This window comes from Notothenia rossii, assembly GCF_949606895.1.
Source record: "Notothenia rossii genome assembly, chromosome: 10".
Lineage (NCBI taxonomy): Eukaryota > Metazoa > Chordata > Actinopteri > Perciformes > Nototheniidae > Notothenia > Notothenia rossii.
Genome location: NC_136908.1, coordinates 44,930,625 through 45,063,149, shown reverse-complemented (window position 1 = coordinate 45,063,149; position 132,525 = coordinate 44,930,625). Strand labels below are relative to the sequence as shown.

The 132,525-nt window shown below is 41.7% G+C and overlaps 4 protein-coding genes across 9 annotated transcripts in view; 1 reads left to right on the top strand and 3 right to left on the bottom strand.

Moving 5' to 3' along the window:
• Positions 1-25,388: 25,388 nt before the first annotated feature.
• LOC307021078 (transmembrane protein 60-like) lies at positions 25,389-27,640 on the top strand. The gene is made up of 3 exons (XM_079652851.1): positions 25,389-25,561; positions 25,868-25,959; positions 26,170-27,640. The coding sequence occupies exons 2-3, from the start codon at positions 25,876-25,878 to the stop codon at positions 26,485-26,487; spliced, it is 402 nt and encodes a 133-aa protein (XP_079508977.1). The 5' UTR covers positions 25,389-25,561; positions 25,868-25,875; the 3' UTR covers positions 26,488-27,640.
• Positions 27,641-29,195: 1,555 nt separating this feature from the next.
• On the bottom strand, positions 29,196-64,822 carry LOC307021077 (uncharacterized protein). Its single transcript, XM_079652850.1, has 9 exons — positions 64,129-64,822; positions 56,253-56,402; positions 50,547-51,112; positions 49,840-49,998; positions 39,423-39,560; positions 38,673-38,815; positions 34,240-34,410; positions 34,012-34,120; positions 29,196-33,344 (listed from the first exon to the last, which is right to left on the bottom strand). The coding sequence occupies exons 1-9, from the start codon at positions 64,754-64,756 to the stop codon at positions 31,665-31,667; spliced, it is 3,744 nt and encodes a 1,247-aa protein (XP_079508976.1). The 5' UTR covers positions 64,757-64,822; the 3' UTR covers positions 29,196-31,664.
• Positions 64,823-67,778: 2,956 nt separating this feature from the next.
• ptpn12 (protein tyrosine phosphatase non-receptor type 12) lies at positions 67,779-120,475 on the bottom strand. 3 transcript variants are annotated; one of them, XM_079656349.1, is made up of 18 exons: positions 119,901-120,475; positions 99,512-99,620; positions 97,966-98,042; positions 97,714-97,809; positions 96,583-96,621; positions 96,009-96,080; positions 95,762-95,821; positions 95,335-95,477; positions 94,085-94,151; positions 93,631-93,708; positions 92,276-92,374; positions 87,025-87,110; positions 79,861-80,032; positions 78,738-79,662; positions 73,085-73,156; positions 72,045-72,098; positions 70,790-70,877; positions 67,779-70,573 (listed from the first exon to the last, which is right to left on the bottom strand). In XM_079656349.1, exons 1-18 carry the CDS (start codon positions 120,000-120,002, stop codon positions 70,564-70,566), a joined length of 2,349 nt encoding a protein of 782 aa, XP_079512475.1. In that variant the 5' UTR covers positions 120,003-120,475; the 3' UTR covers positions 67,779-70,563. The 3 variants fall into 3 exon arrangements, with proteins under 3 accessions (XP_079512475.1, XP_079512474.1, XP_079512476.1); XM_079656348.1 differs by having other exon boundaries at positions 70,794-70,877; XM_079656350.1 differs by lacking the exon at positions 73,085-73,156 and having other exon boundaries at positions 70,794-70,877.
• A 7,036-nt stretch (positions 120,476-127,511) lies between these two features.
• LOC307022377 (uncharacterized protein) overlaps positions 127,512-132,525 on the bottom strand; it is a 20,982-nt gene continuing 15,968 nt past the window's right edge. For all 4 annotated transcript variants that reach the window (XM_079655170.1, XM_079655171.1, XM_079655172.1 and 1 more), the window contains 7 exons: positions 132,158-132,505; positions 131,527-131,666; positions 131,186-131,432; positions 130,736-130,854; positions 129,818-130,070; positions 129,594-129,700; positions 127,512-128,434 (listed from right to left, as the gene is read on the bottom strand). In XM_079655170.1, the coding sequence (XP_079511296.1) occupies positions 128,427-128,434; positions 129,594-129,700; positions 129,818-130,070; positions 130,736-130,854; positions 131,186-131,432; positions 131,527-131,666; positions 132,158-132,505 (1,222 nt within the window). In that variant the 3' untranslated portion in view covers positions 127,512-128,426. The remainder of the gene's footprint in view (positions 128,435-129,593; positions 129,701-129,817; positions 130,071-130,735; positions 130,855-131,185; positions 131,433-131,526; positions 131,667-132,157; positions 132,506-132,525) is intronic.

Here is a 132,525-nt window from a genome sequence, read left to right as displayed (position 1 = left end):
AATCTGGAAACAAGAGAAGGGATTAACGATGAATTATAGAGAGTAACAGTTTGTTTCGTACTGGAGTTAACAAGAAGAGGAATTAAGATGTGAAGGATTTCTTAGACGCACTAATGGCACATTTCCACTGCAGCGGGGTAGCCCCGTTTAAGCGTCCCTAAGCGTCCTCGCTCAGGCCTCGGGCTGCCTCGCTGGCCGTGGCACATTTCCATTACAGTTTAGGACCTGTGGGAGCAACGCAGTGTAGGCGGGGACATCTGTGCAGAGACATCCTGGAACACTTTCACATTTCGAGTTGTTCCTTCGAGCTCCCGCTGGATTTTATCATCCCCAATGAGATGTAGGAACGTGGTCACCTCCTCGGTCGACCACGGTGTGCTTTTCTTTGACGTTGCCATTTTTGTAGCTCCTCCGTTTACAAAAATGCCGTTTATAAAAATGCTGCAAGCTTGCTTCTGGATATATATGCGACGCTAGGGATGATCTTGCGCGCGATCTTGTGACGATTATCTCTGACCAATCAGCAGTTGAGACCTGGCCTGATAGAACCACGATTTTATGGGGCCGGAAAAAGTACCCGCTAACCGGTGCTACGCTATATGGAAAGGCCACCAAAAACTGGCCTGGCTGCTTGAGGACGATTAAGGACGCTTAAACGGGGCTACCCGCTGCAGTGGAAATGCGCCATAAGAAGCTTCACTTCCCCTCACCGAAGGATCAACATATACTAAATAAAAACAACAATTATCTCATGAAGTCAAAGGGAACTGAAGAAACTTTCAGCTGCATCATTATCGTGACTAAAAGCCAGATTATATCTCCACAACAAAGGATTTTCAAGATAGTGATGAGTCTGCAAACACATTTCATTATGGTGTGGCGTTTTGTGTGGGATTCAGGATTGAAAAGCTCTTGCTTCACAACTGGAGCCGTCATGATCTCATTAAACAATGATTACAGGCGTGTCGGGCATGATGATATACGCTGATCAATCTTTGCGTCTGTGTTTAATTCTTACCAAAAAACTGTAATCAACACACCTCTTTGCACTTTAATACAATCCTAAGTAGCTTTAAAAAAAGATCCTCTTGTGCCACACCTTATGACAAATAACATATGCTGTACCAACTTGTTTTACATTTCATTGAAGCTTCATTAACGAACATTCAACATTTAATCAATATTTCTGTGAATGTGGAGATATTCAAGACATCTTGTAGGCTTTCACATTGTATTCTCATTTCCCCTGGAAACTGTCCAATATTTTTGCTAGCTTTTAAAAAAGGGAAAAACGACAGAGGAACAGGAGGGCTACGTCACCAGGGACAACATTTCACCGGCAGTGTGAGTTGACTTTGTGTTAATCATTCAACTTTTATGCTCCAGATATGTGGAACCAACTCTTAGAAAACTGCAGCTCCGCCGCCACCCTTTTTTTAAAACCAAGCTGAAAACGTTCAATTTTTCCGCTGCTTTCGATTAAATCAACTAACTTAAATGTAATTTTATTAATGTGTTTCTGTTGCATTATATCTTAATGCCTTACCTCCCTATATGCATGGTATCTTTAAAAAGCATCTTGCAGGTTTTTTTTATTTCTAGATTTATGCTTAAACTTGCTTGAAAATTACAATTATGAATGTAGGATTTGATATGTTTTACGAGAAATAAGAGCAGGAATTCAGAGGGAAAGGAGCAATTTTGAGCTCTGCTCTTAAAAACGGCTTTTTTTTTAAAGGTCATACGTCAAACGCGTCATATTACATAACAAAGGGGAAACATCTCCGCTCTCTGACCGCGGGTATAGTTAGTAGTTGCGTTGGGTTGAGCGGTTGTGTTTTAGTGAGCTGGTATTTTTCGGTAGTTTTACATTGTATTTCACCATTTGTAATCATGGTGCAGTATTGTGTTTGTGCAGGTTGCACAAATACCAGCCTGTCAGGACATCGAGCCCACAGTTTCCCTCACGGGAAAAGGACCGGAGCTAGCGTTCGTTCCTGGGTGCGTTGTGCATCCAACTCCCTGCAGCACATACTCTCCACAGGTTTATCAGGAAACCGTATTACATCTCTCTCCTCCTCCTCCCCCTCCCCCCTCCGCTGCTCTCTCTCCGTCTCCCCTCCGGTACACGGCAACGTAAGAGGTAGTGTGGAGTTGCATTAGGTAATGCTGTGGTGGCTGTACTGCTCCAGCCGTCTCCTTTGTGTTTGTTTGTGCGTGGTGGCTGTCACTCCTGGCTCCCGGCTCAACCTCCACTCACCTGCTGCAATCAGCTGTGCACCCTCCCCGACTACACACCTGCTTTCCATCAAGCCATTTACAACGGCATATCAACGGAGGCTCCACAACCTTTCTCCGCCAGATCGACAAGTATCAGCCGTATCTCGCGTCTCCCCTCCGGTCAGCACCGTAGTGTGGAGTTGCATTAGGTAACGCGAGATACGGCTGATACTTGCTCATTAGTTTCTGTTATGGATCAGTATCAACAGTCCTGCCAGTAACGTTACTATATTATCAATTCTACTTTAGTTATAGCCTGATATATGATTACTAACTTTACAATGTTGTGATGTGACATTAGCTAACATTCTGTAGCTAACGCCGGTCACTCACCAAGATAGCTGCCCAGTTCTCCACTGGTTCTCCTCACACCACAGCTCAATTTCTGTCCGATGGCCGATATTTCTTCTAATCCTTGGCTGCTCCTGGTCTCTTGGACGCCTAGCAGGCTCATAATTATAAGGTTGTGGTCCGTCATATGCATTCGAATATTCATGTTCAACTTCTTCTGTGTCGAAATTAGCATTGGGATCCATGTTTATTAATACGTTACATCGGCCGCTCTCCCCCTTGTTTCCCCCATGTTACGTCACACGCGGGAGGTCACGTGCCGAGGCTTTTTTATGCAGCAGTGAACATTTCTTACAAAAACGACGCCAGATGTCACTGTAGTGTATATTTCTGTATATTTTTTAGAAAATCTAGAGTATTCATCATTTTCCTACACATTTATTCACAGGTGCCTTTAACCTGGAAGTTGCTCTTTAAGGCCATAAGTGACACACACACACACACACACACACACACACACACACACACACACACACACACACACACACACACACACACACACACACACACACACACACACACACACACACACACACACACACACACACACACACACACAGTAGAGAGGGGAGGGTAATACACACTTAAGATATATGAGTGATACTCGAAAATTCAGTGTGTGTGAGATCAACTCACTGAAAGCACTGCCTGCTGACCAATCAGAGCTCAGTGTGCGGAGTTTAAAGCGATCCAAGTAATATCACAGGATAGAGGAAATACAGTTTAAACTGCAGTTGCAGGAAAGACGGCCGGCAAAAATCACCGACTGTGAGCGTGAAAATGAATAGAATATCACCTCCTATCTTCAGAGCAATCTGACTATTATAACATTAGTGTAAGAAAGCTTACTTAAATATCTGCCGCAAGTTAACATAAGTAACCGGATCATAGTAATATTACGTACAGTCCGCGGCACTGAGTGCAGACTTCGATGTGTCCCATTATCATTCATATCACATCATAATGTATCATATATTTCCTTATCTGAGTCAGCTTCTTGAGCCTTATCTGGCCTCACTGTCACAATTAGCAGATAATCCTCTGCTTCCATTGATGAAATTGAAAGAGAGAACAAGGTCGCTGGGAGTCACATCATTTAGTTTCTTTTCTCATAGTGTGAGTGTTTTCAGAGACTTAACAGGATCAGCTGATGATCTGACTTCAGAAGATCAGTGTATTCATGCAATTGTGTGTGTGTGAGTGTCTGCAAGGCTTTGAGTCTGGGTCACCCTGCGTTCCTGCCAGTGGAAAGTGTGCATCTTCATCAACGATGCATAGAAAGAGAGGAAGGGGGGTCATTGATGAGGAAAGGAGAACCCGGAGAGACACGATTATTTATTTTTCTCTTTCATAGATACTTAAAAACTAATAGTGGACCATGTCAGTGTTTGTGCTTTTACTTTAATAGCCCTGTTGACTGGTATCTTGTGGTTAACAGGGGATATCACCCGTGTGAGATGTGGGTCAGGCAGTGCGTCACATTGAGCCGTGCTGCGTCTTAAGCACAACTTTTATTTTTAAAGTGTTTTACCATTTAGAGCAGGGATGGGCAAATGACGGCCCGGGGAAACTCAAAAGAAACACCGGCTGTTGTTATGCCAGATGTGACGTGAAGTTACCGCTTGTAATTATGCCTTTACAAGCTTAAAAGTTGTATTTATCATCTGAATTTGGCGAAACAAGTTTAATATTCTAAAAAAGGAAATAAAATACAAATATTTGTAGGACTATTTATATTGTGTTGCATGGTTGAAAATGTTTCATATCTTGTATTTTGAGGTGATACTGTGACACATAAAAACAAAAAATGGTTTTAATTAGGTCAACTAAAATATGCGTCACATCCTGCTGCGGTCCCGCACCAGCACCTTTTCTTGCAGGCGAATAACCTGACCCCCGGCTCGATGAGCAAACTATGGATAAATCAAAGAAAATAAAAGTATGGGAGGAACACAGAGGGTTTGATTCTGCGTGGTTAGAGTTATATGCTTTCACAGCAAACGATGCTGGCTTACCGGTATGTTTGATATGTGGAGAGGAGTTGTCAAAGGTGCTGCAGCCTTTACGTATTGGAGGGAAAACACGGAAGAGGAAGACAGCTGACGATCTTCAGTCATAATTCAATCAGTTAACTCTTTTTAGGGTGCAGCTATATGTTTGATTTATTTGAAAGTGGGCCCATTTTTATTATATTAATTTCCTTCAAATGTGCAGAGGACTACCCAAGTGCTGTGTTGATTTATTTTAAAGAAGGCCTGTGTCTTTTTAAAAAAAAATGATTCTCCTTATAAGAGTTCTTTGTTTATTATTAGAGGTAAACAGTTTTCTATAATGTAATAAATAATAAATTCAAAAAAGTTGTGGTCTTTGATGTAACAATATTTACAACTTTATAAGCTATCAAGCTATCAAATATGTTTTGCGGCTCCAGCCAAAAACATTTTGTGGAAAAGGGGGGAAAATGGCTCTTTTGGTCAAAAAGGTTGCAGACCCCTGGGTTAGGACAAATGGTCTATTCTGAGCATCTGTTAGCATGAAATCTGACGTCTGAGTGACTGATTGCTTCCGTGACATTTGGGCTGACAGCACATTTTACACATCACTCAGCCTATTAAGAAATACGCACGCAAAGATTGGAGAGGATTGTTGAGTGTGTGTGGAGGACAGCCAGAGGGCAAACATGACCAGACTACACAGCAGTAGGGCTGAACGATTAATCGATTTGAAATAGCAATTTTTTTTTACATTTCTTTTTTTACATTTTTTGTTTCTTCTTGTGTGTCAGTCATCCACACCAATTAGAAGTGCTGTGCTCCACATGTACCAGCCATTGTTAACCAATCAGAAGTGGCCCATGATAAAAGGTGATAGACAGATTGATCCAATCACTCGCCAAGTATTTTTGAAATACTTTTCCAAATGGCTTCCAATGGAGCTTTCCTAGATGGTTTGGTGAAACAAACCATCCGAGTCAGGTTAGTGATGCTCCATCACATGTTTCTATTACAGGGTGAATCTTAAACTGAAGCTTGACTTTAAAGCAACCCAACGGAAGTTTCATGTAAGTTTAGTTATTTCACTCGTAGCTCTGACTGCGGGGGTGCTAGAGACGGGAGCACGTTGATACGACTTTCCTAGCCAGAGATATGGCCGCATTTTACAATAAATTAAAAACAAATATCACAAATCGAATCGCAATATCTGTAAGAAAAACGCAATTAGATTATTTCCCCAAATCGTGCAGCCCTACACAGCAGTAAGATTAAGAAGGAAAGAGGGTGGAGATAAGGAGGAGAGCAGGTATGCAAAGAGGAGTACGTTTCAGACACACACACGCCTCATTACATCATGGAGTGATTCCGTAACTGAGATCTGACCGAGTGGATTTACAGTGCTAGAAATTCATTCAATTCAATCACTATCTGCATGATCACCCCTACTCAAAATAAATGAGTTCTTAGGCAACAAAACAGTTCCTCTGTCCATTTCTTTTGGCATTTAGATTCCCTGTAAGATAACTTTAGGGACTGCCAGGGATACAAATACCCTCACTTTTTTGGGAATTGGCTCACACTTTTCCCTAAAAAAAATCTCAAACTTTGCAGATTTTTACAACCAAATCAAGCTCGAGGGTGCACCAGAAGGGAAGATGATGAGGCCAAATGTGCCGCTGCGGCAGTGCTCGGGTCACCATGGCGACCGATGGAGGGATGATCCATGGACGGAAAGAGAGGGGGATTATGTTGGCGAAGCAACAAAATTATATAACAACTGCCTCTGCACTGTAGGGGATGTTGCTGCTAGGAGGAGGTGTGTGTGTGTCTGCAGTAGACAATCATACACTTTCACACATTAACACACGAGCTGTCAATAATTAGTCAGTTTTAATCAGTTAGTCCTAGTGTCTAACTGTTTTTACAGACTAGCTGAGATTGTAGTTTCAAGTTTCCACAAAACAAATGATCAGATAGTCGAGGAGTATGCTCAGCCTTGATTGTTGATTTAAAAGCTGCTCTAATCAATATTTTATAATGACATTGTGATGAGGAAGGTGTAGGGACAGAGCCACAGACAATTATCGACTAGCTCTGCAGTTCCCTTCAGCTCTACACAGCTCATTGTTTCTGTTTCACAGCTGCATTGTGTGGTTCTGTCTCTCAGTCTGGTTTCCAGATGCAGCAGGTGCATTTTTGGGGGAAAAGTTGTAAAAAAAAGAAAGAAAGAACACTGTCCTGCTCAGAATTGGCTGACTGAGGGTACATATGTTGTGACAATGTAGGTGCTATCAGCAAAGGGTCCAGATGGTTCCCTCTGGATTTTGTGGTGACAGAGACTGATAAAAGTACGGAAAATATTAGACTTGCTTTTATCCGGTGGATAGAAACGGGACTCGAGAATTGCTTCAAAAAGGTTCTAATGACAGTACTGCTTGTTTCCGAGTATTTTTGCATTGCACACAATAGCTTAATTTAGCTGGTAGGAGTTTCACTTAATGAGGATTAGCTTTTTTTGTTATGTTGGATTTGGAAGTGTTGGCTTTTTTTGTAAATGTTCCAGCTTCGTTTAGACCTCACAATCCAGCTGAGAGAAATTATAAAAACTTCTGCGACCCCAAATGGGTTTTTAAATCTTTTTTAAATGGACATTACATTTGTATTAGGATCGTAAAACAATATGAATGGATAAATAACACTGTCAAACCCCCTTCCTTTTTGTACTTAAGGTTGTGGCAACGTTAAACTAATCAACTAAATCTATTTTATGTTCCAATAAACTATACGTCTTACTTCTCACTACTTCCTTCAGATTGTAAACATGGTATTCTCTGCTGTTGATCAGGTTGTGATGGGAAAGGCCTCGCCTGGTTGTGGGAATCACCTGTGTACATGACGAGGTATGGTGGCTGCTGGTGTGTGTACAAGGACACTTTCACTTTAGACTGGTGTGTGCAATAAATGGGACATTTTCAAGGATTTAATGAATGATACAAAATATAATGCTAGACAAAAAATCCTGAAACTGTTTAAAATTAATTGCATAGTTTACTTTAAAGTAAGGGTTCAACTACCGGATTATTTTTATTTTCCTTCAATAAATGATGAACTATAACTCATAAATAGATAGCCAAAAAATCCCCAGAATGTAATACATAGACGAGGCCATAAAGCAAACTGACCTACTTACTCACATTGAGAATTTCAATCAAAAATGTAGTCGTAAAAAAGTGATTTCTTCACAGAATAAAAAGAGAAAGTAATATTTGAGTAAACACAAAACCCCAAATAAGATTCAACAACTGAAAAAGATGAAGGGGAAAGAACAATTAAAAAGGACTTGGGGTCAGACAGCTGCTTGTGGCGTGCAGATTAACCTTCTGCTGTGTTTTCATGTGTGTCCATGGCAACGCACAGAGTAGCTGGAGTGTGTGTACGGTCTATTTTTAGCTCAGCAAGTATGTGTGTGTTGACAGATTGAAAAATCTCTCCACTCACTCTGTAGATGTCCTGTATGTGTTGATGAGGAGGGCAGGGCTGCACCTAATGACTATTTATTTGACTATCAATTCATCTGCCAAGAACCACACATTTCCACCATCCTTTTCTCACATTTTAGAAAAGGTTTTAAGGTTTGATCCACAGCCCAAAATATAATAAGATAAGATATTTTGTTTACCATCACATAGGACAAAGCAATGCACCAAGCCCTCATATCATAAAGGCTTGAAACAATGAAAACGTGGCCTAAAAAACAACTTAAACAATAAAATGATTATCTGTCTGATTTATCAATTATTAACTCATCTTTCAGCTATAAATCAGACTGACAATTTTTCATGTGATGTCTCCTCTTCTCTAGTCATGTGACATGTCCTCCATAAATAAACTCTTCACACTGAGACTTACTCTGTGTGAGACTGTAAGGTCCTTAACCTCGACAGATCTCGCCCACATACCAAGGATATAAATGTCTTTAAAAAAGCCTTAGAGCCACCACACAAATACGCTATAAGCTGATTTATGACTGTGCAATTTCTTAAGCTCAACTGTATCCTTGACAAGCCCCCGACTGGAGTGTAGTCAGCACTATGTGTCAAACAGTTATAAAAAACAAAGTGTGTGTGTGTGGTGCTGTCAAATTGAGTTCTGACAGTGAGAACAACACATGACTGAGTCTATATGCAGCCTGTCTGCAGACATGACGCAGGAATACACCGAGCCATCCTAGAGTCTGAAGGGGTGAGGGTCCTTTACCTTTCTGATTGACAATGCAAATAAAACTCCTTCAAACTCATGAATGTTATGCTTTTTCTTGTAGTAAGAAATAACTTTTTTTTTTAACCCAAATATCTAGCCTCTTGGCCCACTCTGGTGCATTTACAGAAATGTTTATTGATGTTAATGTACACTGTCTCAGTTGTTGTTAAGTTTTCTACATGTCATATACTGCATTAACACGACAAAAGAAATGACATTTCCCTCCATATTTGCGGTGTCACCTGAGGGATCCCCTGATCAGATTTTCACCACAACACAGACAAGGCTCTAGCATGTGAGCTTGTGGGGAGCCACAGTCTTATTTAACAATTTACACATCTCAATCCTCTTCTGAGGGCAGAGTTTGTTCATTTGGCTCGATTTCAGGTGTTTGGCTACAGAACTCTAGCTGTGTTTTTTACATTTGAGCACATTTTTTTATTTTTTAAATCATCCTGTCCTGGGAATCCAAACAGCAAATAAAATAAAAATTCAGTTTATGATGCCCAACAGAAACAAGTTAATTTGTTTTATTTCCTTTACATTATGGTAGCTAAGGGGAACAGAAAGACAGACAGGTGTGATCTGCGACTTAAGAAGGCTTTCTTTCTTTCATGACTCAGCGCTTTTCGTCACTGGTGCTTCTCTGCCCAGACAAGCTCAGCTAAAAAAGGCACTCGTGTTTTACCCGTTTGTAATCCAGAACCTTAGTAAAGTCTAATAGTTCTGTAGATTTCAAAAAATGGTTTCCGCCTTTACCGTTACCTGCAATTAATTTAAGATCCAAAATAATGAAGCAAAGCGGAAACACACTTTTTTCAAAAGACAATAGTAATTTAAATTGTGCAGAAAGCAGTGTTTAAGAGTTTCCACCTTTAATTAAAGTCTCATGTGAGTCATTTTTCAGTGTGATCTGATTCCAGTGAAGCTCATGTTGACGTCAGCTAGGTGCTAGCAGGAGATCAAAGACAGACAGACAGACAGACAGACAGGCAGGCAGGCAGACAGGCAGGCAGGCAGGCAGACAGCCAGAAAGACAGACAGACAGACAGACAGGCAGGCAGGCAGGCAGGCAGGCAGACAGACAGCCAGAGAGACAGACAGACAGACAGGCAGGCAGGCAGGCAGACAGACAGACAGGCATAGAGACAGACAGACAGACAGACAGACAGACAGACGGACAGGTTACAGATGACAGACAGACAGACAGACAGCAGAGAGACAGACAGACAGACAGGCAGAGAGACAGACAGACAGACAGGTTACAGATGACAGACAGACAGACAGGCAGAGAGACAGACAGACAGACAGACAGGTTACAGATGACAGACAGACGGACAGCAGAGACAGACAGACAGACAGACAGACAGACAGGTTACAGATGACAGACAGACAGACAGACAGACCGGTCAGTGAGGACAGACAGATGGGGGGTGTAAGCTGAGAGCTGCAGGGGGAGCAGTGCTGGAGTCCAGCAGAGGATCTGATATCTGAGACCATGGAACAAGAAGACACACTAAACCGGGCTGATTCTCACTGTGCCACCGAGGAGGCCGTCGCCAAACACTGTGCATCAGAGAGAGTCGGCACACCTAATTATAATCACTTTTACGTGTTAAGGGAGAAATATTAACAACGTTTTAGCTCTGCTTCTTTAATGTGCCACAGAGGGATAACTTGATATTAGGGTGGTGCATATACATCCATATGTTTGAGGTAATTTAGTATTTTTGATAATAGTTTATCTACCCGAGAATACTTAACTTTTTAACTGTAAAATGTCCCGTTCAGTATAACTTGTTTGGAATCATCTTTGTCATGTTATGGAGTTATCATACATTTGCCTCCAGGTTCTAATGTGCAATACAGTTGTTAACATTAGTTAGATGAAGCAAACTCCTTTTCTTCTTGTTTCAGAGCAAGGTTTATGTCTGGTGCTTCTAAATATCATTTAGTTAATCACTCAGCACTTCTTAAATAGTGAGGAGACACTCTGAGAGCATCACATTGTCCATTCATGGATTTAGAAACTTAAAATGTAGTCATATCTGATCCATTTTGCACTATACAATTATTTTTAACAGATCTGGGGGCAGGTTCAGATTTGGTGTCACTTTCTTTTTAAATTCTAAAGATGACTTGAGATAAAAGATATTACCATTTACAACTCGATACTACAAGAGTCTAAAACATTTCATTTATTTGCATACTTCTGTTTTGCCATTGCAACTCTCTAAACAAGCTTTGTTTACTACATTGAAATGCTTTAAAAAAAAAAAAGAGGATGTTTTGTTGTTTAACGTGGAGACAGAAAGAGCAGCCTCTCCTCTAGGTTTTGCTTATCAACGCACATCCGTAAGCAAACACGAGGTTTATGAATGATTTTTTCCTCGCAAAAAGTGCCTTTTCAGAATAAACAAAGTGGACCATCCAACATGAAGCAAGGCTCTCTATAGTGACATTTCCTGAAGCCTAGATGAAATCAGTTACAATATTTAAAAGAACATTTTCTGCAAAAGTGTAAGAATTCAAACTTTAAAAACTAGCATTAACATTAGTATAGCCTTTACTTTCTTTTATGACATGCATGCCAGAGTGCAAATGGAAGAAATGTGCAGCCTCTTACCTTTTTCTGGTACCACACCACGGCATCTTTTACTTTGGAAGCCATTTACATTTCCCTTCTCCCGGCCTAGGGCATCTTAGACTGAAACACACACACACACACACACACACAGCAAGAGAGAGAGAGCAGTGTGAGTAATGAGGAGAAAGAGAGCACTGAGCCTATATACATGGCAGGAAGGTGTGTCCTAACACTGACGAAGGAGAGAGCGGGGGGGAAGAACACACACTTTGATTTTCTTCCTACGTAAAACACATTTAGCGCCTGAATCATACACACATAATAAGTCATTATTTAATAAGCCCCCTTGTCTCTGTTTACACCCATCTTACAAACAAATAGTCTACCTAGTGGTTGACCTCAGTGTTGGTGGTGGTGAGACCTGGTTGCTGCCACTGAATCACGATCTTCTCACAAACAAGCACACACCCCCATGAATTCTGGGAAATGTTGGTAATGTCTGTTCATTCCTTGGCAGCAGTTTGGGTGTGTGAGTGACTGGTTGGAAAGAGAGGCTCAAACACACACTGTTCAAATGAAGAGCTGGCGTTGCATTGAAGCATGAACCATAGAAACACAATAGTATTACTGCAAGTTTATGTTAAGGTAAGTATGTTAGCTTTCCCTGCTCCCTCATTGGTAACACAACCCACCAACCAGCGACTCGAAAGCTCATAAAGTAACATGTATATTCTTGTTTTGTCTTTACAAAAAGAAGACCAATAGGATGCGACTCCTGGAGGATAAACAAAGTTCTCACGAAATTACACATTTGTATGGGAGCAATTATAATATTATACAGTGGGGTAAAAAAAGTATTTAGTCAGCCACCAATTGTGCAAGTTGTCCCACTTAAAAAGATGAGAGGCCTGTCATTTTCATCCTAGGTATACCTCAACTATGAGAGACAAAATGAGAAAATCCAGACAATAACATGTCTGATTTTTAAAGAATTTATTTGCAAATTATGGTGGAAAATAAGTATTTGGTCACCTACAAACAAACAAGATTTCTGGCTCCCACAGATCTGTAACTTCTTCTTTAAGAGCCTCCTCTGTCCTCCACTTGTTAACTGTATTAATGGCACCTGTTTGAACTCGTTACCAGTATAAAAGACACCTGTCCACAACCTCAAACAGTCACACTCCAAACTCCACTATGGCCAAGACCAAAGAGCTGTCAAAGGACACCAGAAACAAAATTGTAGACCTGCACCAGGCTGGGAAGACTGAATCTGCAACAGGTAAGCAGCTTGGTGTGAAGAAATCAACTGTGGGAGCAATTATTAGAAAATGGAAAACATACAAGACCACTGATAATCTCCCTCGATCTGGGGCTCCACGCAAGATCTCACCCCGTGGGGTCAAAAATGATCACAAGAACGGTGAGCAAAAATCCCAGAACCACACGGGGGGACCTAGTCAATGACCTGCAGAGAGCTGGGACCAAAGTAACAAAGGCCACCATCAGTAACACACTACGCCGCCAGGGACTCAAATCCTGCAGTGCCAGACGTGTCCCCCTGCTTAAGCCAGTATATGTCCAGGCCCGTCTGAAGGTTGCTAGAGAGCATTTAGATGATCCAGAAGAGGATTGGGAGAATGTCATATGGTCAGATGAAACCAAAATATAACTTTTTGGTAAAAACTCAACTAGACGTGTTTGGAGGAAAAAGAATGCTGAGTTGCATCCAAAGAACACCATACCTACTGTGAAACATGGGGGTGGAAACATCATGCTTTGGGGCTGTTTTTCTGCAAAGGGACCAGGACGACTGATCCGTGTAAAGGAAAGAATGAATGGGGCCATGTATCGTGAGATTTTGAGTGACAACCTCCTTCTACCAGCAAGGGCATTGAAGATGAAACGTGGCTGGGTCTTTCAGCATGACAATGATCCCAAACACACCGCCCGGGCAATGAAGGAGTGGCTTCGTAAGAAGCATTTCAAGGTCCTGGAGTGGCCTAGCCAGTCTCCAGATCTCAACCCCATAGAAAATCTTTGGAGGGAGTTGAAAGTCTGTGTTGCCCAGCGACAGCCCCAAAACATCACTGCTCTAGAGGAGATCTGCATGGAGGAATGGGCCAAAATACCAGCAACAGTGTGTGAAAACCTTGTGAAGACTTACAGAAAACGTTTGACCTCTGTTATTGCCAACAAAGGGTATATAACAAAGTATTCAGATTAACTTTTGTTATTGACCAAATACTTATTTTCCACCATAATTTGCAAATAAATTCTTTAAAAATCCGGCAATGTGATTTTCTGGATTTCTTTTTCTCATTTTGTCTCTCATAGTTGAGGTATACCTAGGATGAAAATTACAGGCCTCTCATCTTTTTAAGTGGGAGAACTTGCACAATTGGTGGCTGACTACATTTTTTTTTTCCCCCACTGTATGTACCAAACTAACATTTAAATTGTAATCTTATACTACCAGACAAAAATATCTTTATATCTTTTGACAGAACGTACAACCAAAGCCTGCCAGCATGTTGTTACAGCACAGGACTGTTGCATTGAGCTGGCGTCACTAAACATCTGTACAGTACCAGTGTTTCCCCTATATGTTTTCAGCAGCGGCGCTGCGCCGCTGCTGAAATATGCGCGCCGCTGCTAGGGGGCGCAAGCCCCCAAGCAGATAAAAAAAAAAAAAAAAAATTTTTTTTTTTTAATTAAAATAATTATAAGTGCTGCCCCCTAGCGCTCGCGGCAACTTCGAGCCACCGATACGCGGGAAAGCTGTCATTTTCAGAGCTGAAGGAAAACTGCCTGACAAGACAGACAACAGCAAGTTGAAGCAGACATAACTTTATTTGGACACAATCACCTCAAGAAGAAGGTCATAACGCCATAAATGTAAGTTATTATAATTTAAAATGTTGTTACATTTAGATTAAGTAAATTAATACTTTGATAAAAGCCTACAGTTAAGAATGAATTACATCTAGCTAACTTAGTTAGTTTGTAAGGGATAACGTGCAGCGACGCGGTCATTATGGGGAAAAGAACACCCGACAGGCTGATCAGGATCCCGACGCGAAGCGGAGGGATCTAGATCTGCATGAAGGGTGGCAGAACCCAAGATATTCAAGTCACTGGGGCAGTGGAACGAAGTGGAGACATTTGGCACATTCATTACTAGGTGCCATGCTCTTTTGACACCTGATATTAAACTAAAAAATTGCCTGATGAAAGTGATGTAAATGAACAACAAAAATAAAATAAGTTACATATGTGTTATTGGCTATGGTAGTTTATTGGTATGTTCAATTATTTGATTATTAAAATGTAAAACGATCTTTTTCATATGGGTGTTTAGAGTTAGATCTAGTCTCTAGTCATTGTGTGCTCAAAGTGCACCAGATTGAAGCATTTTATATTAAAATGTAAAAACAAATCTTCCCGGGGGGGCATACCCCCGGACCCCCCTAGAGGATGTGATGTCCAACCACCAATTATGTTCATACAATACTGAATACATTTGAAGCCTTTAATGATGTATGTGTCTTTCTTGTGCTGGCAGACAAATAGAAACATAATGGCGGGAAGCACTTCGCACGCGCACACACTTAAAATGTCCACGCGCGCCGCGCTCACATTTTGCTGGGCCCGCGTGCCTTAGCACCGCTGCTATGACTCCATCCTAGGGGAAACACTGAGTACTCTCGCTGAAAGTAGATCATATTGCGGGTACTCACAATGTCTTATCTTATGTCATGAGTGCATTATGGGGGGGGGGGGGGGGGGTTTGTGTTGGGATCAGGGGGTCCAGGTACAGGTTCAAACCCCACTGCAGCATGTCGTTGTGTCCTTGGACAAGTCACTTCACCTCAAATTGCTCCTGTGGGGATTGCCCACAGTATTGAGTATGCAAGTCGCTTTGGATAAAGGCGTCTAACGAGTAACATGTAATGCATTAGCCTATTAGGGTTTCATTACAATCAATCATGTGTGGCTACTGCAACTTCAATTTGTTTGTGCTTTATTGATTTTTATTTATTTTTTATCAAATGTAGATATGTCAGTGTTACAGTCGGTGAAAAGTCCTCTCTGAGACAGGGTCATCTGGTGATCTGAGCGGTTATGGTTTTTGGGTACCAGGAGATACTTCAACGGGATGCTTCACATGGGATTTGACACTCAAAAAGAAAAAAGGGACTAACGTAGCTTATTTGATCTCAAACTAAATGTAGGTTCAAACACCAAAACTAAAATGGTCTCTCTGTAGGGGGGGGGGGGGGGGGTGGAAGGAGATGTGATGCGTATAGAAATGAACGGTTAAGTGAAGAAAACACTTTTCAGTTATTTCCCCCTCCTCTTTCTCTGCCTCACTCCTATGGTTTTCTATCCATTTGTATCCCTTTTCTATGTCTCTGTTACATAAGTGCAAAGTGCTGCTTTGTGAGTGGGGGTGCTGGAGGTCAGAGACTGCAGCTTTCAACAAATATTATTAAATCATATAAAATATTGCAAAAATAACTGTTTCCTTCCTTTTTTAAGGGGTAAAATTGATGAAGGCTTTTATAACTTGACTCTTTTTACTCACAAGTTTTCCACTCAGAGATCCAACCTTAAAGAAGTGAAGCATCCTGCTTTGCATGTGAAGGCTTGTTTGTGCAGCCAGTCTCAGTCAGTTCCTCCACTGAGATCTGTGTCACCCTCTCCACCCAAATATTGCTTGTCCTAGAAGTGCTGCTATTTTCTTTTTAAAGCAATTACTGAGTTCATTTTGTTGTCATCCACAGTCTGTGACGCAGTTTACCGTGAAAGAAAAGTGAGAGAAGTCATACTCCAGGACCGTTTATTGGCTCCACGGCTTATCTGTTGAAACACTTCAAAACAAACTGGGAAGTATTAGTGCCAGTGTGTCAAAGACCTTGTGTGCCGCAAGGAGAGAGAGCGGGCTCAGTGTGTCAAGAATGTGAGAGTGTGAAGCAGGAAACGTTCTGCTCAGAGCCGAGTGTGTTTGTACGCTAAGCACAGAAGTCTGTTAGTATTAGCTACCACACACGAAACTACCAGCTGACTAATGCACAACACTCCAAAAAACCCTGTTCTTGCATGCATGCTGCAGAGATGCGTGCGTGTGCATTTCTGCCCCAGCAGACATTTTTAGCAACAGGAAGAAAGACTCTTGCTTGCTGTTGTCAATAACGATCATCACTCCTCCCTCCATCTTACACTGCTGAGCCACACTATTCCCGACATATCGTACACTTGCTTTTTGCTATTACACCATACAGACAATTTAAGATTGGCTATAAAGAAGAAGCATGTCGGTTTGTGCTTTTTTATGTGCAGTAGCTACATGAGCTAATGAGTTTACAGTGTCAATAATGGCCTTCATATTCAAACTTAAGTGGACAGTCTGGGGTCGAGAGGTAATAGAGGCAGTGGTAGAAAAAGGAAATTGGACAAAGGAAGGTAAATAGACATGTTGGCTGCTCTAACAGAGACACAAACTATTCTGCTCTTTGATCAAATAAATTCAAATAAACAGAATTGATCACTTGTGTTGTCTTGCTAACATACCAGAGGAGGTACATTCTGCATAAAACTCAATCCAAGAAGTTGAAAGCACTTCCTGGAAGAAACATGTGCACTTATTTTAGACAGTACTGTGCATGTCCCCACAAAACCTTGGTGTCCAATTACTGTGGAGCTACAATTCGTAACAACTCCTGCTTTGATGACGTATCAGAGTGCGCAGCACAACAATCAGAAGCATGACCAGAGAGAGAAAACAAGACGTTTATCCTGGCAGACAAACAACCCATCATTAGAGCATTTCCACAAACAGCCATGGTTACTGTTTTTAACTCTCAAAGACAATCCCCATGCAGAGGCAGCGATAAGAAAACACAGACGGAGCCTCCCTGTTTAAAGCCTCCAAATCCCCTCAGTGGGAAACCACTGGTTCACACTCAGAGAAACACACAGACTCATAACATTGCCCGATTTCACACAGGATTAGCTGTAAACTGTGTTAGTATTTATCCTGGAGAAAACAACAAGAAGCAATAGGCAGGGTGAGTTATTTCCCAACACACTTTTCTTTCTCCAAAACCACACCCTCCCAGTGTTCCCAAAATACACTGAGGTTTGCTTAAGGGTATTTAGGGAACAGGGTTTAGACAACAGATGCACACACAGCTGGTTTTCTTTCCAAGGTCCTTGACTCCCGTGACCAGAATATATATAGAATGTCTAGGTGTTTTCCTGTGAACCTCCTAGATTAGAGGCCACATTTCCTTACGGAAAAAAATACTTTTAGTTTTAATGTGCTTGAACACACACACACACACACACACACACACACACACACACACACACACACACACACACACACACACACACACACACACACACACACACACACACACACACACACACACACACACACACACACACACACACACACACACACACACACACACACACACACACACACACACACACACACACACACACACACACACACACACACACACACACACACACACACACACACACACCTGACTGAACTGACCCATTCATAGAAAGACAGAGAGTAGACAGTGTGTACTATGTAGTCCAGTGTTTATGAGGACTCCTTTTGCACCACTGACAGTGTGTGTTTGTGTGTGTCACAAGTTTAGATGCATGTGTGTTTTTGTGTGTGAGCAGGAAATGGTTGAGTGTAAGAAGCCACATGTCTTTTATAGCCACTGTTTGAATGTGAGTGGGGTGAATGCTGTGTGGCTTTGTGCTAACTTTGAGGGCCGATAAGAGGAAAGAAAAGAGAGTAATACTTATATGGCAGTGTATAAGTGTTTAAGATTTTTGGTAAAAAGTGATCTTGACTATTTATGGAACAAGAATTAAATGAACGTTTTGGCTAATTTGGAAAATTAATTACAAGGTGTTTTTTTTTACAAATAAATATCCATGTTAAACTGTGTCCATTGGCTTTTCCCAGCAACTACACAGAAACAATCGCTACAGCTTAGAAAGAGTAGTGTGTTTTAGGTGTAAATAAAAAGTGGCTGTGTATGTGTGAGTGATGTGTGTGATTTATAATGGTTGTCATTACATGTAATGTTATTAGTTATGCAACCTCCAACCCTCTCTTTGATTCTTACACACACACACTTGTTTTTTCTCTTAGCTCTTAAGGTCAGAGCCTCCACAAATGTCAGAAGAAATTACTTTTTCTTTTAAAACAAATATGATATTATGCTCGTGAGGAAAACAAGTTGTATTGTTCCAGCAAAAAGCCACATCATTAAGTGTCAAGATCTCTCAGGTGACTGATCACATCATGCATTCACTTCACAATTATTCCTCAGTGCAAGAGGTGGACAGGTAGAGAAAAAGGTAAAGACACAGAAACGGACTAGACAGAGATTCCCTTTTTCCCCAAATGTCAGATAAAGAGAAGAGAATTATAGAGGATTTGCTACTAGATTTCTTATTTGATTAACAAAAAGGGAATACAAAAAGCTTTCAAGCCACCTCTTAATCAAGCATAGACTTTTATGACCTTTTAAGGCACCATGGTCCGAATGATACCATAAAAGTATGATATGTTTTCTGTGGATGTAAGATTAGCAGAGCAGTGGAGTGTGTGTTTCCTAAACCTTGTGATGTGCAGCTGAATACACTCCTTAATCCCTCCATCTGCAGCAGCCGCATCAGAGCAACTGGATGAACTTTGATGTTAGGTTTAGGGCGAGGGTTCACGTAACAGGCTTTATTTGCTCTCTATATGGAGACTGGGGAAGGCTCACATAGCTGTGATTATGTGTTGGTGGCACTTGGCTTTTGACTTCCAACCAAATCCTTTTTTTAAATATACGTCACATTATTGATTGTCTATGTTGTAAATGTACACAACATCTTTTGCATGTCTCTCCGTCCTAGGAGAGGGATCCCTCCTCTGTTGCTCACTCAAAGGTTTCTTAAATTTTTTCCCGTTAATGGGGGTATCTTTAAGAGTTTTACCTTGTACGCTGCAAGGGTGACAAGTGTGTAATTATGATATTGGGCTTTATAAATACACATTTATAATTTATTGACTGTGAAAATGTGTCACAATCTGCTTAAAAACATCGCTGTCAAGGCAACAAGTCAGCCACAGCTAAATACATTAAATTGTGAAGAAAACAAATGACTTTTGCTTGTTGACTGAGTAAGCAGAACATGGCAGTCAGACAGTCCAACTCCACTGAACATCAGAGAATAGGAAGATGTCAGAAAAGGGCAGATTACTTACTTGTGTCTGTTGCTCTTCTATTAGAGTAATGTTTCCTCCGGGGACGTTTAATGAAAGCCTGAGCACAAGAGTAGACCTCCTTCATGAGTTTGGTAACTCGTGATGTGTAACACGAGCTGCTCCCTCTCTCTCGGGCTGCTCAATATTTCATGACGGGTGCAGGTTACATCTCTGAGCCGGGCCGGGGGGGCACGAGTGTGTGTTTAAGTAAGTATGTGTTTGTTTGCATGCCTACAGGAAATTTGACGCTGTTCAATCGGCGATGAAAGGTCAAGGCTGTCAGGGGATTCTGAGAGTGTTTGTGAAATGGTCGCAGATGGGGATCATGTTTTCCATAATTTAGGGAGAATCCCTGACAGCTCAAGTAACACAAAATGACACTACGCTTGAAATATACCTTGGCTTTATCATATGGCGATCATATAGCCACAACATCCAACTCCAATTATATTAAATCAAGCTCACTACAGTTTACAACCAAGGTTTTCACAGCAGAAATTATGAATTGGACCTTGACTCTCCACAAGACAGCCGACCGACATTTCTGACCTGCCACAAATCCATCTGATCAGCTAGATCATTGATTGTTTGTAGCCTTTATTTAACTAGGTGAAAGACCTTGAGATCAAAAGATCTATTTTTCAAGGGTGACCTGAACACTTGATCGTTTTATTAATAAGGCATCTTGTAATACCGTCTACATAAGGCCTTATTTCTAACAGCCAGTGTTTCCGCCAGACCAGGGCTGAGAGGGCGTGGGGGTGACTTGAATTTTTAATTGAGCCGTCCCTTATAGATAATATCTCTTTACGTTAGTGATGGGAATTACAGCTCTGGAGCGTTTGGCTTGGTTCACTAAGAAAAAGGGCCAGCTCTTTTTACCACAGTTTACCACGGAGCCTCAGTTTCGCCGCTGCGGGGCTCCGGCGCTCGCAGTTCGCGCGTGTGCTCCAGTGCTCATCGTGTCCAAATCGTGCGTGTTCCGCGTTGTCCTGTGGCAGGCACCGTGGATCCAAGATAAGAAAAGCTGAAAAGAGGCCGATCTCTGGGAAACGCTCTTCAATACTCCGAAAATAATCCCACCAGGCTCCTTTGCCCCTCCAACAGAGGGATGTCCTTGTACTTTTTTCCAGCGATAAAAACTCTTTGTTTTGGACGCACTCGGCTCGAGTTCAGAGCGTTCCGAGTTTAATAAGGCCGTCAAATGACGGCAAGACGCCTCCCTGGCGGAAACACTGGTGACAGCCTATTTAAGATAAAAATTAAGCTAAATGTGTCAAAAGATCATAGATCTTCTACAAATAAAGTTTCTGTCTGACAACTCCACAAATATTCCAGATATACATTTTGTATTTATTTGTTCCTTTAGTCTCATTTTGTCAGACATAAGGAGCACTTTGCGCTTAGAATTATAAATATTACACTTTAATTTGTTTTGAAAACTTCCACTCCAGGGAAGAACATGCAACATTTCTCAGTTAAAGATTCTTTCAGCTGAAAGTATTCCTCAGCATGACCCTACAGTAATATCAAGTTGTTAAACTCACATTTCATAAGAGACAACAACATTTCAATATAAATGCAGGCAGTCAAATGACCCTTTAGTAACACATGCAGGAGTAGGTTACCCTTCTGAATGATTAGCTTTTTCAGTATGCAAATCCCAATACACACATGCTGTCCTTTTCTTTGCAATCATATCAAATAAATAAAAATGTACTGCCAGTACACAAACTAAATGATGATTAGTAAAATAACCACAATCATTTCTGCATTGACCTTCATTAGTATTGTGAAAGGAAGACAGATGAATGGTACTCATCAAAACAGAACTGCAACAAGGCAGAGGGGTTTAAATTCAGATCGCTTTGTGGTTTCACTGCATACTAGGGGTGTAACGGTTCACAAACATTTCGGTTCGGTACGTACCTCGGTTTTTAGGTCACAGTTCGGTACAGCAATTTTTTTTATCACAAAACATAAAATGTTTTTAAGGGTTTTTAAATTATTATTAAAGTGTGAATAATGTATTCACTCAAATAAATACAAAATATTATAAAATGAACATTAAGGTGCAGCATTTCAATGAACTGAAATAATCTGTACTTGTACTGTACTAGTAGTCACCTAAGCAGCCAGTTTGACATTAGGCTTGTCATTGTATTTTCATGTTTTTTTAAAGAAAGATGAACTTGCTTGCCGAAAGGGCAGATCTGCTGGCACTAACAATGTCTCCTGCTGTGGAGAACACCTTCTCGCTAGGGACAGAGGTAGCAGATAAAGCCAGGTAGCGCTTTGCTAACATGGCAACATAAGGATATTTGGCGTTTGTAATAGCTTTGGCTCGGTCTGAACTTTTTGCGATTGGTGGAGGCTTAAATGCTAGTGGGAGTTGGGTTTGCATTTCAGTCTTTTTTCTTTTGGTACCGGTGATATTCACGTTCGGGTGATGCCTTTTCAAATGAGTGTGCAAGTTTGATGTATTGCCAGCCGCGTAACCAATTTTAGTTGAACAATGCCGACAGACAGCTTTGGTTCGGTGCACCTGTCTTTGTCCGTCATCCTTGTACGTAACTGCGAAGCCAAAATGTTCCCAAACTGGAGACTTCAATGATGCTGGAGTATTTTCGAGCTCAACTTTATCTGCGTTGGCCATTTCCTGAAATTACTGACTACATTTGAACGCATCGCTGTGACCGGCTCTCATAGCATGCCTCTCGTCCAATTAAATGACTTGGTTGCTCTATGACGCGTTGAACCCAATGTGAGCAAATTACTCTGAACGCTCCGACGCAGCACCTGAGATTACTTCCAAAAAGTTGTTCGCGTTCTCAATTGTTTACGTTTAACGTTATATTCGTTCTGTACACTTCGGTACACACGTTAGTGTTGAAGAAAGTTTGAGGGAAATCCCGATGGCTGATTTGGAATGTTTTACTCTCATCAATGCCCCTTTAGTTCAAAGACTTAAAGGCCTGCACAGGTGATTGGAATTATTCTGCTGATTAGATCAGGCTGTGGGTTGGCGTGGACAGACTGCGTTTGATTGACATATTGGTCACGTTCCTGTGAGCTTCATTACACTTGATAGGGCGGGACAAATTACACCATTATTATTCACACAGGTGTGACTAATACCATTGACCATGCTCGGTTCTATTCAAGGGTGCAGGAGAGCAAAGCTACATCACTGAGCCAGCATGAACACTAATCAGAAGCAATTCCCTCATTATTAATGGTATGATTCACACCGGTCCCATTCCCTCTTTCCTGGCTAAATGTGTTCTGTAAAAAAGGCCTATTTCCATAAAATAATACAAACTATTGGCTTCATCAAAACACATTGCAGCATTTAACAGAAGCCTGATAGGGTCCATAGTCAACATGCACCTGCTGTAGAATCCCCATCCTGAGCAGCAATAGCTCTGGCCTTGCTGCCCACGCTCTTTACTGCAATGGCTGTATGTCTGTGAGGTGTATCCCTGCGCTGCAGGCAGTTCTGCAGTTGATGAAACATAAAGATGATATGGCAGTCTAGAGTTGTGATGTAACTACATTCCAGCTAATGATGTAACCAGCCCTGCAGGCAGATTGAAGCGGCACAATACACAGCATCATCGTCACAGATACAGACTGAAGAGTGTGTGAGAGACAATAACAAGTGTAAAACAGAGAGGCAGACAAAGAGAACACGCTGGTCAGACAATAGACAGCAGTCTGGGTGTATAGATGCTAGAGTTAAACAAACACACACACGCTGACTGACAAGTACTACTGGCCTAACTGTCAACCCTTCAATCAATGCCTCAAAGACTGTGTAGTCTTTAAGTGTGTGTTCATGCAGGTGCATGTCAGGAGTGTTCCAGGAATCCTGTAAGACGTCCTCTGGGTTAACACACTGCCGCTCTTCTAAACACGCATTATGGACCAACAATGATTTTAGAGCTCATCTCCCATGTTTCAACCAGTAACAAACACAGCTTCCTGCTGTTTGCTACTGAACTATACTGAAGATCTTTGCTCAAGGAATATGACACCTGAATGATCTGACATTATAAACGTGTCCTGGAATAAAGTTGAGTAAAATACATGTGGTTCTCAAAGGATTCAGCATAAATAAAATAAGGGTTGTCTCATTGTTACAAAGCAACAAACATCAATGTTTGCGTACAGGACTCTGCCGGAATAATGAGGAAGGTTATGTTAGGGGTCAAATTAGGACTGCGGTGGAAAATCTGGGTGAGTGATGACAGCGTTAGGCGGAGACTGCATCAGACAGGCTGGCTGCATGGCAAATCATGTTGGATAATCAGATGACCTGCCAAACTGAGAAACTTTCACTGATCCCCCAGGGACACAGGAGAGGCGGAGAAAACCAACACAGGCTATACAATAGAATACAAGAGTAGAGAAGAGCAGATGTGGAGGCACAGGGGTGGGAAAACATCTAATGAAATAGAGTATAAAATAGGACTTTTAACATCCAATGGGCAATGAAAAAAAAATACCCAAACACTTAAAAGATTGAGGATTTTTGCAAAATGCCAGAATGTAAGTTCTTATGGTGGTTGATTCGTTGTAAGGCATATTCCTACCACTCAATGTTTGGAATAGTTTTAACAGTGACCTCAGAGGATTACCTTGAAGGAACCCAATACAGTGTTTAACAGAGGCAGTACATATCCTCATTCATGTTGTTTTATGAACACATACGTTGCAGCTTTAGTAGAATTTAAGTGGAGATTAGGTGAGGCTAAATATAATGGTTTTAAGTACATGAGTGTCAATTAAGGTTATAGTCAGTGACGTTACAGTCTTTAAGTAACGTAACACCAAAGCAACGTTACACTGTGTATTCACTCCTAAAAAGGACATGTTTCTGCATCGCCATGAATTATTCTAAAGGCAGCTAATGTTGTAGCTAGCTCTGTGTAGATGCAGACACGGTGTTTTCAGACAGACAGTCTTATGTCTTCTCCAGCTGCTAGCTTCAGTCTGGCTAACGTTTACTAAGCTAGCGTTATGCTACCGGCGGCACAAAGAGCTCACACAGCTGGACAATATATTGAGAAGCCTGATTAATGGTTTCCTAACACAACATGCAGCCGCTCAGTCTTACCTTTCAGACAGCTCCGAGTCCCCGCAAAGACACGAACTATAATTGAATACTACACTTTGCTATCCAGCCTGGTCCACTTGTCTGGAAGAGATGCTCAGACTCTGCTCCGCGATGTTTGGAGCATTAGCTTTTTCCTTTCAGCCTCTCACTGTAAAAATACAACTTCAGCTCCTGCCCGTAAACCACTGTGTACAGGCGCCATTACATTTTAAACCGAAGACAAGAATGTAGAGAAACGGGCTAATATGGCACTGCAACGAGCAAATTAACCACAAAGCAACCAAATACCTCAGCAAAATATCGCTTTTTTATGTAGTGGTACTGAAACCCGCATATATACACAAACTCAGAATTAAATAGAAAGAACTCTACCAGCCTCTAGTGGCCGTTAAACTCACTAAAGGAAATAATAACAAATGTGCGCCTTTTCAAAAATAATTACGGTTGGACTTCAGAATAATGGACGTGAAACAAACGTGACGTAACGAAACCAGGGCCAATTGGCTTCCAGGATGGGCGGGACAAACACAGATAACGGACCCAAAAATCCCTCCGTCTGCTGCAGTTAACGTCTGTTGATAAATATGTGAATTATTATCAGAAACGTTATGAGTTTTTGTGTCTGCCCTACAGGAAGACGACAATCCCGGCTACCGATGTAGATACACGCTGAAGTAAGTCAGACGTTGTCTTAAATAAAACAACAAACGGTTAGCTTAATGCTATTGAGCTATAAAAGCTAGCTGTCATTTGTAAGCTAACTAAGGATCAATGAAAATCATTATTGTATAATTCGATATAGCTATTATTAGGTACATGTTGTTTGATGTGGTTGACAATAGTACATTTGAAATAGCCATGAATAGCAAGTCCAACATGGCTGTCTATTCTTATACGTTGTTATTGTTGCAAAAATACTGCATGTATAGAGCAAACGTTGATCATTATTTTTCTCTGTCTGTTTCCTCCTCGGTGTCCAGGCAGTGAGATGTCTCTGGCTCAGAGGGTTCTATTGACCTGGGTCTTTACCCTGGTCTTCCTCATCATGCTGGTACTAAAACTGGACGGGAAGGTAAGGTTATTATTCTATTAATAAAAAGTCTCCTCTTTTTGCAGTTTCAATTAGAGTGTTTACCTACTGGTTTTTGTTGTTCTATCTCATATCACCGTCAGTATTCATATCTTTCCACTTCAGCTATAATGTGACCTGGCACACTGACATAGATAAGGAATGAACCTTGATGATGTCACTGACTTGATCTTTTCCCTCTCTTCCCTCCAGGTGCAGTGGAACTGGTTCCTCATCTTCCTCCCGGTCTGGGTATTTGATGGCATCCTCATCCTCATGCTTGCCATAAAGATGGCGGGCCGCTGCAAGCCCGGGTACGACCCCCGCAACGGCTCCCCCGACCTGCGCCTGCGGGCCTGGTACCTGACGGCCATGCTGCTGAAGCTGGGCTTCTGCCTGACGCTGTGCGCCAAGCTGGAGAAGCTGGCCGACGTGAAGCTGACGTTTGTGTGCATCCCGCTGTGGACCATGTTACTGGGGGCGCTGGTGGAGCTGGGGCTGAACATCTTCCCTGAGAGGAGAGAGGCCTAGAAGGAACTTAATAAAAACACATTGAGAATAGATTTGTGTTTGTAAGACCAAGATAATGTGGAATATGAGCTTTTGTTTTGTCCTGATTATGTTTCCAGAGAGGACTAAGACTCAAGAAGGAATTAAATCATTATTTCAGATATCAGTATTCATCCAAACAAAACAGACACTGTGTCAAACATTTAAATTATGGGGTGTTCAGACCTCAGTGGAGTAGCCTGTGGTGGCTTCAGCATGGAACCTTAACATCTAAAATGTTAAAAAATAACTTCAAATGAATGAAAGGAAAAAGAAATGCCACAATGGGATGAACTGTACATGTGTTATAAGACTACTGTGAAATCTACACTGGAAGAAACGTAAACATGTCGTTTTTGTTTATAATTCAACCTTTTCAGTTAGTTTTTCTGAATAATTTTCAATGTAGATAAGCTTGCACATCTGGAGGAAGCAAACTGTTTTTCGCTTTGTCTTCCCCTTCTTCAGCTGCATGCTGATCAGTTTTGTTACCAATCATTGGATGTACATTTAGCTATGTATGCTTTACATACTGACTATACTCACACACACCCTTTCCTTTCATCTCTGGGCTATGCAGAGTACTAGTCAGCCATATTTTATTTGATAAATGTACTTTATAAGTGATCCTGACAGCAGCCTGCTTTGGCTGCAATCACATAAGGAAATTGCAGGATATAAAACTATCTTTGAACAACTCGTGATTTTTCCACAGGCTGCCCTCTGCTCTGTTCAATGTCTCTTTTGTACCATGTAAATCATCATAAGCCCCATTGGAAATCAGTAAGCTGTTATTACTTTAGGTACAAGGTCCAAAGTCGCTGGGAAAAACTCCATGACATGTATAATGATAAATATCATGTTCCCACTGTATATTAAGTTGTATTATTAGGGTTTGAACCTGCGTCAGAATGCTTTCTTCCAGCTCTGTTCAGTGTTTCAAATGTCAGTAATTCTTGTACAGCTATGAGTGACATTTGTATTGTGCCATATTGTTTTCTATGAATATTTCAAATACATTCTTTGCGTTATTTTGCACTTTGTTAACATTAAGGGGACGAGTTGTCGTACGAGCAAAAGTATTTCACGATTGTTGCATGTCTTGTAAAAAAATAAACCAATCCTGAATATTAAATTGTGGATATTCTCCTCAGATTGTCATACAAATACAACATTGTGTACACATACATACACACTCAGAAGCATCAAGTAAGTTACAACAAATTAAAACAAAGTATTGTGGTTAGGAATGTTAATCAATACGTTCTGGGATTTCTATTATGGCATAAACTATAACAATTCAAAAAGAATGAATGGTCCAATCTTTCCCCCTTCAAATTCACATATTTTCAGGACCTGTGGGACAGAGTGTGATGATGTTCCTGTTGGCTGTAGCTGTCCCCACATGACCAGCAGAAAGCACTGAGGCGTAACCATAGATAGACTGTAACACAGCGTAATGTGGCGGAGCTAGCTGAGCCTCACATCCTTACAGGTAGCTGCTAAATATACACCAGTCTGCACCACAACATCTAATATATGCAGTGGTGAAGTCAAATAAGTACATTTACTCTGTTCCTTTTTTTGTTTTGGTATTTGTGCTTTAGTTGAGTGTTTACTCCACCAATCAAAGTAAAATATTGTTTACAATATGTCACAGGTACAATTACTACTGGCAACTGTCTAAATATTTATAAAGGAATGAAAACTGTTACAAAAACTATTAAAACAATCATAGTAGTATTATTACATCAGAACTTCTGTTACTTTTGGTACAGATACACTGAAGTAGGGATTTCAGCTTTTTTACATTGTTGTGCTATCTCCTTATGGAAGGACTTTGATACTTCCAGTATTGAGTGTTTTAGGGCTAGGAAACTAAGTTTACCCCCATTTATTTTCAACTCAACTATGAAAAGTACTGTTTCTAGATAATTAGCACCATGAGAGGCAGCAGTGTGCTCAGTCTGTGTTTCATTGAGCTTTTCCGAGAATTCCCTCCAAAAGTCTTTTGTCTCTTTGCTCCAACTTCCTGTCTCACTCCAACTCTGTAAAGGTCAGCTGAGCTCCTCTGGCATTCCTGGTGTGTGTGTGAGTGCATGGAAGGATGAAAAGGGGGGGGAAAGGCAGTTTTGAGTCACATGTGACTTGACATACACCAGTCCCGAATTACAGGGCTTCTGCATTGTGCTGTGTACAAAATGTCTGCTCAAATCTGGACCTGTGAAGCTGCTGTGGATATTTCTGCAGACCGCAGAGTGGGAGGCAACAACAACACAAGAGAAACCACAGCTGGGTGAACATTAGACAAAGGCGGAGCCGGTATTACTTTTTAACAATTATAAATAACCTTAAGGCTTCCTTTAAAATGTCAAACAGGTGTCTCTCACCCCCAAATCATTTTTTCCCTATCTATTAATCTTGTGTTGAGGTGTGAGATGCTGAGTGTTGGTGATATTTGGATAGTTCTGTATTCAAATTTAATATAATGCAACTAGAAATCCCTCATTGTGGTGTACAAAGCACCAAAAAAAACATTTAAAAAAAGTAAACCGCAATGTCTTTTTTAGAGAAATCAGGGGAGAAACTCCCTCTGGAGGGAACACAGGGATTTGAGCCTTTGCAGACCATTAACATGCACTAAAACATATAGAACACACTACAGGAGACATAAACTCAACACCCCAACATTGTCCATACATTGAACCTTTTATTAGCTAGGCTCATATTTAAAGTAGAAACCACACTACAAGTTTTTCTTCCTTACAAAACGTCTTATGTACACTACAGTGCTGACAGTTGAAAATCACGTAAACAAAATAGAAAAAAAACCTTGAGATAAAGAAATGATCTGGAAACAACTCCATCCCTTGAAGACTTGTGTTGTTTTCAACCATCATTTTGTGACATTTGTACAAAAAATATAATAATTTCTGTCAGTTATTTTTTGAAATATAAGAAAGCATAAAAAGAGCTGCAGAGTCTTTGAACTGGCATCAAGGTCTTCTATCACCTCGCTCAGAGCCACAGAGTGGAGGGTTCTGCCTCTGAAGGCAAACTGACCAGAGAGCTGGAGGCTTACGCTTCATTTTCAGACATTTTCCAGACTGGCGGTGACACTAATCCTGAAAACACAACCCTGCTTTCCGGAGTTGGTCCCACCGAGCCACACATTTCCACTCATCCCAAAGTACACCACAGATATTTGGAGAGTTTTTAGCTTAGAGAGCAATTGAAGGCTTTGCTCTCATTTTACAGGGAAAACACCCCAAAATTAAGTCTCATGAAAGGACAGAACTCCTTCTCTGTGTGGCTCTGGGCCATAAATAGTTCACAGTTCAGGACAGGCACTGGGGAAATGTTGCGGGCTACATTAGCATGTGGGCTGAACTCCAATATCCTCACTAAAATCAAGACATCAATGACATAAACAAGTTTTTGACAATGAAATGATACAGAAGAGATCCTCACCACTTGGAGACACATATTCATAGTTGCTGCTTTAACATAATTTTAATAATTTATTGTACTTTGAACAGTTCCTGGTTGATAAATAAAACATTTGAACTTCATTTAAATAGATAAATAGTGCTTTGGGAATGACCTCTCAACAGTGTACCTTCATATGTCCATCAATAATAAAACAATTGTCTGATAAAAGGCCTGAATGAGTTACATAATAATCCAGGAAGAACCTGAAATGGCCCTGTTGATCATCTGATATAATTAGAAGCTCCAATCATCTCTACAGTGGATGTATCCATGATACAAAGTGCTGTACATTAGGAATCTGATGCTGCTCTGCTCCTTCTGTTATCCAGGTGCTGTGTGCTTTAACTCATGGCAAGCTGCATAGGTCATGATTTCATATGTTAATAACCGTCAAATGTAGCTAGGGTTGTTTTTGGGAGTCCAATATATTTATGCATGTGTCCTGGATGGCTTTCCTGAGACTCTGGGGGCAGGGTCTAATTCATCCTTGGCTGAACACAGTAAGTGTTCTTTTACCAGAACTAATAAACAACCGCAGTTAGAGCTCTGCCACAGCTGCTGAGGGCTACAGGTACAACATAATACTTCACTTTGATGTTTCATCATATTCCCTCGACCAATTTGATCACCTGTTGATTGTTTAACAATACAACACTGGATCTCATTAAAATAATCCCAACAGGATTCAATAGGAAATGACTTTAAAGTCAGAATAGAAAATACTGATATGTACTGTCACCATATCAATAATGGGGAAGTGCATTTATATTAGAGCTGCTCAATTAATCGTATTTTAATCGCAATTACGATTTTGGCTTGCAACAATTTTTTATTATTATTTATCTAAAAGAAATATATTATTTTTGTATTGGTTTTTCAATTGAATTATACTTAAAGTTCAGGGTAATCAACTGTTAAAAACATACTACACCTTTTTCTTTCAATAAATGGATGTTTTCAAAATTAAATGGATAATCGTTTTTAATAATCGTGATATCAATTATTGACCCAAATAATCGAGATTATGAGTTTTGCCATAATCGAGCAGCCCTAATTTATATTTATTATTAGAAGATTATTGCAGAGCTTTAAAGCTCAAAATACAATATCTGAGAAATGTATTCTGATCAACTGTTTTCATTATGATGTATGGATTCAGAATGTTAGAGCAAATGTAGCAATATTATATCAATACAATAGTGTATTGTATAATATCATGGTTTGACCCATCATATTGCAGAAACAGTCTTGGGCAAAAAGAATACACGAAAAAAAAGCCACAAAATTGGAAGCATTAGCTGCAAGATTCACAAAAAGGTCATCATCGTGACCTTGTTCATATAAATATGTAAAATCTGTCAGAGCAGACATTCACCTTTTCCTTCCTACCTCTGGTGGCTCACCTCAAAAAACGGAACCAGGAAGCAGTTTGGCAGACACTGAGAACTTCTTCCTGAATCAAATCTTCTTCAAAGTCAAATCTGGAGCGTGACTGAAGGCCAAAACTGCTGATGAATGCAACAACGAGACCCAATCGGGGCGGTACAATCTGAAGCAGTCCAGAACCAGGTCCGACTCCGTGTTCTGAACCACTTTTCCTTTTTACATTGTTCATCAACATCACACCCAACACAAATACAAAACAGCACCCTTATGTACACTAACTATTACACCTGTTTCTGCTGCTCTCCATGCTGTGAGGGGAGGAGGAGGAGAGCCGGGGAAGGCTGAGGGGGAGGGGGTGGCGGATGAGAAGGGGGAGGGGGAGGCGGATGAGAAGGAGGAGGGGGAGGCGGCGAGGACGTAGGAGGAGGAGGCGGGTGAGGATAAGACTGTGGCTGGTATTGTGGCGGGTAAGAGTGGTAAGACTGAGGGGGGGGGAAGGGGTGAGGGGAGAAGTGGGGATGCTGCGGGGGGAAGAAGGTGTTGGCATACTGGTGGTGGTGAGGAAGGTGAGGGGGGAGAGACTGGGAGCTGGGGAGGGGAGGTCCACACGGGGCGGAGAGCAGAGGAGGCTGGTAGTATGTCTGAGACTGCATGCTGATGTTGGGGGGGAGTGGGGGGTGAGGGGGGGGCAGGTGGAGCCGGCTCATGTGAGGCGGAGCTTTCTGATACGAGTTCAGCGGCTGTGAGAGCGGATTCGGGGGGAGGCGGACTCCTCTGTGAGGGAGATGTGAGGGTGGGAGGAGAGGGGAGAAAGACGGGGGGAGCATGTGGGAGAGGGGAGGAGGGTGGAGGTGCTGGTGGGTGTACTGCTGCGGGTGCATGTGAGGATCAGAAGACAGTCTAGAGTCCGCACTGTGAGGCCATCTCTCCTGCAGGGGGTGTGTGCGGGAGTCTTGAGGGGCTGGGTGTGTGTCCCCTCTGGAGGAGTGTGAGTGGACAGCGGGGGGGCCGTGCGAGGCTTGGACCCCCGGCTGCACCCGCCTCCCGGGCTCTGACGCCACATCAGTCTTTGTCCTGTCCGACTGAGAGGACAGTCGGGGGGTGGAGGAGACGCCGGGGGGAGGACGTTTGGAGAAGACAGCTGAAGGTCTGGGAGTCAGGGGTGAGGAAGAGGAGGAGAGAGCAGGAGAGGGAGAGGAGGAGTGTGAAGGAGTAACAGCTGATGAACAGGAGGAAGACTTGGAGATGGGGGATTGAGGAGCTGAAGGCTTTGAAGTGGAAGACGTGCCTCTGCTGTCTGAGGGATGATGGTGAGGGTGGTGATGAAGGTGCTTCGATGATGCTGCGTTGGGTTTGGTGTCCTGATGAGGAGGGTGAGATGAAGGTGAGTTGTTCTTGCAGAGAGGAGGCACTGGAAGGTCTGCTCTCACCCTTCCAGGAGGTGAGTCCTGCCGTTTGAGTTTCCCTCCTTCTTTCCCCCTCTCCTTCTCCAGCCCTTTGTTCATGTTGGAGTCCAGCAGGGGGGCGGGGTGATGAGCCACTTCCTGTTTTCTCACAGCTGGCAGCGCTCTGTTTTCCAACCCATCAGCCGCCTCTTCCTCCTTCTTTATCTTCACCTTCACTCCTTTCTCACTCTTTTTTTTCCTCCTCTCCTCTTTTTCCTCCACTTTTTTCCTCTCTTTCTCCCTCGGCTCAACCTGCTCCTCCTCTACTTTCACTATCACCTCCTCCTCCTCTTCTTCCTCCTCCTCTTCCTCCTCCTCTTCCTCTCCTGCTCCCTGGTGGTATTTCCTTAAGCGTACGTGCCATGCCAGGCTGCAGACGGACGACACGGTCTTGAACTGATGCACCACGTTGCGGGGGATGAAGTAGATGTCGTTGTGGCTCAGGTGGATGCGGGCGTAGTGGATACCCTCTCTGCGCAGCTGGTTCAGTTTGGCATCATCCACCCACTGCACACACTGTGAGAAGAGAGGGCTTTGAGTCAGAGTCAGATGTATTGTTTGTATACACACACACACACACACACACACACACACACACACACACACACACACACACACACACACACACACACACACACACACACACACACACACACACACACACACACACACACACACACACACACACACACACACACACACACACACACACACACACACACACACACACACACACACACACACACACACACTCTTTCTTGACAGCAGTCCTCTTCAAACACTGTGCACCAAACCATGCATAACATGTATGCAACAACTTGTTTGTAAACACTAATGATTTTTTAGTCCAGTAAACACAATTTATGGGAACAATTTAAAGTCTTTTATTGCAAAATAAATCTTACTGCAGTTCAGTTTTTCACCACAGTGTGGCAGCATACAACAGATTAAGTAACAATACACCCAACCAAGTATTAGTGACTAAGTGCTTTTGTATGGAAAAACTCACACATATTTGAAGTTACTCTATTGGGGGGGGGATTGGGGGGGGGGTCTGATGGATGAGCAGTGCTTATTACTCTGCTTTTTGGTGTGTGTGTGTGTGTGTGTGTGTGTGTGTGTGTGTGTGTGTGTGTGTGTGTGTGTGTGTGTGTGTGTGTGTGTGTGTGTGTGACATTCTAACCTGAGACAGCGGAGGCTCGTAGAGGTCCAGCTGCAGCCTCTGAACTACTTGAGGGAAATCTCCAGCGTGGAAACACACGACGTCTTTGGTTACACGAGGAGGCTCCGAGCTGAGGGAGGGAGGGAGGGAGGGAGGGAGGGAGGGAGGGATTACAGGACAGTTGTTTGAGAGGAAGCCGACTGAGCATCTGCCCCCAGCAGTGTGATCACATGTTGCTCCACTTCCTACCTTCCTCCTGCCCGCACGGCCTTCAGCACCCCCACTGCTGCCGTGGTCTGTCGCTCGAAGCCCTGCCCGATGTGATCAGCGTGGGCCCGGGTCCGGTCCTCGAACAGCAACTCTCTGGGCTCGCTGGTCCTCGGCAGAGACTGCAGCAGGTTCTTCACCTCGTTGGTGGAGCTACCAAATGACAGAAAGAAACAGTGGAGTACAAAGTATTAAAAGGATTTTCACTCAGTCCAACTAAGATGTCTCGCTCTTGTCTCTGACGTGTAAAAAAAAAAGGAAACACTGACTAAAAGTGAACGGGCAGCTGTCTCGACTCATTGATGTAAACCAGCCGCGAGAGTCTGACACAGGGAGCAGATAGGATGTTACACAGGAGGAAAGCCTGCATTCATGTGAAGTTAATTAGGCAAACTGGTTGGGGGCATTTTCGGCAGAACATTACCAACCAAAAACAACACTCATAATTTCAACTTGAAAAAAAAGCATAAAAAAGAATAATCCAGTAAAGAAATCTTAGACAAAAAAAACAACGTATTAGTGTCGGCAGCCCAACAGAAAATATACCACACATATTTCATAATCTGTCTATAAAGAAATACATTTGGTTCGGTAAATAAAAACGTAGTGTTTAAGCACAAATTAAGTACATTTACGTAATGCAAAAAAAATAATGTATCCACACTTTTCGTCATGCAGACGGGCTGAGAAGCTGAGGAGTTAAAACGCTCAAAAATGAGAAGTGATGCCAAACAATAGAAGCACTGCAGTCAGCTCGCTGCTGGATCAGTGACTCACACTGAAGCTGCAGTCACATTCAAACAAGAAACACTGACACAGAGCGTGTGAGAGATTCCTTCGAGAGTGTAACACAGGCAGAACCACGGAGAGACTACCTCTGCTCAACACTTCATTGTGCATTCATTCAGAGACAAGAGAGGAGAGTTGGTGAAAGGGGAAGAAGAAAAGGTGAAAACACACACACCAACCCACACACAGCTCCGTGTGTGTGACGGCCCGTCCACACAGCGGCGTGCGTTGACGCTTCACCATTCACTTTGAATGGGGTGGCGTCACTTTTCGCCGAACTGCATCGTGGGAAGCAACGCGGAGCGTGTGTTCAACTTTTGACGCCTCGGCTGAAGCGTCAGCCAATCGAATCATATGCCAGTACAAGCTCTAGCCAATCAAACCGCTGCTTGTGTGTCAGGGGCGGGAGATTCATGTGATTGGTTGTTGGTCGAGCGACCGCCAGCAGGCGTCAACGCACGCCGCTGTGTGGACGGGCCGTGAGCCGGCTGCAGGCTGACAGTAATGAATGTAAAAGCAGGAAAGCTGGTAAGAGAAACACTCAAAATGAGACTGCTGAACGTGCACATCTACAGTGATATTAGAAGTCTACCATCTCCTGCTCTTCCTGTTGTCCTGGCACAATGAGGCCATAAAGCTATGTGTGTCTGCACCAAGTCATCAGGACACATCCCTATGTTAGTGGGCAAATAAAGAGGGAGGTAAACGAAAAGACAGGAGAGGAGAGAGAGAGGAGATGATGGAGGGGAACAGGGGATAGAGAAGGAGAGAGCAGAGGATTAGGCAGTTCAAAAAGTGTAGGAGGGGGGAACCACGCTGTGACGATAGACACTGAGAGAACCTCTTAAAGCTGCAGCACGTCACCTTTACACTGAGCTGAAGCTACTAATGAGTATTTGCATCATTGATTTATCTGCCAAGTGCTTTCTCTGTTAATCAATATGTGTTTAGTCAGAAACAATCAATTCACAATGATGTAAAAAAGGTCTCATGGAGCAGCTGTAGCCAGAACATGTTTAGAGCGTTTGCTTATAAAAACAAAAAAGATTATTAATGGATTTCTTAAAAAATAATAGATGCTCTGATACTTGGCTAACAGATTCATAAACTAATCATATGCTTGAAACTGAGCATTGGGTGTTTAACATGCAGCTAACATGCACCGGCCCCCCATGGACCCCCATGGCTGTCTGTCATAGGTCATGCTGCGTGTTTCTGAGCGGGAACAGCATGCTCTGCTTCCTGTCTGCAACTGGGGCCTGCCGAGTGGCTGCTGCTGTTGCTATGCAATTATTAGAAATCTAGGGGAAGCAAGGCGCTCATCACTAAATGCTGAAATATTTGGGTTTATTTTAGTCATCGGACCGCTGAGATGTAGAAGAAGACTCAGTGCTGTCAGAAAAGCACAGCGCCTGGACCTTTTCACTAAACAGGAAATGCTGAGATAGGATGTTCCTCTTACACAAGTAGCCTTCTTTCAACACAAATACAGTCAAGCTGCAGATAAACCCTTCTCTTCATTTGCACTTGTCTTTATACTCTGACATATTGGATACACATACATAAGCAACACACTGTTAGAGTGCCTGGAAATAACAGCTTCACAATAAATTAACTGAAAGCCTAGGAAGAGGTCAGGAGGAGGAAATAGATTGCAGAGAAATGGAGAAAGAAGACTGATATAAACAGACACGTGGAAGGAAGGAAAGGAGAGGAGGCTTCGGATGAGGATGAGAGATCCAGGAGCTAACATGGGAACAATATCAGGAGTGCACCGCTTGGTTTGTATCCTCATGGTGATTTATGAATGAGTAATATGATGAGACACGATATCAAAGAGAAACAAACAGTTTAACCAGCTCTCTCTCTCTCTCTCTCTCTCTCTCTCTATAAAAACAGATTCCTTCAACCCCAGCTATAACACAAGTGTTTCTGACAACACACACACACACACACACACACACACACACACACACACACACACACACACACACACACACACACACACACACACACACACACACACACACACACACACACACACACACACACACACACACACACACACACACACACACACACACACACACACACACACACACACACACACACACACACACACACACACACACACACACACACACACACACACACACACACACTCTTTCTTGACAGCAGTCCTCTTCAAACACTGTGCACCAAACCATGCATAACATGTATGCAACAACTTGTTTGTAAACACTAATGATTAACTGACAATACTTTCTTTATGATAATCTATTTTAGTCTCCCAGGAACTTTGGGCTGAATTCTCCTTTTTTTTTATGCTTTTGTGGATGCTTCAACTACTTTCCAATATCAATTTGCTAAACCCCAAGACAACGGCTTTTTTAGTCAAAAGATATTTAGCTATTCATATGAAACATACAATAGCAGAACAGTTTCCTACAAGCTGGAATCAGAAAATGGTGAATTTTGTGCATGTAAATGTTCTGCAAGGGCTCAAATCTCTGTGATCCTTCCAGAGGGAGTCTCTTGCCCCCCTTTCTGAAATGCCTCCATTGGATTCATTTTTTCACTTCTGTAACACAGTGACATCACTATGTAACACTGCCGCTTCTATTGGCTAGCGCTCTTACACATTGCACAGGATAAGGGGCCGGATATCCCTGAGTGGTTGACCAATCACAACATAGCCCAGCTAACCAATCAGAGCAGACTGGGCTCTGGTTTCAGACAGAGGGTGAAAAGAGGTGCTGCAGCCCAGGCAGTATGAGAAAAATAAAGAACTTTTTGAACATTAAAGCATGGAGACACGTCCCAGTAGAGAGACTACATACTGATATACACCTGATAATGAACATAATATGTCCTCATTAACAAAAATATGAATCCTGTGTAAACTGACTTATAGTTTTCGCCCTGAAATCATACATTAAAAAAACCCTCTAAATATTACTATTGATGTTCAGTATGATGAATACAAATCAGCAGGGTAAGGACAGATATAGCTGCTGCCCGTGAGGAATGTGTTGTCCTGCCCTTGGCTGGCTTCCATGTGAAGCAGCGTCTGATGTGTCCACTCTATTAACAACACAATGATCTCATGTGAGTGGTGAGACACATCCCGCTCACATCACACACACATAGACACATTCTCTAATGGTCTCGCTCACAGAACTCCTGTGTTTATGAGTGTGTGAGACGGAGCTTATGTGTGAGCAACAATGACACACACAAACAGAGAGGGTGTAATTGTCTCATTGGATGCTGCTCGGCTGCAACAAAGCTTCATGCTGCTGCTTTAAATGTGTGAGTGAGTTTTGCTACCGTTTTTCATAATCTGTCCTTGTGGGATGTGCAACACACACACACACACACACACACACACACACACACACACACACACACACACACACACACACACACACACACACACACACACACACACACACACACACACACACACACACACACACACACACACACACACACACACACACACACACACACACACACACACACACACACACACACACACACACACACACACACACACACACACACACACACACAGGAAATTGTCTGGCTTTATTTGCTGTGTGTAAACTGCAGTGTGTGCTCACCGTTTTCTTTTAAAAGGAGACTTTGGTATGTCAGCTACAGGTATCATCTGTTCCCCAGGTCTGACCCACATGATGGGCCCGTCGTCACTCTCGGTGGGATCCATGGTCCTCAGGCTGGAGAGCGTTCCCCACGGAAGAGTCCTCTGCAGACACACACATGAAGAGGAAAAGTAAGTACCTCCCACACTTTTTCACTAAAGCCATTCAAGCTTTTGATTTATTCCAGAGAAAAAGCAGTCTCGTGCAGAACTTGCTCCCTCTGGCTAAACTTGTCACAGCAGCGAGACGCTTCCCAGGGAGCTGAATCAGAGCCAAAGCCCTCGACACAGTGAGAGCCAGAGGATGTGTGTCTTTTTATATTCCACGCCACTCCTCCACACTGTACGCAGGATATTTCAAGTGTCAACACAGAATGGCAAACAAAAAGGAAAAGCTTGTCCCGCCTGCATTTCAGGGACAGCTCGGTAAACACCCTGTTTTTGGTCTGTTTCCACACAACCGTTTTAAAAGAAAACCTGATTCAAATAAGTCAGACACATGGGGTTAACTCCTGACAGTGTTAGGTGTGTTGTTGATGCTTGTGGCGAGCAGTGTTTCTCCCTATGTACATTTCCAAACAGTCAGTGGAGTAAATGCAATAAAGTATTTAGGCAGATCTGCTTTATAGCTCTGACACTTTCTTATTCCCGTTCTTTCCATCCGTTCTGCCGCTGTGTAAGCACTGCTGCCATTCATCCTGTCCGAACTCACCTTCAGGAAGGGCGACTCCTCTAGCATGCCGAGGAATTCTGGGAAATAATTCCCGACCTCCTCGTCCACGGCTCCCACCAGGCTGATCTGTCTCATTGCTCCGGCTCGGTATGTGCCATTACTGTACGTTTTCTTCACCTGCAGCAACAACAACAAAGGCAATTTTAGACAATATTGTAATGCTAATTTATCTTGCATTGTAAATAACAATAATACAGAACAGACATATTATCTAAATCCAGATGATAGACATAATGGTTTATGTTCTTTATAAAGCATTTCATATTTTGCTTTCAGTTAAAAGAAGGTAAATTACATTTGAATCAGTAAGGATGAGCTGCAAAATAATTGGATTCTCTCCAGTGATTTGAAGGTTTTAAGATTGTCTTGAATCTACTGCAGGTGGATGGGCAGTAGATAGTGCTTCCTTTTGGTTCTGATACTATATGTATTTTCCACTACCTATCATTTCCTGTTAGTCCCTCTGGCAGGTCACCCACATGAGACACGCATGTATGTCAGGGATCTGCAAATTGTGTAGGGAAAAGGGTAAGGTATGTATGTTTACAAAATACACATGTGTATTACGTATTGTTGGCTGCTGTGTAATCCAAAATTCGCTCTTAATCACTTTAGGGTGTCAAAACAGAGACTGTGTGTGTGTGTGTGTGTGTGTGTGTGTGTGTGTGTGTGTGTGTGTGTGTGTGTGTGTGTGTGTGTGTGTGTGTGTATGGTTTCACTTGTTTTTTTCTGCTCCAATGGTGTGACAGTTTGTTGCTCTTCACTTGGATGAGAGAGCTTAGTGTGAGAGCTTAGTGTGTATTAAGTGTGTGTTTGTGTGTGTCACGTCTCTCAAGCCCCTTGGCTCTAAACAGGGTTTCCGTGTGTGTGTCTGAGTGTGCAGTGTGTGCAGCATGTGGTCTGCATGCTGTACTCTTGGCTGATCTTGGTGTGTGTGTGTGTGTGTGTGTGTGTGTGTGTGTGTGTGTGTGTGTGTGTGTGTGTGTGTGTGTGTGTGTGTGTGTGTGTGTGTGTGTGTGTGTGTGTGTGTGTGTGTGTGTGTGTGTGTGTGTGTGTGTGTGTGTGTGTATGTGTGTTGGCCAGATCCTTGGCTGCATGCCTCCAATGAGTCACCACTTGACGACGAGGCAGAGATACAGAGAGAGAGTCCAGAGGGAGGAGAGGGGGTGAGGGACAGATGGACAGAAGTGGTTTAGGAAGACAAGCTGTCAAAGAGACACAGAAGACAGGAAGAGGAAACATGGAAGGGAGTATGGAGAGAGAAAGTAGGTAGGGACGTAAAGACTACATTTTGATTTTGATGTGAAGAAGAGAAGCGGACAGAAGAGTAGGAGACAGCGGATAAGAGAAGGGGAACAGGAAGGAGGCAGTGTGACAAGAAGGGAAGAAGTGATGAAGCTAGGTTAGAGAGGGTGGGGGGCAGAGGTCATGAAGATGGAGATGATGAATCGAGAAAAGCCTGAAGAGGCTCAGCAGGTCCGTGGTGCGCCCCTGAGCAAGGCACTGAATCCCTAACCAGCTGACAAGGCCTTAAATACAGCGGCTCATGTGTGTGTGTGTGTGTGTGTGTGTGTGTGTGTGTGTGTGTGTGTGTGTGTGTGTGTGTGTGTGTGTGTGTGTGTGTGGTTATTTTCACAGACTGGATAATAAGTACAATATGTCTGTAATAGGGCTGCAACAAACGACTAATTTGATAATCGATTAATGACACGATTAATCGATTATTCGGATCGTTAAGGTTTTAACTGTACTACTACTTACAGGACTGTCTCAGAAAATTAGAATATTGTGATAAAGTTCTTTATTTTCTGTAATGCAATTAAAAAAACAAAAATGTCATACATTCTGGATTCATTACAAATCAACTGAAATATTGCAAGCCTTTTATTATTTTAATATTGCTGATTATGGCATACAGCTTAAGAAAACTCAAATATCCTATCTCTAAATATTAGAATATCATGAAAAAGTATACTAGTAGGGTGTTCAATGAATCACTTGAATCGTCTAATTAACTCGAAACACCTGCAAGGGTTTCCTGAGCCTTGAAAAACACTCAGCTTGGTTCAGTAAACTAAATCACAAGTATGGGGAAGACTGCTGATCTGACTGCTGTCCAGAGGACCGTCATTGACACCCTCCATCAGGAGGGTAAGACACAAAAAGAAATTTCTCAAAGAGCAAGCTGTTCACAGAGTGCAGTTTCAAAGCACATCCACAAAAAGTCTGTTGGAAGGGGGAAATGTGGCAGGAAACGCTGCACAACCAAGAGAGATGACCGCAGCCTTAACAGCATTGTGAAGAAGAGTCGCTTCCAGAATTTGGGGGAGCTTCAAAGACAGTGGACTGAAGCTGGAGTCCAGGTATCAAAAGTCACTGTTCACAGACGTGTCCGGGAAATGGGCTACAATAGCCGTATTCCCATGGTCAAGCCACTTCTGAACTCAAGACAACGGAAGAGGCGTCTGACTTGGGCTAAGGAAAAGAAGCACTGGACAGTTGCACAGTGGTCCAAAGTCCTCTTTTCAGACGAAAGCAAGTTTTGTATTTCATTTGGAAGTCAAGGCGCCAGAGTCTGGAGAAAGGCTGGAGAGGAGCAAAATCCAAGTTGCTTGAAATCCAGTGTGAAGTTCCCACAGTCAGCGATGGTTTGGGGAGCCATGTCAGCTGCTGGTGTTGGTCCACTGTGTTTCATCAAGCCCAGAGTAAATGCAGCTGTGTACCAAGAGATTTTAGAGCACTACATGCTTCCGTCTGCTGAAAAGCTCTATGGAGATGAGGAATTCATTTTCCAGCATGATCTGGCACCTGCCCACAGTGCCAAAACCACCAGTAACTGGTGTACTGACCATGGCATTACTGTCCTCGATTGGCCTGCAAATTCCCCTGACCTGAACCCCATAGAGAATATGTGGGGTATTGTGAAGAAGAAGCTGAAAGACACCAGACCCAACAATGCTAATGAGCTAAAGGCCGCTATTGAAGCATCCTGGGCATCCATAACACCTCAGCAATGCCACAGGCTGATTGCCTCCATGCCACGCCGCATTGATGCAGTAATCCGTGCAAAAGGATTCCCAACCAAGTACTGAGTGCATTAATGGACATTTTCAAATGTTTGATTGTGTTTTGCTGTTATAAATCTTTTTTTTTTACTTGGTCTGAGGAACTATTCTAATTTTTTGAGATAGGATTTTTGAGTTTTCTTAAGCTGTATGCCATAATCAGCAATATTAAAATAATAAAAGGCTTGCAATATTTCAGTTGATTTGTAATGAATCCAGAATGTATGACATTTTTGTTTTTTTAATTGCATTACAGAAAATAAAGAACTTTATCACAATATTCTAATTTTCTGAGACAGTCCTGTATATCGATACTGCTTATCGATCCGGTCCTTTTAACGATAGTATTAACGGTTCTTTTGACAAGAAATAAGGTAAACTAACTAAACAAATTGTGAACAAAACTAACATTGCTTTTTATTTTAATTACCGGTAAATGCATAAAATGTCACATCAAAAGAAACAACAATGTTTTAACAAATCATATTAAATAATGTGATGACAGAACTGTAAACAGAATAGCTGAAACGTTAACAACATAAATAACTCAGTTACCTCTAATCATTAACCTAACATACCTATGTTTTTATAACTGAGTTAACTCAGTGTGTTACTGCTAGCATACATAACACCTGACGTGGAAACGTTACTCGTGGACGGGGGGGCTACAGAGCTGCTGGAAAGACAGTGGAACCCGGTGCATTTCTCCGTCTGGATGTGGAGCACTTTTGCTAAATGTTTAGACAAATTGCTCGTGTTACCGCCCTTACATGATAAACTGTTATTGCACTTTTGGTAACGAGCTTTGTCCACATCGAGAAGGGTAAAGTTGAACCACACCTCGGAGCGCGTTCTCTCCACCATCTCCTCCATGTGTGTGTGTGTGTGTGTTGCATGCATGTAGCAGCGGCATGTGTGTGTAAACTGCCCCGCCCCCTCGCAAGCAGGCGGGGGAGAGAGATCTCTCGTCTGAATTGAGAAGATCGAAAATACATTATAGACGCATTTTGTAGTCATATTGCATATTAGAAATGGAGTTGGCAACACTAAGACTGCGATATAATGTTTATGTAGCAATAATACATATGACATATGTTTTAAATGTCTCCTCTACCGATAAAAAAAAAGCGATAACGTTGGAGCACACACACACCTTTTTGTTTCAAAACAAGAGAAGTCTCCTGAAGGTTTCCTTCCAAAACAAGTCCAACTATGAACCAATAACTAACTATTGGGTTATCTTGTCAGTGATAAACTCATAAAATAACTGAGTTGATCATGCACGGAGGGGCTGTGTTGTTCTCTCCATTTCCCTAAAGCTCTGCCCGGCGCTGTGTAATATCCTCCAGGATGGTGATAAGCAAAAGCTTGAAACACTACTTCCACATGCGTAAACACAGCTCAACTTTAAATAGTCTCCCTGAGTCAATGACCTAGATACTGAAGGAGTGTGCACACATGGAATCTAACGCCTTCATGCTTACCAACATTTGTGTTTCTGGCCCAGTATGTGTGCATCTGTGTATGCCTTCATCTTGCTGCATACTTAGAACTGTGTTTGCTTTTGAACATCTCCTCCTGTGTGTCTGTGAGTGTGTGTTGTTTACACACGATGCATAATTTACCGGCAGAATAACCCCCACGTTGTTAGCAAAGGGAACAGTGTCACTATCACAGGACTACAGTGTTACCAGACACCAAAAAACACCTTTAACAGTCACTGATACACTCACACACATCTGGCTTTAATAAGTAACTGAAGGAAACAGGAAATGTGACAGACTTCCTTTGACTACGAGTTGCTCTAGTACTTCCTCTCATCTGTGAACTCTATTATACTTATCATCCACAGAAAAAAAAGTCCATCCCATGTTCTCAATGTCCAAGGTGATGTCTTTAAACGTCTCCTTTTATCCAACAACTACAACTCAGGACACAAAAGAATGCAATTACATTTATTTCTCCATCTAAAACATCTTATTAGGTATTCCTGGTCTGCATGTTCACGAGATTAAAGAGCCACCATCATTAAATATAATTATCATTACCGCCGTCTCTCCCCTGCTGTCACTTCCTTCTGCTTAAAGCAGTGAATCTTTAAGTCTCACTCCCTCTCTACTTCCCACTCGCTGTTTTACCCAGATTATCCATTTTTCTCTTGTCTCCATCAGACACTCCATCTCCTCCTCTTCCTTTTCCTCATTACACTCACGTCCCCCAGTGGGAAGTCTATTAGATCAAGCCTCTCTCTTCTCCGCCTGTGATGCAGCCATGTGTATCCACTAGTTCATTCTGAAACTACTTTCCCTCCCCTCGTCAACACGTCCTCCGCTCTCTGTCTCTGCAGCTGAGTTTGTGTCATCTCACTAATCTCTCTGGCCTCTCCACGACCTGTGTGTGTCTGTCTGCTGCTTCCTCTCTTTCCCAGCGGTGTGTCTCTCTTTCTGTTTCTCAATCAAACACAGCCATGTCAATGAACTAATACACAGTAAACAAATATGTAATGGTTATGTTTATGCTGCTTGGGGATTAGATTGAAGTTTGTTTTATCCTATGCTGATCATTTTAACTAGGTCACTCCGAATGCTGGGCATTTAACATACATTTAAACAGTCCTTCGGCGCCACTCCATGACGTAGTATACTTGAAATAGTGGCTCTGCAGCAGGTTTACTCGACATTGAGAAACGGCCACAGTGTTCACACAACAAGCCTCCACTGCATCAGTCTCCATTGCAGCGCTTCAACTTTGACACAGCCATGGTGTCATTTTGGACTTCAATTTAAATGAAAGCAATCTTTTTAGGATCGGTTGATTATTCTATTTTCAAATAGTGGTAACATAAAATGGACTCGACATTGAGAAACGGCCTGTGTTGGAGACAGTTTGGAGGCAGAGTGCAACAGAGCTTTGGAGGAGTGGGGTGTGTAGAGAGCTGGAGCATAGAGCTACAGTCTGACATTATTGGATTCTGATGAGGTTTAATCTGAAAATCTAAAACAGAAAACTAATAAACCGAAACTTGTCTTTAGGTCAAATGTAGGGCACAAACAATTGAAACGGGATTTCCCAAAAAGAGCTATCTTCATTCCTATAGTAAGTCATTATAGCTAATAATAGCATCAAAATCAAATGACCATATTTCATTTTCAAAGCATGCATCTTACATGCTACAGTATTTGTTGGCTAGTTTACATGATATGGCTTTGTTGTGAAAGCTTGTATACAGCTACAAGTACCAACGTGAGTCCAAAAAGGGCACAGTACAATTATAAAGCTGCAGACAGTTGTTCTAGATAATCTTAATCTGATGATGTAAATAAATTATTACTCAGTGAGTAAACCGGAAAGTCTACATTTCCTCACTGTCTAAGCACATCATGTACTGGCTGCGGTGCCGGAGAAAATGGACTGCTGTAATCTCCTCTAATCCTCAGCACCAGAGAAATGCCTTCAGTCAGGACACACACACACACACACACACACACACACACACACACACACACACACACACACACACACACACACACACACACACACACACACACACACACACACACACACACACACACACACACACACACACACACACACACACACACACACACACACACACACACACACACACACACACACACACACACACACACACACACACACACACACACACACACACACACACACACACACACCATTTAGGGGTGAATTAATATAGTTATATAAAACACACAAATAGTTGATTGTGTTGAACGTGAATATGCTCACATAAGTGACTTTGGATCTAGTTCGTAATTCTAGTAGAGAAGTGAAAAAAGGGTCAGATTAAAAGAAATACAGGAATGATCAGATAAGTACAGCCACCCACAATTGCTATGCTGCTATTTGAATCCCCCCTGCTTATTTATTTGCTCCTTAGGATTTATCATGAATTCAAGTTTTTTTGATTTTTGATTTTCATTTAAAAGTCTGAGTGTCATATCTGTGATGCTATTCAATTATGACTATGCTATAACACCCCTTGTGGTGAGATACAGGTCATGTGCAATATATATGCTGTTAATAACTGTGCAATATATACCTGGCTGCTATATCTTCAAAACTGTTACAGATTTACAGTCATTTTTGTTTTATGCATGCTTCCTAGTTAATATGAAGCTATCTTTGGCTCTTTTCTGCTTTAACACATGTGAATGTCCCCTCTGTGGGAAGAATAAAGGTATTCTGTTTGTTTCAATTGTTTCAATTATTTGGCCAGGATAATCATTATATTAATATTCATTCAGTCTGACGGTTTAAATGTCTCAATGTCTTCCCTTCTTCCCCTCTCACAGGGTACAACAAGCCGCTGTTCAGCCATTTGAAGGAGGAACGTTGAACCAAACGACTGAGCAAAAACATAAAGACAAGAGGGATAAAAGAGAGGGAATGACAGACTAACGCAGAGGGGGGGGACACTAAGCTGCTGAAGAGAAAGAAAGGTGGGGGAAAAGTGTGTGAGAGAAATCATTAATCTGTCTGCGTGTGTACCTGCGCTGTGTATATATCGGTGTGCACTCACATCTGTTTGTGTGTGTGTGTAGACTGTATGTCTACTTTCCAAGGTCACTGCTGAGAGCTAGGAGGAGGGGGGGGGGGGGAATTAACAAGACCAATGGACAATGACGACGTTAGCCCTGCAAGAAAGACTGCTCTTAAAGGGACAGCTCCGTCAGGACACAGGTTTGCAGGGGAAACTATATTGAGACATGTAGAGGTTTTATTCATTCATTATCTCAGATGAATCAGAGGCATGCAGGGATCACATATGTGTTTTGAAGCAGAACTGGCAAAAGCTAAGGTAATAAGAAAAGAAATAGCCAGAAGCAGTGTGTTTGAGAGCATGAACTGCTCTTGCCTTCAGTAGCACACACACTCTGTGTTAGCCTGCACTCACGTTGAGAAATACCCGGCAGTATCTCAATACAAAGCCTCTCAGGGGGTTTGAGGCGACAAAAGGCTTTTCATTAGTGAGCTATTGACAGAGGATGAACGAGGAGGTCCAGGTGTGTCTCCGTGCAGGACACAATCCAGACAGACAGACCGGCAGACAGACAGACAGACAGACAGACAGACATGCAGGCAGGCAGGCAGGCAGGCAGGCAGACAGACAGGCAGGCAGACAGACCGGCAGACAGACAGACAGACAGACAGACAGGCAGGCAGACAGACAGACAGACAGACAGGCAGACAGACAGACAGACAGACAGGCAGACAGACAGACAGACAGACAGACAGGCAGACAGACAGACAGACAGACAGACAGGCAGGCAGACAGACAGACATACAGACAGACAGACAGACAGACAGGCAGGCAGGCAGGCAGGCAGGCAGGCAGACAGGCAGACAGACAGACAGGCAGGCAGGCAGACAGACAGACAGACAGGCAGACAGACAGACAGGCAGGCAGACAGGCAGGCAGGCAGGCAGGCAGACAGACAGACAGACAGACAGACAGACAGACAGACAGACAGGCAGGCAGACAGGCAGGCAGGCAGACAGACAGACAGACAGACAGACAGACAGACAGACAGACAGACAGACAGACGGACAGGTTACAGATGACAGACAGACAGACAGACAGACAGACAGGCAGGCAGGCAGACAGACAGACAGACAGACAGACAGACAGACAGACAGGCAGACAGACAGACAGGCAGACAGACAGACAGACAGACAGACAGACAGACAGACAGACAGACAGACAGGCAGGCAGACAGACAGACAGACAAGACAGGCAGGCAGACAGGCAGACAGACAGACAGGCAGACAGACAGGCAGACAGACAGACAGGCAGACAGACAGGCAGACAGACAGACAGACGTCCTCAAAAGGTTGTGAGTGATGTTGAGGAGTGGGAGAGAGGCTCCCATACCTGTGCTTTAAAAGAAAAGGCAGTGACCCCTCAGAGTCCTATGTTTTCAGGTCGTTCTCCCTGGCTCTGTCTCCCCCTGACTTCACTCGTCTTTAACAAGCTTTTGACTTCCTTTCTTGCTCTCACTTTGCTTTGTAAGATTCAGTAACTCAGAGAGCCGTCATTGTGAACAGCTCTGCAGATTGATGCAGATTCTCAAACCAGATGGTTAAAGCTTTAACAACACCACTTTTTTTATCCGCAAACAGCAGCCATCCCTCATCCACCCTTTTTCCTCCATCGATCTCTTTCCCTCCCTTGGCTTCCCTCCATCCTCTCCCCCGGCTTGCACCGTCTCTAAATCTTTCCTTTCATCCATCCAACCATCCATCTCCTGACAGAGTTTCGTATGCTCTCTTTTCACCTTCTTATATTTGTATTTCCATCAGCCTTCCTTGTTAATTTATCTTTGTTTTCAAGGATAACAAGAGCTGCTTTCTAGGGCAGAAAGTCTGATGTTGTAAATGTGCAGGTGGACAGTGATAAGCTTTATGTACATATTCCCGCTCATACACATGGTGGTGTACATGTCAGCTGAAAAGAGATCAAACGGATGGCTGAACTAATTTGATACTTTTCCTGTATAATAACAGAGAGATCACAAACCTGGAAGTTTGACACAAATACACAGTATTTCAACTACAGTGCCCAGGAGGACAAATACTAAACGAGTATACTAAAAAGTACAAAAGTACACAACTGATACAAAGCTACGAGTTAACATTTAGCAACTTGTCACTTTTTAAACGAACACTAAGATGAGCATGTACAACAGATGATATGTTTGCAATCTCAGAGTAATCAGCAGGTTTCCAGCTCTTCCTGTGTGTCTGTACGAGTTAGAAAGGCTGAAATGAGAACAGGAAGTCTAAGTGCTTTCTATTTCCACAATGGCCTCAAATGGTGTCTGTATTCATGGACAGTTGTAGTACTCAGCAGCCTGATAGATACAGCGGACAGACAGTGAGAGGCTTGGAAACACTCGGCCCCGGCTATTTTGTAAATCTTTTTTTCATTTACTATCTGACTGTTCACCATCTGCTATCTGCATCTGGTGAGCCTAACCCTAAGCCTGGACTGAATGACCACAGACAAAAAGTTGTTTTTCCAGATGATGTGTTACATTACATTTAACATTACATGTCACTTGTTAGACGCTTTTATCCAAAGCGACTTACATACTCAATACTGTGGGCAATCCCCACAGGAGCAATTTGGGGTGAAGTGTCTCAGGGACACAACCACATGCTGACTGCAGCGGGGTTTGAACCTGTGACCCCCTGAACACCTACGGACAACCCACTACGCCACACGCCTCCATATGTCCGCTCAGTTGTGTACATCTGTCTCACACATTTTCTTTCTCGTTTGTCTGACTGACCTGAGAGTAGAAATTAACCATGGTGGTGGTTTCTATGTCCTTCTTTCCCAGTATTTCCATTTTGACTGGAGCGGTTGGGAACTTGCTTGAGAAGTAGTCTAAGAAGTCCGGCAGGTAGCTGGCTTCTCCATGGACGATCCCCATGACGTAATGAGCTGCCTGAAAAAAAAGGACAGTAACACAATTTCAACTTTATTTGATATTGTATAAATGTACTAAGGGCCCTTTTACAGAAACGTCTTAAGCCTGGTCTGATCTCAGTTGAGGATGACATTTAGGTTTGTTTGTATTACACAACATGTTTCCATAATGCATTTACTTTGGATAGGAATTGAGCTATTACAATAACAAACTGTCCTAATTATAGGATTCAGGAATCCTTAATTAGGAGTCCTGCAGAACGCACAGCGCTCCTGCCAGTGGTTGTACAGATCACACATGCACTATAATAAGAGATACAGGCCATTCTGCTGTGCATTTTTAACATGAATACAGGCATGACAGGGCCTAATGAACAAGCTCATTTACAGCTGTTGTTTTATACGAAAAGAAAGGAGGACTGAGATACGATAGGACACAGCCATGACTTTTAGAATTGCTTCTGTGATGGGAAGATAAGGTTTTGCCTATCTTTAAAACGACAAGATAACACAAGCAGAAGACTTTTCTGTAATGAGGCCCCTGGTGAATATCTGACTCTGCCCTACCTGCGATGAGTCCTCGCTGAAAGACAGGGTGACAAACTCCTGGGCGAACCTCTGCATCTGGCCCGGGGAGAGGGAGGAGAGCTGGGAGGTGTAGGCGTGGGCCACCAGGGCCCCCCCGTTCGGCTGCTTCTCTATGTGGATGTACGGGGCAAACTCCAAGCCCGCCATGCCGGGATAGCTGCACTGATGCTGGGGTTGGGTCGGGGCCTTTGACGGAGAGTTGAGAGAGTCGAGGAGGGTACAGTTTAAGAGAGATTTGGGGGTGAGATGAGGAGAGGAAGGTAAGAGATGTGCAGTTTTGTTGTTGGGTGGAGGGTAAACCGGTAGGGGGGGCTTAAATGGAGACAGGGAGGAGTTGGGAGTGACATCAGAGGATGAGGGAGAGGAGTTGGGAGGTGGGGAAGACGAAGGGAGGAGAAACAGGCCGGCACAAATGGTTTGGCAGGAGCGGTGGTACATCTTCACTCGTTTGTGCTTCTCCCCCTCTTTATGTTTCTTCTTCTTTTTCTTCTTCACTTTTCTGATCTGCAGGTCCTCTGGGTTGATCTTGGCCTTCTCTTTGTCATCTGGACAAAGGGGCAGAGAAAGAGACATTACAACTCTGAGGGGAAGACAGCTTCTAAAGGAGACGACATTCTTTAAAGATTAAAAATAGGTCATTTTGAAAAAGCTTAAAGGGAGTAGGGGGACACATAATTCATGCAGACTTTCTAAAAATAAATCTAGTCTGCTGTGTGATGATGGATCAACAAACCAGCCCACGGCTCTTTCCATCGCTCGCTGTAAGAAGACAGCGTTTACTGTCCTCTTGCAATGATGAGAGCTCACAGAAAGCTTTCAGTAAAATGAGGTGAAGTGAAAACAGGAAATCAAGTGCTGAGGATTCGTCAAAGCAGGTTATATAGAAGGGCCAAACACAGAACAATTAAATCATTTCTATCATATTGTTGTATCATTTACTTTCACTGTTCTCAATCACCAAACCAAAGTGATATCTGATAGATTCCCTATTTAAAAAAACAATACAGCAAAAGATAATGAGTCCTAACTATTGTAGACAGATGACTCATTTCTCCTCCCAGGTGGTGTGTGTTTTCGGGGGTGAATGTAGACAAATAATTTAAGAGGACTGAAATAGCATCCCTGGAAAAAAGCAGATATGACAAAGCCAGGAAACAACCAGAGGAATATCTGATAAGAGATAATAACGCACATGGTGGATGGTCTCCATGACGCCTGAGGTGTTTAAGCACAGTGCTACTGTATGTGTGTGTGTGTGTGTGTGTGTGTGTGTGTGTGTGTGTGTGTGTGTGTGTGTGTGTGTGTGTGTGTGCTGTTAACATCCATTTGGAAATGTGTTGTGGCTGGTTCATTCTTACCCAGCGGTTGTGTAAACAAGCGGATACATATACTATGTGTGTGTGTGCGCATGAGAGTATTTTTGATAGTTGCTGCCTCAGCATAATTCACATATCTGACACACACACACACACACACACACACACACACACACACACACACACACACACACACACACACACACACACACACACACACACACACACACACACACACACACACACACACACACACACACACACACACACACACACACACACACACACACACACACACACACACACACACACACACACACACACACACACACACACACACACACACACACACACACACACACACACACACACACACACACACACACACACACACACACACACACACCACAAGATAGGGCGGGAATGAGACAGGATGAAAAAGAGCAAAGAAGCACCGTGTGTGTGTGTGTGTGTGTGTGTGTGTGTGTGTGTGTGTGTGTGTGTGTGTGTGTGTGTGTGTGTGTGTGTGTGTGTGTGTATGTGTGCTTGAAACAGCAAGAACATATTTGCAGTACAATACCAAAGCTACTAATCTGAAAACTCTTTAACACTAGGCACCCCTCGCCCAATTATACATTCTCGCACGCACAGAAATATTTTTTGACGTGTTTTTTGTGTTCAACATGGCGACAAGAGAAGTGTTGCCATGTGAGTAAAATATAGCTAAGCTCAAAGTTGAATTTAAATGTCGATTACCTTTTCCTTAGTAATAATTTATCTAAACCTATGATTGAACATTTATTTGTCAGTATCCGATTAAAATTGGCAAAAAAAAATAGACTTTATCGTAGACAGACGCATTGCAATCATCGTTTGTGTCGTATGAGAAGGCTTCAATTAACAATTGTCTTTATTATCAATGAATCTGCCAATAGTTATGTTTATTCACGTCTACACAATGTCAGCAAATGTTCTTGTTTTGTTTGACTAACAGTTCAAAATCCAACAATGTTTAAATCTGAATGATGAATAACTAGACAAACCGCATACCTCACATTATACAATCCAAATGTGTGAATTTGATCACATAGCAAATTATTAAAGTGATCACCTATCGGATGTTTTCATTAACTTCTTGTATTGATCGACTATGATTGACCAGCTATTCAACATTAACTAGCAGCACCCCTGACAGTAAATATCTCCCTGTTCAATCTCGAAAAACGAGAACAATGAAGGGAATATTAACATCAATAAAAGTTCCATCATTTGGGTTCACGCTTTAAAAACATTTAAAACATGGTGGATGTATTTTCCTCTGACATTTAAAAAACAACACCCAAGTGTGTGCAAACTGGGATGTCACCTCTTTGCTCACACACAAACACACCCATTTGTATAAGAGCGGACCACATGGCTCGACAGTCGCTGTAAGGTCAGATAAGTGACAAATAAAAAACCACACACAGCGACACACACACACACACACACCGCCTCAGAGGTAGTAAAGCAGCCCTGCAGTCAGAATAGCTTATCGCTGTGTATTGATTTTCTATACAAGTTTCCTCAGGGTGCCTCTCTCTGTCGTCATTTCCAATTGTAAACTTAACACTCTCTCAGATTAAATTCTAACTTCTCCCCCCTGACTTCACCACTCCAAACATTTTCTAACTTAGCACTCTGATTAAATGCCTCACTCAGTTTAACTGAATATCTACTCTGTGGTGGGGAGAGCCTCCCTCTTGATTCCCACCATGGATCCTGCAGTGTCTCTTTTATTGTACAAACACAATCACATGCTTGTCTCTCTGGCAGGACCACTTTATCAGCCTCTCCCTCTCATACATAAACTCGTACTGCGAAGATGTAATGCCATACCAAGGACGCTTGTCCACCTCACATTCAGTTTGAAGGTTTAAAATGGGCGGTGGTGGAGAAGTCGATAGGGAGTTGGCTTGGCAACTGGAAGGTCACCAGTTCAATTCCCGGCAAGACCAAGTGCTACCGAGGTGTCCCTGAGCAAGGCACCGTTCCCTACACTGCTCCCCGGGCGCCGTTCAAAATGGCAGCACACTGCTCCTAACACTAGGATGGGTCAAATGCAGAGAAACAATTTCCCCACGAGGGATTAATAAAAGTCCATCTTATCTAAAAGGTGAGCTGAATTATCACAGGGATTTGTGGCTTCACCGGTCGCAGGGGGATCATGGCACACCAGCACAGAGAAATGCTGTGAGTCTGACTAAAGCTCGAGGAGAATTCAGGATAAAATGGCAACCATGTAATGTCGGATTGTTGTGTGTGTGCATGTCTGTTTCAAAAGGGTAATGTCAAATACAGAGAGAGAAAGGAGGGGAGGAAAAGAGACGGACATGAGCTCACACCGCTCAGCAAATAATTCACTGCTGTCGAAAGGTTAACAATGAAACTCTCCAACACACACATGACACACCTGTAGGTAGACTGTGGCCTTTCTGTTTGTTTATGCATCATAGTACATACATTCTGTATAGGCTTCATTTTCATACATGATTGTATTTTTATTCAAGGTTTAAAAAGCTTTAATGTAGCTGACACTCGGGACATAATTCACCATTGTCTTCGGTTAAACACTAGCATATAACTTCAGAGCCTTTTCTGTGATGATTAACCTTCACCTGTTCTGAAGTCTTTACACTGGCTTCCTGTGTGTCAAAGAATTTATTTTAAAAATATTGCTGCTGGTTTATAAAGCTTTGAATGGTTTAGGCCAAACATACATTTCTGACCTCCTGAGGTCTTCAGAACTAAACATGGAGACGTTCAGTTATTATTCTCCAAATGTCAGGAACAAACTAGAAACCTGCCGGTCCGCTGCAACTCTGACTACTTTTAAATCCAGGCTGAAGACTTTTCTTTTTGCCGCTGCTTTTAATTAAACTATTCATATCTTAAGCTGCACTATAACTTTTATCCATGTATTTTTTCTTTTAATGTTGATTTTATTATCTTTGCTTTTTAATGACTGATTTTAAATGCCATTTTCTTAATGTTTTTCATTTTTGTAAAGCACTTTGAATTGCCTTGTGTTGAAAGGTGCTATATAAATAAACGTGCCTTGCCTTGCCTAACACAGTAACAGTTGGACAGTGTGTTACTATGGAAACATGGAGTGTTCAGAGTAAAGCTGTCGGACGGTTTCTTGGGGACTTTATTAATAAATAACACATACATTGTGTAGTTAAAGATGGATAGAGACGAGTGAATGTTCAACTTTTTGATAAGCTTTAATACTTCATCCATTATCAAAAGTGTTCCGTCTCCCCAGTAATCAATGTACTGACTCATCATGTCACCATTGGGATGGGTACACACGTACACACACACACACACACACACACACACACACACACACACACACACACACACACACACACACACACACACACACACACACACACACACACACACACACACACACACACACACACACACACACACACACACACACACAGTTACAACAGTGTGCTATATTAGCTCTTTTAATGAAGACCCCACAGTATAACCCACCCCCCACTGTGATGCTGAGCAGATGCTAAGAGCAACAATTGTGATGCATTTTACCTGAATGAGTTTCTAACTGAAAAAAAATGCTTCCAGTGTTTGTTCTCAGAGATCTGACTCAACGCAATTATTTATTTTGAAATGATCATGAATGCATTCGTTTGCATTTCACTGCATACCATGGAGAGAGCCAGAAAGACAGATATATGCATGAGCCTGTGGGTGTGTAGCTTTGATCACTGAGCCAGCAGAACACAGAAAATAATTGATTTGGTCCTGACTCTCACACAAACAAATGCTCAAACAGTCATTGTTATTTGACAGCTTCCTGCTAACAAATTAAGAAATCAAAAACCCATAACTCACTTGTTTGGGTTTTATCTTTTTTTCCCTATTATCGCTCAAAGGGCACTCCCATATATCTGCTGCCAAAACAATAATAATCCACAGAAAACAAATCAACAGTTTGATGATGAAGGAAATCTCAACATAAGGGAACACAGATGCTTCAGCAGCTTCCTCGTTTACAACCACCTGTGACAAATTCCATACTTTGGAGACAAAAGAAAACACGCAGGTTGACTCTTTTGAGATTTTTCTTAATGTGAATTATTAAGCAACAATGTCAGATTAGGACTGGATCCAGCTTCCAATGGTCGGAATCAGTAATCTCTTCATTTTTAATATGATTCTAAGTTGAATGCCTTTTGTGTTGGAGTGTTTGTTGGACAAAAAAAAGCTTTTTTTTTTAACATTTTAAGAACCAAACGGAACAAAATGTCACCCTACATGAATCCCTTGGTTTGCATTGTGTGTTTCCACCGACCTTTGATGGGCGGCTTGACTTCTCCGTTCTCCATCTTGAGTTCGTTGATCACTTTGTGCTTCTTCTTCTTCTCCCTCTCTCGGTCTTTGACCTTCTTCTTCTCCCTCTCCTCTCGGTCTCTCTCTTTTGCCTTGTCCTTGTTGGAGTGCTCTGTGGAAGCAGAGGGGATGTTTTCAGGTCTCTTAGGTTAGCATTAGCACCCAGATTTGCTCACTACACACATACTTCACTTGTTTGAGAGCACTTCATTTGTTTTCTCCCGCCCCTTGACTAAACTCTTGCCAAGTGTTTCACCTTGGCCATCATCCTTTCCCTAATGGTATTGCTCTTCCTCCTACAAACGGTTTGGCTTTTCTCTCCCTGGTGCAACACATCCATGTCTCCACGATGCTTTTAGTTTTATCTCTCTCCTTTCCTCAGCACTGTAATGGTCTACCAATTCCCTTTAAGACTCTGCAACTTCACACACAGCCATAAAGCTAATCAAAATATCCTGCACGTTTCCTCCACCTTACTCTCCCTGTCTTATTTCCTCTGCTAGTGTCAACTTATTTTATTTCCTCTTCCCGGCGCTTCTCCCTCTGACAGAATCATTTCAGTGTTGAGGGAATATGTGCAGATCAAGGCATTGGAGTGCACTCTCAGGTTGCACTCATTGCAAATGGCTGTGGATGAGAGCAGCAGTTTAAAATGTGAATATCAGCCATCACACGTACCCCGTGGATGGGAGTAAATCATCTCTCCTCCAGCACAAGCTAAGAAAGAGTTCATTGCTTTTTAATCTTGAAACATTGCAGAGCATTTCCTGATTCCAATAGATTTAGTTTTTATTCTTAGGGTTTCTGACATTTTCCCCTGTTAGGTACTTAGCTGTGTTTGTATGTGTTCTTTGCAACACTTCATAACTTTGTTTCAGAAAAGTCCTGTAAAAATAAAGATAGTATTTCTTAAAATAACTAAATTCTTATATATATATCTTCTCCTTTGATTTTTTATTTCCTTTCATATCCACATAAAGAAAGAACAACTTCTTATTTTCACCACAGTAGTTCTTCTGCTTATTCTTTCTTTTCTTTGAACTCAGTCAGATCAGCATTTAAAAGGAAGCTGTGTTTGGAGACTGTTCTCTCTCCCGTGGTCATGGGGAGAGGGAGAGTGGACCCAGTGGGGTTGGACTGGCTGTTTGCAGGATCAAAGGAGAACATTCTTTGAAAGTCAAAAAGGCTTAAAGGAGCAGTCGGAGAATCAGAGGTGCATCGATACACTCCTTTTGAATGACTATATTTCAATCAAAACCATGGCGTTGTGAACTTAAGTAGGTCGCTTGGGTTTGCTACTGAACATGCAGGAAGTCATTATCCTCATACCTTGTGGTTAACAAACGGAAGGCAAACATTTTTAACAAAGCGTTTTAAGAAGTGCAAAATGACTAGACACTGTAAGCTGCCTGTTAAAGAAGAAACGGCATGTTTCAAAACATCCATTTAGCTCTACTACAGGAAGCCGCCCACAAAGGAGGTTTCACTCAGATCTAATGCCAGATATATGAAAACATGTCCGACCATGCCAGAGCGGCAGCATTCATAAACTTTTAATTAAGACGCAATAGGAGATAAATTAGCCCAGGTGGCTGACTGGGTCTTAAACAAACTGGAATATGTGCTAATTTATCACAGCTTGAGAAGAGGGGCTCTCCCTTTAAAGTCAAAAAGGACACCAGTGAATTGCTTGAGGTTCACACGTTTTAAACTGGTGTGAAGCTTCACAGTGTTGATGTGTCATGGGAATACATCACAAAGCTAGAGGTGCAAGTGAATCAGAAATGAATGGGATCCGTGAAACTTCTCAGTTTTTTTCTGAGCTTGTTTTCAGGCTTCTTTGCAGCAGCCGGGTTCTGAAGGGGAACACAGCAGGTGGTTTTCACTGTTAGGATGATCACAGAGAAGAAAATACTTTGGAACATAGAGGGCCAGAGGCAGACGGTTTGTTAACGTCAACTACGCAAGTCCCCACTGCCATCCAACTTTTAGAGCTGTGGAGGACAATCATTAATGCATGAAGTCAAAGGGGGGTTTCAGATTTACATTTTGACAACAACAGTAGTATCTTCAATTCACTTGCCCTAAAATAACCTTTATTATTGTTACATTAGTGTTACATACTATAGTGTTACATTTATCTGTAAAAAGCATAGATTTCTTTTGGCTAGCTAGTGTGTGTTAGTGCTGCCAGCTGTTCTTTTTCACTTAAATCTTTCATCTATTTTTAATCCGATCAAACAATAGATGAAAGAATTCCATTAAATGTGCAAGTGTTAACGATAATCATACAATGGTTTCGTTGTCCTTTCATATTATTTTCATATTCTGAGAATCTAATGAGTTTTTATTACTAAATCTAACAAACAAGCAGAATCAAGCTAAATGTGTGTCCTAGTATTTTGTTGAGGAATCTGAGGGCTTCAAGGATTAGACATCACAGCTAAAGGAGAAGCTATGTGCACAAAATGCTCGATATCATTTCTGCAAATAGAATGACTCACGGTGGCAAACAGACAGAAAAAAGGTGAAAGCCACCCAGGCCTATGATGTGAAGGTACACATTAAAGAGGGAAAACTGTAACATTAAAACACTGCAGTGAGACACCAGAGTGAAGGCGATATATCAGTGTTGTAGGACTCCCTGCCACACTACAGGTAAACCGGCCCACCAGGACCCTCCTAAAGTGCAGATGTGCATCCTGCTACATGGCAAATCCATGCTTCACAATTCAAGCTGATCTCAAAATGTAAATTGCTGTTCATTCACTCTTTGTCAGTCTCTTTAACGGTCTTGTAATGCTTTGGTCTGAATAAATGACCCTGCAGACAGTTAGTTAATTGGAGGCTGATTGCGGCCACGCTTGATTTTCTCTTTTCCCGTCGCTGTACGAGGACAGGGATTCTTTCAGCATGCTGCATTAGCATTCACACAAAAACCTAATTACTGCAGACATGATTCACAACAGTCCCAGTCTGCCTGGTTTACATGCATTGTTTAATGGTCAGAACAATGTCCAACAGAGCTCCAATGCATAGTCAATAGACAGATAATTGTTTAGTTGTTAAAGCAATTTTGCATTGAAAAAAAAGCAGATGTACCCATGATAGGTCGACTAAAGGCCATTAGGAGATCATTAGGAAATTGATAGCCATCACAGGTACTCACTAGTTTGTAAGTTGATGTGTTTAAAGATCAGCCACATGAAAGTGCATATTACAATTTACAAAAGTACAGGACCCATCACACCAATAGCCATATAACTGTTTGCATCAGCTTTAATCTATATAGCACATGTGACTAGGGATGCATATCGTTGACTTTTTTACGATACCGATACCACTGAACGATACCGATACTCAACCGATACATATCGTGATACTTTGAAAATGTATCATCCCACAGTTACTCCCATGAAGCGCTTTACAATATAGTTAACATGTCAAATGAATATTAAATTCAATTGTGGGATCTCTTGGACCTTTTAGTACTGAACAAACAATGAAAAATATACAAAAAATATGAAGAAAACCGATTATGTAATATCTTTTATAACACCCGCCATCAGGTGGGCCACGTGAATAGCACATCTTGTCAATGCAAACAGACCGTTATAGCACCGTTATAATTCATGTTAAACCTGAGATTCGACTAGAGAACAAATAAATAATAGAATAATGGTCATGAGATCTCGGCATTGCACAAACAAACAAATCTCATCTTTAAAATCAACATTTGCCTTCACTGGTGAGAGAAAACAAATCCCCTCACAGTTCATTTGTGGGACTTACCTTTCTAGTGTTGAAAAAACAATGAAAAATACATAAAATATGAAGAAAAAAAATTATGCAATCTAATTTATAACACCCACCATCACGGGCCACGGAATCACTTTTAAAATTAAATTTAAAAAAAAAACGGATCTAATTTCAGTACGGTATACCGTAGCCACCAGTAACCGGTATTTCGGTAATACCGGTATGCATCCCTACATGTGACACATCAAAACATCTACAGTGGCCAGGCAGACAGAAGAGTTTAATTAGTTCAGCCTTTTTATTCAGTTATGATTGATCAGGATCAAACCTAAATGTGAGTAGGAGTATCTTTAGAGCTGCATCTGGTTTTACTTATAATATCCGACTGCATGTAAATGGGTGTCAACAACAGGTCTTAGTGGTCCTCACAGTTTTCTGGCTCTCCAAAATCGAGGTTCTTTCCGGGCCAACAACCGGGCTGAGTATGCTAAACTAGTGAGAGAATCGCTGGCAACTACAACAAAATTAACATATTTTACCATGATTTAATCGTAATACACGTTTCAAAAAGATGCCGAAGTAACAACATACTGATACCGGTTAGTAAAAACCATGAATTAATGCATTGACAAGTCTGCAGACAGACGGCAGGCGAAAAACCTTTTAAATGCGTGTTTTCTGAATGGAGATCGGCTAAGCTAACGTTGTATATGCTCCGACCGTCCACACTCACAACAACGGCCTATACAGACATAAATAAACCAGAGACTGTATTCACCATGACAAAGACAGTCTGTGGTTTCTATGTCTTTAACTTTTGTCTAGTTTCTGAACAGATATGAGGAGCTGTGAGCTCTGAGTGCTAACAACTAACGGCTGATGTTGGTTTTGTGTTTCGCATTAAAGATGACGTCACTGCTCCGCCTAAACTGCGTTAGTATAGTTACTGCCCCAGCTACTAAACTGTAATGGTAACGCAGCATAAAGTGAGCCTGGCTTACCAAGGCCTAACTATACCGTACTGAGCCGTGCAAGGCCCTGCAGTGGAAATGCGCCATTAGAGTTAAACAATTATTTATTTCACACAAGATCAGCTGACCTAATGCTGTAATGATTCCTCGTTCACTGCACTTACTCCAGTGTCTCTAATTTCTAGACCAGATGTATGTAACCAGGAGTCGTGGCAGTATCATTAACCCTCGCTCCGACAGCAAACCAAACAGTAATAATAATAATAATAATACTGTGGCTGCGTGATCCTCTTTTGATCCCTGCAGGAAAATGTCTTGCCTTCCAGGAAGGTCAGAGCACAGTCAGCTTCAGAGCAGGAAATGTCCTCCTGTTGGACAGCAGTCTGTCTAACAACAAGTGAAAATATATTAGAAAAACAATATTTAAATTGTATTTTTTCGCAATCCCCTCAAGTCTATGCTGACAGCAGCTGTGTGACAGAGAGAAGGACAAGGACTGACACACTGTAACAGCTTTAACAGGAAGCTGGAGCATTTTAATCCTTTTGCCTAGGATTAATTTTCCAGCAACACTCTGCAATATTCATATACTTCCTCATCTTCACATTTGAAGCTACTCAATATAATGAGTCTGGCCATTGAGCAGAACCCAACAGCAATTACAGGCTCAGGACTTTGCTCAAGAGCACCTCAGTGGGTGCTTTTATTTATGGTTACTTATGATCACATTTGATCAGGTTTAGGGCTGCACAATATGAGGAAAATATGCGATGTTAAATATCACAATATAGATATTACAAATATATAAATAAATAGATATTAAAATGTACACAGTTGTTACTTTCTGCTGCTTTCAGATTACTGTTGCATATTTCTTGTTAATTAAAAAACAATAAGGAAATTATTTCCAACATGTGTATTGAACACAAAAGGCACAAACAAACAAGTATAACGGATTAAATATTAAGTTCAGTTTTCTACTTATATGCTCTTAAAATTACCCAAAAAATCTGCATGTATATAAGTTGTTCAATTAACATAATACATTCAATAACACTACACTGACTTTTTGTGTAATAATTGGTAAATAAAGGTTTATTTACTCAGTTAAGAACATTGTTTATTTAAAAGTTACATTATTTTTTTTAATCCCATTTCTGTTCCAGTTCTATGTGGAGACCAACCCCATCCTCCCTGTTCTGAAATGCAGATAAAGCGTGCACACACATCCAACACAGGCAATTTACACTATTTCTGATGGGGTGTTTTGGCACTTCTGGTGTTCTCCGTTTCTGCAAAGGCTGCTCAGTCATGACCTGTCAACCTACCCAACTGGAAAAAGGAGACATCATGCACTCACATACATTTGCATTTGTCCCCTTGGTACACCTGCTAGTGTCTAAACACACACACGCAGAGAGTTGAGACACTGTGACGATGAGAAAACACGCACCAAAACACAAGGTCTACAGTGATTAAACATAAAGTAGTAGCTTCAGCGCTGTGACATAATCAGTCATTAGCATATTTCATCATGTAAAAAGAAACATAGCCTAGATATTTAGCAAAACATATGTTTAAAAATAAATAAGTAGTTGGACAATTTACGGTATTGTATTTAAGATATCATAATATTGTAGTTTGTTACCAACTGTTTGTGTTGTGATTATTGTTGTATTGCCATTTAGGCTATTTCACTGACAATTGTACCCGAGCTAAAATATTTATATTGTTTTCCTTCTGTCGTAACAGCTCATAATTGTGGTCCTACATGACTCTCATCATACTACTTCCCTGATGGCTCCCACAGGATTGTTGACATCCTCGAGAATTCATCTTCTTATTGTAGACACATGCATTTCCAAACATTTGGTCTACCCTGTAAAATGTATTATCTCTTCGATTTACACACGGCATCTATTGCACGTCTGTCCGTCCTGGGAGAGGGATCCCTCCTCTGTTGCTCTCCCTGAGGTTTCTCCCATGTTCCCCTTTAAACTGTGGGGTTTTCTCTGAAAGTTTTTCCTTGTACGATGAGAGGGTCAAAGGACAGAGGGTGTCGTATTGTCATAGTGATATTCTGTACAAACTGTGAAGACCACTGAGACAAATGTAACATTTGTGATATTGGGCTATATAAATAAACATTGATTGATTGATTGATAATTGTTAGTGTCAATCGTATCCAAGTGTAATGACTCAAGTGAAATAATAAAGGTTGTTCAATTGTAAAACAAATTGATGTAGGTGTGGATCAATGAACAGCCTACACCATGATCTGCGTATAGAACATGGAGTAACAGCCTCACTCGACAGCAACAACAAGCGGGGAGCTGTGCTTCCAGCCTGAGGTTACCGAGGGGGGCGTGGTGCTCTACCAAAACAACACTTACCCCATAATGGCGGGCGACTGTCATATTGTTATGACAGCAGCGTGCAGTTTAGTGCACACACACTACTCCTTAGGTAATACAAATATATAAATGCATTGATATTACAGAATAACAAATTACTTAATTGTTACGCTGAAATGACGGATTATAGTTTTTGTACGCCGTTTATAACAGCTTACTCGACTACATTACCATAGTAATAAAACAGTATACATATTTTTCGACAATATATGACGTAACAAGGTAACAATTCCTCTGCAGCACCAGAGCAGCTGGTTGCGATGCAACAGCCCGGTCTTGCGACTACTGCCCTGAAACGCCGTTGTGGAGCTCGAAGGTCCACGAGCGGGTGAACAAGCGACGAGAGCTGGCAGCCATGTCCCGCAGAAACACCGACTAAACTGGGCTTATACACGCCCAACTCCATGTAAACCTGTTTTATAATATGCATTTATAATATAGGGAAACCGTTGAGAATGTTACGGGTCCAAAGACAACATTTAGGAGCGCTCTTTAAGCGGTAGCTTATTCAAAAACGGGACAAATTATGAGGCAGACAACCGCACTCTCAGAGCCACATGTTCATGCCCCAAGTGGATGATTCTACGATGAGCCAAGTCACTACAAAGCACCACAGATCAACCCTATATATAATAATCACAACTTTAGGAATTCCTTTCAAATATAACTAAAATAAAATACACTGCTGGCCTACCTTTGGGTGCCAACATGACCTCCCCATTTTCTCGTTTCACAGCAGAAGTGGTGTTAATTCTGCTGATTTCGTTGTTGTTGTTATTATTAACATTATCCCCGGGTCCGGAGGTCAACAGTACTTTAGTTCTCTTCTTCTCCTCTCCGCCTCCTGCCCCCTTCTCCCTCTCTTTCTCGCGCTGTTTATCTTTACTGGGGTTTTTGTGTTTGGAGGAGGAAGGCGCTTTGTGGAGGAAGAAGTCGCTCTGTTTAAAGACTTTCTGCGTGTTTGTCGGTAGCTGGTGCCCACTGGTAGCAGGCACCGAAGGGTTGTTGCTACTCGTCTTAACCGGGCTGAAGCTCCACAAGCCCGCCCCATAAATCTGCTGCTTATTGGGCTGCTGGAGTTTCTCTCTGCCGTTGCCTCCCACTCCTGCTTCCCGGCTGAGTTTCTTGGGCTTAACGCTCCTCTCCTCCAGCCGGACCTTCTTGGGCAGCGGCGGGTTGAAATCCCGGGAAGACTGAAGGCGGTTGTCAGGGGCTCCCTTTGCCTCGGTCGGCTTGACCAGCGGGCTTTTGGCGGAGGCGACCGCCGGGGCTACCGCAGTAGCAGCTCCGGTGAGATAAGCGGAGCACAGCGAGTCAGCCATCTTGAGGCTTCTCTCTCTATTTACTCTCTTCCCCAACGGCCGCCGCTGCTGTTTTTTTTTGCGCGACGTGCAGGCAGGCAGTGAAGGGGCGGGGCAAAGTTTGATGGACAGGTGGTTAGCGAGGGGCGGGACTAATCTTGACTGACAGACAGAGCATGAGACAGAGAGGGAAAAACTAAAGGCGGTGCTTACCTTTAATGTGTTCTCTGAAAAAGAATCAGGAGCATTAAAGTGAACATCAACACCAACAAGCATTATGAGAAATATAACTTACTCTGGTAGCTACCAACTACACTCCTCAAAGTGGTTGCTTTAATGTCTTTAAATATCTGGAGAAAACTGTTATATCCACTGATGAAATCAGATGGAATCATAACAAATCTGTTAAAGGAGGCATGAAATGAAACAGCTGTTCTTCGGAATTATTGGGAAGTTTTGTACGTCATGTGGTTTAATTTTGTACTAAGCTATCTTGGAGACTCTATGGTGTAATAATATTTTTGGTGGGACCTTCTTCTAAAATAAAGGTTACATAATAAAACACATTAAAATAACACTTGTGATTAATATTATATTGTAAGCATTATTTACCAACCAAGTATTTGTAATACATATTTAGATAATTAGGCAAACAAGTTATGGTTTACTCAGAAATCTACAATACATAAGATTATAATTATTCAGTTTATTAATTTGCAATTACTAAATTATTATTTGGATTTAGATAGTTTTTACATATTTGTCACAACTGACTGAAAGTGCCTGTAGAGAACATTGGTGTTGGTGATATGTGTGTTTGATAAAGTGAAAATGTTCTAAGGAATAACGTTCCCTTTTTCATCTAATCTTCAAAACGTAATTAGTTCATCACTCACTCATCATGACACAGATTTATCTGCATTTAAAAACGATTCTACACTCAGACTGATTAAAGTGACAGCAAACTGTGTGTGTGTGTGTGTGTGTGTGTGTGTGTGTGTGTGTGTGTGTGTGTGTGTGTGTGTGTGTGTGTGTGTGTGGTAACCACACAACAAGTACGCTGTGAAGGGTGTGTGTATCCATTTCTACCAGCATCTACTGTATATGACTCATGTACCTAAAAATAGGATGCATTATAATGTTTATTCTAGGTTTTAAAACAGAGCTGACACACTTGTCAGTTCCTTCAGATGGTGTAGCCTGCTGCTCCTGCTCACACTGAACGGCTATATTTATAAGTAATTACACAACATGTTAAACTGCTCCATGGGAAAACTGAGGTGATCCAGTTAAGATGGCAATCTGGCTTAATGCATACAACAGGCAGATAGGGAAAGTGTGTGTGTGTGTCAGACTGTGTATTCAACATATCGATCACCAGGTGTGTAAGTCACAAAAAATTAGTAAAGTAAAGGAGAGAAAGTTAGCAGGAGTGGTGTTAGGCCTGTGGAATACATGGATGGATCCTGCCTTATAATGTAGAATAAAAAGTATTTAATTGTCTTTAGCTGTATTAGTTTTGTGCTGTATCTGTACTTTTCTAGATTTGAAACATGTTAGATACTTCCATCGGCCGTTTTCTTTCGTCGGACGACGAAGCGTGCCCTGTCGCCCAAACTCAATTTGGTGTGTCCCGCACCGTCGGCCGTGACACGCCTTATTTGGCCTTTCATGGCCGACGCAAGGCTGATTCAATGTGTTGAATCGGCCGTGCGTCGGCCACAGGCAGTCGGCCAAAGAAATCACTCTGATTGGCTGTTCAGCTAGCGAATCAGTGCATGAGAAGCGAAACGGCTTGAGAATGTCTTCCACAAGCAACACTCCGATGGCTGATAGCTCCAGTACCGCACAAAACGTGTTTTCGATGGACGAGAGTGAAAATGGAACGCACACGCTACTTTTTGTTTGTTTATATCACGTAGTCTGTTCGTCTTCTCTGTCTTCCGATTGTTGCCTGTTTTTAATGACAAATACACACTACCGCTGCCTGCTGGTAAGGAGAGTTATCGCCACTCACGCATGCGCAGTTCGTACGTACACGGCTGAATTCTTTGCGGTGTGTTCCAGTGCGACACATGGCCAAGACGCAGGAGAACACGCCGACGCAACAGTCGGCGTCGGCATCGGCGAGTTCTCTGGTGACTGCTTGGTGTCTGTCAGGGCCAGGGGTGGGACATCTCTCTCACAACAGAGCCGGCCAGCTAACCAATCAGACTGGGCTCTGGTTTCAGACAGAGGGTGAAAAGAGGTGCTGCAGCACAGGCAGTATGAGAAAAATAAAGAGCTTTTTGAACATTAAAGCATGGAGACATGTCCCAGAGACACTAAACAAGGATATGAACCTGAACATGAGCATTGTAGGACCCCAACAAGTTTTTTGTAGATGTCATTGCTGTAACGCGTGAGAGGACTGACACAAACCTGCTCTGCGCACCTATACCTTAAATATTGTATGGTAATTAACTGTATAATTAATCTCAAATGAGCCTGTGAGCAGAAGTAGATAATCCCAGTATCTTCCTACCTGCTGTGCCTCTCTGTGTTTAAAGTGAATACAAATATGCAGCCTACAGTGTCTCTGTGTAAGACAGTTAGCGCCTGTGTTTTTAACACCTGCTGGGACTAATTAATCAGTGCATCACTGTGGGGGTGTGTGTATACATTTGTCTCCACACACACACACACACACACACACACACACACACACACACACACACACACACACACACACACACACACACACACACACACACACACACACACACACACACACACACACACACACACACACACACACACACACCAAAACTAGCTAAATACAATAACAATATTTAAATTCTAGTCAAAATTAACTTGTTTGATTTCTATTGACTTGGCTCTGCTTTTAACTTTATTCTAACTATTTAATTGTTTGTGTATAGCACTTCCTATTACCTTGTTGCTGAAATATGCTTTATAAACTTGTAAATACAAGCTGTCTGTATTTCCACTCACACAACACATTTTTTGTTACATCATCTCACACAAATAAAACCAAAGAGTCTTCACTTAATGGTCAGCTTTACTGATTGATTTCTGCAACATACAAACATTTTGGGGCTGTGTGTGTTTATGTGTGTGTAAGGAGGGTCACGAAGTGTGTGTGTGTGGGGCTGAACAGAGTCCCACAGGAGGCGATGAGCAAGCAGCAGCGAATCAAATCGCTCACACCCACAGCGCTAATGATGATTGGAGGAGAGGGGCGAAAGGGAGGGCGGGCTCTCTCTTAAAGGCACAGATGGGCTCTTTTCTGAGATAATGTGCATGTGACGGGGTCAGGTGGGAGGATAAAAGAGAGAAATGTGGACAAACAAAGTTTTTAAAAAAGGTTTTCTTTCTCAACACTTCATAATTCAGCTTACTGGCACTTTGAACCAGTGAAAGCAAGTCGCATTATTTCAATTAACTGATCTTCTGGCGTGTTGAAAAAGACATCCTTTTAAAAATGTAAAAAAAGCAGAGACGAGGGCGGGAGAGGAATAAAGGAGAGAATACAGCAGGGGAAGTATGAAAGAAAAATAATGAGCTGCTCCTTGTTCAGAGTGAGAGATCCATCTCTGATGCATGTTCTACATCCAAAGAGCTGAGAGAGATAAAAGAAATGGGTAAAAAAGAAGGAGGGGAGCAGTGGACAACAAACAACCGCGTATACAAAAATAACTTTTAAAATACCATTTACAAAAAACAACCGCTATTATTATTATCATCATTAATATTATTATTACAATCTTAATCGAAGCCCGTTGTAGCTGTTTTGGGAGGGGGGGGGGACCTGGCTGGCTGGCTGGCTGGCTGGCAGGCAATGCTTTTCCTCTGCCAACCATCTAAAACCAAACATATTTTTAAGCATGTAACTTCAACAGTACAAATACAAACAACCCTGAAATATTTGCCAGGAGCAAAAATAAACAACAAGGGCAGCAGAATAATTTACAGTCTGAAGGGAAACACTATAGGGGAGGAATCATCATCATCATCATCATGCACTGACTTTTTTACATCTTCTGTTAATAAGAATATTTAAGAGATAACATAAAAATCTGAAATATTATATACCTAAACTGCCCTGTACAGTTTCCTTTATAAAACAATGCATATAATGTATAGTTATGGGAGCTAATGGAGTTAGCAGAGAACAGTAAGCAGTAGTCCTGGGTCCCTATCATTGTCTCACACATATCGAAGCAGGTACGATTTTTTTATTTGAAAAAACATTCAAGTCTGTAAGAGTTTGCTATGGGAAATCAGACTTTACATTAATCTGTCAAGTCCCATAAGAGCAACGGGTGATGTGTACTCTGAAACACTGAGGTTTACTGGAAGTAATATGGCTGCTAAAATAAAATAAAACCTTTGACCACCCAATATTATAAGGAGAATGACATCAAAAAATGTAACAGCAGAAAAACAAGACAGTGCTGAGGGGAAAAACAGTGAATTGTGTCCCAGGAAATGAAGTTTATAGAGAAGCCAAAGGAGGAAGGACTGTCTCTGAGAGGCAGACTAAGGCAGGCTCACGTCCCAGCAGTGAGGACAGAGTCACACAGCTGAGCAGTTCGGTCATTACTGATCGATTTCAGGTCACTGCTTAGTGACTTGAGAAAGCAGAATTCCTGGGCCGGATTTAGTGTTAAATATTGTAGGATACATGTCGGTGTTTTTCATACTAACTAGTCTTTGCTTTTTTATTGTGAATTCTTTGAGAAGGGGACATCACTCTTTGGTTTTGTAATTTCAAGCGTAGACATGTAACGGATCATTTGTTACAGAACTACTTTTATTGTCAGTATTTAAGAGTTAAGATTTGTTTTCCATCGCCACATGACAAATACAGAGTAAGCAGAGATTTAAAGGAACAGTTAGACAATTTGGAAACTGCAACTGTTTACTTTCTTGCATGGAGTTAGAGGAGAAGTTTGATTCCACTGTCATATCTCAAGCTACAGCTAGCAACTGGTTAGCTTAGCTTGCATAAACGCTGGATAAAAAGCTTGTCAGGCTCTAGAAGGGGAAAACATATCTTCGGGTGTCTAGTCTTTATGCTAAGCTATGCTAAGCTAAGCTAACAGACTCTGTGTACAAATGCAGACAAATAATGGTGTAAACTTTGCATCAGTAAAAAATTGTTATTTTTCCCAAAAATGAAGAACAATTCCTTTAATTCGGCTGTTACTGACAACTGCAATGACCGAACTACATCAACCTATGACTCTGGGGAAAAAGGGAGGTCAGCATAGAAATATGAAATACTGCAGCTAACACAGGAATAAACCCGCCCAGAAACCCTGATGGGATGGGGGTGTGGGGGTGCATGGGTGCTCTGTTCCTATGCTGATCTTTTATAATGTAGCACCAGCACACAGAAAGTGGGAGAGAGGGAGTTGTTCTTTAACCATGAACAGGAGAATAACAAGACAGATCTCAGGTCAGCATCTAGAGCGGGGAAAACTTCTAACATCAGCAAGCTGAACAGGAAAACGTGGACACTTGACCAGTGAGTGTTCTTCTGCTTTGCAAAGTGGCACTTTGAGGAAGGACTGAGGAGGAGGAGGAGGAGGAAGATGAAGATGAAGATGAGGAGGAGCACAGAGACACACAGAAGGTGTTTCTATGTAAAGTGTGCCGTCTGTCTGTAGCATCTATTAACTAGGGTTTTGGACCAGCCAGGTGAGATCGGTAGAGTCCATCTCCTGACGGGGGAGGACACTGTAAGTGGACGGGGGGATGGGTCGTTCCATCATGTCCACTCCAGGGGGGGTTCCCGAGGGCCTTTGGGCTGAATGCAGCGGTTACCGAACCCTGAGAGAAGATGGAAAATAAATGAGGGTTTGCTTTTAACGGAGACAAAACACAAAACAGAAAGTGTCTTCCCTCTTGTGTTTTCTGCACATGCTGCCCAGAGCTACGTTTACCATCAGCAAAAGCAATGCCACACACATAGAACAAATGATGTCATTTTGATAAACTGTGTTAGTAGGAGAAAGCTGACCAGTGACTGAGAGACAGCAGACTTACCCACCCAGCTCTGCCTTGCTGTCTGTTGCCGTGGTGCCAGTAGATGTGGGGTCAGCTGGAGGCGTCTTCTTAACACACTCTGACACATCTGCACACAAACACACACACACACAGATGAATGGGTGGAGGCGCTGTGTGGACATCAGATGATTTTGAAAGGAATATTTCAGGCATAAAAAATATCATTTGTACATGAATTAGTAACCCTTGGTCATTTCAGAAACCTTTTTTTGCTGGCCATGCCTCATTGGTCAATCCAATCCTGATGAATTGGGGTAAATAGGTGCAGCTTTAACCATAATTGAACTATTCTATAAACTCTTCTTATACTCTTCCATGCAAGTACTCTTTATGAAGATTTGTTATAAATACTAATGTTTTTGGAAGAGGATGTTTTGATAGTTCTGCTGACCCCTATTCTAAAACTCGCCATGGAGGCATGCAAGAAAAAGGTAACGTATTGTAAATAATTGGTAAACAAATGATAATAATCAATTGATCTGTATCTGTAAGTGAAGTATCACTTGCGGGTGTGTTGTCTAATAGTTTGAGTGGTTTAAGACACATTTACACTGCATCGGTTTTACTGAGAGACACCTGAATTTGTTATAATAATTACAAACATATTATTATTTCTATTTTATTGTGAAGAATAAGGTTGAAGTAGTTTGTACTGGAATCACTGAAAGCTAGATCAAACTAGTTGTCTTCACACAGTTAATATAATAATTAGGTTTGATATCTCTATGTTATGATGGATGATTTCACACACGTAGGGCCTCACAGGAGCAGCACCACACCTTCAGCTCCAAATAAGCACATTTAGAGAATATGAACTTTTTCACACTGATAACACATTTGCTCTGACAGGAAACTTCTTCTTGACATTTAAAGGGCAGATAATAGAATGAGAAGCCTATATTCTTTAGAAATGTTCAGTTATATTCATTGCTAGTAAATGATCATTATAACAAGAGTCCAACAGTCATTTCCCTTCGCTGAAACGACTGTAACATTAAATTGGTAGTAACCACCGTCACACAACCTCATCAGCAGCACCCACACATTTAGCATTTCACTGCTTCTTCCCCCCCGTCCTCCTGTATCTCTCTCTGTCTCGTTGTGTCTGCTCTCAGCTGTCAGTACTATCGTCTACGCGGTCATTTGTAAAAAAACACTGAAGCTCCGTCTGCGGCTCTGAATAAATCCTCCGAGTGCTGAACAACCCTCAGGACAAACAGAAGTGTGTTCGTACCTTTATTTGAACCGCTCCACTCTGCCGAGGCTGACGACTTCACCTCCAGGGGGTCTGACAGGGGGGGGGGAGAAGGAGGGATGTTAACAAGAGACAACGGATAAAAAAATGACACACTTCGACACACATTCCTACACATTCAAACCCTCAGATCAAATCCTTTCCTTTATCATAAACTGAACACATTTATTTATATATCTTATTGCAGTTTATTGACTCAAAAATACCCAAATAGGTAGTGTTCACTTGGAGATACTTTAAACAACATAATATATATATATATATATTTTTTTATATATATTGTTATATATAATAGGAATGATTCTGTCCAATGTTTTATGATCCCAATAAGCTGTTGATCATTGTAACAGGAAATGATACAATAAGTAATTGGTTGTCACTAGCAATGACAAAACAGGTACAAATATTTCAATTTTTTTGTATAGTTGCAACAATTTGTTCCCCCGCCGTGAGCATTGCATTGTGGGTGATAAGTGTTTAACAGCACACACTCAAAAATGAAGCATACTTGGTTTCCTGTTTGTAGTTTAGGACTGATTATTCTCTCTCCAAGTCACTACAGGTCTGAACTACTGCCAATGCTGCCCCCTAGTGGTGTAACACTCTCACAGCCTCTCACCAAATAAATGAAACCATTTCCTCTCATGCGCTCTTATGTATACTCTCAGAGTACTACACAGGAACAAATCAAAAAGCAGAAGGCAACATGGAGGAATACAAAAAAAGAACAGAACATGTGTGTCAATCTGTCCGTTAGAAGGCAGCATTACAGAGAGCCTGCTCAATCGCTGTACCAGATAAGAAAAGCAGATAGAATGGGAATATAAAATCATATTCCTACTTTTCCAACTGTTTCAAACATCCTCTGCTGATGTTTCACTCACACCACAAAGTCATTAGTTTGTCTCATGTTCATTGGTCCATCCACCTTCTTTGACCAGCCATTAAATCACCAGAACCAGGAGGGGACCCCCCCGCCCTGGAAACACACCTGTGGATCTCGACCAATGCAAACGCACCTGTGGCCAGCAGGAAGGACTCAGGGGTTCTCGCAGGGAGGGGGGGAGGGGAGTCGTCGCTGTCCCAGCAGTCTGGGTTAAAAGGTCAGAGGTCAGATGAGAAGCAAAGTTAATGAACGGGCTCCGTGGAGGGAGGCAAGAGCGTTTCTCAAATCTTTCTCTAAAGATAGCAGGACTTCTAAAAGCAGTTTGAAATATGATGAGTCACCTTTCTGGGCCAATTTTAAACTTTATTTATAGACAATATAACTATAGATCATTTTGTTCTTTTTGTGTTTTTCTTATTGATGTTCAAAGGGATGTTCTTTTTTATTTTCACGTGATTGTTCATTTAATGAGATGTTGATTTGCTTATGTTTGACTGTATGTATGTGAATCCCAGTGTGAACAGCCAATGCTAATGCTAGTGCTAATGGGGGTCCTAATAAAGAAAGAAATATGGACTGATATTTCCCCATTTCTTTCTATTGTAATATACTGTGATTTAAAATGAGTTAATATTAGGATGTATTAGATTAGAAACATTTATTGAAAAATAAGAAAAGCTAATCCAGGCTGAAGACTTTTCTTTTTGCCGCTTGATATATTCTTATCTTAAACTGCACTTTAACTTCTATCATCTTAGCTTTTTATCTTTGCTTTTAAATGAGTGTTTCTAGATATCATTTTATAATATGTTTCTTAATGCTCTTAATGTGTTTCATTTTTGTAAAGCACTTTGAATTGCCTTGTGTTGAAAGGTGCTATATAAATAAACTTGCCTTGCTCCTTTTTTAAGGTGCCATCGGGATTTATTCAAACAAACTACAAAAGACGTCACTAAGTGGACCAGCTAATGCAAAGCACTCATTTAAATATCGGTATATACTTGTATTTCTCAGTAGTGAACCATGTAAAAGAAAATAAATAAGTCATATAATTAGCATGATAAATATATTTATTTCTGTTGGGTCTTATATATTGGACATACATATTTTATTTCTGGGACTTTTACTGTGCTGTTAAATTACCGTAACAGATTAAGCTGCAACTAAAAGGATGGACATAATCATATCTCCTTACTTCATTCAGGTTTATATTCTTAAAATGTATCAATTCTTGCCCATATCTATGTCTGAAGTCAACTGTTCTATTTATGTGGACTTTGGGAAAATACTAAGAGGCCTTTACCAATAGCCTGACAGTAATAACTTTCAACTTGTTCTCCTTTGATCCAGACAAAGAAATGTGGCTATTTTCAATTAAAGCGCAATATCAGGAAGTCATATTGTATTAATGACCGTATTATTTGCCATGAGTGTGTGTCGGCCTCTATCTCACTGAGACGGAAGTCTGACCCCGGCCTTCATTATATTTTCTAACAATTTTCTGGAGGGTTAGGGGAAGCAGGATAGCTCAAATTAACTGTGATTATATTACATTTAAAGGGTTTTTTGTTGTTGCCTTTGAGCATAGCGTCTTTATAAAACATTTTAAGCCCTCTTTTCTTGGTTTAGATATTCAATAGAGTGGCGAAGTCACGCCCATCTACTTCCGACCCATTTGACCTTATTTCAGAAAAATTATGTATTGAAGTCAATGGAGAGAGAAAGATTATCTTTCGATCCCGTTTGAATTTTGCCACGAATTACACATATGATGTTTGTCAATCTTAAAAAATAATTTCCATGTCAAAAAAGTCGCGGTTTGTCGTAAAACTGTTGAAATATAAGACTATGATAAATACGCAACTAGAAAGACTACAAATCAAAGAATCCCGGTCCCGCATGCTGGCTCTTACGGAACCGACTAACTCCCATTCTGTGTATGTACAGCTCTCAACATGCCCAGACTTGTAGTGATTTTCACCTCTTTTAATACTTTTCACCTCATTTTGAAAGAAAGAAGTGAAATGTGCTAACGCAACGGCCGTCTTGGTGTGTGGTGCGAAACGGGAGATGTAGTTCATTAGGCGCGTTCCCACCGGAGTAATTTTACCCCATACTTTTCCCGTTTAGTTCCGTTAGTATCCCTAGTGTCGCGTTCACACCAAAAGGAGTGCCGGGAACTTATATCCCCATTTTTAGTATCAAAAAAGTACCAATTTCAATTGGCGGGCGTCAGAACGCCGACACCTCCTCATCACTCCACGGCTCCCATGTTCACACCCCGTAAAACTCTGAAAAGTTTTGTGAAGCCACCATTGTATTTGCTGGCATTAGCATCATTAGCCCCGCGCACCAACGGAGAGAGAATAACTTATGGCAACACAAAAAAAAACATGGGAGCCGTGGAGTGAATAGGAGGTGTCGGCGTTCTGACGATTTACTCGGAAGGCTGCTGGGTGTCCCAGCAGCTTCTACTGAAGCCAGTCCCCAACTCCGGGGACCTCCGGCCGGGGACTTCGGGGGGCAGTATACGCCGTGAAGTGGTTTGCGGCCTGCCAGTAAACCCAAAGCAGAAGAAGACGAAATGACGTCAGCGGCTCATTTGCGTAATCTTCCCTCAGGGAAAAGTACTCCGGTGTGAACACGATTGGTACTTAGTGCCCTGGGGTAATAAGTGCCGGGGCACTAAGTACGGCAAAGTGCTTGGTGGCTATTGAGCGGTTTCACAACAAAAAAAAGGGGATCGAAAGATAATCTTTCTCTCTCCATTGACTTCAATACATACTTTTTCCGAAATAAGGTCCCATGGAGATCCCCCGGAAAAGGAGGGACTTCGCCTCTCTATTGACCCTAATCGACTATCTAAAGCCAGTGCAGATGGATGTCTGCGTTAGCCAATAGTTACTTTAGAAAGAAAGGTATTTCTGGAAACATTACGAGTGTGTAAAGCAGGTTAATGTCACTATATGTTATTAGAGCCAGAGCCAAATCATTCTGTTGTTCCTGATCTCACTGAAGTGAGAGCAAAAGTGAAACTAGCATGTTTATTTGTCCAGATAATAATTGAATACTAATTAATGAAATATCACATATACCGATAGCAAAGCAAAGATTTTGATTGGCAGGTTTAACAATAATTTATTTTCTACATTGACTGTATGTTTTTATATATTTAATTCTAACTCTACACACATTGTTTTCCCTGTTTTAAACTGATTGTATTTCTTCTTTGAACTGCAAACGCCTATTATAAAAAAAATGTGTACAGTTTGGTTGGTTAATTGACGATTCAACCAGCACAACCAGCAGCCACCAGCTTTTTGTCCTTAACCAACAGCAGCAGCAGCAAGCTCTCAGCCCTCTCTAACAGCAGTTAGATTGTGAACGAGCGGACAGCAGCCATCAGAGCCTCACACCGACTCAAAGCACCACAGCCCACACACACACAGTGCCAGAAGCCAAGCACACCAAAATACAAGTAGTCCATCCCAGACCAGGAGAACCTCTGCAGTTATCCTACATACTGGAAATACTTCAGGAGGGCATGATGTATGAGACATTTAAATGGCTTCCACAACATTAGAATTGTATTTGATATTATTAGAAAGCATCAATTTGTTTTGGAAGAATAGTTCCTCAAAGTGTGTGTTATGGCTGTCTAGTATGAATGAATATATATATATTTTTTTTAAGAAATCCATGTTGTTGTCACTCTAACAGATCCAATTTAAAATAAAAATGTGTTATTTGTGCTCTGTCTGTGCACATTGCAACGTTCTTCAACATCACAGTGAGCACCTTGGGTACATTCATTTTCTTTAAAATTTCGTATCAAGATTTGTTTAGTTTTGTATAATTACTATGGTCCGATAGAGTGATATCTACGTTCTTAAACTACTAAAAGGCTATGTTCTCTAAAATATCTGGCACAAGTCGGATCATTAAACTTTTATCACCCATCCTGGAAAACATCTATGAACTATTTCCAGTTGGGTGGGGCTGGAAACCCTTTAAAAACCTATGGCTAATCTACTTACTCCACACCATTTTTATTATCTTTTTAACTGATTTATTGATAGATGGACATCATGCACCCGAACAGTGAATCCAAATATGTAAGTATGCAGTTAAGTCTTAATTCATCAAGCTTTGAATCCATTCAAGAAAAAAACCATTTCCAAGCCACTTCAAAACATTCCATGTCAGCTCCAATCGCAGCGAAAATCAGATTTCAAAACCTCATGATTTTGAAATCCTCAGAGAAGAGGAGCGGGTTTTTGGCTCCAGAAGATAAACCCAGCTCAGGTCTGATGATGACAGGAGCCTCACAGAGGGTCACAGCTCTGTTCAACACAAAGTGAGCACAGTTGGCTGCTGTGTATTCATCCCAATCATGCAGTGTTGATCCTTCACCATCCAACATGCACACACATACAGAAACAAAAACAGGGTTTCTTTCTCCCATTTGCAATCCCACTCACTTCGACAAACACACACAAGCTGAGAGAGGAAGAGGAGAGTTGTTTTGACAGATGTTAGCCTGTTAACATTTTCAGCATTCCTCACAAACCGACCAATTAGTTATACAGCCACTGAGACGAGCTCAGAAGAACTATCTTGGTTTCTCTTGTGACTTCTTTCCATCTCGTCTCTCTGCCTCCGTCTGAGCCCAGCAGTGAGGACAGTGGTGTGTGTTGACAGATACAGGTTATTAATTAGCATGTGGTCTGTTGTCTAACCCAGAACATGTAGCGTGTGGTTCCTCTGAGTTAATGTGTGTGAGGAGAATAAAGAGCTACTCTCAGGTTTTTTACCAGAGATAGAGTCGGTAGAATGGGAAGTACACCCATTTGAAAATGCCCACAGGTTGTTCCTATGCTCAAATTCAATACAGACATATTAGTAAACTCTCTCCCAAATCCAAATACTGAAATATGTCATGTAGAATAAGGCTGAAACTGCTTAATAAACTATTGGGAAAGATTTTGAAACTGACTATATGGGTGAATGTCCTTGGTGATAATGTCTGGTTTCTGGCTTTAGCTAGTAGCTCATGCTCCAATTGTATTAAATAGGATATTATTTATTTTTTTATTTAAGGAGGTATTCCTCTTTAAAGACTCCTCAGAACTGATTTACCAACAAACTGATGAAAAACTTCCTCCACACGTACAGTGGTATTTATGTTAACCAAGCTTTTTTCTATGCTTTTAGGCCTTTCCTCCACAATAACACAGCATTTGGGGTCCATGACAATTTTGATTTTGTAAAACTCTTGTTAGGGTGAACCATTTAGAAACTGACATGTAGAGAGGGAGTGTTTGGCTTGTTTAAGCGCCGTTGACTCCTTTTAGAGAATGCAGTGGCGGCAGAAATACATCTATAATTGCAGAAGTATCCAAATGACTTTACTTAGATGTTCACAGATGAATGTAAAGTTACTGTTTCCCTATGTTGAGGGACAGAGGGGTCAGAATGTGTTGTGGAGCTCCCATTATCCAACACTCCCATGAATCAGACACTGCTGCACACATGTTTGGGGTTGTGTGTGTATGCATGTGCATAGATAGGATTTAATTTCTTAGAGCTAAGGAGGATGAAACCCAATGCACAAAAATACCTATGTACGAGTGGACTAGGCCTTAATAGGATTTATTTATTATGATTGAGTTCATTCAGATTCCTATTTAACTGACTTCCTGTATAGCTGTTAGTGGATGCTGTGAGAGGAAGCAGCCAGTTAGTTAGAGTCAGAGTCATTCAATCAAAGCAGCAGACTGACATACTTGCTGTGGCTGACGGAGACCCCTGCCCTGCGATGGACATGGATGACACCTTCCGGACCGGCAGCTGGTCTCCATGGTGAGGGGATGCTGTTACCACGGCTGTTGCCATGGATACATTAGTATGGTAACCCTCGTTTCCTCCGGACATCTCGCTGTCTCCCTCCTCGTCCGAGTTATCCGAGTGCAGGGGGTTGGTGAAGCTCAGGGCAGTCCTAACAGGAGTGGAGGAGGAGGAGGAAGAGGAGGAGGAGGAGGGAGCGGCACGGTCTGAGGAGGAAGACGAGGAGGAGGTTTTGGGGAAGTGTTTGTCAGGACTGTTGCAGGCCTGACTCCATGCTGCATGGCCACCCTTCACGTCCAGTTTCTCCCCCCCGAGTGTCTCCCCCTTCTCACTCTTCACAGGGAGGTGGTTTGGTCTGGTGAGGACCCCCCCCTCTGCAGGACCCTCCCCACACCCACCCGCTCCTCCCTCTGTGCCCGAGTCCTCCGACAGCGAAGAGCTAGACGTGAGCAGGGATTGGCCAGAGCGGGCTTTGAAAGCGTGGCTTCTCTGTAGCACTCCTGCGTTATTGGCTGAGCCGCTGCCCGCTCCGCCTGCTACCCCCATGGAGGAGGAAGTGTCAAAACTACGAGGTCCTTCCTGTAACGGCACCTTTTTAATCTCAATGCTCAGCTTCCTCTCGATCCGAGGAACGCCGGAACATTCTAAAACAGCCGGGGAGAGTGGCGAGGAGGGGGTCTGCGTCTGGCCCGAGTCCGATTTGCTGGATGTTGATTTATTGTTATAGTTGTCGTTGAGATCTAGATTTGAGACCTGAGTCGGCTGTTTTCCACTTTGTAGATTTTGGTCTTTCTGCTCTGAGGGACTGCTCTGCTTGTTTAGACTGGGTTCAGATTTTTTCTGCTGCTGGTCGGCGTCTTTATTCTGAAAGGAAAAGTAAAGGAAACATTGAAGCACCTTTTCCAAATGCAGCACCACCTAGAAAACAACAGAAGTCGTCTCTGTTTTGGGGGGCAGGTCTGAAAGGGAGTTAGTGTTTAGGGTTGGTTTTTGTCTAATTTGATATTTGTAAAATACAAAAATGACCAGCAGCTGTGTACGTTTCTGTAAAGCTGGACTCACCTGTGTAGCCAGGACGTGGATGATAGGTTTGGGGTGGTAGCGGTCGTTGTCCTGCCGTACGTTTGTGACGGTGGGGAAGGCTGACGGGGGAGACGGAGTCAGGATGGGGGGGACGGGGTGAGGCTCAGGCGGCTGCAGTATCTCCTCCTTCACATCCCCTTCTCCCTGGGCACTACACAGAGAGACCAACAGAAAAAGAAAAAAGAAATTAAACCCTGTACATCCAGAGATACCATTCATTTGTATTCAACATTTGCTTCAAGAAGAGAGTTTTACACGTTAAAGTAATGACCAAACCAAAAGTATTTGATGAAAGAGAAAGAAGGAGTTGGCAACAGGTTTCAAGACTGTGGTTAAGAAAATTAGGAAATGAGAATGATGAAAAGGCAAGAATTTCATCACAGGGCTCAAACAACCGTCTGACATGAATTATTCTCTTTCTATAAATAATGATGAATCAACTCCGACTGAATGTATTGCACACATTAATACAACCAACAGGGAGTTTCTGATAATGTTGTGACGATAGTCACCACTAGGTGGCAGAGTTTAAAATGTTGTATGTTTCACCTATACAGTTTCAGGATTTTAGTGCAAAAGTGATGACGTAAAGCAAACTGAAAACAGACTGAATTCCTGTCAAATAATTGTATTTATTATCTAATGTTTCTGGGACTGCAGTGCAGAGTTGAAGACACATTTCCAAAGGAAAATGCTTACATTAAGAAAAAGTATCTTCAGCCAGCGTAAAGAGAGAGTTACGTGGTATTCAGCGGATGTTTGTGCTAGTACAGTATCTGGAGTAATGCATAAGGATGTGATATATATTTCACTAGCCTGTGTTCTCTGTGCTTATGAACTACTTATAAACAGACCTGCTGATAATAACATGAATGCAGGATACGGAGGTTGTGAGCAAGCCAGTCCTACAGTTATGGAGAGTTAACAATAAGATCATGTCACACTCCACAGGATATACATGTATATGTTTGCAAATATACTGTATATACACAGTAAAAAAACTGTGAGAGGAAGTGGTGGCGTGCCAAACCTAAAGCTGAGGCAAGCGCTAACGTAGGACTGCATGTGTGTTTTTGTCTCTGTGTCTATTTAAATAATCTCTGTGTGTGTGTGTGTATGTGTATGTGTATGTGTATGTGTGTGTGTGTGTGTGTGTGTGTGTGTGTGTGTGTGTGTGTGTGTGTGTGTGTGTGTGTGTGTGTGTGTGTGTGTGTGTGTGTGTGTGTGTGTGTTACAGATAGAAAGTGAGACAGAGTGTGCATGCTGGGAAAGGGGAATTCCTTTTATGAGCAACTTTGGAGTTGCAGCCATCCTGTAAAAGTCTTCCTCATAAAGCTGTATTGACTCAGTAGTTGACCAACGTCTATGACAGAGGCTGACATGTTTCTTTTTGTTTAGAAATGGGAAGCATGCAGTGAGTTCTCCCAAAATGCACCGCTCATTCGCTCCTTTCACTGCCTGCTAGTGGCTGCCCAAATCCACTTCTAGAAACTGGTACTGGCCGACTGTGATGTGAAGGGATCTGGTTCTATTTCATCCTTAGCACTGAATATCTTCTGTCGAATATATATATCAACAAAGTTGATTTATTACCTGTTCCATCCTTCAGTTAGCAGAGTGCTCTCGCTCAGGCTAACTCGATACGGCAGTAATGGAGAGAGTATCCCGCTCTCCTCTCACGGCATATATACCGTTAACTGACTTCATTTTTCTCACCCCAGTTAGCAGAACGCTCACGCTAACTACTATTGTGCTCACTCCCCTCCACTGCATATATTGTTTCCTGGCCCGGTTATTTACAGTCAGCTGAGTGCTCTCGCTCAGACTGATTTAAGCTGCCAGCAGCAATTAGTCTGGAGTTTTCATTGGTACTGTCGCTATGTTTAACGGCTGTAACACCTGTAGGGCTCCTCTTCAACCAGAGGATGGCCATGACCTTCGCCCCTCTTGTCTTGGCCTCGAGCATCTGAGGGAGAGCCTTTCGAGGCTCGGGTGCCCTGCCCAAGAAGAGGACTAAGCCTGATAGGCTGTCCTCCAGGGTGGACCTGCTCACTACTGAGCTAGCCCAGATGAAGTCACTCCTCTTGGCTCTCCATTCTGGTGCCCGTACAGAGCATGCCGCTGCACCCAATCCACCCATGGCTGAGCTGGTTCCAGATGACGATGTGGTTTCGATAGCAGCTTCAGCCACTCATTTTAATGAGTATGACGAGGAGGGCCCATCCCATGCTTCTGGGCCTGGCTCCTGTACCTCAGCTCATGGATCCTCGGAGGGGGGCAGATGACGGCTTGCATGGCACGCTCTCATTTTAATCGGCCTATCCAGCTGGCACGGTTTGACCCCACATCAGGAGAGGGGGAAGAGAGGTCAAGACTCTTATGCCCGGTGCGGGCCCTTAGTGCTTATGTCCAGACTACCGCAGGCATACGTCAGTCTGAAAAGCTCTTTCTGTGTTACGGTGGTCGTAGAAGGGGCTGTGATCTCTCAAAGCAGCGCTTGTCCCACTGGATCGTGGACGTCATTGCCCAGGCATACAAGGCGAATGACCGTCCCTTGCCACCCAGAGTAAAATGCCACTCTACCAGGAGTGTCTCCACGTCATGGGCGACCTTGAGAGGTGTGCCACTGGAGGACATATGTGCCACATGGGCATCCCCGAGCACATTCGCCAGATACTACAGAGTGAATGTTGCCACCCCTGACCCGCTGGGTGTGGTCCTCCTGCAGAGTCCACCTAGGCCATCCCTATAGGTTAAGTATTCAGACTTCCTCGTGACTCTGTTGATATAAGTCATCCAGTGCTAAGCACCGCCTCTGGCGGTCAGTAAGGATGAAATAGAACGATAGTTACGTATGTAACTACGGTTCTATGAATTCTGGATGACCGCCAGAGTTCTTGGTCACTCGGAATCTTGTGTTCCCGCGAGAAGATTCCATATGACTGAACTCATTGACAACACCGGAACTTAGGCCTTCCGGGGTCATACGAGGTCACACGTGACTTTGTTGATATAAGTATTCGACCTGCGCATGCGAGAGACAGAAGATATTCAGTGCTAAGCGCCGCCTCTGGCGGTCATCCAGGATTCATAGAACCGTAGTTACATACGTAACTATCGTTCTTCCTACATCCAGGACATGGTAAATCTTACACTTCATCACTCTGCATCGGCCAATCGGCTTGCTACTCCCTCACTGCCAATTGGACCCACACATAATATACACATGGTATGCTATCCTGGCTGCTAAATGGTAGAATGAGCTTCCTACTGATACCAGGATATCAGAAAGTTGACACATCTTCTGTCACAGACTGAAAACTCACCTATTTCCACTGCACCTTGGCCAATAAAACAAAAAAATATATATAAAATCTCTTCTGTCCGGGGCACTTTAAGTGAAGCTAATGCAGTAGCACTTAATCTGGTTGGGTTTATAGATATGAAATGTACCTGCAGGATTCTTTTTTCTGAGTTTGTTTCTTCATGGTTGAATATTATTGTAAGTCGCTTTGGATAAAAGCATCAGCTAAATGAAATGTAATCCAAATGTAATGTCAATCCAAAGCGTATATATTTTCTAAATACTAAAACATTGACTACAATAGGCCAGAAATTAAAAAATATATATAGGATACCATTACTATTTTGTGAAACACACCACACTCGACTCCACCAACACAAACTGTACACTATAAAAGTTTTTTTCCCTTTATTCCTGGTTACAAAATGGATCAAATGCAGTCGAGCCTTAATAATAACATTCGTTATAATTCTCAGGACAGAGGTCATGATCTTACGCTGAGATTGAGCTCAAAGAAGACATTTTTTAACCATCAGAATGAAGAAACATGTGGCCTCCAGGTTAAAGGAGCTCTCTTTAATGAAAACGTAAATCACCCATGAGAATGTCTTCCTCTGTATCCTCAGTGCATGAGCAATGAAAATATATAACATGGCAATAACACAGAGGATTCGCACAGCTGCTGCTTGTTTTCATGGGGATACGAATCGGCCCTGTGTTCTCTAAGATATGATCGGATTAAATTAAAATGACTCCTAAGGGAAGCTGAGCTATTACAGCAGCTAATACGTTACAGAAAAAAATAATAAAGCAAAGAGTGAAAGCACATAAACCATGTGAAAAGTGCAGCACAACGACGTCCATGAAAAAAGGATGCATGAAAATATTACGTGGGTGTGCATCAAGAGAATAAAGTAGTAGTGTCAGTGTTGAGCTGCAATAAACAGAGTCAAATGATCAAAGCTCAATGTGAGCTGTACTGATATTCTGTGAGAAACGTTCTACATCTGTGAATACATGGCCATACTGCAACTTACTTGAAAGAGGCCCTATTCTGATGTTTGGGCTTTCCCTCTCCTGTAGGGTGTTCTGTAGGTTTCTGTGCATGTTAATGGTCTGCAAAGGCTAAAGTCCCTGAGTTTCTCTCACACACTCCCCTTTATTTTTATTTTCCTTAATTGGCTTTGATTTGAACTATTCACCAGAATGATCTGCCTCGTTAGAAAAATAATTTGTAACATTCTTGAACCAATTCCCATAACCTGTCAAACACTATACATTTGTTTGTTTTAAATCATATACATTGCTATTTCAGATCTGTACTTTTGTGTGTGCAGATGTAAAAAGACAGGTATTTTTCCTTGATGTTCTGTAAGCATATAATAAATGAGGTGTACTATGACTCAGTCGTATGCAGACATTATTGTGTATTTGTAAAGGGCTATAACTCCTCCTGTGGGTCTGTACTGTAAGTAAAGGCTGTACAAAAAACAGGTTAGAATTTCTTGGTTTATCATTTTTGCCCTCTTTATTGTCAGAAAACATCTTGAATGTTAGGATTTTTACCTGCTTATTTCTGACACTGCTTGTATTACAATTGTATTTATAGAAGATCTTATAGCTGAAAAAACTGTATAATAATAAACACTTTATTATGTCCTTATATCTGTCTATTATATTGTTTTAAAACCATGTATTAAATGTTTACCGATAACTGCTTCTTAAATATGCTTCAAAGAGCGTTATACATACCTCACCATGCACAAGTTGTTCTGCTCCCTGAAGTATTAAACACTACAAGCATCCATTCTGTTTAAGCGCAGACATGGGCACACAAACATCACACACACGTACAAATGCAGCCTCTAAACGCACATGTATGCACAGATGCACGCACGCACTCACAAGAACTTGAAATGTATGCAGCGCCCACGCTCTCATAAACTCAAGCAGCGCTCTGTCCCTCCTCATGAGCCCCAGAGGGAAGACGCTGCATTTTTAATCACAGAGTTGGTTCACAGCAGCGACGTGCCAGAGGGCGATTTCACTTAAAGAGACACTTCCTGGTTTCAGGTTGTGCTGAGGATAGATTTATACAGACACAAAAAGTTTTTTGTCCCTGTCCTTTCTTGAAATGGTCCCACAGGCTTTTGTGAAATATTTGTTTTTTAAGTATAGTTTTCTGGGTATTTATTTCCAATTTTCCGGTAACAGGGATGGTTACACTTCTATGATTTTATGGATTAATAAAATGATAGCTCAGCTTGGATTTTTTACTTTTACAAGTTATTGTTTGAAAAAGAAGAAGGAATTCATCAAAGCATAAGTAAAAAAGACTAAAGAGCTAACAAAATCTTTAATGCCACCTATTGGTACTTATTGAGATGCTTCTGACAGACTTTATTGTGACATTTCAAAGGATATGACTCCTCAGGGTGTGGTTGTGAATATGTGTGTACACTGTATGTATATAAAAGCTATGACTCAGTATCCATAACCTTGATGCCAGGCTCATTTGACTTCCGGCAGTTTTTTCCTCTAACACACACACACAGAAAAAGATTCTCCCACACACACACTTGCACTGCTAAAGTGACCCGGGGGAGTGCGGCCGGTAGAATGTGGACTATGTTGGTAAAAATAGCTTCTTCCACCATCACTAAAATATTCCCAGGCTTAAACCAGGCCTGACATTATTCTTTTAGGAAAGTGAAGGATGACACAGACAGAGAAAGACACAGAACTGAGATTTTAAAGTATTCCAGGAAAGCCTGTTTTTTTGGCAGCATCTCTCTGACTTCAAATGTGTCTGTTTTACATAGAGCAAGAAATAAAGCTGCATCCCAAAATTAGGACCTCTGAAAAATGTTTGCTTTCCCATCAGAACGGAGACAAATTAATCTCAGCTGAGCAGGACAACTTTAGAGCAACATAAAAAAGGTCATGTATGTGATGGATCATTTTCTGCCTTTACAGAGGTTTAGAATTGGGAGAATGCAATCATCTAAAGTACCATGGTACCGAATGAAAAACACACAAGTGGAAAAAAATGCTGTCAAACTGGACGTTTTTAGAGCAACAGGTAATTAAGGGAAACATTTTTGAGAATCTATCTAAAGCTGTTGCATGAACAGCATGCTGTGCATACTTCATAAGTAGAGGAAATAAGGGGGCTGGGGATGAACTGAGAGAAAGTGGAGGACAACCCCTGCTGGGCTCATAGATCAAAATTAAAATCGAGGGGAGGGTGAGGAAAAGGGGGCAGGGAGAAGAAGAGAAGCAGGAAGAGAGGATAAGAAAGGAATGAGGAGGGTGATAAATGTGGGAAACGTGCCAAAGAAAGAGAGAGTGTTTATGCATATGACACATACCAACCATATGCCTGCGAGTAAGAACGAGTGTGTTTGTTGTCACAGAGGGAGATGAAAGCTGTAGCTGCTCTGCTTTAACTAGCCGAGGGTTGTGGTACACGCAACACCACGTTGTGTTGCAGGGGATTGTTAAAATGTGCTAAATCTGTCTATAAATACATTAAGCTCCTCCTCAGGCCAAAACTTTAGTAAACAGAAGTTAACTTCAGTAAAAGTGGAGGCCGGGCGTGGGCTGGTGGGGAATAACGTGTCAAAAAATTCTGATGAAAACTACGCAGCTGCTTCTGGTTGGTCAGTTTAATATGTTTTTACTCCACACACACTTGTTGTTTTGTTGGATTGCCCCTACACACACTGTGCTCACTTCCCACCTACTGCTCAATGCTGTGTTCATCCATCGTTTGGAGGATGAGTGCAGGATTATTCATCCTTTTCTCTGAAGTTTTGAAAAGCTAACAAACATCTTACCTGCGTATGCGTGGAGGTTTTGGAGGCGGGGTGTCCCATCTCTCATCATCTGACTGCTGGCTTGTTTTATCTGGACTGTTTTCCTCCTGAACACACACACACACACACACACACACACACACACACACACACACACACACACACACACACACACACACACACACACACACACACACACACACACACACACACACACACACACACACACACACACACACACACACACACACACACACACACACACACACGTTTGAGTTCAAGTTCCACGATTATTTCATACCACTGGAATTTGATGATTTAGGTTAGAAAGAGGTCTCCATTACATCATGGGACTGAAAAACGTATCCTTCAGTCACAACTCTCCAATAACCAAGTCTTAGGAGTGAAAAAAAGGATTTCTGTAATAATTATAATAATGCATTTCAATTTATATATTGTAATTTGCTTTTCCACTGAAGTAATGATAAGAATAAAAAAATCTATGAAGACCAAATTATATTGAGTTGAAATAGATTTGTATAAACCTTAAGTAGCCTCGTAAATTGTGTGCCAAATACCTCAAACTATTTACATTTTCGGGGTGTGTGGGAGAGAAACTCCCTCTGGAGAGGGAGCACAGGGATTTTAGTCTTTGCAGACCATTTACCGGTACACAGAAAGCTATCACACTACAGGAAGTATAATAGAGCCTCTTTATAGAGATCTCCCTCCAGCTGAGAGAGTGTTCTCTAACAGCGCCCTTCTAACTCTCTCCTCTCTAGATGTTTCTGGAGCAGAGGCAGGAAGTTGTTTCACTGAAGGATTGAAATTGTTCCTGAAAGAAGCGCTCCTCCTCCTGCATAATCTTCCCTTTCTTCCTCTCATCCTTCAGCTTCCTCCTCCTCTCCTCTCCTCCCCCGTGACTCATTAATTTGATTCTCTCTCTCCACTGATAAAGAGAAGATGACGGGACAACTTCAGGCATCAAAAGCTCAACACAGAGGGGCAAATGAGGCCACATGAGCTCTTCCTTCAGGGTTCATGATGAAAACACAGTGTGTTGTGGAGATCCTTTGGTGGGAAAACTCCCTGCAAACAATGCAGCGCCTGCTGCCAGCAGAGTGTGGGATGTATGCGCGTGTGTGTGTGTGTGTGTGTGTGTGTGTGTGTGTGTGTGTGTGTGTGTGTGTGTGTGTGTGTGTGTGTGTGTGTGTGTGTGTGTGTGTGTGTGTGTGTGTGTGCTTATTGTTGACTGCCATTGAGAGCACCTATGTGGGTGTTTGAGTCACTGACAATGGCTGACTAGACATGAGTCAGTGTGTGTGCTCTTGGACTTGGTGTAAGATAACCACAAGGTTACAGTGAGTAGCAACACACTTGATGTTCACACGCCTACACTTAACAAATTATTAATAAAAACAAACTTTGAAACAATTAAAAGTTGACTGCAGTTCAGTGGACAGGTTTCACACATTCTAGAGATACTATAATAATTAAGATCATAGGGACAGGTTTAAAATAAATATATATAAAAATCCTCCAGACTCGCAAAGTCTTTATCATTACATCTAAATTGTTACTACGTATTTAACTGCGAGAAATAAAGTATCCAGAATTCAGTTTTAATCTTTTTTTAGTATATATAATAATAGTTGAATTTAGTTTAGGAGCTGTTCTTATTAACTTTGATTGTGTGTTTTGATCCTAAATGCTTGGTCATTTCCAGAGTAAGGATTAGAAATCTAAGTTATTATGCAACAAATAAATATGATGTTTTATTTGAGATATTAATACATTTCTGGCTTACATGATCGACTGTGTTGATGAAATTCCAGATTATGTTATAAAATAAAACAATTTAAACTGAGTTTCCTCAAAAACAGGACGTTCATATCTTTAAAAAAACATAACCATTAAAATGAAGCTTTTCCCCAACAGTGTAGAGTGTGGGTCTTTCTAATGTCAACATGGCTGTGTGTCCCTGTGACCGTCTCTTGGAAGGGTCTCCCTTTCCCAACGGATGCGTGTCTATTCTGAGACACAAAGTGCATTATGGGAGAGGGGTGATGTCATCAGAGCTTCGTAAGCAGGAAGTGGACTGGAGGTCTGTGAGTGTTTCTCAATGTCGAGTAAAGCTGCTCCAGAGCCACTATTTCAAGCATACTACGTCATCGAGTGCCGCCGAAGGACTGTTCCAATGTCCAGCATACTTGCAATTCTACCGAGCCCAGCGTACTTCGTAGCGAGACATTTCGAGGCTGCACATGTGTAGACTCCGCGGTCTTAAAATCCCCACAATGCTTTGCGCACGGACCAATTACCCCAAATCTGTGGCGGAAAATGTAAGGCGGGTCCTCTCATATGACGCACACCTGCTCACTTGCTCCACTCTTCGTTTTCCGAATGCCAGGAAGGATTCTTGCCTCGCTTCTGAAGCAAGTGACTCGGAAAACATGTGCTACCAAGCAAGCGTCCTCGACATTGAGAAACACCCAATGTGTCCTCTATATTTGGGTCTGTCGGTCTCTGTCTCACTTTGTCTTTCATCTTCTCGATCAGTGTGGGGAAGTGCTGCTTCAACCAGTTTCACTGCATTTTCTAGTGGCAGTCTAGTAGAGTAGCTCTTTCTATTATCACGCTACCTTTCTAGATGTTAGCATTAACATTATTTTTTATCTAACGTGGATATATCTGACAGATATATTTGAGTTAAAGCGTTATTTATGAAATATTATATTTAGAACCATTAAGATATTTATGTGATCTTACAGGACTGTCTCAGAAAATTAGAATATTGTGATAAAGTTCTTTATTTTCTGTAATGCAATTAAAAAAACAAAAATGTCATACATTCTGGATTCATTACAAATCAACTGAAATATTGCAAGCCTTTTATTATTTTAATATTGCTGATTATGGCATACAGCTTAAGAAAACTCAAATATCCTATCTCTAAATATTAGAATATCATGAAAAAGTATACTAGTAGGGTGTTCAACGAATCACTTGAATCGTCTAATTAACTCGAAACACCTGCAAGGGTTTCCTGAGCCTTGAAAAACACTCAGCTTGGTTCAGTAAACTAAATCACAAGTATGGGGAAGACTGCTGATCTGACTGCTGTCCAGAGGACCGTCATTGACACCCTCCATCAGGAGGGTAAGACACAAAAAGAAATTTCTCAAAGAGCAAGCTGTTCACATAGTGCAGTTTCAAAGCACATCCACAAAAAGTCTGTTGGAAGGGGGAAATGTGGCAGGAAACGCTGCACAACCAAGAGAGATGACCGCAGCCTTAACAGCATTGTGAAGAAGAGTCGCTTCCAGAATTTGGGGGAGCTTCAAAGACAGTGGACTGAAGCTGGAGTCCAGGTATCAAAAGTCACTGTTCACAGACGTGTCCGGGAAATGGGCTACAATAGCCGTATTCCCATGGTCAAGCCACTTCTGAACTCAAGACAACGGAAGAGGCGTCTGACTTGGGCTAAGGAAAAGAAGCACTGGACAGTTGCACAGTGGTCCAAAGTCCTCTTTTCAGACGAAAGCAAGTTTTGTATTTCATTTGGAAGTCAAGGCGCCAGAGTCTGGAGAAAGGCTGGAGAGGAGCAAAATCCAAGTTGCTTGAAATCCAGTGTGAAGTTCCCACAGTCAGCGATGGTTTGGGGAGCCATGTCAGCTGCTGGTGTTGGTCCACTGTGTTTCATCAAGCCCAGAGTAAATGCAGCTGTGTACCAAGAGATTTTAGAGCACTACATGCTTCCGTCTGCTGAAAAGCTCTATGGAGATGAGGAATTCATTTTCCAGCATGATCTGGCACCTGCCCACAGTGCCAAAACCACCAGTAACTGGTGTACTGACCATGGCATTACTGTCCTCGATTGGCCTGCAAATTCCCCTGACCTGAACCCCATAGAGAATATGTGGGGTATTGTGAAGAAGAAGCTGAAAGACACCAGACCCAACAATGCTAATGAGCTAAAGGCCGCTATTGAAGCATCCTGGGCATCCATAACACCTCAGCAATGCCACAGGCTGATTGCCTCCATGCCACGCCGCATTGATGCAGTAATCCGTGCAAAAGGATTCCCAACCAAGTACTGAGTGCATTAATGGACATTTTCAAATGTTTGATTGTGTTTTGCTGTTATAAATCTTTTTTTTTTACTTGGTCTGAGGAACTATTCTAATTTTTTGAGATAGGATTTTTGAGTTTTCTTAAGCTGTATGCCATAATCAGCAATATTAAAATAATAAAAGGCTTGCAATATTTCAGTTGATTTGTAATGAATCCAGAATGTATGACATTTTTGGTTTTTTTTTTAATTGCATTACAGAAAATAAAGAACTTTATCACAATATTCTAATTTTCTGAGACAGTCCTGTATATTTATATATTTATTTTTTGATACGGACACTTTTTGTGAATGAACATTAAATGGACCAGACACTTTCCATTCTGTCTCTGAGAATTGCCTGACCAAATAATGATATTGGGATTTTTCACTAGTAAAGAGGCATTTATTTCAAAATGTAAATCCTAGACATTGTTGAAATTCTGCTTTGCCATCCCCCATCTTATGTCCCAATATTCCAAAAGTGGTATAAGAATAATGCTTATTTTTGATGATGCTGTTAGGTGCACTTGAGTTTAAATCAGCTTCAGTCTGAGCGGATTGTAGGGGAGGGAGTGTATAGTTTCCGCATTTGAACTACAATGAAGAGTAGCTTGGAGCTTCATTATTTTCAAAGTAGCTTCCCCCAGTCTGCTACACAATGATGTGGCATGATGGACGGCAGCTACATACAACACCTGATTGGATTGTATACAAAATGTAATCGTTCAGCATTGCACTTCAAGCTAAGATGATTCACAGAGGAAAGCTCTGGTACTGCTTCTCAGCTTTTCCTGTATGTTACATAAACTTTCTGGGTTTGGTTGCAATTGAGTGTGTGTTTTGGGGTAACTGAGGATAGTGAAGTAAAATTAGAAAGAGGGCAGTGTGGACTGACACAGCAAGGTTTTTTCTGGCTTTTCTTAAATAGGTCTAACAGTATAGAGTCCCTCCCCTGCAGAGGAGAGGTCTGTTTTCAGACTCTTTTTCTGTCTGTGTCAAAAGCAAAGTTTTCTGAAGGCCTCTCTTCCCTCTCCCTTCTCCTCCCACCCCTGTGACTAATTATTTGTGTTTCTTTCCCACTCCGAGTGCGTTACTCAGCGACATCCTGTCTTTCTTTAACACCAGACAGCATGCACAATATGTGTGTGTGTGTCATACCATGCCATCGTGTATCTGCGTGTTGGCGGGGCTCTCCAGTAGCTGCAGTTGTTTTTCAAAGAGCTGGGCGATCGCTCTGTGAACCAACTCGTACTGCTCCTAGGGAGACAAAGAAAGAGGGAGAAGGATAGAGATAAGAGAAGGTGAGGTGAAGGAGAAGGGAGGAAAACAATTGGTTTTTCGGAGAATCAATATAAAAGCAATAACATTCTCATGTCTGTACTCAAAAACATCAATTTACAAGGCTGTGTTATAGAACCTGTGTGAAAACAACAGAAGGGCCTCGCCCGATGCAGGCTGATATAATCACATTATGTTCCCGGTGAGGCAGTAAGTGTATTGCAATGCATTTTCAGAAATTACATTACAGTTACCGGCTCCCAGCAGTCTCTATCAAAGGCAATTCTATGAGATATCTAACAGGGCTCTTTTTATGTGTGGGAGGAGACATCATATATAAGCAGCAAATGAAGATGGGCGCTTTGTTCAGACTATAACACTCATTATTTTTTAATGAATGCTGCCTAAAGATTTTAAAGAAATGGCTAGAAAATGAAGATCTTCCCAGTTCAAACCTCTGGAACCGGTTACAGATAACGGAGGGAATGTGTTGACCCCGGGCCACACTAGGAAGCATTTTGAAGCAGGTGTGCAGCAAGGAACACGGCAAGGAAGAGACATGACCCGGGCTATGGAATGGAGGAAACGCTGCCACTACTGTCACTCATTGTCACTCAAATGGGGAACCATATAAAAAAGACAGAAATAACTTGAAGCAACTTCTTGTAAAGATTATAAAGATAGAATGCTTGTTATGCAGTATTATGTGTCCTTACGTGTTTAATATTGCCTAAAAATAATGAATTATTTTTCTAAACAAGATTTGCATCCTCTGGGGTAAGGAACTTGGTGTTTCAATTAAACATTGAGACATTTGTGCTGGTGGAATTATGTTCATTTGACAACCAGACACACATCACACAATGTTGATCTTAGCTCCGAGCTTCCCTGTTTGAAGGAAGCTTAGCATTAAGTAAGTAAGTAAAGTTTATTTATAAAGCGCTTTTCACAGACAAAGTGCTTGACAAAACAATAAGACATCCATATAGGAGGCGTACAATGATCAATGAACCCACATGTTAAGAAGTCATAAAAGCACCAGAGCATAATTTAAGACACAACAAAAACACAATAAAACAAAACTTACAAATAAAATGAAGTAGCATCAAATCCCTAATTATTATTCTATAACTACTGAACAATATTCCAATAACTTTAAGTCATGTGTATTTCAGTCAATTGACCTTAAATGGTGATACTTGTCTGTGTGTGATAACAAAAAGTGAAGAACAAACCTTGGTCTGAACAGCAGAGTGTCGTTGCGTCCTCATCTCTTGGATCAACCGAAAAACATTAAAATCTTCAGGTATTTTCTGTAGAAGCACAAATCAAAGGTGTTAATTCCCACTTGAATCTCCACATAACAGTTACCCTGTGTATTTGAACAGGTATGATTTAGATGTGTGTGTGTGTGTGTGTGTGTGTGTGTGTGTGTGTGTGTGTGTGTGTGTGTGTGTGTGTGTGTGTGTGTGTGTGTGTGTGTGTGTGTGTGTGTGTGTGTGTGTGTGTGTGTGTACGTGTGTACGTGTGTGTGTGTACGTGTGTGTGTGTGTGTGTGTGTGTGTGTGTGTGTGTACGTGTGTGTGTGTGTGTGTACGTGTGTGTGTGTGCATGCATGTGTGTATGCGTGTGTGTGTGTGCATGCGTGTGTGTGTGTGCGCGTGTGCGCGTGCTTGTGTGTTCACATACCCCAGCTTTCAGAAGGTTCCATGTGTAGTCGATAGCACAGATAGCACCCGTCCTCCCACAGCCTGCACTGTATAATCAGTCAGAGATAAGATTCAACAGAAGCAGACACATGTATGAAGACACATATACACTCCTGAGCTTTATCCTTGTCATTGCAAATATTAATCCACTTACTAACAACTCTTGATTTCAGTTTGTGAGAAAACAATAAAAGGAGTACCAACAACCACAACACCTCAGCAGACAGGATGGAGACAGGAGCTACGGAGTATGTGGCATCATGTCCGACACATAAAAACATAAACTCTATCTCATGCTGTCACAGAGCCTCTGCGGTGTGTGTGCACACAGACAGTACAGCGCACCACACATCTTTACAGGAGCAGCTTCAGTCCTGCTGTGTAACAGAGGAACCAGGAAACGTCCGCAGGCTGCTCATTAGAGCTGATTATACACACATGGAGACGGTGTGTGTGTGTGTGCTGTGTGGATACCCACGCATGTGTGCAGCATAAACCTAGTTTCATGAATCAGTGCATTATGCATGTTAATGACGTCCCCAAATTAAGTTCTTTAATGGTGAGAATTGCCATTCATCTTTGAGTCATTAATGTTTTGCCTAGACCCTTAAAAATACATAACTATATTAGCTATTATAAGATTCTCAACAAGATAAGTTAGAGAGGACATATTCTCCTCATTTTCAGGTTTATATTAGTATTTAGCGCCTCTACCGTGACATGTCTCCATGCTTTAATGTTCAAATGCTTTATTTTTTTCAAAGGCCTATCTAACAGGAAAGGGAAACCCCCAAAAGCATAACAGGGGCTCTTTAAGATAAACTATGGAAGGATATATAGTTTACCAAATCTACATTATATATCAGCAAATGATTAAACACAAGTTATAGCTTTCGCCAGAAGTAGTTGTATATGTGTGTGTCTGGTCTAACTACAGTGTTCAAACTTGGAACTCAAAACACACACAGACACACAGTAATGCCAGCCACCTGTTGCAAATTCTCACTGCCTCCTCAAAGAAAACAACTGGCCATCATGAGTCATACAATTCAATTTGAAAGCATAAGCAAGTAGAACATGTGAGTCTTTAACTAGAACAGGCAATTGGAGAGTGAGGTATAATTTAATAAATAATAAAAATCACATCAGTCTTTTTTTTGTTGAGTTGCCTTAGTTACAGTACATGCAGCAATGGATTTGAGTCTTCACAGTTTGTCCGTGCTGACCTACCTGCAGTGCACACATATAGGAACATCATCGTTCTCTTGGTATTCCCTCATCAGTGCGATCATATCCAGTATGGAGTCAAACGATGAGGGGACGTCGTGATCCGGCCAGTTCATATAATGGAACTGTGTTAGCCTCCGGTTTTCCTACACACACAGGGATTTTTTTTAAGAACATTTAATTAGAAAAAATGGTCGATGGAAGGACAGGGAATTGAATCATCAGGCAAAGATGAGCAGCCTAAGTGAATGTGGGGGCGATATGTTAGGCATTTCATTACTTTTAGTGGAGTTACACAGTGATGATATGAACATATTTGTAGCATTGTTGATTATTTGTTTGTGATTTTGCATACATTTCCAATATTGACTTTTTATTGTGAGGACTGGCAGGGGCAACAAAAGAACGTTTACAGTGTCAGAAGACTTACATTCTCATTCTCCACGGTCAAAGTCCTGATAAAGTAGTCTGTTCTGGCCTGCTCTGACTCCTGCAAACAGCAGAGACAGGGAGAACATTAACACAATCCTTGACTAAAACGCCATTAGAACAAAATGTGAGAAATGCAGGAGCCCAGACCACCCGCCCCCTTTTCTCCATACACTCTCCGTACGTACACACACACACACACACACACACACACACACAGCTGTGATATTAGAGATTTGTCAACTTACACAGGAGATTCTGAAGGGGCCAAAGCTCATTGGCTCCTCCCCAAGTAGCGGGAAATACCGCTCACACTTTTTCTAACGAGAGAAGCAAAGGAGTTAGCTTTGGCTGAGAACAACATACCAGACAAATACCACAGCTTCCTGTGCACACACACGTTCTGGCTCAGAATAAACAATTAGTGTGACAAGTGGAACATCAGCAATGACAATTACAGAAAAAATTGACTGAATATAAGATACTATAACCATATGTGCAAAACTGACATTTGTAGTTACATATGCTCATTATCTGAGACTTCACACTTTTTTATCAGTCAGTTCAGGCTTTGGTAACAGCCTCCAGCGACATCTTTTCACAAACACTGCGATATAATTTTTATATATACAAACATCATCACCAAGGACAGATGAGGACAAAATAATCGAGGGGCAAATAAGTGATTCTCTTTACGTTTTTAAAATGTTCTAACTAACAAACACACTGATGGAACCAAAGACATAGTGTATGAGGACACATTAACACACACATAAGCGTGCACTGGAACGCACACAGAGGGATTAAATACCAGGGCCTTACCCTTCCCATTTCAAACTCTCGACAAGCCATCACAATAACCTGCAGGGACACAAACAGGAAGGATTACAAATCAATATTTATACTCACGGATAAATCGTACATTTCCGAAAATATTGCTTCCTTCCTTTATGTTCTATGTATGCAGAATATTAAAAGCTTTAATAGAGAGTGGCTCAACCTTTCTGTATTTTGAATTCAGTCCAGCAGACTTCAGATCACTTTGATCCTACAGGAGTAATTATCCCAGCTGCAACGTCCCGAGTGTGAGCTGAACCTTATCACAGCTCCCCCCTTTCTGTCCATCTGCTTCAACCATACGCACCCCCCATCTGTCTGACATTAAATATTTATTTCCCTACTTTAATTATTGTCCCTACACAAAGCGGTAGGTTACATCTTTCTGTTGCTATTCTATTGGACCCAGAGGCCCTGCTCTATGCTAACAGCCTCCTGCTCTCTGAATCATCCTGTCTGGTTCCCCCATCCTCTAAGCCAGTGGTTCCCAACCTGGGCTGCTCGCCTTTTTTTTTTTACAATTATTTGTAAAACAATTTTTTAAAAGTAACGCAATACATGATTGCCGCTAAAAGCCTTGTCTCTGCATTACAATAATATATAAAAAATAATTGATTAATTAATTTGAATAAAAATTCTTTCTTCTGCCCGTAAAGTGTCCAAACCGGGCTTGTCTGGATAAGCGCATTTTTAAAAACAGTCATTGTCCATGCCGGTTTCAGTTGGATTATTTGTCACAGTTGCTCCGATCAGATCAGTCTCCTCCATTTTGTAGATTAAACACATAGGCAAAATCCAGTTTACTTTGAGCATGTGTTAAACAGTTAAATCCCTTTGTGAATTGTTTCCACTTCCGCGCCGTCCTTTAATTTCTTCATACAGCGGGAATCCAAATGAATGAATCCTGAGTCCAATAACCATCAAAGTCACTCCAATAGTGCTCCTTAATTACGCTTTCATCCTCCTTTAACAAAATACTTCACATTCATCCAGTTTGTGACAGCAGTTGTAGCATTTTTGAGACTTTGAACCCCCCCCCCCCCCCCCCTTCCAACAGGAGTCATTTGGGGGGGGGCCTCTAGGGAAAAAAGGTTCTAAGCTCTAAGCCATACTCACAGCTACATTATACTCCCAGTTCATCCTCCAGAAGTCGATGACAGTGTTCTGCAGGGGGCCCTGAGTTGCAATATACGCCTCCGGGCCATCCATACCCTGAAGGGAGCGAAAGAAAGCAAGATCACAAATCCATCCTGTTTTCACACACCTTATCTCCCTGTCATTCATAGAGCACTTTATACCACATATATCTTCCTAACACTGTAATCAAAGTGTCAAACAACAAAAGGCCTTTCAGGTGCTTTCTTTTACCTTGATGAAGTTAGCATTGACGTAATCCGAGTCATTATTGGTTGTTTTTAACGTCAGCTTCACCCTGGTGTGGTCAACTGTGGATAGACAGAAAGTAAGAAGTCTTTACTTTGGTGCATTTTAAGTATTTCCTACTTGCAGAAATGAAACAAGACAAAGAGAAAAGAGTGGATTGCAAATTGGGATAAAGCGAGGACAAGTAGGAGAGAAATGTAAAATAAGGTTAATGGAGGGGTGCTGCAGCAGAGAGAGTGTGTGTGTGTGAAGAGCTCCAGGGATTGGTCCATTTGGACCAATGGGTTCATTTGGGTATGGGCACGTCACCATACACAGGAAGAAACAAATGGAAAAAGAGAAATCTCCAACGAGGCGTTCTGGGGCAGCATAGACAGGTCTTTTCTGTGTTAGAGTTTTACTCGCTACAGGGTGTACTTTGAGGGTTTGTGCAGAAAAAACTACATAACACACAAGGGGACGGGTAATAACCAGAAAAGCATGACATGGGACCTTTAATGAATGAATGAGTGGGTGGATGGAAGGATGGAGAAAAAGAGGATAAAGGAATAAAAAATAAAAAAAGTAGGACAGATGTTGGGTCAGGGAAGCTCCCCCTAAGGTCACTAATGGCGCATTTCCACTGCCAGTCCTTGCACGGCTTAGTATGGTATAGTTAGGCCTTGGTAGGCCAGGCTCACTTTATGCTGCATTTCCATTACAACTTAAACCAACATCAGCCGTTAGCTGTTAGCACTCAGAGCTCACAGCTCCTCATATCTGTTCAGAAACTAGACAAAAGTTAAAGACGTACAAACCACAGACTGTCTGTGTCATGGTGAATACAGTCTCTGGTTTATTTATGTCTGTATAGGCCGTTGTTGTGAGTGTGGACGATCGGAGCATATACAACGTTAGCTTAGCCGATCTCCATTCAGAAAACACACATTTTAAAAGGTTTTTCGCCTGCAGACTTGTCAAAGCATTAATTCATGGTTTTTACTAACCGGTATCAGAATGTTGTTACTTCAGCATCATTTTGAAACATGTATTATGGTAAAATATGTTCATTTTGTAGTTGCAAGCGATCCTCTCACTAGTTTAGCATACTCAGCCCGGTTGTTGGCCCGGAAAGAACCTTGATTTTGGAGAGCCAGAAAACTGTGAAAAAATACCCGCTAGCCGGAACTACGCCTAGTGGAAACGCAACCAAAAACGGGCCGGGCACGGCATGCTTAAACCGCGCTGTAGTGGAAATGCGCCATAAGTACAGCAACAGCTGTGTGTGTGTGTGTGTGTGTGTGTGTGTGTGTGTGTGTGTGTGTGTGTGTGTGTGTGTGTGTGTGTGTGTGTGTGTGTGTGTGTGTGTGTGTGTGTGTGTGTGTGTGTGTGTGTGTGTGTGTGTGTGTGTGTGTGTGTGTGTCAGACCTTTACAGCAGCTAGGAAATACAGTAGCCAAGAGCAGTTACTTTGTGCTTTATGTTAGTGCATGTATAAGTGGGAGACACTTTTTCCCATACATATTACACTTAATGTATGTGTTTGTACTTACATGGCAGTATATCTTTATATCTGTTCTTCTTGACATTCTCCTCCTTCTCTCCTACGTTTGTGGGGTAGATCTTCTCTGTGCGGTATTTAGTCGATAACCGCCGTAACCTCTGGAAAAAAACAAGAGAGGAAAATAGATTTAATAGAGATAGATGATGAATTATTTTCTCCTCTCTGCTCCTACACAGATGATATGTGATAGCAGCATAGGGTTACACTGATGATGGGGGTGCTTTTCTGCAAAGGGGAACAGGAAAGAGAGAAATGATAGCAGACAGAATGATGACAGAGAAACTTAATCTGAGAATCACACTGAAATACAGGGGCCGTATTCACAAAGCATTTTATCTTACGGCTAGGAGTGCTCCTAACTCGCGCTAAAACATTTTACGTGGGAGTTTTTTCTTAAAAGTTATTCACAAAGCCGCTGAGACCTACTCATACTAAGGATAAATCACTAAGAGTGAACTAAGTGTGACGGGCCGTTGCTATGGATGACGTTGATTCTCGTGCATGAGTTTAGAAGCGGTCAGTACGGTGATTGGTTGTTCAGAGCAGGCGGTCTCGGTGAAACACATCTGCAACATCCCACAAACGAGCCCACTAAATCACCGAAAAACAAGGAAATAGCCTAGGCTAGAAATGTATTCCTATCAAATAGTTATGGACAGTGCAGTTAGCAGAATACACGCATGATGACAAGTTTGTGCAGACCACGATAATGATGTTGTATATGCACGTTAAAGAGAGAGAGCAAACAATAAAAATACGTAAATTGCATTAAATCAAGCAGGCAATTAAAAGCACCCTGCAAACTATTATCCAATGAGCATATTTCCAGCACTTAAACACTTTCAATAACAGCCCATACCGCCGTTCAAGTCCCCCTATCATGATGAATGAAAACAATCTGTGTGTTGATGGAATGTACTTTCTTTGTATTGACGAACACGTCCTCATCTGTTGGTGGCGCAATTATTTTTATGTGCGTCCCGTTAATAGCACCGACCGCACCGGGCATACCTGCAATTGCCATGAAGTTGGCTTTGATCCTGTGTAGTTGTTGATTGTCCAAAGGAAACCGGATAAACTGTTGGAGGTTATGTGGTCTAGAGAGCGCGTTGATGGTTTGGTTTATGGCACGGCTGACTGATGGTTGCGATATTCCTAAATCGTCGGCATTGCAAAGTTGCATTTTTCCTGTTGCTAAATATCGTAGTGTTGCCAAACATTTTATTTCCGGACTAATCGGGTTATTCCTGTTAGTCGGGGATGTTATTGCATCCCGCACTAATTCCACAACAAGTTTGATACCCTCACGATTTAGCCTATATCTCTTGATCAATTCACAGTCTTCCATTGTCTCCAAAACATTTCGTCTCGCAGCCATTTTCAGATTCTTTGTGAATAGGTCTTACTGAGTTAGGAGTCCTCTCGAGGACTTTTAAGCTTTCCTAAACTTAGGTGCTACTTTTAGGCCTAAAATACTTTGTGAATTGCTCTTTGTGAATAAAATTAGGAGTCCTAAATTTAAGACTGACACGCCCATTATGTTTAGGAGTTTCTCCTAAATTCGCCAGTTAGGAGCTACTTTTAGCCCTAAGATCCTTTGTGAATACGGCCCCAGATCTGTAAGAGATTAAAGAGTAATTTAAGTTTTAGGGAAAAAAAACTTAAATGAGTGTTGAATGAGTGAAAACTCAAATTTGAGTTTCAATCAAGCTTTGCCATTACATATGTTCTGCCCAGAGCCCTGTCTTACATACACAGCGGTTACAATGGTTAAACTCACACACATATGATACCCACCCTTAATGTTAGGAATACCACAGCTCCCCACCCCCCCACACAGTCCTGTGCATTAAGTTAAGTGAGGCCAGATCTAATAGTCTGACACTGATAAGACTCAAGTAGTCAATGGGAAGCAGGCTCAAATTCAGCTAACAGTTCTTTAACTTGAGTCGACCCACAATATTTACCAACATGAAGAGCCCCTTCAAGGCTGTTGGGGGTTTTCTCTTTCCAGTAGTGTGTTTTTTTTGTGGGTTTTGGTGCATGTAAACGGTCTGCATAGGTTAAAAAATGTGTTTCGTCCACAAAAAATATTACTATAATAATAATAATATTACTTTCTACTGTAATATAATTACAAAAAGTGGCAAGGCAGATTTAACTGGCCAAAATAAACCAGTCAGTGCCTGTTTTATTAAAAGTGAGATTGTAATATTTCCTTCACAGCTGTGCGTAGAGTCGGTTTGCTCTTTACTGACATATGTTGTCTTAGAGTTAAAAAGGGGTTTACATTTCCATTGAATTAGCTCTAAGTTGATTCCATTTTATTAAATGGGAATCACTAATTTCCTTTTAACTCCACAAGCATATTTTATAAGATGAAGAAAGAGGCTTCAGCACCATCTATAGTGCTAAATGCTACATTTAAAACATAAGAGGAAAATATACTATATTGAATACATTGAGGGACATTTCTGAATCTGCAGTGAATCACCGTGGCCTTTAGTGTCACAGTCAAACTTTGTAAAAACTTCTAAGAACAGCAAGACTTTTCTATCTAAAAAGCTCCTGCTGCTCGACTGATCGTGTTCACACGATATCGCTTTAAGTGCCTTTTTTATTATTCTCTCAGTTGGTTAAATCAGGGGTTCCCAACTCCCGGGCCGCGGACCGGAGGTGTTACTGCCGTGTTTCGCACCTATACCAGTCATATTATTTCATCCAGTAGCCTAGTTAAACTTTCACCAGAAAACAGTTGAAAATGGCTGTTATGATGTTCCGATGGATTCGGCAGCTCAGCCTAAGGTCTCAGCCTCTCGTGCGCACGAGAAAGTTACCGGTGCGCCAAGTAGGAAGAGGAGCACACAGGAGACAACCGTTTCATTGCAGACGTTATGTTTATGCAGTTCATACATTATTTGAGATATATTCCAAACTCAGACTTCATTTTAAGGACATGCTATTTGTTTAAGCACCGGATTGGCAAAACAGGAGAGTCTGTAAACCAGTCTGCATTGATCTATGAATTCATGTCTGGGACTCTCACAGTATCTGCTGCCCACCGCTGTTTTATAGAAGGAAAACCTCCTTCACTTCATGAAATGGCTGCAGCATCAGGAGGCAGCGGGACGTGTAACTCCGCCTCTGAGAAGTGCAGCACCAGCGCGCCGAGAGCTGTGCATTTTTACGCACCGCCTTCACTGTGTTTACCTTCTTCAGAACAGCGTAACGTGCTGTTTACACGAGAACACAAACGGTTGTATCCGCTACTTTTCTCTGTCGTATAGCCCGTTCGTTCACACGAGGCCGTAACGGAAATGCGGATACGGACCCCGCAAACGATAACGGGTCCAAAGGTGGATAGATCTGCAAACGGAACGCTCTGGGGGGGCAAACGGCTCCGTGTGTACGTCCTATATGATCATTTCCTGATAACGATGAAGCCATAGCCCCACCTCTCCCCACCTCTGCTGCTCACTGCTGTAGCATGGTCAGTAGCTACTGTCAGTAGCTACAGCTACTGCTACTGACCATGCTACAGATGTTAGTGCAAAATCTACAGCTCCTCTACCCCAACCATCAGCAACAAGTGGACATGGAGAATTACATGAACTACATGTTGCTAAATCCCCCGTGGGGCATAAACAGAAGGGCAACCATGGCAACCATGCTCGGGGGTCCTCTTCGCTGCTTTTGGTGTATTTTGTGGCGAAAGTACAGCGCCACTTACAGGCCCGGCATATGTACTGTGTGTGTGTGCACCGGAACGAACGACACTATCATAATATCTTCTGAAAACAAATGCCAGTCTTTTTTGGTTTTCCGTTTTTCAGTTTTTCCGAAAAAACACTGGTTATTTTTCTCGTTGTTAATATGTTTTGGATGCATATTGTTCTAGTATTTGTTCAGGCTGTTACATACAATTCGTCTCTGTTGCTACCTGCTGGTGAGTAAATATTAAAATCAGTTAAAATTGACAACCGGTCCGCGTTTTTTAAATGTATGTATGTATGTATCTGCCGGTCCTTGGCACAATAAAAGGTTGGGAACCTCTGGGTGAAATCACTTCCTTCCTCTTTCTGAGACAGTGAGGAAATTAGGCATCACTCTCACTCCCCTTCTCTCTAACGGTCTCTGAGAAAGTCAGCGTGGGTGTTGGGCTGCGTGAGCTCCGTGTGAGGAATGCCCCCCCCCCCCCCTATCTTCTCTGTGGCCCTGACTGTTACTGTGCCGGAGACACACAGTACATCCTGAGAACTCTCAGACACCAATCCTGTTCTTCCTGTCCCTGTTTCTCCTCTGTGCTTAAGCAGAGAGATAAAACAATACACACAGAGAGGAACGCAAAAAAAAACACAACAGGTATTTGTAATCCTACATAAATAAATATGAAAGCTGTGATGAAAATGTTTAAGAGGACATATTCTGCAGATCATTTTCATGTTCATATCAGTATGTAGTGTTTCTACTGGGACGTGTCTCCATGCTTTAATGTTCAAAAAGCTCTTTATTTTTCTCATAATGCCTGGCCTGGAGCACCTCTTTTCACCCTCTGTCTGAAACCAGAGCCCAGTCTGCTCTGATTGTTTAGCTGGCCGGCTCTGTTGTGATTGGTCAACTGCTTAGAGATGTCCCATCCCTTAGCCTATCACGTACAATGTGTTGGAGCACAAGCCAATAGAGGCGCTAGTGTTACATAGTGATGTCACTATGTGCCGTGTTTTTCTCCTCATCTTTATATAGAGAACGAGAGGTACACACACTGTGGGCGGCAACACAGCTGTGCCTGTGTGTGTGTGTGTGTGTGTGTGTGTGTGTGTGTGTGTGTGTGTGTGTGTGTGTGTGTGTGTGTGTGTGTGTGTGTGTGTGTGTGTGTGTGTGTGTGTGTGTGTGTGTGTGTGTGTGTAAATAGCATAAGAGAGCCTCTGGCCTCATTTGAATTACATTTCCAACAGGCCTGCTTCTGTGTTGGGCTAGAGCCCGGGAACACACACACACAGACACTAATACACACTTAAGACGCACAATGAGCAAGAGGAGGCAGGCAAGAGTGATTGGTGATGGTTTTTGATTCCCCCAACCCAAAAACACATTCTGCTGAGACTAACATGCACACATTGCTCTGTCTATAATGATGATGAGTGTTTTATCTTTGTAGCCAATTTCACTTCATTTACAGAAAACTGTAAAAACAAGTGGATTCTCCCTAAAGTCAATTCATTCTGACATTCTGTAGCACCTAATCAAGGATTTGTTTTGGCCCTGAATCAAAATACATGATAGACTGTGGCAGCTGCCATTTAGGAACAGATTTCCTGTTTTCACAAGCACACAACTTGTATAATCACGAGGTCAAACTGCAAAGGATTATCCACACAGAAGAAAACTAGGAAATAACAACTTTAGTACCTGGCTCAAAGACATTTCAGCCGTTATAAATCCAGGTGTACACCTTCCTCTCTCAATTCAGAGTAGCAAACCAACAAATGTTCGACTTCTAAATAAACAACAGCTTGTTTCAGTTGTCAGAAAATACAGGCCACACTGTCTGGTATCTGTTTAGCTGACTGATAAGGTTTAAAATAACATATTTGAATCAAATAATACATGCTATGCTTCCATGCTACTTTTCTTTGACGGATTGTGGAGATATTATATATGTATTTCAACTACCACAACTATTACATTACCCACAGGTATAGAGTATAATAGCTGGTAAGGAAACAAAACATGTAAAAAAGCTAGCAGTTTTTAATTTCTTCTTAAAGCAACAAAATGAATATTGAATGATTTGAAGCAGTTTGTGAATGCATCAGTGCAACCCTGTGGTTACTTTTAAATATAGAGGCTGGCTGTCATGGTATTTTCCAATTAACCAACTATTTCCATCCAAGCAAGTTGTATGACATTTTAGGCATTGTATACTTCAAATGTGGATTGGGTGGGTCTTAAGACTAACACTTTAATATTAGAACTATGGATGTGATCAATCTTGAAGCTTTGGTGACACATTTGGTATGTCATCAATTTTTTACACACACACACACACACACACACACACACACACACACACACACACACACACACACACACACACACACACACACACACACACACACACACACACACACACACACACACACACACACACACACACACACACACACACACACACACACACACACACACACACACACACAAAATAAAGCAGTGTGCAGCTCTGTAGCTTTTCTAAACAAACCGACAACATAGGTAACATGGAGAGGAAATAAGAAGAGAGTGGTGAAGAGGAGATCTGGAGTATTTGAGATAAACAAAAGTGATTTTTGGAGAAAGATGGGGAGAAGCAAAGCGGAAGAAAGAGGGACAGCCAAGGCTTTTAAGAGGCTCTTGGAAACTAAGCTAATGGATTCCTTTGGTCTATTCACATGCTCTCTTTACACACTCAGTCGCTTCGCACTAGCCTCTGCTCTGAATGGAGGGGGGGGGGGGGGCAGAGAAAGAAGGCAGAGATATGTAAACATACTTGTGTCCATCAGCGCCTCAAGTATACTCCTCTATTGGATTTGTTGCACAACAACTGGAACAACTCTTTCATTAAAGGAAAATAACGGTCATAAAAGATTAAATAGAAGAGGAGATTTATGGAGAGATGCTTTATTAGATGGTATAATTAAAAGTTCCTCTTTAACTTTATTAAAAGTTCATCTTGCCCTGCAACTAAAAGTCATTTCCAATTTCAGTTACTATGAGTCAAATATTCTATTATTTGATTGACATAAAAAAATCCTTTAAATAGAGCAAAGCCTCATTTTAGACAAGCTAGTAATTTTTTCATATCTGCTAAACTAGTGAGGAACCTTTAAATTGCTTTAAATACGTCAACTAACACTTTTTCTGTTAAGTTTAGATTTTGATGCTTGCATGATATAAATGTACACATGACATATGTCATAGGAAATACATTTATATCATAATGAAGACATATGAAAAGGTACAGAACAGAACAGGAAACAGAAGTTAGAAAACACTAGAAACCCGCATCAGGAAGTTTCTGATGGATAACTTTTCACACATTTGATGAAAGATCGCTCTGAAAGTGCCTACTCTGAACTGTTTTGGTTGCGTCTGCAAAACATGTGATATTCTAACAGCTGACGGACATGTGTTATCAAATGATGCTCACTTGCATTTTTGTCAAAAGTTCAAACTGTTTTTCTCAGGCCCCATGTGTGGTCAGCCCGGGTCGTCTACCATCAGTGGCTGTATTGAATTCCAGTACGATCTTGTTTTAAATGCATCACAACCTCGCTTCAGTGTTTTCAACTCTGTTTTGTCCTCATTAATTAAATCAAAAATTATTGAAATAATCAAAAATCTTTCTCAAACGGCTCCTTATCTTTGCACTAGGGCTGCTTGATTATGGCAAAAATCATAATCTCGATTATTTGGGTCAACAATTGTAATTGCGATTATTAAATGCGATTATTCATTGAATTATACGTTCAGGGTAATAAACTGAAAAACCAATACAAAATAAAATAAATTATACATTCATGTCTATATTTAAATAATTAATATCAAAATAATAAATACCAATACACAAGATCAACAAACATGTTGCAGTGCACTGTCACAACCTGAAAACTCCTTAACATATAGCCAACATTTTGGTAAAACATATTCAACACATTCCACTCACTCCACTGGGTCAATAATTGATATAACAATTATTAAAAACGATTATCCATTTACTTTGAAAACATCAATTTATTGGAGAAAAAACAGTTGAACAGTATGTTTTTAACAGTTGATTACCCTGAACTTTAAGTATAATTCAACTGGAAAAAAAAGTAATAATAATAAAAAATAATCATTTTATTTAGAAACGTTGTTTTCGTAATCGTTGCAAGCCATAATCGTAATCGTGATTAAAATATGATTAATTGAGCAGCCCTACTTTGCACTCTCTTTATTTTAACCTTTAACTCCCCTTCCGTTCCTTGTACCCTCTTACTTCCTATCAGTCAGAGACTAAAACAGCACAAATGCCAGTTTCCTGTGAACACTGCACTTCCACTGCCACACACACACATGGGCGTTGCCCCCAAAAAGCCCTGTGCAGACTTCATAGACCCCTCCAGGGTGCGACTGAGTCATGTGTGCTCGCAGACACATTTCTTCACAATGACTTGACACAAGCTAAAATGGGTGGAGGATGCCAGGGCAGTTACTGGGCACACAGAGCGAGACGGAATGGAAAAGAACATTAAAACAGAGAAAATACTATTAGAGGTAGAGGTAGTGTTAGAAATTAAAATCAATGTTTTAATGGGGAAATGTAGTTTAAACATGCCGTCAGTTTTAATGCTCTTTTATACTGAAAAACCAGAAATTCTTGTGCACAAGCAGTTAAGCTTTTATTCTGAAAATCCTTCATCTCCGGTTAGCATTTAGCATGTGGCTAATATACGATTTCCTGAAGAGGTGAATTTAGTAGCGAAATGAGAGAGTGGTGCAAACCGAAGCCTACTGATTTAACACTACAACTATAGATGTCGAGATACTACCATGCTGAATATTAAATGAAGGTACAGTTTATTTGAATACATTATTGTTTACAGACGAGAGTAGCATGTGACAACATCCGGAATGACCGGAAACCAAACGAGCCGAGAAGTATTGTTTAGAGTATTGATTACAGCGTTTAGAATGTGTTAAATGAAAAGTGATGAAAGAGAATATGAGGAGAAACGGCGTGTTGAGCATATATTGAATGTGAAAAGAACCTATCCTCTGTTTAAATGCAATAACGGACATTGGAGACGAGGCGAGCCGGCTGGCGGGGAGGAGCCAGCAGACGATATATAAACAGCACCGGAGGAGAGATCCAGGCTCTTCTCTTCCCTAACGAGGAGAGCCAGATCACAGCTGTTTTTCTGCCGGAACAATATTCTGTCTGTAACACTACCGCCCCTTTTTGAATTAAAGTACCCAATTGAACTTTCACAGAGACTCCATTTAGTCTCCTATTTTAAAGCTTCTCTCCTGGTCGGGAGAATAACGAACACAGTTAACAGTAGGCAGAGAGTAAAAATAGATGTAGTTGTTAGTGGGTCTAACCTACTTTCTGTCTCCTGGCTGAGTTAGTCAGCGGTGCTGTACTTCCCTAGCACGCTGAATAATTCACACAAACAAACACAGAGAAAGACATTCTCCTGCTTCAGCAGAGGGCACTGATTGGCAGAAAATATGCCTTCTTGCACAAGCATTGGGGGAACAGATTTGTGGCCAGGAAATGTTGGTGTAGTGGCAGAGAGGCAGTACTGACAGTCACCTTCCACACCCCCACCCTAATACCTAATGTGTAGGTGCCGGTGCAGCAAACAGCCAGATAGCTTAGCTTAGTATAAAGACTGGAAACAAGCTGAGCATGCAGGAAGTTACTTCTTGATGACAATTAAAAAAGACCCCCCCCCCCCCTCCCCTGTTAAACTCTAACCTGAGTCTTAACCCTTCTGCTTTTTTACTAATTATACAAACTAGATATCATTTGTAAATGAGGTGTACTTATAGATGGATTTTGATATTTTCAGTCAGAGTAAAGCCAGCGGTTTCCACTTTGTCCAGTTTTAAGCTAAACTGCAGTATTAATCTTGTGATCAAACTGTTTCCCATAGTGTTTTGTATATTTGTGGCATGACATTTATTTGACCATCCCATGTGCCTAGCGTTTGTAACAGTTCAAAAGAGGTGAATAATTGAGCTCAATCAAAAAGGAAATAACATGAAACCGCACCCTGACCTTAAGCACGAGTCAGGGGGTCCGGGATTGAGTGTGTGCGTGCGTGCCAGACCTCCGCTTTTAGCCGAAGTACCTGACAAAGATCATGTTGGAGGAGGCTTCAGATGCCAAGGATAATATATTCACATGTACACACCAGAGTTCCCGTTAGAATATTTCAAAATGTCCTTTAAAGTTTAAATCTTCCGGACAAAATTAAAAAAGTGCCGATCAAAGGTCTTCTTTGTTATTTATTGAGCTTTAAAACAAATAGATGTTATTCAATATTAAACAAACTAATTATAGTAGATTAACTATTCAAAAGTGTACAGTAACTTACAATAATACGGGAATAATAGACGGAGTGCTCTCTCCCTCTCCTGACAGCCTGCCAGTATTATGCAGCTGGTGGATCCAGTAATGAGTGACCCGACAGTAAAACTAAACATATCTATAACTAGTTTAGGTAGTTTGAGAGGTAATTCAAATAGCTACGTGTGATATTCTAACCTGAAGTGTGTGTTTTGTTCCGCTCACCGCTGCAGGTGATCATGCAGAGCTGCGTGTCGACTCGTCAGCAGCAGCTGATCTCTCTCTCCCTTCAGATTAGACTTTACTCGCGTTATGTCCATATCGATCAGATCTAGATAGTTCTAGCTAATGATAGGACTACCTGCTTATTAAAAGACACCTAAACAATAAGCGTAGCTATGCAACCGGGTGAGGCCGCAAAGTATAGCGCAGCATTATGCATTTGTTTACAATACATGCCCACCGGAACCCCGAGGCATTAGCAACAGATCAACGCACAATCAACGCACAATCAACCCATACAGGACATCTCTTTCTCCATATTATAGACCCTCCAGAAAAACGCAATTCTGTGATCGCAGAATTTACCGCATAATCAGCAAAATGGCGCAGATTTCTAAAAGGCCGCATATTTATCAAAAGGCCGCATAATCCCCGCATTTTTCCACACAAAATTGAGAAAAAAAAAGTTAACTCGTCTTGAGCTCGCGCATCACAGAATGTAAACAACACTGTATAGAGTGAACGTGTGGAGCTCACACGATAGAGAAAACATCAAGATGAAAATATCTAATCCATCTCATTTACCGACGAACATTTCTACTAAAGACCGGGCAAAAAGTGGGGGGAAACTATTCTGCACCCCGTGCAACTGTGTGTTGGAGCATAAGAGAAAATCGATGGTGACGACCCACTTTGATTCATTCAAACATTTGAAAATGCTTTCTGCTGCCGCGGACAAGAAAGCCAAACAACTCAAGTTCACGAGGCATCAAACTCCAAAACCCTTTCGATGGCTACAAGAAACGAAGTGAGTAGCCTACAAGATTGAAGCTGCAGATAATGAACGAGTAAATGAAAACAGAATGAGGCGGAGAAGTGTGTGTGTGTGTGTGTGTGTGTGTGTGTGTGTGTGTGTGTGTGTGTGTGTGTGTGTGTGTGTGTGTGTGTGTGTGTGTGTGTGTGTGTGTGTGTGTGTGTGTGTGTGTGTGTGTGTGTGTGTGTGTGTGTGTGTGTGTGTGTGTGTGTGTGTGTGTGTGTGTGCGCGCGCGAGATTAAAATAGCGCAATTGCTTTTACAATAAATAAACATTGAATGTGTTTAATTGAATAGTAAAGGGGTTTAACGTTAGTGGCAGGTTGTGTGTGAGAGAGAATAAATAAGACAGCCCAATATTTTAAAAAAAATCGATAATTTTTTCCCGCATATTTCGCAACTTCACGCAGTTTCACCGCATAAAATCACATAAAACCCTGCATGTTTAATCGCATAATCAAGGAATTTAGCCCGCATAATCAAGGATTTTTGCCCGCGTTTTTCTGGATGGTCTAATATTAAGTGTTAGACGTTAGAATTGACTATTCTTGTCTGTCACATACTATTCTTGTCTGTCACATAAGTGGCGCAACTGATGCGGTATTGGCTAAGGGGAAATTATTTTGACCGGACAGATTTAGATTTCCACTTTGTTGGCTACTGGCCAATATAGGTCAATGGGGCAGTGATATCATGAGTAGACACACACACAGATTTTTTTCTTGCCGATCAAATGTCCAGAAATAATTTATTTAACCTGACAAATTTGAAACTTACCGGTCATGTTTCAATAATGATAATAAGAATTGTGTAGCAGAGTTTCCGTTAGCAGGTAATTAACGGACTTTGACCGGATATACTGATGTTTAAAACTCAGTTAATGGGAGTCATTTTTATATTGCTTCAGTTTGTAATCGTAATAGATTGAAAAGTTCAGATTCCTTTTTCAATAAATGATGCGCTTCCACAAACAAGAAACAACATAATTATTACATTCATTGCATTTAGCTGACGCTTTTATCCAAAGCGACTTACAATAAGTACATTCGACCAGGAAGATACAAACTTGAAGAAAACAGAATCATATAAGTACATCAGGTATATAGAGCCAAACGTTTCAAGTGCTACTCAACTGGCTTTAGATAAGCCAGTCCTTTATTAGTATTTAAGTGCTCTGTTAGCAGTTCTTTGTTAGTAATTCTATCGCTCGAAGTGGAGTCGAAAGAGATGAGTTTTCAGTCTGCGCCAGAAGATGTGCAAGCTATCTGCTGTCCTGATTTGGGAGTTCATTCCACCATTTTGGAGCCAGTATAGCAAACCCACATTCAAACAAACTACTAATAGTAGATAAAGTACATTATTCAAAAGTTTACATTAACTTTGGATAATAACACGGGAGTAACGGATCCTCTCTTTTCCTGTCTCCCTCCCTCTCTCCTGACAGCCCGTCTGTTTCTCGTGCAGCTCGCTAAACCGTGGGCGGGGCTTCAGGTGATCATGCAGAGCTGCATGTCTCCGTCAGACTCAGCAGCTGATCTCTGATCTCTCTCTCTCGCGTCCGGTTATACTTCACTCGCGTTTATGTCCATATCGATCAGATCCAGCTCTCCTGATCGGCCTTTATAGAGAGCACCGATCAAACTATTAAGAGTGAATATCGGACGATAATGATCGGCGGCCAATCGATCGGAGCATCCCTTATTATCACCGGACATTTTGACCGGCAGGTTTTGAATTTACCGGTTTTTAATAAATGTTACCAGCTAAAAAAACGGTAATTATACCGAATATCACAATACGACACAAAAGGTAGAAAATGTGGTTTTGAATAAAAAAATAATATATGCATCATCCTTATTAGGTTTAATGTGGTTTTGATTGCTCACGCATCTGATGGCAGTTTGTGTTTGGTCAGCAGTACAGTCACACCGACAGCAGGAAGCACCTGGCCTGAACTAAAAGCATTCAACAAGCCAATTAACAGCAACCACCCTCACTTTTGGGAGCCAACTTCCTGCAGGACCTCAAATCTCAGCCTTGCGTTTACAGTAGACATACAGTACGCAAGACAAAACAAAGTGGAAAAATAAATAAAATCATGAGGAAAGGCAAAGAAGGGAAAGAGATGGAGGAGTTACCATCACAACACAGTGCTAACACACACATTTACAATATCTGCATAACTCAGTGTCCTGGAGTAACACACTGAGTAACACACTGAACCCCTGTAGTGCTATTCTGCAGCTGACCGCCATGTGACTTTCCCTGTGAACATCAGAATGATATCATTTTCACAGCGGGACCTCCCCTTCCTCTTCACCATCAACTGTTTCTCTGGAAGTAGCTTGAAAAACCCTCAACCTCACTGTACAAAATATATGGATACTATCAACTGGGACGTAATAACTGAAAGCACAGTTTGCCATGTTTGCATTTCAGTTCAAATTGGTGCCTCCTCTGCCATATCGAGCAAACTATTTCCCGCTGTGCAGCTCGGCCTGCTGCAGGAAGCAGATGTGGACAAACCGCGTATAATCCCAATCATCTGGGACAGGAGCTCATTGTGTGTTTAGTGTGTGCTTAGTGTTTGTGTGCATGTATTAATCACTTCCCTGATATTCAGAGCCCTCACCGGGGGTCAACCTGTCCTCACAAGCATGATTCTGCCTGTGTGACGCTCTACATCTCTCACTCTTATGTGAGCCTCGTCTGGACTAACGTGGGTGCATCCATTTTGCCTTTCTGTGTTTATTTACTGATATTATAAATCATTTAATACACTACTGGTGTAGTTTCCTGTCCAACTCAAGGACGCACAGATGCTGCTGACATGTTTGGGTGTAAGTGATGTGTGTGAGTTTCCATAGTAAAGATGGCTCCTCAATGAAGCACACATTACACGCACACACACAATATTACTGCCGAATGTCCTGATTGAAGTGCGTGCTCTCTTATCTTGATCAATAACGTTTCTCGGCCTTATCGGTGGGTCAGCTATCTTTCATGTAAACTTCACATGGTGTGTGTGTGTGTGTGTGTATATGTATGTGTGTGCGTGCGTGTGCGTGTGTGTGTGTGGCTTTACATTGTAAAGCCTCACACACACATACATACACACACTTACTCCAGAGTGGAAATATTGCTTGGCGTCTCTTCTGAGAAACACCCAGCTCGGGGGCATAATAATGGTTTCTGGTTTAAGCCGTGGGAGGGGGGGCGGAGGGAGAAGGAGGATGTGACACCAGAGGATATTGGGAAGTCTTGTTCCAGTAACATAAGGCAGGCTTACAGTCGTTGCCACACACACACACATACACTAACAAAAACAGCAGCCGACCCCCTGCTGTGTACCCCCTTACGCCCACGCACACAAACAAGCTAATAAAAGCACAGAGCCGCACAAACACCCACCAGGTTTCTCATTTTTTCGCCAACGATGGAAGCTGGCTGAGCCAAAGGCATGTCAGAAATTAGTTAAGGCTCCATCCTCTTAAAGTCCAAATGAATTACATTTAATCCCCTGTTTGTCAAAATCCCAAAGCTATTTATTATATGAAAAAAAAGGTGTGAATCTTCATATTATAGGGGCTCAAAACTGAATCATTTTAGGTCATTGTATAATAAATAAAATGGTTTTTCTATTATCAAATATTTGGCAACCAAGTCATCCATTAGCTTTTAAACGTTGTAGCTCCGTTTATGCTGCCACTAAACTACCATGCTGTTAAAGGAAGATGGGGTTCTTGCATCCCTGACCAGCAAGAGGGTTTGTGTGTGTGATTGTACAACGTGTGCTCCAGGCTCACACACACACACACACACACACACACACACACAATGGAGAACTTAGTTTTCTTTGCTCTCTTTTTCCATTTTGTAAATGGTAAAGGATATTTGGTTTGTTCTAAGTGGAGATGTAAGAGGTCTTTATCCATAGTCAGTGTCTTATAGACAGTAGATGTGGTCGGCAGGATTCAGTTTGGAGACACAGACATGAGTTACAGCTTATTTACTTTTCTTGCCCCCACCTCTGAGTGTGTTATGTCTGCCCGACAGGACACATGTTTTGAGAAGCGTGTTTGCACTTTTTCGCTTTCTTTGATGTGCTGCTTGGGAGTAATCTGCGCACAAAGGTGGGGCACGAACACACACACACACACACACACACTGAGGCTGATCTCCAATGTCTAAACCCTGTCTAGACTACAAAGTCGAGCCCAGTGTTCCTAATAGCAGGAACGTGTGTGTTTATGCCAGCGTATTTAGAAACAATAGTACAGGTAACACATGCCAGACTGATTTCCTGTATATAATCTGATCCTTTTACATCTTCCACATTAAAACACTTGGTAGCTACATTTGCTGAACCTGTGAGAGGATTCTTACACCTCTATAGGACACTTCAAGTATCTCCTGCTATCTAATATATAGCATGCAATATCCAGGCATCTGTTCATAAGCAGACGTCTGTTTCTATGCAATATGGGAGCACATGAACAGACGCCAAAATGGCAATGTGTTTAAAGAAATGTGTTCTCAGGTCCATTATTGACAACAAATTAGATTTTGGATTAGTTCAATGTTGTGTATCCTGTGATAAGACATACAGTATCAAATATAAGAAATGTCCCACTGCCAGGGTTTGCATATCAACTGGGGACAACCCTGCAAAGATGTCAAACGTGGTCAACAGTGTGAGGATTTTGGATACAAGTAATAGCAGGTTTCTGTCAGGCTGTATGGTGGCCTAGCAGATACAGAGATGTCCCATAACACAGAGGTCCCAATCCCAATCCCTGCAGTTTGTATGTCCTCAAGCTCAACTCTAAAGACATATACAATAAATTAACTACATTATCAAAACGTGACCCTACATGAAAGACCACCAGCGTCCCTAAATTGCTTCTCTCTCTTGCTTCTCTCTCTTTGCCCTAATTGAGGACAAATAGAGAGAATGAATGTGCCCACAGGAAGTGACATCAAACCTGAAGGGCGAAATACTGCCTTCACAACAGCAGCAGTTGTCTCTGTGCAGAATGTGTGGATCTGCATTCACAAACCCGAATTATGAGTCAGCAACATGAGTTTAGAATTAGACCCTCCAGAAAAACGCGGGCTAAAATCCTTGATTATGCGATTAAACATGCAGGGTTTTTATGTGATTTTATGCGGTGAAATTGCGGGAACTTGCGAATTATGCGGAAAGTTGCAAAAAATAATAGATTTAATAACAATAATAATAATAGATTTTTAAAAATGTTTTGGGCTGTCTTATTTATTCTCTCACACACAACCTGCCACTAACGTTAAACCCCTTTTCCTGTTAACATCAGACTGACACTTTATTTTGTATTATTTTACTGATATATTTTACCTGTCATCTTACTTTGTCAGTTTTCGGTTCAAAATAAGTGTTTACTGGCCACAATCACACAACAAATGTGTGTTTTGGTGGCACAGTTGCCCTTTGCCCACAATTATTTCTGACCCTGATTCTGGTTGTTTATATTGTTTCTTTTTGAGCAATGAGCAAGTATTCCCCAAATATTTTATCTTCTTTTAAAATCTTCTCTGGATGGGTCCATAACAATGCCCCTGTAACGGGCTACTTGCACACACAAAAAACTCGGTCCTCACTTACATAAGCGCACTAATAGCTGGTTTGGAAAGTCGTGGGTTGACAGAGCTGGTTGATAACTACCCTTGTAAAACAAGTCAGATTGCCATTGTTTGTTTTGTGAACAGCGAATGCATAGATGTTCCAATGATGCAGAACCTGCGTTATAAGACACACTTCGACAGTACATATTACCGTTCATCCCTTTTGTATCCCCTTGAATGAAGCCATTATCATCAGACCAGATTGGTTTAAATGATCATAGTGTTTGTTTTGCTGATTACAAGCTGCATGATATCATTGCTGAAGCTTAAATCTCTAAATCCACCAATGTAGTTATTTCGATTACTAAAACACCAGGATTATGTCTCCTTACACTTCATGGAACACTCCGATGTCATCGCAACACATGCACCAGTATGTGCCGTGTAATGAGATCAGCCGTCTCCATATGAATGTTGCTAAACAAAATTCTTTATAATTAACAACACCCTGTAATAAAAGAGACTGTTTAAATGGGTCGCAATTGTTTTTTAAAGGACACATTTGGGTGCCAGAAATGAAGTGTTCTTGTTTCATGAAGAAGCTGCAGAAGAAGAACCAACAAGGCAAATAATCGGACTTGTTGCCTTCGCAGAGCACTGTAATTATGCTTATAAAACACTTTCTATATATAAACAACAATAGGCAGTTAAAGTGGGTGTTATGTCAGGGTGTTCTGGTGACTCAGTGTGCAAAGGAGCACACCCCATGCGCTTGTGGTGTTGTGAGTTTGACTCCAGCTATTGAAAGCTTCACTTAAGGCTTGAAATTGGTACTACAGAGCGGCAGCGACCAGCTAAAGCATTGAATTATGTTGCCTGTGGCTGATGAGCAATTTTAAATTGTGCTCGGTACACTGGCGCAGACACAACCCGCCTGTTCTCTATCAGAACAACATTTCTGGTCTACAGACCGGTTCAGTAGGCTGAATAATGTAGGTGCTACTTTAAATTCACTACCAGATCCTTGAAGCTCCATAAAATAAATACCATAAAGCTGACACTCCACAAAATAACTTAAAGGGGACCTATCATGCAAAATGCACTTTTGTACGTCTTTTATACATGAATATGTGTCCCCGGTGTGTCAGGGAACTCACCAAGTGAGCTCCATACCCAAATCTCTAAAAACGGGGCTGCAACGGAGCTGATTATTATTTGAATTGTTCTGACGTCAGAAAAGGGGTGCTCCGCCTATGGGCAACTCTCCACCTATCAGGGGAATGAGAGACCGCTCGAAAGCGCTGGAGACGCTGTAGTACATATGCCAGGCCTGTAAGTGGCGCTGTAATCTGCCACAAAAGCAGAATCAGGCCTTGCAAAAACAGGGCTGGAAAAGAACAAATAGAGCGAAATGAGGCATGGCTAAAATGCATGATCTGTTTGGTATTTTGAAAAAAAAACTTCACAGACATGTTTTATATAGGTATGGCCCTACAATATATGTTTCAAATATAGCATGATAGGTCCACTTTAATTACTGTGAATACCCAGATTTAAGAAATACTTCTAATTGGAGCACATACATTACTTCTTCACATCAGCTGTTTAATGGTCATGTTACTGCCTAAAGGGATGAGCGCTAGGGCTCACAGAAACTCATTGTAGAAGGGAATTACTGAGTTTCATGCCAATAAAACGTATTGAAAAGAAATTGAACAGATATCACATGAAGAGTTAAGGCGTGACAAGCAGTGATGTCATAAAGTTTGAAAAGCGGGTATCTGATTAAAAAGCGGGGGCTGACGGGATGTTTTCTTGGGAAAATTGACATTAAGAAGTCTTAGGAAATTAACTGTCAGCCAATACAAATGCATGCTTAATATCAGTTTAAGCAAATGTACAACTACTAGATAATTATTCCAACTAAATGGCTATAGCATAAAGTTAAATAATAATTTGTTTTTTCTCATCACATGCACTTCCTCAATACCTCTCACAGCCCGACGCCCTGCATGGTCTGGTCTTAACGCAACCCTCGCTTCCTCCCAGTTTTATGAAACACTTGCTCGAAGCACAGGACAGGTCATGTTATCAGCCCACAAATGGACAAATATTCACACACTTCCTTACTTGTGAATCTGCTATGCTATGTAACAAATGTCCTGACAAATGGTGTAACTGTTATCCAAAGTGTGCAGAGGTGTCTATAGAGCTGTAGTTTTAAAGCCAGAACAAAATGTTATGAAATGGGCCAAGAAAGAATGTTGCAAGCTCCAGCAAGCAGCTTGGATGAAGTAGGGAAGTAAGGAGAACGAAGTGTGTGTGCAAATGTAGGCAGAAAGAAGAAAAAGTTCTGAAACTGATTAGCCTCTTTTTCAAGGAGAACAAACACTTCCCTTGCTTGAAACATTAAATGTATCATAAAGGAAAACTAAACCTACAATCTGCCACTACAACTAATTCAAATGAACAAAGGCTTATTGTATCTGAACATTTAATGAAGGTTAGATTCACAAATTAAATCCCCTCAGTTAGGACAACATTTTCTCACATCAATCAGCCATTAAAACAAAATGACCACATGAGGTTGCAAATATCTCAGCAATTTCACAAGCCTGGGACTAGCCCTCTTTGGGGGTCAGAGTTGGGCCACAACAACATCCAGTGATGCAAGGTGGGTAAACTTATGACTGCAGGTCAGCAGCGGTCATCATAAGGCTAACTTAATGTTACTTTAACAACAAATGTCTCTATTTCACCTCAAAAGGGCCTTTCCACGTGTAACTAGAGTAACACAATACCTTAAAATATGCTTTATAATTTGAGCTATGCGCCTTACACTTATTAGCCAGTTTTTGTAGGTACATATAGCCAGTCTAATGCAACACCCCTCACAAAGGCTAGACTACTCAGTTTAGTTTGAATGACCCTTATTGTCATTTAAGAGGCTGCAGAATGTAGTACATTTGATTGCATTGCAATATATCTCTAATACGTTGCACATCATTTTATCAATGAGTGTAATAAACTGGCAAGACTATATTTCACAAACGTTGGTTTAACAGGCTTTAGGTGGATTTGTCTACAACTGCAGTACATATCTGCTCAAAACTACTACTTTGAGCAATCATACCTAACTTATTTCATAGAGAAAAGACCATAACAAAACTGTCCACAGGACGCACCATAAGGGATAATACATCCTGCTAAGTAAGGACAATGAATCATGCACTGTATCTTAACAGTCAGGCATGGCTATCAGACATAAGCCACAATAACACTTTAGGGCAGCATTCACTGATAGGCTAAGCTATCCAACAAAGCAATGTATAAAATGAGCCCAGGGGTTGGAGGGTGAATGTGTGTTGGTTAGCTGTTGTCTGTTGCATTTTAAAGAAACAGGAGCCGGTGGTCTGTGGTTTGGGAGACAATGCTAGGCCGCCATGTAAAGACTGGAAATGGGAGGAAAAGGAAGAGAGCAGTGTGGCCGCCCCTGCCTCACCTCCTGGGGGAGACAGGGAACGGGGAGGGGGTGGGATATTGAGGGTACGTGTGGAGGAAAATGTGGACATTATGGGGGAGGGAGGTTTGGTTGAGATATATAGAGGTGAAGGAGGCTAGGTAAGCTCATGTAATTGTAACCCACCATAAAGTCGCTGCCGAAGTTGTCCTCTCCCCTCTCCTCGTCCCCCTCGCTCATGGCCTTCACCCTCTGGATAAACTTTCTCAGGATGCCGGCTTGGTCCATCCTTCAGTCCTCTTGTAACGTATCCTTTTCCTTTTAAAAAAACAACCTCCCGAAGTAGCAAGGGGGGCAGAAAATTCAAAAAATAAAACAACAAAAGATGGACACAAGGGAACGGGAGGAGGGGGGGAATAAATAAAAAATAAATAGGCTTCACGGATCTTCCCAGAGAGTCATCGTCGGTTCATAACACAACACCTTTTTTTATTATCGCCCCATGTTGTTTCTCCCTTCTTTCTTCTGGGCTGTTTCACGGTAACGGTAAGTCCCAGAGAAAGGCAGTAGCGGTCGGGGTTTCACGTCTAGGAACAAGTTAACAACCGAGGCGTCACATAAACTGTGAACCCTTGGCTCAGTAGGAAAAGAAAAATTAAGGAAAAATACAAAAATCCCAGGTCTGGTCAGTCTATCTACCCCTCCCTGTCTACCTCGGTTGCCACATTCACACACTGCTGCTCGTTATTTGCTACTGGGGAACATCCGGACTGGGCAAAGCCGAAGGAGAACAAGGCCCTCCCCTTCCAGCATATAACGATCTGTAATTGGATAATTTACACAAGAGCTCAGAATCCCATTGGCTAGCATGGATGTAGCTCCACAAAAGAGCCACGTCTGATTGGATACAATGTATGCCTGTCATCTTGACGCTATTCACTGTAAAATAAATACAACGAAATATGATTTACAGTAAGTCTAATACTGTAATGTATATTGATTATGTCCATTGTGTAGTTATACTAATTACATACAGTAATCTGTAAGTTTATTTCAGACTTTCACTTGAGATATGTATTTTATAGCTTGAGTATTCATACTGCCAAGTTTGTGATAATGGGTTGTGAGTGTATGTAAGCTTTTTAAACACAACTAGCAACTGGATGTATCAAGGACAAATTCTTACCTTTCAACAGTTTATACTCAAATATAAAAAGTTGTGTAAAACTCGAAACATATTTGCATTTTCTTGTTATGCCAATAAAACATATTTTGCTTTTGTATTTTGTGTGAAACATGCTGTTCATTGTTTAGGCTCTATAACTTTATACTATAATAAGAGTGGATATATTGTTTAATATAGGCCTACATATGTTTTTGTTACCTTTTTTGTTATATGATGGTTTTAAACCTGCCCATGTTGTGATTTAAACTGCTGTAATAAGGGGAAAAACTTCATACTCTTACATTCAATGTAATTTATTTTTAAAAATTTGCTTACACAAGCGTTAAAATGTCCCATAATAAGTCATGAGAGAGAGGTAGAGTGAAGAAGCAGCTGACAGCCTAAAGGGTCAGATATATAATCTGGATTAAAATACGACCAGAAATAGAAACACATTATCATGAATCATTTCCACTAATGTTCAGTGTGTGTGTGTGTGTGTGTGTGTGTGTGTGTGTGTGTGTGTGTGTGTGTGTGTGTGTGTGTGTGTGTGTGTGTGTGTGTGTGTGTGTGTGTGTGTGTGTGTGTGTGTGTGTGTGTGTGTGTGTGTGTGTGTGTGTGTGTGTGTGTGTGTGTGTGTGTGTCAAATATGTTGAGTTATATTCTACATTTATCAATGTTTCATAATGCTAATTTGGAGCATCCAGCTCATTTATATAAAATGACAAAAAGGAAAGACAAAGTTGCTGGGATGGAGAGAAGACGATAAAAGAGAACATGATAAATTAGTATTCTGAAAAGAGCTGTTTGGGGGAAAGGAACTCAATAGACACTTATGCATGATTGACCGTCTTCCAATAAACAACAAACACACACAGAAGGGGATTGAGTGGCATTGTTTTCCTTTAGTTCTACCAGCGACAACAAACAGACCGTCCATTCAGTCTGAGGAAGAGAGAGAAGGAGCAGGACGCCATCACTGAGCCAACAAGCTCTCACACACAGACTGCTTTCTGTTGCTCTTGTCTTTAAGATGATTTGCTTGTTATCCTCAGTAAATCTTTTTTTGTTTTATTTTCTGTGAAGCTTCTCCTCTCCCAGAAGGAAAAGTTGGTTTTCATGTCTGATAACAGCATTTATAATTGTTTTGCTCTCGTCTGTGCCTCTCTTGACTGAGTTTATTTCTCCTCTCTCGCTGCTCCCAAAGTAAAAATTTGAGTCAACAACAACATCAATATTTGAAAGATTCAAATGCGGAAACCAAAACATATTCGGGTGAAATCACACAAATAAACACACGAGAAGCTCAACCTAGGGAATGTAGGCCATTGTCACCCGTCTCTGTATGGTCTTGTGATGTTTTCATCTGATAATTTGACTAATCAAAAACTTTAGTGTTCTTATTTTCAAGCCATAAACTCTAATGAGCCCAGTCTTTGTGTAATACATCTGTTTTTCCCATTATGTCTTTATGAAGGAGCGTAATCATGCTGTAGCATCATGTGTGCGTGCGTGTGTTTGTGGTGAGATTTGTTTCTTTCTTCCACAGTTCACTGGAAACAGGTCAAGCACACAGAGGGGATAAATACACTCCAACGAGTCCTCTACTTTACTGTGCGTGTGTGTTTTATGGATGTATATGGGGAATAATATTTAAAGAAAATCAGTGTGGCCCCCTGAGATCCCCCCCCCCTTCTCCCTGTCACTTCCTTTTCTCAGCACTGCTTCTGTTTTCTCTGTACTGTATGTGACCCTGACCTGTGGACCCCTCTGTGTAGAAGCTGGTTACACTAGGAATCAATTACATAGTATATTTACTATAACATTAATAGATTATTAACATCCTCCCATCATTATTCACCCCCCTCTTTCTCCCTCTTTAATTCACTCTTTTTCTTAGTATATTCTCTCTTCCCCCTTTTACTCTCTCAGTTTTCTCTTTCCATCTCTCTCTTACAGGAATGTGCTGTTCAGAAGCAGCTGAGTGGAGGAATGTTGCTGCAACAAGCCCGTGCACAACCCCAAGGGAGGGAGGATCCCCCACACACACACACACACACATTACATTTCTTCTTCATGACGTTTGTTCTTTGACTTTCTTTCTCAGTGTTAAACTATAAACTCCCCTCCTTCCTCTGTACCTCATGTACTGTCTTTCACATGTGTGCCTGCAGTTGAGGACATAGCATATCTGATCAGGACACACACACACACACACACACACACACACACACACACACACACACACACACACACACACACACACACACACACACACACACACACACACACACACACACACACACACACACACACACCTACACACAGAAAAAAAAAGAGAGAGAGAGAGAGAGAGAGAGAGAGAGAGAGAGAGAGAGAGAGAGAGAGAGAGAGAGAGAGAGAGAGAGAGAGAGAGAGAGAGAGAGAACGTGAGCCTGCCTGTTGCAGTAATGTGTTCTGGTGAAAATGTCTGCCCTCAGGGGAGGACTGACTCAGTCTGTTGCATGTTATACAACCCAGCATGCCCCCCTGTGTGGTAGGCTTTAGACTTTAGAGTGGAACCCTTATATGTCATGTATAACCAATTATACATGTCACATTAACATCCTATCATGACCTGTGACATGTGACTGTTTGACCAAGAAGCACAAAGGGTCACTAAATTGTTTAAGGAGCCTGAAATGTAGTATGAAAACCACATGCTACGGTCTTTGAAGTCATCCGATATTACCCTAATGGAACAGCTATGGCTGATTTTGGAGATTTGTCTTAAACAAAACATCTAATAAAGGGGAAGAATTATAGTCATTCCTTGAGTAGAGCTCATGAGAATTGGAGAACTCATGTTATGGTTGTTTTTATTTCCATTTGTCACTATCTGTATCTTGATTGACAAACCAGAAAGAGAAAAAAGAGGAGACAGGGGCATGTTTCAGTTTAGAGGCCTGGAATATGTAAATGCCATATATCTTAAACTGAATTAAACCTTTCCAAAAGTAGTATTGAGGTGAGATGTAGTGAAGTAGAAGTAACATTTAAATACTTAAGCAGAAATACCTCAAAAATATTACTTCCATTATCAGTTGGAGACACAACCCAAGTAGATGTTAGCTGGCAGTAGAATGCCTGGGTATCACACATTTATATGAGAGTCTATGTGGTATTGCAGGACGCCAAACAGTGTGTGAGGGTGAGAGTTTGTGTGAAATGGGCCGTTGGGTGAGGTGGGTGATGTGGCACTGCCTTGCCTGGCCCTTTCTTGCGTGTGTGTGTGTGTGTGTGTGTGTGTGTGTGTGTGTGTGTGTGTGTGTGTGTGTGTGTGTGTGTGTGTGTGTGTGTGTGTGTGTGTGTGTGTTCTTGAGTACAGCAACACCCTCAGTAACCCTTCCCTCAACAGATTCCAGCCAGCCTGTCTCTACCAATGTCACACACACTGATGCAAGTGCACAACCACACACACACCCACACACCCACACACACACACACACACACACACACACACACACACACACACACACACACACACACACACACACACACACACACACACACACACACACACACACACACACACACACACACACACACACACACACACAGGCAGCCAGACATTGGCGGTTGGACGCTCTGTCAGATTTAGACACATAATTACTGTCCTAGCTTTTGAGAGCTGCATGTGTGTTTTTGTCTCCGTGTCTATTTAAATAATCTCTCTCTGTGTGTGTGTGTGTGTGTGTGTGTGTGTGTGTGTGTGTGTGTGTGTGTGTGTGTGTGTGTGTGTGTGTGTGTGTGTGTGTGTGTGTTTTACATGGAGAGTGTTTATGTCAGTGACACTGGTACACATCTTCCCTTCTTGCATATTGACACATTATGGGAGGAATGTGTCCCATAATGTGTCAGGACCTGAAATACAGTCAAAGGAGATTGTAGACAACTTCAAAGAGAGATTTAAGAAAAAAATAATAAAAATAAGTTTGTTCGGCTTCTAAGAGTTATTTTGTTTTGTTTTCATTACAACCACTATGGCTTGAAAATAGTTTTTTAGACAACTAAGATCACCTTTTATCCACTGGTGCCACCAAGTGGGCAATAATAGCAAGTTACAGTGCAAGCATAGGTGATGTTACAACCAGGAATATGTGAGGGTACTGAAGGGAGACTTAGTGAGATCAGACATCTTAAAGAGGACATATTCTGCTCTTTTTCAGGTGTATATCAGTATGTAGTGTCTCTACTTTAAAGAGTCCTCTCCTGCTGATGTTCAGGTGTATATCAGTATGTAGTGTCTCTATTTTAAAGAGTCCTCTCCTGCTGATGTTCAGGTGTATATGTAGTCTCTCTACTGGGACGTGTCTCCATGCTTTAATGTTCAAAAAGCTCTTTATTTGTCCTCATACTGCCTTTGCTGCATCACCTCTTTTCACCCTCTGTCTGAAACCAGAGCCCGGTCTGCTCTGATTGGTTAGCTGGCTGGCTCTGTTGTGATTGGTCAACTGCTTTGAGATGTCCCGCCCCTTAGCCTATCACATACAATGTGTTGAAGCGCTAGCCAATAGAAACGCAAGTGTTATATCAGGAAGTAAACAAACTCCCTCTGGAGGGAACACAGGGATTTTAGTCTTTGCAGTCCATTTACATGCACAGAAACCTACAGAAAAGGGAAAAAGCTTAATAGGATCCCTTTAAATTGCGTTTCATACTCTTGTTTCGTGTATTGTTTAAACATGACATTTATATTTATTTAAAAAGGAAAATAAAAAGTTTCCATTTTAAACAGGTACTGTCTGAAAGAATATTTTAACATACTGTATATATGCAAGAATAGTATGTCATCGTGCGATGTGATATATAGTGGGGCAAAAAAGTATTGTGCAAGTTCTCCCACTTAAAAAGATGAGAGGCCTGGTATCATCCTAGGTATACCTCAACTATGAGAGACAAAATTAGAAGAAAAAAATATATCCAGAAAATCACATTGTCTGATTTTTAAAGAATTTATTTGCAAATTATGGTGGAAAATAAGTATTTGATCAATAACAAAAGTTCCTCTCAATACTTTGTTATATACCCTTTGTTGGCAATGACAGAGGTCAAACGTTTTCTGTAAGTCTTCACAAGGTTTTCACACACTGTTGTTGGTGTTTTGGCCCATTCCTCAATGGAGATCTCCTCTAGAGCAGTGATGTTTTGGGGCTGTTGCTGGGCAACACGGACTTTCAACTCCCTCCAAAGATTTTCTATGGGGTTGAGATCTGGAGACTGGCTAGGCCACTCCAGGACCTTGAAATGCTTCTTACGAAGCCACTCCTTCATTGCCCAGGCGGTGTGTTTGGGATCATTGTCATGCTGAAAGACCCAGCCACGTTTCATCTTCAATGCCCTTGCTGATGGGAGGAGGTTGTCACTCAAAATCTCACGATACATGGCCCCATTCATTCTTTCCTTTACACGGATCAGTCGCCCTGGTCCCTTTGCAGAAAAACAGCCCCAAAGCATGATGTTTCCACCCCCATGTTTCACAGTAGGTATGGTGTTCTTTGGATGCAACTCAGCATTCTTTATCCTCCAAACACGTCTAGTTGAGTTTTTACCAAAAAGTTCTATTTTGGTTTTATCTGACCATATGACATTCTCCCAATCCTCTTCTGGATCACCTAAATGCTCTCTAGCAAACTTCAGACGGGTCTGGACATATACTGGCTTAAACAGGGGGACACCTCTGGCACTGCAGGATTTGAGTCCCTGGCGGCATAGTGTGTTACTGATGGTAGCCTTTGTTACTTTGGTCCCAGCTCTCTGCAGGTCATTGACTAGGTCCCCCCGTGTGGTTCTGGGATTTTTGCTCACCGTTCTTGTGATCATTTTGACCCCACGGGGTGAGATCTTGCGTGGAGCCCCAGATCGAGGGAGATTATCAGTGGTCTTGTATGTCTTCCATTTTCTAATAATTGCTCCCACAGTTGATTTCTTCACACCAAGCTGCTTATCTATTGCAGATTCAGCCTTCCCAGCCTGGTGCAGGTCTACAATTTTGTTTCTGGTGTCCTTTGACAGCTCTTTGGTCTTGGCCATAGTGGAGTTTGGAGTGTGACTGTTTGAGGTTGTGGACAGGTGTCTTTTATACTGATAACTAGTTCAAACAGGTGCCATTAATACAGTTAACGAGTGGAGGACAGAGGAGGCTCTTAAAGAAGAAGTTACATGTCTGTGAGAGCCAGAAATCTTGTTTATTTGTAGGTGACCAAATACTTATTTTCCACCATAATTTGCAAATAAATTCTTTAAAAATCAGACAATGGGATTTTCTGGATTTTGTTTTCTCATTTTGTCTCTCATAGTTGAGGTATACCTAGGTTGAAAATTACAGGCCTCTCTCATCTTTTTAATTGGGAGAACTTGGCTGACTAAATACTTTTTTCTCCACTGTACTAAGTTTGAATTTGCCTCAAAATGGGTAGAAGTATACGTTAAATGTGCTTTATAGTACTTACTGTATGTACTATGTGATCCATATAGATGTTACATTTACCTTCTCGTTGCATTTTATTCATTTGAAGATGATTATTTTTCTTCCATAATGGTGTTAGTGTAGTTATCTTAGTCAATCAAAATTAACACACAACAACAAATCATTACAAAAAATCAACTTCCTTTAATTGATTTGACAAAACCTTGATACACTTGTGGAAAAATGTTCTTCATTAACGTTTGAAAATTAACATAATTAAAGTAGCAGTAAACTTTTGAAATACAAAGTTAAACAATAATTTAAATAAATAATTGAAATTGTGGACAAGATCAACTTATACCGTGTAAAAAATAAGGAAAAAGGATTAGCTTCATGAGTTCAACATTTACTGAAGATTGCAAAAAGTGTAAACAATGGCACGGACAGAAGTGAGACCTGAATAAAGAGCAAAAAGCAGATGTGGTTACAGTAAAGAGGCCTTGTGTTGTTTCTTTTGGCCTGTGCTTTCATACGCTCATTTTAGTTCAAGTAAAAAATAACTATATACTAGCAAAAAGCAAAACTCTGGAGGAGCCCAGCGTGATGTGTGACTCCCTCCAGGTCAAGATCACAGATTCATTTTCGTCCCTTGAGCCCTGAGCTTTAGGTTTTTAGTGTCATGGCTCTGTTATAAATAATATAAAGACACTCTGGTGGAGGGACGGAAAGACACACACACACACACACACACACACACACACACACACACACACACACACACACACACACACACACACACACACACACACACACACACACACACACACACACACACACACACACACACACACACACACACACACACACACACACACACACACACACACACACACACACACACACACACACACACACACACACACACACACACAGTGTGCATGAAGAATGTAAAAGTATTTGAAGTGTGTACACAGGCAGACGTCATCTGTGCACAGCGGCACACCACCAGCTTCTGCTCCAGTGTCCCCTTCACTTCTGGATGTTCCTCAGTCTGCAGCGGCTTCTTCCTCATTATTTCATTTCACGATTACAGACAGTTTCAGGTCTCTGGATAGGAAAACGTGAATCATTAAATATTAAACTGAGAATATGACTTAGCTACTGTACATGGTTAACTGTACTGTAAAGTAGTGAGTAAGGCAGTGAGTTGGCCAATGAAGAAAGTGCATTTCAGATTTGTCTTGAGAATCTCAACATTAATGAATTATAGTTAAAAGTTTCCTTTTTTTAAATAATGTTTTGGAAATAAATTATTTGCTTAATTGCTGAGATTTAGAGAAGATCATTTGGTTACTAGCTAGAGCTAGCAGCCAGTTAGCTTAGCATAAAAACAGGGGGAAGAGCTAGCCCCCGTACAGTAGTATTGCTTTTTATCTTGTCTTTTACACTGAACATCTGTCTTCTTAATTTGATATATACTCTGATGTAACAACAGTATATTATTGTAAAACCCAATAAACAAAGTAAAACAAAAAGATGCTATATCACTTATACAGGCATAATCTGTACAAACACTCAATCAAAAAAAAAACTGACTGTAAAACCACAATGTGATGCTTGACACCATTTTTATGGATTAGGACATTGAGATAAAATGTGTTAATCAGTTTGCTTAAGGTCCCCTACTACTATACTATTTTTCACCAATATACAACAGGTCTCAGTTATATACAGAACCTGTCTCTGATTGGCTGAAACACAAAACAGATCATTGTAGCATCCCATAAACCCCTCTGTTTCCGCTCTGTTCCAAAAATTCTGATTCTCTGTCTGTAGCTTTAAATGGAGGCTGAGACTGTAAAAAAAAACAATTATAAAACCTCCCCAGTCGGTGTGACATGATCTCTGAGGTTTTAACAGGAGTAAACAAAAACGTGTATATATATTAAAAATAGAATAATTCCTGTTGCATGGCAGAGACTAACAAAATCATAGCTCACTGGTTTTTATTTATTTTATCCAACATTTTTAAATGTCTTTATTCAGTACTGTGTTTATTGACTTCTGTTGTGTGTTTTTATCAATTATGATTTTTTGTTGTAGTCGTTTATGGTTTGTGAAGCACTTTATGTAACATTTTGTGTATAAATGATGCTATATAAATACAGTTTGATTGATTGATGGTTTTTCCTGTACATTATCAGGTTAATAAAGCCACTGCCTCACACTATCATGACGGACCACGTAAAGCACGCTGACTCCTTACCTACGTCCTCGGCTGCGTCCTCGGTCAGGGGGTCAGAGTTCGATACATATTTGCTTCCAAATATCTGCACCAGCTGCTCAAAAAACTTGCACTCCTGTTTTTCCCCTCTGGAAACAGGAAACAGATCTTATTGTTAAAAGGAGAAGGAAGGAGTTGCCAGGGTGGATCAAATGTTGTGAGGCATTTAGAGTACGGATGTTTAGACGTGCAGCATGAACACTTACTTCCTGCCCTCTAGGAAGTGTCTGAAGTTGGCCCTCAGCCTCTTTATTCTGGTCTGACACTGTTCGGGGGTGCGCATGTAGCCCTGGCTGACCATGACCTCAGAGATCTGGATGAAGATGTGTTTGTTCTTAGTGCAGCCCTTCAGGGTCTCCTGCACCTCCTCGCTGCCCCACAGGTCCAGCAGAGCCTCCGTCTCTCCGTCGCTCCAGGGCAGCTTGGAGCTGTCGGCCACCCACTGAGCACCTGAGGCCGCTAGCAGAGAGGAAACTCAGAGATCAATATACATAATTTCCTTTTGGGGCGGGCATGCATAACACGGCATAACACCGGAGCCCCGCTGCGGGGGAACTTTGTCGCTGTTCTGAGTTTGTTCTAATCTGTCAAAATAATGGACGGCTTTCAGATTTTTCCCTCATTGTTAAAAAAAATCCGTCATAGACGGAAAGTATTCGGTTAATGCGACCTCTGCTCAACATATACTTAGTTAGTAGCAAAATGTGCATTATATGGCATTTTAAAAAGCAAAAACATTAGATAGATTAAGATAGAATTAGGGAGAGATTTGCTTATGGCATTTGCTCACTTGTATTCAGTCACCCCGTTTGATTTACAGAAATTAAGATGAGAAACATAGTAAACTGCCTCCACCTAAATGCAACATATAGTGTACTCTAAAAAACAGCTTTTCTTACAAATATTTTTGTGGAATATAAAACAAAAAGTAAGAATAGGGATATCATTAGAGAAGTATCCTTTAATTCAAGACATAGTGATTCAGATATTGCTTCTACAATCAAAACGATTTTTGAGTAGGAGCTCCCATGTTGTAGATTTGGATTTCTTTGAGTCTCTATATGGCTTCTTTGATCCTTTCACTTCATGTTAAAAAATATGTAAATGTTTTTGTGAAGTTTCACCTTTCTTTTGAGTGCAGTCCTCCGGCTCCTCTGTGTCCTGTGTGTCTGCGACTGAGTCGTCCACTTTCAGCTCTCTCCTGAAGATTTCATCCATCTCACTGTAGAATTTATAATCCTCTCTGAATTTAAAGAAAGGAGGTGTCAGTTTTTCCAAATTCCAAACTGGGAGAGCAAATTTGAACATCATTATTGGTCATGACATGAGCCTCTCCTCTGGGTTACACAGGAGAAACGATAAACTCTTTTAATTTCTTCGTCAAGGTTAAAAGTAGTAATAAAGCTTAAAGTCGTTTTACGTTTTGCTCTGTTCCGTGATTGGTTGGTGAGTTAATTAACAACATAAATAACCTCTCGATGCTGGCTATTAATGACAACACCAATAACATATTAGTAATTTTTCAACAATTACAAATGGCTTTAGAAGAGAAAAAGGGTTTTGTAAATACTCACTTTTCATGCAGGAAGCCGTATTTAAGGCGCTTGATGCGGGTGTAGCACTGCTCTGAGGACCTTATGTATCCTCCGTCGCCCATCTTCTCAGAGATGTAGTCGAACACATGGCGGTTCTTCAGGCAGCCCCTCAGGGTGAGCTGAACGTTGTCCTCCCCCCAGATCTCCAGCAGGGTGCGGGTCTCCTGGTCCGACCAGGGCGTCTTCCTGCTCAGGTCCAGGAGCTGGCTGGAGGATGGCTGCTCCACTAAGAGGAGGAACAGATTAATTTGATTAGATCAGCTTTGAACTGACATAGTATCTGCACAATCACACCGATGTTTGATCATGTTGAAACCCACCCATGTCCGAATCATTGTCTGTAAGAGGTGGTAAGGTGGTGTCAGCAGCAGTACTGTCCACATCAGCATTCACCGAGTCATCACCGAGCACCGGAGCCAGGAGGTGGAAGTATCGGAACACAGTGGTGCGTGCTCCACTTCTGGAAAAAGTCAATCATGCCAGGGTAAAACTGGTCTTAATGTGTGTGGGAGAGGAAGTCCCTTTGGAGGCAACACAGAGATTTTAGCCTCTGCAGACCATTACATGCATATAAACCTACATAACACACTACAGGGAAGGGAACACCCCAAAAGTCATAATAGGGCCTCTTTAGGTAAGTACTTATCTGACCAAGATTATAGTTCAAACCGCAGTATTTAATGGCTTTAACATGTCTGGGAGGGGGGGAATCTGTCACTTCGGTCTATGGGCATTTTTTTTCTTTCTTTCTGAGCACATATTGATTTACAGAGAAAGCACTTGGCAGATAAATCAATAATGCAAATAAGCATTATCATGAACAAAAACCTACATAACACAGAACAGGAAAGGGAAACCCCAAAGAACATAACGGGGCCTCTTATATTTCCTGACGAACGATGTAGTATTATTAAAATGTCTGAGAAAGGACCAATCAACCCTTTAACTTACCTCCAGCTGTTGCAGTACCGCCTGTAGCTCTTCTTCAACCTCTTGATCCGGGAGTGGCACTGCTCCGCCGTCCTCGGCCATCCCACGGCGGTCATTCTTTCCGATATGTCAGCGAATATGTGCCCGTTGCGGACGCAGGTCTTCAGGCCGTGCTGCACGTCATCTGCCGCCCACACCTCCACGAGGGCCACCGTCTCCTGCTCCGTCCACGCTGTGGTTACTCCATCTGGACCTGGATCCTGGTCTGCTTGTTCCTCTTTTTCCTCATACTCATCAACAGGACCTGCTTCCTGTCCGAGGATTTCTTCAAGCTGTGGGTAGAATCTATAATCTATTCTTCTTCCACACCTATAGAAAATGAATATGAA

Coding starts and splice junctions, on each gene's coding strand:
- ptpn12 (XM_079656348.1), bottom strand. CDS start 120,002: ATGGACCAAGCCGGCATCCTGAGAAAGTTTATCCAGAGGGTGAAGGCC. Junction 72,099..73,084: donor GTCCTTCCTGCTGGCCACAG/GTGCGTTTGCAT, acceptor CCCCCCTGTCAG/ACCCCCTGGAGGTGAAGTCG. Junction 70,878..72,044: donor GTGGAGCGGTTCAAATAAAG/GTACGAACACAC, acceptor GTTTGTGTGCAG/ATGTGTCAGAGTGTGTTAAG.
- LOC307021078 (XM_079652851.1), top strand. CDS start 25,876: ATGTCTCTGGCTCAGAGGGTTCTATTGACCTGGGTCTTTACCCTGGTC. Junction 25,960..26,169: donor TACTAAAACTGGACGGGAAG/GTAAGGTTATTA, acceptor TCTTCCCTCCAG/GTGCAGTGGAACTGGTTCCT.
- LOC307021077 (XM_079652850.1), bottom strand. CDS start 64,756: ATGGCTGACTCGCTGTGCTCCGCTTATCTCACCGGAGCTGCTACTGCG. Junction 51,113..56,252: donor AGTCAAGCCGCCCATCAAAG/GTCGGTGGAAAC, acceptor CCCTTTGTCCAG/ATGACAAAGAGAAGGCCAAG. Junction 38,816..39,422: donor AGGAGTCGCCCTTCCTGAAG/GTGAGTTCGGAC, acceptor GTGTGTCTGCAG/AGGACTCTTCCGTGGGGAAC.